This window comes from Artibeus jamaicensis, unplaced genomic scaffold (genome assembly GCF_021234435.1).
Source record: "Artibeus jamaicensis isolate MK-2021 breed Jamaican fruit bat unplaced genomic scaffold, CSHL_Jam_final contig_1539, whole genome shotgun sequence".
Lineage (NCBI taxonomy): Eukaryota > Metazoa > Chordata > Mammalia > Chiroptera > Phyllostomidae > Artibeus > Artibeus jamaicensis.
This window is the reverse complement of record NW_026521299.1, coordinates 1,724,883-1,866,659: the sequence shown is the minus strand read 5'-3', so window position 1 is coordinate 1,866,659 and position 141,777 is coordinate 1,724,883. Positions and strand designations below refer to the sequence as shown.

Genomic DNA, 141,777 nt, shown 5'->3' with positions numbered 1-141,777 from the left:
TCATAAATGTGGCACAGGGCTGGGGCAGGCGCCCTCAAGGCCTGCTCCAAAAAAGAATTAAAGTTATTTGTTTGTGGGTGAGTCATGTGCCAGACTTCTGGGTTGGAACAGCTTCAGATGGGCGCTCCTAGGTTAGGTCCTGGTGTGTCACCCTGCCCCATCTTTGCTGGGGGTACCCCAAGCCCTACCGATACTCAGAACAGGCATGATTCTGGGTCCGTGAAAGCTATCCAGCTGCAAGCCCCTCGCGCCACGAGCTGAGCAGTGAACTGTGCCCAGAGCTGCCTGAGCTTTTCTTGCTTTGTCTCTCTCTTCCTTTCTTTTTTTTTTTTTTAACAGAAAAGCTATTTATTTTGCCTTATGATCTAAAATTCAAACTAAAGACCACCTTTGGCGTCTTTGTACTTTGGGGGACCAGTTACCTGAATGAAATAGCTTGGTTTAAGTAAAGTGACTTGCCCAAGGTCACAGCTGCTGCAGTGGGCCCCCGCTAACCCCCCCACAGCCTCCACAGTTACTACTGCTCTCACCTTCCAGTCCCCTCTGGCTCAGGAGGAAAGGCCTCAAGGAGCGTGGGTGCGCTCCCCAGTGGATGGTTGCCGGCAGGGGAAGCCAGATTCCACGTCCCACCTGCCTGCCTGCAGAAGCACACAGCAGGGACCTCAGAGCAGGAGTGGGGGGCAGGGAGGCTGGATCCTCAGTGGACATGCATTGTTAGAAATTCAGACTTAAGTGGGCATCAGTACTTTCCTTATTTTTTTAAAGATTTCATTATTTGTTTTTAGAGAGGGGAAAAGAGGAAGAAAGGGAGAGAAACATCAGTGTGTAGTTGCCTCTCCAGCACCCCCTAATGGGGACCTGGCCCATAACCCAGGCACGTGCCCTGACTGGGAATTGAACCAGCAACTCTTTGGTTTGCAGTCTGGTGCTCAATTCACTGGGCCACACCAACCAGGGCAGCATTTGTATTTTCATTTGCTAAATCTGGCAACCCTGCTGTAGCATCTAGAGTCTTCTAGTTCATTCTGGTCCAATCTCCAGTTTTGCAGGTGGGAAACAAGCTGAAGTTACTCTTCTCACTCAGCCTGTCAGTGACAACACCTAGTCTGCCTGACTCCGAGTCCAGTGCTCCTGGCATACTACTTAAGTAATCAGGTGGCCATTGTCTTAGTCCACCTCACTGGAGGGACTCCAGACTGTCACTAGAAGAATGGGGAGGGTACCTTGGAGCTCCAGCCAGGTGGAAGGAGGACCTGGAGGCAGAAATTGGTTTGTAAAGGACCCACTATGTCCCAGGCCTGGGGCTGAATGCAAGATACAATCTCTGCACTAAGTGATCACATCTATTCTACACTTGAAGCATCATCATCGAATGGGGCTTGTTGCCTTCGCTGGTCTCCTGGCGTAATCAGCCTTCAGGTAACTTCTTTAAGAATAATGTAGGTCTCTCGTGCAGAAAACTCAAGGAGTGAAGTATAGCCAGCCTCCTTGCTTTCTTTTTTCTACCCCCTGCCCCCAATCACAAATGTAACACAAAGTGGGTGATGACTACTCTTGAGGTTCCAAAGTCTGGAAGGAACCAGGATAAGAAGGATCTTGTGAGCCCAACGCCCAGGCCTCTCAGGAAGTGGTTCTCCCATCAGACGCTGGGGGAAGCTGTACGGAAGGAAGGGCCAAAGCTGGAGCCCAGAGAAGCGATCTGTATTCTGGCTATCCTGTTCCTCTGCTTCTCTGTTCTGAAGTTTCCAGGGAAAGGGGAAGGGTGACGGGTTTTGTCAATTCCAGTCAAGCCAGAGCACTGTCCTGGGGGGTCATGAGGTGCTTCATTTCCCTGTAGCACAACTGGTGGAAAACTGGGGCCCCCAGGGATCTGAATGCTAAATTCTAATTCAAGTGCACGCTGAGCTTTGGACCATCATACTACAGGCTGGGACTTGATGAAAGTAGCTCAACCCTCATTTGCAATAGAAACAGCCTGTCCGTCCCTCCACGTGTTCTCTTCCCCGTTTCCACTGCCCACTTCCCTTTTCTCCTGATCAAGGTGCTGTGGGGCTCTTGAGGGCAGACCCTGTGTCCCTGAAGATTCCCCAGAACCCGGCTCAAAGTGGTCAGTGTTTAATACAGTTGGCTTGTAAGGACTCTCACCCCAATACACAGGGCTCAGATTTATAAAGTGGAGTAGGTTTGATTTGAATTCAGATTCGAGTTCCCAAGTAGTTCTACAGTTTCCAAAACTACTTTTTAAGGATTTTATTCCTTGGCTTACTTCAGGCAAGAGGGTGTGACGGGTTTCGTTCTCCCCATTCATCAGGACATTAATGAGGTGTCCTCCGGATCGTTGTCACTCGGTCTGTCCTAAACCCCGCTGACATTTGTGTATCAGGTCCAGCACACTATGCACACTATACAAAGTCACCATTTCAGCACTGCTGTCAAGAGTGGTGTCTGGCACTACACAGAGCCCGCAATGCTTTTAAGTTAGTACTGCTATCTCAGGTAGTACCACCCGAGTATTCACCTGCACTTTCCCACAGAAAACTGGTTTCAGAGAAGTCAACAGATGTGCTCAACAGGCTCATAAGTCTCCTGGAATTCAAACTCGGGCAGTCGGGGGGCTTCAGCCCACACAGGTGACCCCATGGCCGGCCATCTTGCACCCACAGAGCATGCATGTGAGGTCACAAGAGACCTCAGAAATCCTTGGCTCCACTGTGACATTTGCCACAGGACCACTGCAGGCGCAGATGTCTTCCTCGTCTTAGGCTCAGAGGTGGACTGCACACGGGTGCCCATCAAGGCCCTCGGGAGGGGCCGTCACAGGTGCAGATAGGGGCCCACCTGTTTTGTGCCTTTGCCTCATGGCTCTATTTTTAAACTGTATTCAGTGCCCTATAAGGGGTTTCATGGTAGAGACAAAGCGTAAAACATACTCACACTTGTAAATTTTGTATTACATTCTCCTAGTCATCAAGAGTTTTCTTACTCTACTTTTTTTTAAAAGGTTTTATTTTTAGAGAAGGGAAGGGAGAAAGAGAGGGAGAAAAACATCAATGTGTGGTGTCTCTCATGTGTCCCCTACTGGGAACTGGCCTGCAACCCAGGAATATGCCCTGACTGGGGACTGAACCTATGACCCTTTGGTTTGCAGGCCAGCACTCAATCCACTGGGCCACACCAGGCAGGGCTTTCTTACCCTATTTTTAAGTATTGCCCTCCACATTGATGACAGATTATAGAACTTCAGAAATTCCAAAATAAAAATTATTTCACTGAGTTAAATATGGTCAAATTTTACATAAGCTTCCATCTCTACTATGCACAAACTTCAATAAAATCGGGCCCTAATTTTATAGCCGTTTCCCCCTCCTTAGGTAAGGGAACATCACTCAACAAGCCTATTCCATTACTCCTAATGCTTCAAGACCAGAGCTAGGCCTACCTCCAGAACCAAAATTCATGGCTCATCTGATTCCATGTAGCTATTTTACCTGCCAATTTTGCAAATGCTTAAATGGTAAAGAAACTGCTCAAGGTCTTTGGTGAGAACCTTATAGTTTAGTTTTAAAAAGGCCAGACAAATCTTGTTTTGAGAAGGTGCATTTTTCTTTATGCTTTGGGTTAGCCTTTCAGCTCGATTAAAATCAGTGGGATGACCAATTGACTTTACTTACCAAAGTCACAGTTGTTGGCCAGTACAGCAAGCCACTTTCCCAGCACAAATCCCTCCAGTCGGGGAAGAGGGCAGAGCCTGGAGATTTCCATAGCCCAATCCCACCTATTACTCCCCTAAAAAAAGATCAGCAGGGTCCACAAAATACATTGTATTTTCCTAAAAATATTACACAATAAAACAGTACCTTAAACATAGGGTATTCAATGTATGGTCAGGCAAGCAAATATTAGACCAACTTCTCAGGGTTTGTGGACTGCTCCTGTCAGAAGCATCAAGGAACCCAATATGCATTTGTAACAAATCTGTGACCCTACAGACCAAGATCCCAAGTGCAGGATTCGGAGTAAGAAACAAAAAACCAACCAACCAACCGTATACAAAGAACGTAATACACAAGGCACACATTAAGCATGCCGCTGAGAGCTGAGTCAAGATCCTCAGTACGAAGCGTCTCCACTAGTGAGCTCCAGGAGCACAGAGGCTGGAGTCCTGCCCAGGAAGGTTATTAGGAAAGCTTCAGTCCTAGTTAGCAACTATACCACCACAGGTCACGGACACCTGAGATCAGAGTAAGACTGCAGTTTTGAGGACAGTATGGGTAAAATGGGTACCCATCACTATGCTGTGGTACGTAACCTCAACTTCCAGAGCACCTGCCCCCCCCCCCCCCGCCCCAGTCACAAGCAGACACAACTAATGGTGCCAGTATGGTTTATTAAGCTGTGCCTTAGTACAGACGCTGGGGCTTGCCCATGGTGCTCTTGATATACAAAGCCCGGACGTTCTGCCAGTTCTTTTTGAGTAGTGACACCAGGAAATTGACAGCTAAGTGGATGTTGTACACAAGCTCATCATCTGTCATCTTCACGTGGCCAACAGCCACTGCCAGACACAGCACCTGTGGGGAGAAGACAGTCACAGGTTGGTATCTAGATGAAGAGAACATGGGAAGACTGGAAACATATACAAGGCAGATGGCCCACCCTCTAGCCCCAGGCCAGGGAATATGGGGGCTATCTTAAGTATCAGAAAAATGCAAACCGGGGCTCTTATTTAGAGAATGTGGGCAAGCTCCAGGACCCTCCCACCTGTTACCATGGCTGAACCCATGAATCCAGCCAGACCTCCGTACCTTCTTCATCTGGAACTTAATTGTGGATTTGACTTCATCAACTTTGGCCACCATGTTCTCATTGTGGGTCAACAAGGAAGGGAACTTGCCAGCCTTATTCAGGCCTGGGCCCAGGATTCGTGGGATCTGCTTGATCAGAGACTCCGAAGCCAAAAAGGCATCATACTTCTTGGCTAGTAAAGGGAGTAATGCATTGCATGCTTAGAGCCCTGAAAGGCTGACTTCCACACAGGGTTCTGGAAACCAACCACAGAAGTGGCCCCTAACCAGCACTCTCCCCCCATGCAAGTACCAAGTCTCTTGAATCCTCTCCTCACTCCAATGTAATCATCCCCACCCTTTGGACATTTACTGGTCCAACATTCACAGAAAACCTCGCACCAAAAGCCCAGGATGACCCATATCCCATGTTGCAATGGAAAATCACACTCTGGTTAATCCCACCTCTCTACTTCCTCACTATATGACAACTTGGGTATCCCTTTCCTACCTGTAAAATGTTTACAGCACAGATTCAAAAGAAATTAAATTGGAGCTTGAAGTGGAAATTACAATTCAGGACACCAGCACTCGACTAGTCAACAGATCTCACCTGTTTAGGAAAAACCACCACCCAGCTCCCCTCCCTTATAGTAAAATTCAATTCTCAAAACAAATATAAATTGAGCTTTCCTAACTCAAGTTTACCAACCACAGCACACCCTTTTGGTCACAATTCCACCCTCCTTATTTTAAAGTCCGTATGGTGGAAGTGCCTCTTTTCTACCACTTGTCCGTCCACACCGCATCCCCACACTCACCCAGCTTCTTGACCAGTTTCTTATTCTTGTTGAGTTTCTTCAGCGCCTCAATGTCCATGTGGGGGATGTCCACGGCCTTGGCCTCATCGCAGTGCTGCTGGTCCCCCAGAACACACACGGAGAACTTGGGACGGGGGGTGGACTTAAGCCTGCGGTTGTGGGGACAGGACAGGTCACCCTCGGCTCTGAATCGCACAGCAGGTGAACGGGTCTGGGACAGCAGCAGCCACTGAGCCTTACCCAGAGCGTCCACGTTCACCGACAACTAGTCTGGCTTCTCAAACTAGCCGGCGGGCTCGGCCAAGGCCTCCCCACGCCTCCCCTCTTGTTTTAAGACCCAGGGTGGGGGTCCGTCCAGCCGCGCCTGCACGGAGCAGGGGGTCTGGACTACCCAGGCACTTCAGTGCCGCGTGTGCCTGTTCCCCTCGGACTCAACGGCAGCCTCGAGACGAGAGCCTGACACCGGGGCACTGAGGGCTGGGTGGGGTCAGAACGGTGCCAACCTGACGGTGCCCGAGAAGCGTTTGTCCTTCTGGGGGTCATAGTTCTTCAAGCTGATCTGCAACTCCACCGTCTCCAAAAACCTTAGAAAGTAACAAGTCAGCTTGCGGCCCGCGTCTCCCCAAACCCCCCAGGGGCTGCCCTCCCGCGGAGGCCCGCGCTTACTTCCGGCGCTTGCGCTGGTTCCCGTGCAGGACTTCCCGCACCGCCTCGTAGAGGGTGTCGCGGGAAACTTTGCTGCTGTGAGACAGAATCAAGACCCGCGCTCAGGACCCGGGTGCCGCGGAGCAACACCCTCCACGTGGAGAGCCACCTCAGACTTAGCGAATGGGGGTTTGCGGACACCAGGTTAGATTTGGGTTCGAGAACCAGATGCGGGCCCCGGGAAACAGGGACCCCACTGGCGGCCGGGCTTGGCGCAAGAATTTGAACACGGGTGCTGCAGACGGACGACCGGCAAGAAATGCGCCGCAGCAATAAAGGGCAGGGACCCCCCAGTGTCATCCATGGGGTCTCCTTCCCCACGGAGGCGCCTGAAGACGTGGATGAAAACAGATAGGACCCTAAATATCACTCACCTCATGACTCCTTACGCAGCAGAAACCGGAAAAAGAACTACCTCTACTCGCGCATGCGTTCAAATAGGGCTCTTGTTCTCGCGAGAAATGCCTTGCGGCTTCCCTCTAGATTGCGGTTGGCCCCTTCATCTTCGGGAGCTCCGGCGACTGCGGCCGCTGGAGGGCGCTGCCGCTCCTGGCACCGCTAGATCAGCGCCCGAACCACTTCGGACGCCGCAGTCCTGCATGCTCTGCCGCACGTTGAGACTCCGTCCTCGTTTGCGGCAGCAGCTTCCCAGGCCCGTAAGAAAGAGGCTAGGTCCAGGGCTTGAGCTTCAGAAGTCACATATATTAGGCCGCTGAGAGGGTGAGAGGGTGCAATTCTTGCACGTTTATCTTCAGACTTCTGCCCACTTCCTCCTACCGTCCCCACATATCTCCTGACCTCTCTCTGTCAGTCATCTTGCTCTAATACGGGGGAGTTGTGAGAAGGGGCATGTCAATAAAAGTTGTGTTCTTGACCCTCACAGTTGCTTCAGTAACATCTACCTGTGTTTACTATGACCAAGGTGCCTACCCAGGTGCTATAGGTGTAAAACACCCACACCCACAATATTGCACAGCCTTTCTGCCTTTTCATGTTCCATAGGCCACATCCTCTTTTCAGCCCACAGTAACCGGACCCCTCTATCCGTACTCAAATGTCTTCTACAGAAAAGCTTTCCCCAACTCGACCGTGTCACTCCCAACTTCAAGCCTGCCCCCCCCCCCCACACACACACACACCTTGGTTGCTATCCATCTCCCCCATTCAACAGACAGCTAATAGGGTTGGGGTAAGTGGTATCACACATTACCTGCCTCACAGAATATGAATGAATAAACCTCAGAACTCTACCACCTTCCTCTACAGAACATTTCTCTAGGGAAAAATGCTCCTTGTCACTGGGCAGGGTGGAATGGTGGCAAGGGGTGCTGGTGAGTTGACTTTCAACAAATAACTGTTGACTTTCAACAGAGTTAATAGGAATGCAGAGACTGCTTCTAGTAAGACACTGTTGAGTTTTTCACTTTTTATTAAACACCACTGATAAATCATTATTCAGGCCTGAACAGTACAAAGGATCACAACACACACTGGAGCGCATGCTGAGCACACAGGGCCCCCAGAGCATCTTGGTCTATTCTGTGTCTGCTGTGATCCTACTGGGGCTCACAGGAAAGTTTCTGAGGTAGAAGTGACAAGGAGTGAGCCAGGGTCGGCAGCCCTTGGAAATCCAGCCCCCTCAGCCCGGCACGCTGGTGCTGCTGCTTGGGAGGGCAAGATGGCCTCTCTGCCGCCTGGAACAGCAGGCAGTTGATGCCTGGGACGGACAGGCTCAGGCAAGGGGTGGGGAGAGGGGCTGAGGGCAGAAGTATCCTTCAGGAAGCTGGTGACAGAGCTCTAGGAGAGTGGACCCTGGTGGAAGGTCAGGGGGCCAGATGTCTCAGCGAGGCCTGCAGGGACTTTCTCAGGAAAGTGGTGTTGAGTGATAGGGGTATGGCCAGGCCCAGCCTCTGGGTCTCAGTGATCTAGGGAGAAGGAAGAACTGTGTCAGGACTCCAGCTGCTGATCTCTCCCCTCCCATCTGACCCTGGGCTCTACTCAAAAAGGGGAGGAATCTAGGACTTAAGGATGATGGAGGGAAGCAATGACTCCCTGAGCAATTGAACCCCATTATTTCACTATAGTGAAGCAAAGTCTTTGGATTCAGGTGGACCTGGGTACTAACTGCACAACTTGCTAAGTCAGCCATATTAATAACAACTGACAACTGAGTGCTTACTATGTGGCAGTACATTATGCACATTAGTTCATAAATTCCTCCTAGTTACAGATGAGGAGACTGTGTTCAGAGACAGTCACTGCAAATGCCACCTTCCTTATGGGCCACTTTTCCTTCCCTAACCTGTTGCAACAACCTCAATAGGTGTCAATCCTGTATCTTCACTCTCTAATCCCCGCTCCTTAAAGAGGCCAGAGGTTTCTTTACAAAATGCAAACCTGACCAGCTGAAGGCCCTGGGATACCTCCTGAGGCCTCCTATTGGAGGTCCTTCCAGAATCTGTTCTAAAGGGTCCAGGAGCCTCCTGATATGTGTTCACAAGGCGTGCATTCAGGTATTCACTTTTTTTTCTGGGAGGAGTTATAGCTTTTATCAAATCATCAAATGGGTCTGTGACTCTCAAGAAAAAGGTAAAAAGAGTCCACAGCCAGGAATACCTGGCCTTCAAGATAAAAGTCCAGCTCTGGCTGGTGTGGCTCAGTAGACTGAGCGCTGACCTATGAACCTAAGGGTCGCCACTTTGATTCCCAGTCAGGGCACATGCCTGGGTTGTGGGCCAGGTCCCCAGTATGGGGTGCACATGAGGGAACCACACAATGGTTTTTCTCCCTCTCTTTCTACCTCCCTTCCCCTCTCTCCAAAAATAAATAAATAAATAAAATCTTAGGGAAAAAAAGATAAAGTCCAAGCTCCTCACCATACCCTACAGGACCTTTTGTAAGATGCTACCACAGCTTGGCAAGGTGACCTTGGACAAGTTACTTTAACCATTCTGAGTCTCAGTTTCTTTTTCTATAAAATGGAGCTAATAATATCTTCTCATAGTGCTAAGGCATGTAAGGAACCAGCGAGTTAACACTGGTAAAGGACTTAGAGCAGTTCCTGAGATATAGCAAGAGCTATGCAAGTATCAGCTCTCAGTGTTTTAGCCAACCTCATCCCGACCTCAGCTCTCACGGCTAGTCCTGGGCTTGAACTTGTGGGTTCCTTGGCTAACATTCAAAGCTTTCTCCCTGGCAAACACATGTATACCGTCATGCAGGTTCAGAGCAGCAGGACCAGCCCTTGTGGCCCTGTCAGCACTCACACTAGCCTGATACTTGGTCATCACTGTCAGCATGAGCTTGGCATAGGCCATGGACGTGGTGGCTGCCAGCCCCTCTTTACAGAGCCTCTCCATCAACACACCGAACTTCTCAGGGGTCATCTCCACCTGCACACATTGGGATTTAAGACAGTAACACAAGAAAAGGACTCACGGTTAATTCCCAGGCCCACCACTTCTTAACTAGGTGACCCTGTGCAGATCACTTAACCGAACTAAGCCTCAGTTTCTACATCTATAAAATGGGACTCATAAAATCTAACTCTGAAGGCTGTGAAAAGGATTAAATGAGATAACACACATACGCTGGCACCTAGGTCTCAGAAAATCGTGGTAACCTTTGCAAAGGTTCAGATTAGAATCAAGGGAGGCCAGGGATCCCTAGCCTGGCTTAGTGGTTACAGATACACAGGAGTAGTACTGCCAGCATAAGAACAGCTCTTCATAATAATAACTTAATGAACATTATTACGTACCAGGCACACTTGAGCACTTTACACCAATTACCCCATTTAAACTTCACCACAGTCTTTTGTGGTGGGTGCTATGATCACTCCCTTTAGTAGATGAGGAAGCTGAGGCATAATGAGGTTAGGTCAACACCTAGGCTATGAACAAATGTGGCAGAAGTTTAGGTACTAATATGGAAAAATTGTCAAAATATAATGTTAAGTGAATAAAGCAAACTACAGAGCACCAAGCTTGCTGTTACCATCTGTGTAAAAAGCGAAGGAAGGGTGCATTTATACCTGCATCCTCGTAGATACAGAGCATCTCTGGGAGGAATCCCCCCAAACTAATAACACCATTCACCCTGGAGAGGGGAATCTGTGGCTGGGGAATATCACTGTTATCTTTTTGAGCTTCCAAAATTGTGAACATATAAATGTATTACCTCTTCAGAGATAAAACTAAATGTATACACACACACACATCAGACAGTCCATCCCCAAAGCTCCAGAGCCTGTAAAAGGCACTGATGGGATTTACCAGGCAGTTAGCTCTCCACTACCAGCCTTTAAGCCCCAGGACTCTCCCACAGCCACAGCCTAGGCAGGGACTGTAGGGCTGTCCCCGCCCCCTGCTGTAGGGCAGCAGTCCTCCCTGCCCCTCCATCACAGAAAGGTTCAGAAACTCATGCCCTCCCCCCACCCGTCCACAGCCCTACAGCACTTCTTCATCCACTCTTCCCCAAGGCACCCTGCCCACCTGCCGTTCCAGGAGTGACTGCAACACCAAGAAAGTCTGCTCCTTCCAGGGCAACTCCAAGATCTGTCTATAAAGCACAGGGCCTCTTGTTGGTTAAGCCTGGCCTCACCCAAGCCTGGGTATCTACTGCTCCTACCTGAAGGCAGGGCAAGGCCAAGATCCCTGTCACCAGAGGAAGGAGTCAGACCCCCCAACTCTACTGGCTGCCCTGTAGCCACTGTGGCAGAGCCCATATTCAGTGCTGGGAAGGCCACAACCCAAGACCCTGGGAGCGGACAATGGATTTAGCAGTGGGGTGTATGAGGGTCCCCTAAAAAATAACCAGGAGTCAAGAACACACCCTGAGTACAAAAGCTGAGGGTGACCCAGGGAACCTAATGATGGGTGGATGACACACACCAGGCCTCCTGCAGCAGGGGAGCCTTCCCCATGGGGCTCCACCCACAGCGGGGTCCTCTCCAGCTCTGCTTCCTGTCCCCCGCGAGGTCCTCAGCTAGTCTGGAAAGGCGACATGTCACACAGACAGCGTGGCTTCCTGGGGTGCCAGACTTGGGTATGATCCCAAGCCTTTCTTGCTCACCATGTGACCTCTGGATACATCCCTTAATCTCTTGGAGCACCTTTAAGGCAACGGCAGCACCCACCTCACCAGGCGGCATGGAGACTAACTGAGATAATGAACCTAAGGCACCAAGACAGTGCTCAGTATGTGGAGGCTAATATTATTTTTGAGACTGTCCCCTACTCATATTATACTCAGCATGTTGCATTTCATGTTGGTATCCAATGGGGTCTTGCCTACTCATTATTTCTACATGTCTGTGTAGAAATTAAAATTGTGTTGACTCCCCAATTTTTTAATTCCAATTAAATAACAATTTCTTAGCATTTACCAAGTGCCAGGTACTGTACTGAGATCTTTGTATGAATTATCACATTTAATATCTAGAAAAATCCTACATAGTGAGTATTATGCCCATTTTTCAAATAAAGCTCCAAGAGCTTCTTATTGAATTACACATTAAAAAAAAAGCAAAGTTGAGATTTATAACCATGTCTTAGCGTCTGAGTCCAAGCCAGTGCTCCTCACTACAGAGCCAACTTCCAACTACACTGTGAACTACTCAACAGCAGGGACCACCAGCCTCTTCCCTGCCTCCTGCAAGGCACCAGGCAGGAAGACTGAAACCCTGGGCTTGGGAAGGGCTCAGAACAGCAGACTGCACAGCCCAGGGGGGAAGGCACCGGTCAGGCTCACACAGCAGCAGGAGGGGTGCCTCCAATCTTTTGGGCACAGGGACTGGTGCCCAGGGGCTCCAACTCCACAAGCCGGGAGCAGACTGGTCAGGGGGAGAAGGTGGGAGGGGGCGTGGGGGCCTGTACACTCACCCGAGGACTAGAAGCTGCCTGTCTGGCTCCAGGGCCTCGTCCTTCATAAGGCAACACAATAACTCTGTTTGAGCGGGACCTGGGCAGGGGACAGCAGATGGGGAAAGTCTGGACAAAGTGGCAGGAGAGGGTGGGACTGCAGAGAACAGAACGCTCAGTTCATTATAGGGCACCATCAGGGAAGTAACCGGTTTTACTTGTTGGATGCCCAGCTCCTGCCAGGGTCACGCTGGGGTGAAGGCTGTTTCCAGAATTACCTGCTTCTGGGGACCGGAGAATGGGGCCTAGCAGGGCTCTGCAGACGGCGTGGGTATACTTGGCACAGAAGGAAGTCAGGGAAGTTGCGAGCAGGCGGGAGGCTGAGGAAGTCAAGGAGAGGATCTACAGCCAATGGAGAGGAAAATACTATCAAATTCATTTCTTCTTGCCTTCCATAAATGTTTAGCAGATACATATTTCAGATAGTGATATATGTTACAGAGGGAAAAAGTTCTTTTATCTAGGACTCACATGGACCACCCACTGGAAAAGACACATAGCTCTCTTCCCCAGGTCCCAAATCCCTGAGCCCAAATCCTTCTGGAATGGTCTGAAGTTCAAGGAGGAATTACATACCATGGGGGTAGAGGGCCCAGGGGCCCATGCCCTTCTCTTGCCCCAGGCGGCCTGGACAGGCCCGATGCCTGCAAAGCTGGAACACCCCCTCCCAAACATCACCCTTCTGAGGGCTCAGGCTCTCCCCGCCTGGGCCTGGCAGTCTGAGTGCACCCAGTGCACCTACCCGTCCAAGGAAGAGGTTCCTGGCCAGCACCGCAGCACTGCCGAGGCTGAGATCTGGTGAAAGGGACAGCAGCCAGGTGCAGAGCTGCAGAAGGCCTGTGTCTGAGAGCTGGGGGAGCTGCAGCTGGGCACAGAGCAGGTCCATCTGCCAGGTAGGAGGGAGGACAGGGGGACATTCCATGTGCCTCTGCTAGGCTGTCTCAAGCCAACTGGGCAGCAGAGGGGTAGGGCAAGGACACCTAGGGGCAGGTAAGGCTGGGAGAGCTGCCTCCCGGGTGGAGTCAAGGGTTAAAAAAACCACTCAGGGTGACCCTCGCTTGAGAGACAAGAGACCAAAAAAAAAAAAAAAAATCCCCTACTGAAATGCCACATGAGGCAGGGAAACATGAAGTTAAATGGAAGAGCTGGGGAGAGGGGATGTAACCTCAGGTCCAGGCAATCTTTCTGGACTCACCTGGCTGGGACTGCATTCATGGAGAAGTCGCAGTTCAGCTGGGGGGCCGCTCTCCAGCCCCTCCAACCCCTGGGAAGGCAAACCCTGTGTTAGGGCTGGCAGAGTGCTTGATGACAAGTCACTGAGGCCACCCCTTTGACTGGAGTAGGTGGCTGAGGACTCAGGAAGGTGCTACCAGACAAAATATCTGTACCTGGGCCTGGAAATGCCCTGCAGTGACTGCCCTCGGACCTCCAGTCCAAATGCCCTGTGCCTCACTGCACTGGCTCCTCCCTGAGCATGGCTGCCTCAAGGAAGGTGTGGGGCTACGGTGAACAGGGGAGGGCCACTCACCTCCCCAAAGGTCTTGAGCAGCTTCTGCAGCCTGGGAACCTGGTCCTGTAATGGAGAGTCAGTCACTGCCAATTCCCTACCCACACAGGTAGGGAACGGCTTCGAGCCCAGCCTCAGCTCCCTCTCCTGAGAAGATCCCAAATTGGTGGGAGCTAGTAGGCAAAGATGACACAAGAGTGCCAAGCACATAAAGCCTAAGCCTTGAAAAAAGCTTAAGAATTCAAAGTAGGCATAGGCCATGCAAATCCAGCTGTCTAGACTTGTCTTCTCTGCATCCACCCCAATGCGGGTAGACCCAGGCCACAGGCTGGGAGGGCAGGCTGGGTGGCTCTGGAGCCACTCCTCTTGACTGGTACCCTTGAAACTCAAATTACAGATCATTAGATCAAGGGCTACCCACCTCCCTTAACTCCCTTCCCCAGAATCTGTAGAGCAGACTACAGGCCCTTAACCCCATCCTCCGGCCCCTTGCTCCATAGACAAATTGAGAAAGTGTCCCATCCGGCTTTTACCCTGGATAAACCCCCTACCTGAAGGACCACTCTAAACCCAGCCTCCTCACCCTTGTACCTGGATAGCTTTCGGCAACTCCAAACTCTCAGCTGGTCCCTTCACATCCTCCAGACTCTGACCAGACTCGGTGGGCTCAGCCCCGACAGGCTGGTTCTTAACAGGTGATGTGCCTCCTCCACCTGCTGGAGTTTCCAAAGGCTCATGTCCCCCTCTCTTCTCCTCATAACCTTCTTCTTCCCTTTCCAAACACCGGAACCTTTTGGGGGCCCTTTCCCTCTCAGGACTGGCAGGCTCTTCTTCTGGCTCCTTTCTACGTTTCCTAGGCCGCTGGGAGTCCTTGTCCTCCTCTTTTTCCTCTTCAGCATCTGGAGACTGGGCCAACTTCATCCTCTTGCCGCCGGAACCCAGCTGCCTACACAGGTCTTGGAGCTGCGTCTGGCACCTTTTAGACAGTGGGGACGCTCCCTCAGTGAAGACCCCAACACCCAGGTCCCTTTCCAGCAATTTCCCTAGGGCCTGGAGCCAGGCGTCAGGGTCAGGGCTTGGGTCCTGCCGTATGATCTGCAGCAGAGGGAGCAGTCTGTTTTCAGGGAGCAATGGCCTAACAGCCATCAGCAGGGACATCAGGTTCCGCTGGCATAACACAGGCAATCGCAGCAGCAATGGTTTCCTGAGTAGAAGAGGGAGGCAAGCGGTTAAGGATCTTGTTGAATGGAACACAGGGCAGACTGGGCGGAGCTAGAGGCTAGATGGGAATGGACAGATGAGGGGCTGGGAGGTACCTGTGAGTCAGTCTGGATGGAGGGGGACAGCACGAGTCACCCAACAAGTGTTCACTGAGCATCTACTATTCTATGCTGGGCCCTGCTCTTTGACGCCTCCTATTTCAGCTCAAAAATTCACGCTTGTTTTACATAAAAAAGAAAAAAAAGTCCTTGCCCAAACTTTATGTAAAAATACCCCAAGATGCTCTGCAATACTGTCCGTGGGCCCTGTGCTCCACTTGGCATTCCCTTGGAAGTCACAGTGACATCTGCCCAACCCTGATGTTCCGCGCACCAAAATGAGTTTTGGGAGGCAGATGGTATGTCTCCTTCCTGTGTCCCAGACCCAGCACAGCACCTGCCCCTAGGTACACATTCACTGAATGAAATAACTCTGAGAATAAGTGTCCAGATACAAGCAAGGGCTACTGAGGACATAGCAATGTCGCTGTCTATAATGTTGTGAGGGCACAAATCCAGATGCTGCGTGACGCGAAGTTTGTCAGGGTGGCAAGTCACGGGTGCATCTAGCCCACCACCCATCAGGCCTTTGCTCCTCTCTGCACAGCGTTGAAGAGCTGTTCGACATCACACACACAGGTTCTTGGATGCGTATGAGAGAGAAAAAGCAACTTTCTTTGTGCAAAACGACACTAAGTGAGAGAGAAAACTAGAGTAGAGGTTTAAAAAAATGATCAATTGTGGAGAAGGATATTTGGGAGTAGAGAGGTGAGGAAGACGCTATTTAAAAGGCTTTTAGCCTTTTGGGTTTTTTTTTGGTACATGGACCCCCCTTATCAGAAGAAGTGTTAAATGTATAAAATAAAATATATATGATTACAAAAGAAACCAATGATACTTAAGTACAGTTCTATTCAGGGACCTTAGGTTAAGTCCCCACCCCCCTTACTCTGTGCAGAAAAATCCAGACCACTGGAAAGCATTTCTATAGCCTCCGAGTTGGGGGTTTTGAAAGTTCTCCTGACCTATCTCTTGAAATAAACTTAAAGAGGACTGTGTGAAGAAGATATAAAAACTTCTGTTTTGACTTATTTAAAACACAAGAAATTAAATATTACCAATATTTAATATGTGGATTGGCCCTGGCCCGATTCTGAGGCAGGGGTTTCCGAGAGGAAGGCCGGCTCTTCACACCCGTAGAGGCTGCGGGTGGCACTGAATTTTTAAACTTTCTGTGTATTTTAGTTAGCATAACAATTAAATGCACTTGAGTACAGTATTAACTCTTTTTAAGAAAAACAGAACTTTTACAAAATGGACACATGGCTTATAAGGCTGCCTGAAAAGAAAGTGAATACCGATAACGGAATCACAACCAAATAAGAAAATGGCGGGGGTGACACCTCTGCACTTAGTAGGAATTATCAGCCACATAGAAGCAAAAAAGAAAAGTTCGAATTCACCCAAGACTGGAAATGATGAAGAACACCGTTCTTAAGGCAAGTGATGTCGCCGCAAAATGTATGTTATGCTTTGAAAACCGAAATATAAAGCCACCACAGCCAGATGTTTGTCATTTATCTCATTTTAAATCTCAATTTTTGTTTACGTTACAATGTACGTATTTTAACACGTGTATACTTTGTACTTAAGTATGTCTATACTAAAGGTACGAGATCAGTTCTTCATAGATGGAATGAATGTACGATCAAGATCGATCTGAGCCCACTGACATAATTATTCATTTACAACCAGCAGAAGGCGAGTCTTGCGTCCAGGTACGCGGCAATGGCCGGCACACAGTAGGTACGAAGTACCTGTGCGCGGCAGGGACCCTCTCGCTAGGGGGAATTAACCTCACCTAGCCTCCGGCTTCTCCTCTGGAGAAGGGAAGAGGCGCCAGCCCCTGCCTCACCCACAGTGGAGGGTGAAATGCGGAGCCGGGCGCTCCGCCAGCAGCCGACCGGCCCACTTACAACTGCAGCCGACAGTCTGGACCCTCCGTGACGGCCTCCTCCCGGCACAGCGCCTCCAGGAAGCGGCCCCAAGCCAAGGGCTCCCCGCCGCGGCTGCCCAGCATCCGCAGAACCCCCAGGCCGCGCCGCGCCCCGTCCGGCCCCGCCTGCAGCGCCTGCAGCAGGAGGCGGGCGGGGGCCTCCAGCGGAGCCCAGGGCGCCAGTTCCGAGCTCTCAGCCGGAGTGGGCGCTGTGTCCCGGGACCCCATGCCTGGGACCCGCGTCGCCTCCCCTCCCGCCCACCCGCTCCGGTTCTGTTTCGGGCCTCAGCTCCGAGTCCTGGAGAAAATGAGAACTCCAGTACTCGCCCGGACGCCGCAGCAGGAACCTTCCCGCGCCCGCCACATTCCCTCCTCAGGGCTCAAAACGCAACCGCAGCAGGATTTGAGCAGCAGGATTTGAGATGCGGTGCCGTAAGAAAGAGAAAGATGCAAGAAGCTCGCCCGGGGGTGCCGCGCAGGGCAGGCCGGAAGGGGCGGAGCCAACAAGAGCGTGAAGGGAACAGAGTAGGGGAACAAGGAAGGGGGAGAGCGTGTCTCTGGAACAGCAGGGCCACAGGGCGTGGTGGTGGGGGGTGTCTGTTTGTGGGTGGGGTCACACCCCGGAGAGTGAGGTAGGGCGCGCCTTGATGGAGGGGCGGGCCCTCGGCTGCGGTCCTTAACCGTCCTCCACTGAGAACGGGGGTGCACAAAGGACGTCAGGGATCCTGTTGTACTTCGTATCCAACCATTATTTAATTTTAGTTGACACCCATGTTGCTTGTAGATCATGAGCTCTGAGATAGGCTTTGATCACAATTTACCACCCCACCATAACTTCACCTGTTTCACAGGCCATCAACTGCCGTCACTTAGGTTTTAGTACTCTAGAGAAATATTTTATGTACGAATATTCCTGACAATGGGGTCGTAGTACAAGCTAACGCCCTCTGTATAGCCAAAGGTCTTGCTTGGAACTTCCTCCTAAAGGCAAGAAGTAGCCTTGCTCTGATTGCTTATATGGGGCCGGATTGGCTCCACTTCTCAGGGTTTCAGTTGAAGGAACTTTGTTAGAGGAGGTGCAATCTTGTGACTTCTAAGAAATACATAGATATTTGTTCATTCAGATGACTGAAATTTACCCGGCAGACATACTTAGTCTTCCACAGTTCCTAGTTTACAGCTCCCAACCCCCTTGAAATTTCCGAAGAGGCCGTTCTTGTTATGTTAATAAGGTGACTTTTGGATCCCACCCAATAGGAGCCAATCATGTGGTTCAACAAACTTTCAGTTCCACCCCCTGACTGAGGGAATCGAGGGGCAGTGCTTGAGGTTGAATTAATCACCAGTGGCCAATGAGTTAGTCAATCATGACTTCCTAAGTGAAGCCTTCATAAAACCCCCCAGAAAGAATTACCTCCTGGGCCTTCTTCCTTGAGCTTCCACGTTGAGGAATCAGAACACTTCCACCTTGCTGGGCCCCAAACTCCAGGAGGCAGAGGCTTCTTCCTTTGGGACCTCATTCTATGTATCTCCTCACCTGGCTGTTCATTTGTGTTATTTAATTCCCTGGCTAATAAATCGGTAATATAATGAGTAAACAGGTTTTCTTGAGTTCTGTAAGATGTTCTAGCAAAACTAATCGAACACAAAGAAAGGGTCTCAGGGACCTCTGGTGTGAGGCTGGTGGGTCAGAAGCACAGGTAACAGCATGGGTTCACACGAACTGGCCTCTGAAGAGGAGGGTGGTCTGTGGGACCGAGCCCTTTACCTGTGGAATCTGATTCTATCTTCGCAAAGATGGTATCAGAATTGAGTTGAATTCTCCGTCTCTGTTGTCCTCCGAGAATTGCTTGTTGGTGTGGGGAAGCTTCCACACATCACATGCTGGAACTGAGTCCTGGAATCCTTTCAAGAGGGATCACAGCGTGCAGGGTAGGGACAAAGGGAGAGGGCAGAGGAGCCTCACAGCACTCCGTAAGCCCTTCTTTGGGTATCATCTTGTATTCCCCATCATTTGAACTTCTGCTGCTGTGCGCACATCCATTCATGCAGTAAATCTTTTCCTTCATAGAGTTCTACAGCTTTTGTTTAATCTTTATTGTTTTTTTTCCATTACCATTTAGCCCCCTTATACCCCCTCCCTCACAGCAATCACCACACTGTTGTTCATGTCCATGAGTCCTTTTCCCTTTTAACTCAATCCCTCCATCCCCTCATCTACCCCCACCCCACTGGCTGTCAGCTTGCTCTCTCTGAAGTCTGTTTCTATTTCGCATGTTCTGTTTGTTCATTAGATTCCACATATGAGTGAAATCATATGGTATTTGTCTCTTCTGATTGGCTTATTTCACTTAGCATAATTTTCTCCAGGTCCTTCCATATTGCCAAAAGGGTACAATTTTTCTTCTTTTTTAAAAAATATATTTTATTGATTATGCCATTACAGTTGTCCCATTCCCCCCCTTCATTTCCCTCCACGCTGCACACCCCCTCCCCCAACATTCCCCTACTTTAGTTTATGTCCATGTGTCTAAGTCCTTTAGATTCTATATTTCCCACTACTGTTCTTGCCCTCCCCCCTGTCTATTTTCTCCCCACCCACTATCTATGCTACTTATTCTCTGTACCTTCCCCCCCTTCTCCTCCTCCCACTCCCCTGTTGCTAACCCTCCATGTGATCTCCATTTCTGTGGCTCCGCTCCTGATCTAGTTGTCCACTTAGTTTGCTTTTGTTTTAGGTGTGGTTGTTAATAACTGTGAGTTTGCTGTCCTTTCACTGTTCATATTTTTTATCTTCTTTTTCTTAGATAAGTCCCTTTAACATTTCATATAATAAGGGCTTGGTGATGATGAACTCCTTGAATTTGACCTTATCTGAGAAGCACTTTATCTGTCCTTCCATTCTAAATGAAAGCTTTGCTGGATAGAGCAATCTTGGATGTAGGTCTTTGGATTTCATGACTTGGAATACTTCTTTCCAGACCCTTCTTGCCTGTCAGGTCTCTTTTGAGAAATCAGCTGACAGTCTGATGGGAACTCCTTTGTAGGTGATTGTCCCCTTATCTCTTGCTGCTTCTAGGATTCTCTCCTTCATTTTAATCTTGGCTAATGTAATTATGATGTGCCTTGGTGTGTTCCTTCTTGGGTCCAAATTCTTTGGGACTCTCTGAGCTTCCTGAATTTCCTGGAATTCCATTTCCTTTGCAAGATTGGGGAAGTTCTCCTTTATTATTTATTCAAATAAGTTTTCCACTTGTCGCTCTTTCTCTTCCCCTTCTGGTACCCCTGTAATTCAGATGTTGGAGCATTTAAAGATGTCCTGGAGGTTCCTAAGACTCTCCTCATTTTTTTTGAATTCTTGTTTCTTCATACTTTTCTGTTTGGTCATTTTTTTTCTTCCTTCTGGTCCACTCCCTTGATTTGAGTCCCAGTGTCCTTTTAATCACTATTGGTTTCCAGTGCATTTCCCTTCATTTCAATTAGTTTAGCCCTCATTTGTTCCTCTAATTTGTGACTGAAATCAACCAGTTCTGTGAGCATCCTGATCACCAGTGTTTTGAACTGTGCATCTGAAAGTTTGGCTATTTTTTTGTTGCTTAGAGTTATTGGCTCTGGGGCTTTGAGTTCTTGAGCCATAATGATTTGGTCTGTTCGCACCTGTTACATATGAGCGGCAGAGTCCTAGATGTTCACCAGGGCCTGGCAACTCAGTTGATGGGTTGTGACGCTGCATGTAGGGGCGGGGTCAAAGAGGGGCGATAGCGGTCCCCCCTGTTGCTTTCTGCCACTGGGGCCTGTGCGGTCTGTCTCACTGCTCACTCCTTTGCTGGTTTATCTGTGTGTGAATGTGTGACTGAGGTTACCTGCCGCCTTGCACCCTTATTGCTACCCTTTGTCTGCCCCTTGCTACCCTACACCTGAGATCCGCCAATGGCTGCCTGCGTGCCTGGGTCAGGTGATCTTTCCTGCCCATCTGGCTCCACTGCTGGCTCCGCCCCTCTTATGGGTCTGGCTGAACTGTTGGTTGTTGTCGGACTTCCGTATAGTTTAGGAAGTCCAGAACACATATTCTGTGTTTTGGCTGCGTTTTTTGTTACTAAAACTTTGTTGTCTTTAAACTAGGTTGTGCGAGAAGGCACAATGTTTCCACCTACGCCTCCATCTTGGTGGAAGTCACGTCTCTAGTGTTTAAATTAGCCTGGAGTATGACAGGCGTTCAATAAAATGAAGGGATGATTGAATGACCCATTTTTAACCTTTTAAGATATCTCCATACTGCTTTCCACAGTGGCTGTACCAGTCTGCTTTCCCACCTATAGTACAAAAGAGTTCCCCTTTCTCCACATCCTCACCAGCACTAATTTTTAATTTAATTTAATTTTATTTTTAGAGAGGAGAAGGGAGGGAAAAAGAGAGGGAGAGAAACATCATTGTGTGGTTGCCTCTCATGCTCCCCACCACCAGGGACTCAGCTTGCAACCCAGGCATGTGCCCTGACTGGGAATTGAACCAGTGACTTTTTGGTTCACAGGCCAGCACTAAATCCACTGAGCAACACCAGCCAGGTGCCCCTCCATCCTCAACTACCAGCTCGACATTCTGGTGGCTCCAGCCTGTGCCCACCAAGGTCTGCATTCTCACCAGTGCGAAAGTGGGGAGGAAATTTCTAAGCGTGATTCAATAATGCTAGGGGATCTTCCACATACTTTTATGGGATCTGTGACAGCATTACTATTTTTTATAATACTAAGATGTCAGATGCCCTTTGCACTCATACGCTTATGAGTGTTCAGTGAAGTTTTGCAGAGGCTGAGTGATGGCTGATACTGAAACAGACTGAATGAAGAAGCCCCCTTTGGTTGGGATGGGGGCGGGGCACCTGGGCTGCAGAGCGGACACTCTTCAGACACCAGCAGTGATAGCTTAGGTGCATTTTATTGGTTTTCTTTTACAATCCTTCTACAAAAGAGCAAAGTTAAAATCCCAGTCCCTAGAGAGAGACAACACTTCCCCTTTCCCCAGCACCCCCACCCTTCTTCCCTTGCTCACGGAGACGGAGGGACTTGCATCCCCCAATGAACCCCAAAAGGGAAAGACCCCTCAGCCCACCCTCACACACCATCCTGGCTACAGGAGACTGTGGTGAGAACTGTGGGGATCCAGCAGGAGTCGAAACCCCAGAAGGCCACAGCCAGGGCATAATCTGGGAACACTGTGTCCTCTAGCAACGCCACTGGGCGCCGCACCTGGGGGTGAAGGCAGAAATCAGTGAAAAGCTGCCTGCTTCAACCTGCATTGCCCAGGAACAGTGGAACTGGGCTCCTGCAGAAGATGGGGCAGGTGCCACATTTAAACGGGCTCCATTAACGTCATAGACATCATACAGGTTTCACATCTGTCACAGACATTTGTTATAAAATGCCCCATACCCCTGCTGTTACCACCTCAGTCCCAGAAGCCAGCTGGAAACTCGGAGGGCAGGGAGGGTCAGAGGCCCTGGCCTCATCCGGGAGCTGGTGCAGGTAAATGCAGTCAGACTTGAAGGGGCAGCGGCGGTTCCCCCGCATGAAGAACCGGCACGGCGTCTGGCTGTGGGGGGAGATGACAGGAGGAGAATGCTCATGGCCTTCAGGCCCGGTTGCTCCAGGAACAAGGGGCACTCACGGCTGACACACAAGATTTGGCAGGTTGGACTCGCACAAAGGCTGGACCATCACAACCAGCATCAGTGTTGATTTTACATTTATTACAACTGTTTCCCAGCAGATGGCAGTAAAGTCTCAAGGAAGAGGGCCTTTCTCTAATTCCCACAGTCTGGACTCCGGCCAGCAGTCAGCTGAGAATCTCCTTTCCTCCTTTGAACTGTTTCAGTAATACCACCAAAAGAGGGGGGATAGCAGAGAAACCTAAAATATGTCTCTGGAACCAAGACAGAACAATGTCCTATTCTTATGATTTGATCATTGCTAGTTAATGAAACTGATTAAGAAGATTCTCACTTCTGAGGTTTCAAATTCACTCCATGAAAGGTTAGATACAGGAGGGTGTGTGGGTAAATTGTGACCCACCTAAGTGAGAGCAGCGTTCTTGTGAGAAAGACGGAGGAAGGGGACCGAGTGCATGTTTGTAGCCTTTTTCCTGGGTCATCACTCTGCACCATTCCAACAGCTGTCTCTCCCACTTCCTCCGGCCCCAATGTGCATGCAGGACCCTGCTGGCCATCCAAGCTGGAAGTCTGGGAATTCCTCTGAACAGCCATCTTTTTCTCTTCTTCCTCCTCCCACTTGACCAAAGCTAGCACCAGGACCAACCCCATCCCAGTCGCCCACAAAACCCTCACTTTGACTGGTCCAAATTCCCATTAGCCCCCCTAACCCAGCTCTCATGACAGCAGAAGCTCTGTGGTCACCAAGGTGGGGACATTAGTCATCTTTCATTTTCCTTTGAACCTCATGGCCAGTTGGCCACCCTGGTCTGGTCCTTCTTCCTCTCGAGGCAGGCAGTGCAGCCGCCACCATTCCTTCCAGCACCCACTGTGAGCCAGCACGCCAGCTCAAACCCACTTCCTCACTTACGTCACAGAGACAATGCCTCAGTTTCTGTTTTTGCAGTGTGAGGACAGTAAGAGTCCCTACTTCACTGAGTTTATGGTGTGCAAAGTCTGTAGTACATAATAACCCCCCACATTGTTGCCTACCATCCCCAGGTGAAGACCCCCAACTGGTACCCCAGCTGCCAGGAGTTCCACACCCAGGCCTCTCCTGGCCTGGAGTGCCTCCCTCTCCCCCCAGGAGCCCCTGCTCCTCTCCCAGCACCAGCTCAAATACTCCCCCTGGGTGAGACTCGCCCAGGTGTGTGTCTCAGTAACTTCATTTAAAGAGCCATTACAGTTCTCAGGCAAAATCCAGGGGTCTTCACGACAAGGTTGAATGTCTCACGGGTAGACAAAACCTTCTTTATGCCACCATTTATCCATATGTACTTTGCATATCGCGAGTGTAAAAAACCATTTGGGAAGGTAGAATTAAGAACCTGGAGCTATAGCTAACTCCAGGTTTTGGATAAATGTCTTCCTTCCACAAGAAGATTGAAATCTACCCAAATTTTCTCTTTCTCTAAGGGCTGCCTTTTAGTCTCCCTTGAGACCCAAATTTCCAAGGTTATTAAGCAAACAATATGTATTCCTATCAATTTACTATCCTGTTTAAAAACATCAGAAATAGTCCTGGCTGGTGTAGCTAGCTCAGTGGATTGAGTGAGGGCCTGTGAACTGAAGGATTGTGGTTCAATTTCCAGTCAGGGCACATGCCTGGGTTGCAGGCCAATTCCTAGCAGGGGATGCATGAGAGGCAACCATACATTGATATTTCTCTCCCTCTCTCCTTCCCTTCCTCTCTAAAGATAAATAAATAAAATCTTTAAAAATGAAAAACATCAGAAATAAAAGCTAACCAAGAACCGAGTTGCCTGCATTGATCCTGAACTGGGCTAGAAGAGGAGCTTGACCTTGCTCCCCTGCCGCTGTCTCAGCCACTCGGGACAGGAATTGATTTATTGGGCTTTCAGAAATAGTGGAAATAGCTCACATCCTTGACTGCCACCTCCATCACTTTGAACCTCCAGGATGTGGGGGACCCTGCATGGGGAAACCAGGGCTGAGCTGCAACTTCCCTTCTTCCCTAACCCCGGTCATGCCCCACTTGCTGCCTTACCCGGTCCGAGCCTTGAAGTTCCTGATGAGCTGCTCCTTCTCAGCCCCCTTGCTCACCCAGAACCTGTGGGGGATGATGTAGCTGGAATGGACCCGGCACTGGGGGCAGGCCCTGCGGAGTGGGAGAACAGTCACAGCTCGCAGGCTGGCCTCCAAGCCCACACCCCTCTGGGGCGCTCATCCGCAGGCTGCTGGCCTCTCCAGGACACTGACTTGATCACATCCAGCGGGAAGTCCTGTCGGTGCCTCCGCCAGGTGCGCAGGCAGCCCAGGCAGTGGGCGTGAGTGCAGTTGGGCAGGATGCCAAAGATCCGCTTGGCCTCTGGCTTGTCCCACACCTTGTCCATGCAGATGCCACACACGACATCCCGACTGTCCTGCTCCCTCTGCAGCCAGGGAAGGGTCAGAGAACACCCATACACCACCACCCCAAATACTGGCCAGCAGTCTGGGCATCCTTAGGGTTGGGCATGGCCCCACCTGTCTCACTCTTCCTCCCCTCCCCCATGACCTGCTATACCTCCAGGTCCATGCTCTGAAGTGAGGCCACGAGCTCCTGGATAGGCTGTGGCCTAGGCCAAGACTCCTGGGAGTGGCTGTGGTCTCCATCAGCAGCTGTCGGGGAAAACTGGGTCCGTTCATTCATTTACTCATTCCAGCGGCGTCTATGGATGGACTGCTGCTCGCAAGGCTCTGTGGGTGCGCGAAGTCCTGCGTCCAGCAGCCCAGAGCCCAGCCGGTACTGTAAAGTCTCTAACGCAACCACAGATAACTGTGCCGCCGGCCCGGCAGCCCCCGCCCACAGGTGGCTACTGAGCACCTGACACGGACCTGGTCCGAACTGAGATGCGCCATAATGTGCACTCAAGGGTTTGAAGCTTCGTATAAAAAAACTAAAATAGTTCAGTAATAATTTTATATTGATTACATGTTGAAATAATGGTATTGATATTAGATACATAACTCTTTATATATTGGGTTAAATAAAATATATTATTAAAATTAATTTTACCTGTTATTTTTTACTCTTTTAAGTGTGGCTGCTAGGAAATTTTAAATTGCATATGTGAATTATAAAATGATGTGACCTTTGGAAAAAAGTTTGGCAGGTCCTCAATATATGAAACACGTCACCATACGACCCAGCAATTCCACTCCTATGTTTTTACCCAAGAGAAGTAAAAATATATGTCCACACAAAAACTGGTGCATGAACACTCATAACAACACCGCTCACAATAGCCAAAAAGCAAAAGCAACCGACGTGTCCATCAACCGATGAATGAACAAAACGGGCGGTGCTGTCTGCAGTGGGACAGTATTTGGCCACAGAACGGCATGAAGTACTGCTCCCTGATACATGCGTGAAGCTAGAAAATATTATGCTGAGTAAAAAAAGGCCAGACCCAAAAGGCCACACATCATATTGTTCCACTCACATAAAGCGTCCAGAACGGCAAGTCCACAGAGAGAGAAGGTACGCGAGTGGCAGCCAGTGGCTGGCGGGCGGCTGGGGGAGGACAGAGAACGACTACCAGTGTGTTTCTCTTGAGGGTGGGGAAAATCTCCTAAAATTAGATAGCGGTAATGTTTGTTCAACTCGGAATATACTATATTGAATTGGATGCTTTAAATTGGTGAATTTGGGGGTTGTGAATTATATCTCAATAAAGCTGTTACGAAAAGTCGCATGTGTGACTTATGTTTCTGCTAGTGCTGAATTACAGCAAGTTTAATAATCACTAACATTTAATGTTTTCTCTGTGCCAGGTACTTGGTTCTTTGCTAAGCATATCACATGCATGAACTCGCTGCACCCTCACACTGCCCTGTGCAGTAGGTACTATTATCAGTGCCCTTTTGTGGATGTGAAAACTGAGGCCCAGAGAGATTAAGTGACTTGTACAAGATCACACAGCTATTAAATGGTGGAGCTGACATTTGAAACTATGCGGTTTGGTGCCACAGGCACCAGGGTATTCTGCTTCTGGAACACAGAGAGCAGCCGAGTGGGAGGAAAGTTTCTCTCTAGCTGGGAATCTTGAGGAGGGAGAGAGGTGGAAGGGAACACGAACCTTGCTCAGGGACAGCAGGAACCCGGGCCTCAGACCCCACCTGTGCCCACCTGCTGTGCCCCTGCTGACTCACATGATGGCGGCAGGAACTTCCAGGAGCTGCCGCCCAGCTCTTCGTTTTGGCTGGCCAGCCCCTCCAGGCCAAGTTCCGTGCCCCAGCTGGCCCCAGCCCAACCAACAGCCACTGAGGGCAAGTAGACAGGCTCCGAGCCCCTTCGGGTCAGCCCCAGCAGGGGTCTTGGCAGAGTAAAACGTGGCTCCGAATGGCGGCGGCCCCACTGCAGACAGCCAGGAGGCTGCAGGTGCCGATAGCTGTGTGGGGAGGAGAAGGTTGAGGGCACAGGGATAGCCTCTCTGGAGCCTGGAGCTAGCTCGGCCTGGAAGTTGTTGCAGAGGGGAGGAGAGGCTCAAGGGAGATGCATGGTCCACGACGGACAAGTTCTCCTGTGACCCCACCCCACTCCCATTGGACGAGAAGAGGTGCTCACCTGCATCGATGTCCATGGAAACAGAAGCCTTGCTGGAAGTATCTGCAGACTCGGGGCACCTTCCCATCTTGAGCAGGACGGCTGTTCGAGCCCCAGTGATAGGCCCCATGGGCAAAGGTCCTGAAAGATCATCTGAGTCAGTCGTCAACAGGCTGTGCGATATGAGAAGGACACGGGCTCCTGCGGTGGTCTTGTGTTCAAATCTGACCCCAATGGGTAACCCTGGGTAGGTAACTCACCCTTAAACATAAGGGTCAAAATGCCTCAGGGTTGTTGTGAGGGTTTCTGAGGATTTTGTGCAATGCACATAGCAGGTGCTCAGTAAATCACAGGGGTTGCTATTCCCTCCTCCAGGTTAGCACTTGGAGGACTAGTCCTATGGGCCCCAGAGCCAGAATTCTGGGTTCGGATGCTGGTGGCAGAGCTGGCTCCGTGGGCACGGGCCTGTGCACTCATGTGCTTTAACACTGGGTTAGTGTCGTCTGGAAGTTATTAAGTTGGGTTTTTGTTAAAGATTTTATTTACTTATTTTTTAGAGAGAGGGAAGGGAAGGAGAAAAGGGTAGAGAAACATCAATGTGTGGTTGCCTCTTGCACACCCCACACCGGGGACCTGGTCTGTAAGGCAAGCAGGTACCGTTACTGGGAATCAAACCCACGACCCTTTGGTTTGCAGTCCAGTGCTCAATCCACTGAGCCACATCAGCCAGGGCCTTGGCAGTTATTAAGTGTTTGAGCAAGGGGCCCTGATTTCATTTTGCACTGCGTCCCACAAATCGTATAGCCATTTCTGCCTGGTACTTCTTGGTCATGTGAGTCTGGATGAGGCAGTCCACCTTTCCAAGCCTCAGTGTCTTCACTTATAAAACGACGTAATATTAGTACCTACTTCATGGGGTGATGTCGAAGTTAAATGAGACAATGCATGTAAAGTACCTGGCACAGAGCAAGCCCTCAACAAACATTAGTTGTTATCATCATTCTGCTGTTATCATTATCACCACCATCACCACCACCTCCACCACCATCCTGCTGGGCAGACGTTCGCTGAGAATCTATCCTATGTCCAGGCCTAAGCCAGAGCTCCGGGACAGGCACGAGGTGGAGGGGACCACTGCTCTCGTCATTGCGTCCTTGCCTTGAGGGGAATAAGCCCACAGGTGAAGTGACCAGGGCATGAGGGGCAGGGATAGAGGTCACACAGAGTGCCAGCCACACCATCCCCCAGACTCTGTCTGAAGTGAGGCCCTGGCGGAGAACCAAGCGGAGGGAGGGAAAGATGGGCGACAGGCACGAGGTCTTGGTGGTGAAGGTCCCAGACTGTCATCACATGGTCCTTCATTTACAACCACGGCTGGGGCCCCTGGACCGGGAATCTGCCTAGGAAGCCCGGCCAAGGCGACAGGCAGCGGATCGGAGAACCTGGAAACCAGGGCCAGGACTGGGGGAGGCTAGGGAGGGGCCCCTCAGACCCCAGACTTTAGGGGACACCAGTACAGCTCAGTGATAAAGAAGAAATCACACTTGAGAGCAATTTTTTAAAAGGTCAAAATTAATGCAAAAAATATTCACGATGAACAAGAAATCAACAGCTGGTGGGGTGGGCACCTGCTTCAGACAGCAGCTCGGGAGGCCACGGAGGCAGGGCCGGCGGTGCTAATTGTTATTTATTAAAGTAATCAGGATTACAGCATTACATAATGTATTTATAATAATAACAGTAGTGACTCTTGTTATTTTTACGGAAGCTTTTATGAGAGCCTGGGGTAAGAAGTGAGATCTTTAAACAGCCATTTTTGATGATAGGCCACTGTAATTTTTGGCATTTAATCCAGAGGAAATTCAAAGAACTGAGTGTCTGTCCCTCCTGTAACAAACTGTCGCTCATTTCCATCCACTTATTTGTGTGAACAGGATTTCTCAGTGCTTCCAGTTACAACAATGACAAATTGAAGTCGATGCTGAGCCCTGTCTTATTCTAGCAATACGTGATATTTACTCATGGGTACACTAGCAGCAATGCATCTGTGTAGGAGACTATTTCTCTGGGGAAAATGTTTTATTACTTAGTAATTGTTGCTAAAGTGTATAATATACTTAAGCTGTTTTGACTGAGTGCTACTAATACCTAAATCTAAAAAAAATTTAAATTTCTGTTTCACAGAGATTTTTCTCACAGGAATATACAATACTGTGATCAGTAAAAGCCTTCTGAGAGTAAAAATATTGATATTAGAATAAAATTCTGTGGGGGGAATAGAATAGGCATTCAAGGAGAAAGAGGAATTACATAAAAGTGTAAGAGCCTGTTTATATATTTTTAAGCGGCTGAGATTATATGTTAAATCTCTCTGGTACTTAGATGCCGCTGGAAACAGGACAAGAACTGGCGCAGACCCGCCCTGCTCGCCTGCCACTTCTGGTCAGCTGCCGGCACAGCAAGCTCACTGGCAGCCCCAGCGTGAGCCGCCTGGAATACCGCGCATGCGGGCTCCACACAGGCTGCAGCCGCCCAACCGCGGTGCCCACGTCGCTCCCGCTGCCAGGCCTGGGGAGATGGAGAACCCCCCGCAGGAGGACTAAGGGCGAGTTTTGTGGGCTGACTGCTTTAAACACATCCTTTGCCCTGACTGCTGTGGGTCAGTTGGTTGAGCCTTGTCCCTCAAAGCGAAAGGTCACCTATTCAAATCCCGATGCCAGGTTTGCGACCCAGTCCCAGGGCAATGGATGCATGTTTCTCTCCCCCTTTCTCCCTCCCTTCCCCTCTAAGAATAAATAAAATCTTAAAAAAATTAAACACATCCCTCAAAATCTTGCCTGAAGTGCCACCCTTAAAGAAGAAAGATTCAGAAACAATGAAAAGCATTTGATTTATGATGTACTGTATTTTTCACACTATAAGACACATAATTTTTTTTACCACATTTTTTGCTTCAAATTTTTTTTTACTATTTTCCTCCTCTAAAACCTAGGTGTGTCTTAGGTGCGGACCTAGGATACACCTAGGTTCTAGAGGAGGATAACAGAAAAAAAATTCTGAAGCAGAAAATGTGGTAAAAATGTGCATCTTATAGTCTGAAAAATACAGTGACTTCTCTTTAAAAACATCTTTTTAAAATCTCTTGGGCTTTTCATGAAGATGGTGCTGAAAGCAAAGAAGGAAGCCCCTGCCCCTTCCAAAGCTGAAGCCGAGGCCAAAGCCAAAGTAAAGGCTTTGAAGGCCAAGAAAGCAGCGCTGAAAGGCGTCCACAGCCACAGGTGGTCCACACGGTCACCGCCTTCCCCTGGCCAAAGACACTGAGGCTCCGAAGGCAGCCTAGGTGCCCTCGGAAGGGTGTCCCCACGAGAAACAGGCCTGACCACTGTGCCACACAGGTTCACCTGACCACCGAGTCAGCTGCGAAGGAGACAGAAGACGACACACTTGTGTTCACTGTGAGGTCAAGGCCAACAAGCAAGCAGCAGATCAAACAGGCTGTGAAGAAGCTCTGTGACACTGACGTGGCCAAGGTCAATGCCTGACCAGGCCTGATGGGGAGAAGGAGGCATGTGCTAGATGGGCTCCTGGCTGTGATGCTTTGGGCGTTGCCAGCAGACCTGGGATCATCTGCACGGAGTCCAGCTGGCTCATGCTAAATACTAAAATTTTACACAGTAAAAAAAAAAAATCTTTTGCATCAGGGCACATGCCTGGGTTGCAGACCAGCTCCCAGCAGGGACCAGTTCCCAGCAGGGGATGCACCAGAAGCAACCATACATTGGTATTTCTCTCCTCTCCTTCCCTTCCCTTCTAAAGATAAATAAATAAAATAAATCTTTTGGAATTTAAAAATGGCAATATACTCATTATACTTTTAAATAGGAGCACTTATAGTACAGTAGAAACAATAACCTTTTACATTAAGATAAAAAGCATTAAGTAATTTGGAGTGTGGAGGGGATGGGTGGCTTTTTGTTTCTTTTAGGAGGTTTACAGAAGATGCCTGATCCCAGGTAACTTCCACTCCCCAGTTACAGTGTGGGGGGCGACCAGACCAGTGGGTGACGGTGGAAGTTAGGGAGGGCTGGATGAAGGGCGAGGTGGAAATGAGAGTCACTGTGGAAGATGTGGGTGACCGTGAGAGGAGGAGCCCGCCACGTTCTAGGGGAGGAGCCGGTAATCCTCAGGGGAAGGGCTTACCCTAGTCCACCAATGGGAAGCCTCTGGCGGCGGGGGTGAGGGTGGGGAAGACCTGCTGGCAAAGCTTTGCTTTTCCCCAAACACCACCCAGGAGGCTGACCTCCAGAATTGCCTGGAGAGGCCGCCCCACTAGCTCCTTCACAAGCTGAGAGGCCAGTGACTCTCCCCACAGTCCAGAGGGGCTTAGCTCCTAGATGAGGTTAAGAGCCTTGTGATCAGTTTGAGAAACTCTTCCTACTGTAGTTTCTTAGAGCCGTGTTGTGTATTGCTTCTTGTACATGAACACGTTACAGCTCTGACAAGCTCTGCAGAGGAACCTGTTTGCTCAAACTTGTTTCTGTTGTTTGTTTGGGTCTTCCATCCACACACCCCTGACATACCAATAAAACACATTTTGTTTGGGGAAATGTCAGATTAGTTCATTTAATTCTCAAAACAAGCCTTGAAAGTCAGGAGTCATCTTTGGTTTTCAAGATCTGAGGCTCGGAGAGGCATTTACAGCCAGAACTACACCCAGGTGTCCTCGCTTCGCCCCGCGACTCCCTAGTTAACGAAGATCAACTTGTCAGGGGTGAGGGCTGCTGGGCTTGGGGAGTGTCTTCAGCTAACTTCTGGGGCCAAGGGGTGGGGACAGAGAAGCCGGAGGTCTCTGGAGGCAGCAGAGGGGCTTGGTGGATGGAGACATGGACCCCTGAGCAGGGAGCCTGGTGAATCAGGACAGACCATTGGGGCAGGGTGGGGGGTGGGAGGAGGGCAGGGACTGGGGAGGGCGGCGTTGTGGACAGAAATGGGGGAGGTGGAGCCTGCCATGCGATGGGGGAGGTGGAGCTGCCATGCGAGGAGGAGCCTGCCATGGGGGAGGTGGTTTTGAAACCTGAGGGCCCGAAGTTAGTCTAGGATTCCCACCTTCCTGACCCCCCCCCCCCCTGGCAAGGCCCCGGGAAAGAACGAGTGAAAAGCTGCTTTAGGGAGCATCTACATTCTTTGCCTCTTTTTGCCTCCCTCTGGCCACCTGGATGCCTTTCTTCCACTAAAAGGAACCAGGAAAACCTCTTCACACGGAGACCTAAGATCTCCAATCATCCCTGCCTTACCCGAACTTCGGTTCTCTCTGGGGAGCCCATCTAGTCTAGCTGTCGGCAAAGTGAATTCGCACTAAGGTATACGAAGCCGACGGCAGGCCTAGTGAGCTAGCACGCCCAAAGAAGACTCTGTGAGGGTGTAATGTTCAATCTGAAGTGTTTCTACTCAAATATTTATGAACACCTCACCCTGTGCTGAGTGCTGGGTCTGCGAAGGTGACCAGGAGACCAGGTCCCGCCAGCACGGAGCTGTGAGGTGTTTCTGGGCAGAAAAGCCCTTGTCAGATGAAAGGGAAAGCAGGCGCGTAGAAGTCCCTGCCCTGGAGCGTCAAACCCGAGCTAGCTTTGACCCACCTGCGCAGCCCTAGTACACCTTTTACCTGCTCCGGTCTCAGTCTCCTCCTCTGGACTTCGAGGGGCTGGGAGATGATCTCTAGACTCTGCCAACGCTGGGGTGGACAACAAGGAAGTCCCTCCTCCCCTGAATTCACCCCCAAATTCTCAAAGTCTGGGTTTTCAATGTCCAGGCCAAACCCCAGAGAATTTCCCCCCACCTCCCTGTGTCTCCCCGGGACCCAGATCCCTACCTGAATGGCCACGGGTAGTGGGTTCTGCCCTCCCCACCATGACCGCTGCTGCCCCTAGTGAGAATGAGGCAGGGTGCCTCTGGCGCCCCTTTATCCCTCCCTCTTTGGGCAGAGCCAATGGGAGGAGGGGCTCTGTGGCCCCGCCCACCCCTTCCCAGGACCCCAGGCCTACAGGCAGGAGGGATGAAGGGTGAAGGCAGGACTGCTGGGGACTTAGGATGTCGATGGGATGGGCATGAAGGCCTTCAGGGATCCCTCAGTGAGTCCTGCGAGACAGTGGGGGTTCGTTTAAAGACTTTAAGGGTCCAAGAAGGCATGGTGACTTGGGAGGGGCCCATGAGGACCAAGGGCCTGGAAGTCTGAGAGGCCTGGGCTAGTGTCTGAGGGGAATTTGTAACTGAGGAGGCCAGAGGGGAGCTTCCCCCCACCTCGGAGCAGTGTGAACCCCACACGTGGGGCTGAGGCTGCTGGACAGATCACAGGGTGGGCTGGGAGCCTTTGGAGCCTTGAGGATGTGGCGGGAGCCAGCTGAGGACTACAGGAAGGCCTGTCCCAGACTAAAGAGGCCCTGGGGACCTGCCTCCAGGCCCAAGATACTCTTTCTACAAAAAGTCACTGTGGCCTGGTCTGTTTGTCACCGAAGCCAGCCTGCTATCCTGATCACAAGAAATTGGACTAGTGTCGATGGCTCAGCAGGGGGCCCCCGTGAGAGGTGGCCAGGAGGGGTTTTGCCCGAGGGTCTCTCCACTGAGGAGGTTCCAGATCGGGAGACAGCAAGTCCAACATCCCAGCCCACTCCCGGGCGGTATAGATGCCGGGTGGATTCTGCCTGCAGGGGGCGAGGGCAGGGCCGGGCCCTTTGGGTGGAGGCAGGGGAGGGGAACCCTGACTTTTTTTAATTTTTAATTTTTTTATTGATTATACTGTTACAGTTGTTCTATTCCCCCCTTCATTCCCCTCCACCCTACCCCCCCATCCCCACCATTACCCCCCTTTAGTTTATGACCATGTGTCTCAAGTCCTTTAGATTCTATATTTCCCATGCTATTCTTGCCCCCCATCTATTTTCTACCTACTGTCTATGCTACTTATTTTCTCTACCTTCTCCCCCCTTCTCCTCCTCCCACTCCCCTATTGCTAACCCTCCTTGAGATCTTCATTTCTATGTTTCTGCTCCTGATCTAGCTGTCCTCTTAGTTTGCTTTTGTTTTAGGTGTGGTTGTTAATAACTGAGTTTGCTGTACTTTCACCGTTCATGTTTTTTAAACTTCTTTTTCTTAGATAAGTCCCTTTAACATTTCGTATAATAAGGGCTTGGTGATGATGAACTCCTTGAATTTGATCTTATCTGAGAAGCACCTTATCTGTCCTTCCATTCTAAATGAAAGTTTTGTTGGATAGAGCAATCTTGGTTGTAGGTCTTTGGATTTCATGACTTGGAATACCTCTTTCCAGCCCCTTCTTGCCTGTAAGGTCTCTTTTGAGAAATCTGCTGACAGTCTGATGGGGACTCCTTTGTAGGTGACTGTCCCCTTAGCTCTTGCTGCTTCTAGGATTTTCTCCTTCATTTTAATTTTGGCTAATATAATTATGATGTGCCTTGGTGTGTTCCTTCTTGGGTCCAACTTCTTTGGTACTCTCTGAGCTTCCTGGATTTCCTGGAAGTCTATTTCCTTTGCCAGTTTGGGGAAATTCTCCTTTATTATTTGTTCAAATAAGTTTTCCACTGGTGGCTGTGCCTTTCCCCCTTCTGGTACCCCTATAATTCGGATGTTGGAACGTTTAAAGATGTCCTGGAGGTTCCTAAGACTCTCCTCATTTCTTTGAATTCTTCCTGACTCTTTTATGTTTGGCCATTATTTGCATTCTTCTGGTCCACTCCATTGATTTGAGTCCCAGTTTCCTTTTCATTGCTATTGGTGTCCTGTGCAATTCCATTCATTTCAATTAGTTTCACCTTCATATATTTGTCTAATTTGTGGGTATAATCAACCAGTTCTGTGAGGATCCTGATGACCAGTGTTTTAAACTGTGCGTCTGAGAGTTTTGCTATTTCTTCATCGCTTAGATCTATGGGCTCTGGGGCTTTGAGAACTTGCGACATTTTCTGTCTGTTCTGGCCCTTTAAGTGTGAGAAGAGTACCTTGGACTCCCAGGTCGCTGGGTTGTGACGCTGTATGTGGGGGCGTGGTCAGAGCGGGGAAATGGCGGCGCCCTCCACTGCCGCTTGCCACGGGGACCGCAGGCCCGGTCCAACCGCCCACTCCCTCGCCTGTCCACTTGCGCACAAATGGGCGACCATAGTCAACACGCAGCACCGCTTTCCCGCTGTCTCCTTCGCGGTCGCTCGCCTGGTGGCTCGCTGGGTCGCTCACTAGGTTCAACCCTGCGCCTGGATTCCGCGCGTCTGGATTCCACGCCTGAGTCCGTCTGACCGAGTTTTCCTGTGCAACCCTGCCTCACCTGCCGCTGGTTTCGCCCCTTACCGGTCAAGCTGAAGAATTTGTTGTTAACGGACTTCCGAATAGTTCAATTTTCTGTGTTCTGGCTGTGTTTTCTGTTGCTAATATTTAGTTGTCTCTAAACTTGGTTGTGTGAGAAGGCCCGGCACATCCTCCTATGCCTCCATCTTGGCGGAAGTAGAAGGAACCGTGACTTTTAAGAGTCCTTCCAGCCCTGACTACTTCTAAGTCCCCTCTGCTGCCATCCTACTCCTCCAAGGCCGATGCTGTCTCCACTACACTGCCCCGGCCCCTGAGGGAGGTAAATTGGGGAAGTTAAAAACCAGCAAATAAAAGAAATGTTTTTTAAAAATTAAAGGGGGGATTTTAAAATTAAATTTAAACAACTTTTTAAAAAAGAAGTTATTTATTTATCTTTAGAGGGCAAGGAAAGGAGAGAGGGAGAGAAATATCAATGTGTGGTTGCCTCTCGTGCATCCCCTGTTGGGAACTGGCCTGCAACCCAGGCATATGCCCTGACTGGGAATCGAACTGTGATTGTTTGGTTTGTAGGCCGGCACTCCACCCACTAAGCTACACAGGCAGGGCAATTTAAACAACTTTCCATGTCTATCAGAGAATGGAGGCGCTGGATTGGGAAACCAATAGTCTTGGCCATCTAGTACTTCTTTTACTTTTGCCGGACCAAAATTATTTCAGAATTTTTTTCATAGGTGCTGCCAAGCCGTTCTGTGAGGAGGCTGTGCTGGCGCCCCCACTGCAGAGCGAGGGCGCCTGCCTCGCACAGCCTGGCCCACGCAGTGCCGTCAGACTTTGGAGCATTTGTTAATTTGGTAAGTGAAAAACTGTGTCTCATAGTTTTAATAGATACATTTCTCTTACTGTGCGTGAGGTGAAGCATCTTTTCATATGTTTCTTTTCCTGTTCATGTCCTTTGCCTGTTTTTCTATTGGGTTGCTCATTGATTTCTATATTAAGAAAGTTAGCCCTTTGCCTGATTATGTGACCATTTGTTTACGTGGTTGATTTAAAATTTTTTATTTTGTCCCCTGGAAAATTAAAAAATGTGTATATGGTAAAATTTTTGTTTTTAAAATTTTATAGAAAATTTAAAACTCTAAGTTTCATGAGTACTGCATGAAAGTTAGAAATTTGGGGGTATGCACTAGACCTTTGAAAGGTCTAGCCACTTCAGGATTATGTAAATTTTCCCCATGTGTTTCTTTAATTCTTTCTTTTTCTTCTTGCCATTTTACAAACATATCAAGTTTATCCATTTTTCTGTTAAGGAACAATTTTGTTGTTTCCAAGGTTCTGCTGTTGCTGCGATGAACATACGAGGTGTCATTTGGTGGGTTTCACTGCACAGTATTGTCTTGGTCGGTTTCTCCAGGAAACAGACTTGGAGGTTCAGCTGCAGGACACTGGCCTGGGTGGGCTCTTTGGAACAACACCTGCAAGGAATTGAAGGGGGCAGGACTGGGCATGGGGAGAAGCTGAACTGCAGTGCAGTTATAGAAGATACTTCAGCTCTGGGGCTGGGGTGGTCCTCCAGGTTGTCCAAAACTGGGGCAAAGAAGCTTGGCCTTATACCCAGGTTGGGTATAGGCTGCCCCTGGGTGGGGTGGGGGGTACGCTCATTCTGGGCAAGGCAGCTCCCTTCAGAATGGGCAGTTTCCTGAGAAAAGCTCAGCTGCGAGCTCAGCAGCCAACTCTTCCAGCAGCATGGAAATGAGTGCCTGGGTCCCAAGGGTGGGGGAGGTGGTGGTGGGGAGAATCCACCACATCCACAGGCACATTTTAAAAAATATATTTCATTGATTATGTTATTATTACAGTTGTCCCACTTTCTCCCCTTCACTCCCCTCCACCCTGAACACCCTCTCCCACCCACATTCCCCCCTTAGTTCATGTCCATGTGTCATACTTATAGGTTCTTTAGCTTCTACGTTTGCCATACTATCCTTACCCTCCCTCTGTCTATTTTCTCCCCACCATCTATGCTACTTATTATCTGTACCTTTTCCCCCTCTCTCCTCCTCCCACTCCCCTATTGCTAACCCTCCATGTGATCTCCATTTCTGTGGTTCTGTTCCTGTTCTAGTTGTTTGCTTAGTTTGCTTTTGTTTTAGGTGTGGTTGTTAATAACTGTGAGTTTGCTGTCCTTTCACTGTTCATATTTCTTTATCTTCTTTTTCTTAGATAAGTCCCTTTAACATTTCATATAATAAGGGCTTGGTGATGATGAACTCCTTTAACTTGACATTATCTGGGAAGCACTTTATCTGCCCTTCCATTCTAAATGAAAGCTTTGCTGGATAGAGCAATCTTGGATGTAGGTCTTTGGATTTCATGACTTGGAATAACTCTTTCCAGCCCCTTCTTGCCTGGAAGATGTCTTTTTCTTTTTCTTTTTTTTTTTTTAAAGATTTTATTTATTTATCTTTTAGAGGGGAAGGGAAGGAGAGAGGGAGAGAAACAATGTATGGTTGCCTTTCATGCATCCCCTGCTGGGAACTGGCCTGCAGGGAACTGGCCTGCAACCCCAGTATGTGCCCTGACTGGGAATCGAACCACGATTGTCTGGTTCGCAGGCCCATGCTCAATCCACTGAGCTACACCAGCCAGGGCTGGAAGGTGTCTTTTGAGAAATCAGCTGACAGTTTGATGGGAACTGCTTTGCAGGTGACTGTCCCCTTATCTCTTGCTGCTTCTAGAATTCTCTCCTTCATTTTAATCTTGGCTAATGTAATGATGATGTACCTTGGTGTGTTCCTTCTTGAGTCCAACTTCTTTGGGACTCTCTGAGCCTCCTGGATTTCCTGAAAATCTATTTCCTTTGCCAGATTGGGGAAGTTCTCCTTTATTATTTGTTCAAATAAATTTTCCACTTGTTGTTCTTCCTCTTCCCTTCTGGTACCCCTATAATTTGGATGTTGGAACGTTTAAAGATGTCCTGGATGTTCCTAAGCCTCTCCTCATTTTTTTGAATTCTTGTTTCTTCATTCTTTCTGTTTGGTTCTTTCTTCCTTGTGGTCCACTACATTGATTTGAGCCCCAGTTTCCTTCCCATCACTCTTGGTTTCTTGCGCATTTTCCTTTATTTCACTTAGTGTAGCCTTCATTTTTTCATCTAATTTGCAACCAGAATCAACCAGTTCTGTGAGCATCCTGATCACCACTGTTTTGAACTGTGCATCAGATAGGCTGGCTATCTCTTTGTTGCTTAGTTGTATTCGTTCTGGAGCTTTTCACTTGGGCCATTTTTTTTGTTTTGTTTTGTTTTGTTTTGGCGCACCTGTTACATAGTGAGGGGTGGAGCCTTAGGTTTTCACCAGGCAGGGGCAACCCAATTGCTGGGTTGTGATGCTGTATGTGGGGGAGGGGTCTGAGAGGGAACAATGGCATTTGTTCTACTCTGTTTGGGTTTTCATGTTGGGAACTGCTCTGCCTGGTTTCAGGAGTTGTAACTACCCTCCATGGCTAAGGCCGAGTGAGTGATCTCCTGAATGTGAGCCAGAGGGAGACAAAGCTTGTCTCTGGTAGCAAAGGCTGCCTCTGCTTACACCCCTGCTCCCAAAGCATGGTCAATAGTCCATGATGGGTAAGACTCCTCACAGACGGAGAAACCTAAGCCAGACACGATCACTTGGGAGGCCACCATGGGAGGACTTGGGGGCTGCAACAAAGAGGGAGTGATGGACCCTTGCCCTCTGGGCTATTCTGACATAGCCCGAGTCCCCAAGTCCTCTGAGAGAAGTGCTTCCTGGCTCTAATCCACTTAAGCCTGAAAACCTGTGATGGGGGAGGCGGTGCAGCTCCTTGCCCGGCTAGAGTGAGATCTGGAGTAATCGGGCATAAGAAAGAATTCACAAAGTCCCGTGAAGCCTGCTTTGCTAAGAGTGCTTTCATTCATATGTTAAGGGTCCGAGCAGGAAATGAGTATGTCTCCCAAAGTTTCTGTAACCCTCTTTCCTGACAGACACTGACTCAGACTAAGCCCTCAGATTTCTTTGAAATGTTATCTACTGTTTGATCCTTGCTGCCCTGTATTTCTGCGTATGACAACCCAATAAAAGCCCCTGGAGGAAGGGGCTCCTGGCCTTTTTCCCCTGAGAAATTGGCCACCTCTCCTCCCCAAGCAGATTATGCCTTGGTAATGTTTACTTTCATCCATGGTGGACAGGGGACTCGAGGGCAAAGTCGCCCCCACATTTTCAGTCAGTTCCCCTACCTTTCCCAAGCAAACTGGGCCCTTCTGGTGCTGATTCTTGGTGGGTGGGCTTGTGTACATTCTAGGATCCTGTGGGTCTCTCCAACTAACTCCTGTGAGGCTGGGAGCCCCTCCCGGAGCCTCAACACCCACAGGTCTTTTTAATCGGTGTTTTGAGGCTTATTTCCCAGAGGGACCCTGAGTTGCGTGGTCTGTCTCACTCCCCAGTTTTGCCTGGTTTATCTGCATGTGAATGTGGGCCCACCCGGTCCATCAGCCGCCTTGCACACCGCGCACCCCTCCACAGTCTGCCACCTCACTGGGTCTGCCCACTGCCACCCTGTGCCGGGGTCTGCCAGCTGCTGCTTTTTTTGCCTCGGCCCCGCTTCGCCCAGCTGCCCAACTCCACCCCTCCCACCTGTTTGGATGAATGTGTCTATTTTAACTCTTTGGTTGTCGGACTTCCATACAGTTCAATTTTGTCAGTACTGGTTGTTTTTTGTTTCTCATTTTTTGTTGTACTTATTTTGGTTGTGTGAGGAAGCACAGTGTGTCTACCAAGGCCTCCATCTTGGCTGGAAGTCCCACAGGCACATTTTAACTTCAGCGATTTTACTGAATTGTTTTTCAGGTTATTTGTATAAACGTCTGCACTATGTGAGTATTTGTACTGCTATTCTTTCCGTTCCCTGTTTTCTATCTTGATTTTCCTGTACTAATTGCTGGATAACTTCTCCAGGTCTTTCTTGGTGTGCAAAAATGATCTCTCTGGGTATTTCTAGTCTTTTTTAAAAAACTCATTGAGTTTTCTTTTTTTTTTTTTCCTGGGAGTCCTGGGTATTTCTTTAAATACATTTGTCTTTCTTTCCTTAAAAAGCAAATTATTCCTTTCTTATGGTTTTGATTTCTCTATATGTTTAAGAATATGAAACCTCTCCTGTACTATAGTCAATGGCTCCATTTCTTTGAAGCCCCAGGGATCTAATCTCGCTGGTTGACACATCTGTGCATTTTCATGTGGGCTTGTTTCCTCACATCTGCAGTTTTGCAGGAGCCCACACTGCCTGCACCTGAGCCCCACAGAGGCTTTGTGTCCGCGCCTTAAAGGCTGCCCAGGTGTTCCCCTCTTTGTTCTTTTCTTTTCTATTTTAAGATTTTATTTATTCATTGATTTATTTTAGAGAGGGGAAGGGAGGAAGAAAGACCGGGAGAGAAACATTCATGTGTGAAACATCAATTGGCTGCCTCTTGTACGGCCCCAGTAGGGACCCAATCTGCAGCCCAGGCATGTGCCCTGACTGGGAATCGAACTGGTGACTTTTCACTTTGCAGAACAACACCCAACCAACTGAGCCACCCCAGTCAGGGCAGGCCCCCTTTCTTTCTCTTTTCCTTCCTTGCTTCCATCCTTTTTTTCTTTATTTCCTAAGAATTTTGTAAAATTACTGCAAAGATAGTATATTGTAATTCTCTTAGAGTTGCTTTCTTCTTTTTTAGTCTCAATATTTGATTCATTTGTCCTGAGCATCATGAAAAGGAGACCAGGTGAGTCTACCAATTGTCCCCAAGGTTTTGCTCCTGGATAGAAAGCATCCCCAAGGCCCTGGAGCCCTGCAGACCTGGCGACGCCTCTCCCCCGCCGAGTGACCCAGGCCGCTGCACTTTGTCACTGCACTGCTCATAGAGCTGTGGCCAATCAGAGGTTACACAGGCACGACGCCTGGCACGCAGACGGTGCTTAACATGGAACATCCGACAGCGATGGTGACGGCAGGTGCCAGGTAACAACAGAACGCTGGTGCCGACACTTAGCTTCCCCTCTCTGAACTGAGTTGTTATTTTGTGCCCTGTGTTATATCCCTGGAGCACTGGGAAGAGGGCTGGCCTTATGCACGGAGCCACAGTCCTCAACTGTTTTTCTCCCACCTGATGGTGTGGGAAGGGGTAGGGAGGTGGGAAAAATAAACCAAGCAAACCAGAGGAAGATGCCATCATAAGCAAGGCTATCAACTTCAGAGGTGCCCCTGTTCCAACCATTTCCTCCTCCTCTTCCCCAGAGAATGTCACTCTCCTGGCTGAGACGAACCATAGGGACCTGACAGTTCGGATGGCTCTGGACAGCTGGCCAGTGAGAGAAAACAGGGCCAGGCTTGACCACCACCTTAGTCTGTGAGCGCCCCCAGCCCCTTGGGCCACTGCGTGCACTTTGTGCTCATTATTTGCTGGCTCTTGGCTCTTCCACTTGCTCCTCCATCCCACAGGGGCTGGGAGTCTGCAAACTACATTCCCTAGACCACCTTAGCTATTTTTTTTTTAGTGAAAGGTACAGGCAAGGGACTGGAAGACAGGGAGAAGGGAGACACTGTCCCCCCATCCCAAACTAATGGCACCTGTGGCAGGAGCAGCTGAGTTTGAGCTCCAGTCTTGCTCAAGTGGCCGGATCCCAGGGCGGCGGGGCAGCAGCGGAGGCTGCCGGCACCCTGGCAGCCTGAGATGCACAATGAGCATGAACTGCTTCTAGTGAAACCAGCAGGCAGCTTGGGCTCCTGCGTTTCAGCAGTGTTGGTGGGTATTTTAGCCTCGATGGCCTCCTGGTAACATTTTCCATCCAGCCCCAGGGGTTAGAGTGGCTTCTCGCAGTTACCAATGCCTGGATCTTTCAGTCCCTTCAGTATTTTTGTAGAGATCCCCTGGAGTCAACTCCCCATTTTGGAACACTCAGCAGTGACTGTTTTCTGACTGGACGAGCACCGAGACACAGCCTGGCCTTGCCCCACTGCAGCCGAGCGGACTGGTTGCCGAGGGCTGGGTTCCCTGGAGCCTCTGTGGAGATGGCACCCGGGAAGTAAAGGAGAAAACCAGGGTGTTGGCTAAGGAAGAAAACCCTGATCATTTGTGTGGGCACAAAACTGACGGTGAACGACAAGCTTTGGGTGTGCAAGGTCCACATCCTGCTCACAGCCGGGGAAGGGGGGGGAGGGGGCGCGACTGAGACCCTTCAGAGACCCTCCCCCCAGCCCTGGTGTGTCTTCCTGCCTTCACACCCAACCCTGCAGGGTGGGGGCGCATCTTCCCTGTGCTCTGCAGCCCTTGCACAAGTCAGGCTCTGCCGGTGCTCGGTGCTCCAGTCCCACCCGCCCACTGTCTCCCCGCCTGTTGTTCAGTGGGTACGGAGAGTAAGACACATCAGCCCCCCAGAAAACATGCGCAGAGAACTGAGTCAGCCTAAGTCAACTCTTAAATAATTAGTTCCCATTTATTTAAAGTTCCACCAGTCTGTGTACACTATTTATATTAAAAACACAGGAAACAAGGGCTCCTAGCAAAAATATACATTTCCATTTTGGAGATTGTTCAGACACTGAGAAGAGCTGTACTCTCAGCACTAAGGTGGGAGGGGACCCCGGCCCGCACCCCTGGTCAGCTGTGGGGGGGATGGGAGAGGGAAGACTCTTGCCAGCAGGGAGTGATCCTGGGACAGGAGGGCCACCACACCAGCAGAGACAGACCTGGGGCTTGTCCTCTCTCTAGGGCATTTGCCCCTAAGGCTGTAGTCAGACAGAAAGACCCCTTTCAAAGGAGGATCACAGGACCTGGAAACCTGGGCTCTAACCCCAGGTTCTCAGAGAGACCCTAGTCAGTCCCTCCCTGCTCCAGCCAGCCCCGCCCCCTCTCTGCAAAGGCGGCCCGGCCACCCTCCCGCTCAGACAGCACCTTCAGCCCCTTGTCTGCAGCACGGAGGGCACCCGGAAGGGGTCAGGAGGGGCAGGAACCAGAGGACCCTGTCACTAGGGGCTGTGCAGGGAGGGTTCCAGGTGACCAGCTGGGATGAATACCTGGAAAGGGAGGGCAGCAGAGCTGCTGGGACAGACGGATGTCTCAATAAATAGGCTCAGTTCATCCCTGGCACCTTCCCCTGTGAGTAGGTGCTGGGCTGACTCACAGGACACCACTGCAGACCAGAGATCTGGCCCAGCCCTGGGAATGGGCAAAGCTCTGCCTGCCGACCTACAGGTCCCTCGGGGCACACCTGCCTGGGGGCGGGGGCGAGGCTGCAGATAAAGTGAATTCAGTGCTTGTGCTTGAGTGGCGGCTCCAGGAGTGTGTGAGGCATGAGCATCTCCTGCCTGGACAGAGGAACCGTTGTACGTGAAGCCAGGCCTGGCCCCGGGGGAGGGAGGTGACGGCCAGGGCGCTAACAGGCAGGTTGAGGCTGCTGCAGACTGGTGGGCGGGTGAGTGCTGATGGAGGGCCAACCCTGAGAGGCCTGCTCACTGCTTCCCCACCAACCTCTAACTCCCTTGAGACTCGCGCCTCTTCATGGGGGCTCCCGCCTGCAGGGAACCCACCTCCTTCCAGGCTGGGGGCTGGTCCCCCAGCAGCCAGCGCAGGGGCCATCGGCAACACTGGCCTGGAAGACAGGTGAAAAGAACAAAAAGCGTGTTGGTGTGAGTGGGGCCGGAGGGGTCAGGGGGTGCCAGCCTCAGCCTTGGGAGGGCAGACGTCTCAGGGAGGCATCCTGGCCTTCAGGGCAGGGGCCCCGTGACGAGGGGGCCACTGCTGAGTCAGCCCAGGTGCTGTGCAGCTTCCCCAGGAAGCTGGGCCCAGGGCTTAGTGTTTCTCTGAATGGCTCAAGTCCTTGCAGTGCAGACGGAGCAGCACGAGGCCCCTACCCCTGCAGGAGCCGGTCGGTGCAGAGGGCAGGCCCCGCTCCCTTCGCACCAGGGGCAGGGGTGGAAGCGGAGGTCCTGTTCTGTGCTGCTGGTGAAATGACACAAACTGTCTCAAAGAAAGAGAAAGAGGCACACACGGGAACAGGGAGAAAGGGAGGGTGAGGGAGGAAGGAAAAGGGAAAGCCATGGGAAGAAAGAGCAAAGACATTAGAGAAGAAAGAGGAACTGAGGAAGAGGGAGAGGGAGGAAGGGATATCGGGGAGTGAGGTGTGGGTCTGTTCACGTGAGTGTGACCCCGCTGCCCCGGGGGGCAGCACTGGTTGAGCCCTGGGGGGCAGCCAACAGGAAAGTCCCATGGTGGCCCCGTCCCAGCGCTGTCCGCCTGGCCCTGGCTCTCGGCTCCCAGAGGCCTGCTGGGGGGCCTGGGTGAGCCCTTCAGTACATGTCCTTGTAGATCTCCTGGAGCAGGGGGTGCAGCGAGGTCTCCGTCTCTGTCTTCTTGATCCGCTGCATCATCTGGGCGTGCTCGGTGACCAGCTGCCGCAGGTCAGCCATCTTCTGCAGCAGCTTGGGGAAGAGGTACTGGGCGTCGGGGTGGTTGGCGTGCAGGTGGAACTCGAGGGCACGCAGGATGGTGTCCTGGATGGCCTCCACCTGTGACACGTTCATAAGGCCTGGCCGGTCTGTGGGGACACAGGGCAGAGGTGTGGGAGGGAGTGGGCACACCCCAGGGGGTCTCAGAAGGGCAGAGGAGCTCCCTAGCCCACCCCGAGTGGGGGACCTGGCCCAGGGGCAGCAGGCCTCCTTGCTGCGGCGGCCCTAGCCCCATCCTGCCAGCGGTCACCTCGATGAGCGCCCTTGACCCCCGTTTTCCTGACCAGTCAGCACGGTGTCACGGCTACGAGACCCACTGCCTGATCCACAGCCGGGCCCTGCCGGACCAGTGGTGAGGCTCTAGGCAGGCCCCTCAGCCCCTGGCCTGTCCCTCCCCCGTAACCCGGGGACACAGGAGCGCCCGTGCACGGGGAGGTTGTGAGGGTCAAATGAGTGACCAGCTAGGGAAAGGAGCTAGGACCGGGCCTGGCTCACAGTGGCTCTTGGCCTCTGTCAGCATGGTTTGTATTACAATTACTGTGGTGGAATAGAAAATGGTAAAACACAGAAAACTTCGCCGCCACCAGAAACAGGCCCTATCGCCGTGCTGGTGCACGTCCCTTCAGTCTTTTCCCTGTCTCATTTGTACCTATGTAGGACAGAGCTGCCCCGTGCGCAGCCGGTGCCTCGCATGGCCCAGGGCCATCACCACACAGACGCGGCCCCCTGTGGCCCGGGCTCAGGCTGGGCGCCCTACAGGAGGGCCCGGTCCTCGGTGGGGCTGGCTGCGATGGGCCCCACCCTCACTCACCTCCACACAGAATGATGGCCGCGATGAAGAGAGCCAGGTCACTGTCGTCAAGTTCCAGGGCATTGAACTTGACAGCAAACTCAAACTTGGGCTCGATGATATCACTGAAGGGCTTGCGGAGGCTGCGCAGAAACTCACGGGTGACAAAACCAGTGCCGTTGGCCACCAGCAGCCCGTCCTTGTTGACAATGGAGGCCAGCATGGCGAAGATGGCCTCGTGCACACCGTACTTGAGAAGGGTCACCTGGTCGTTGAGGAAGAGGTTGCCGAAGCTGGGGATGCTCTTGGCGAACTCGGTGAGCTCGCGCACAGTCTCCACCGTGGTGCACTGGCAGCGGTAGAAGACGTGCACGCTGATCTCCTTGTAGGGCGGCAGGCCGTTCACCAGCTGCTTCCACACCAGGCCCTTCTCTGCCTGCCACAAGGTCTCGATGTCGTGGATCACAAAGGGCTGAAAACCAGGCCCCATTAGAGGCCGGGCGCCGGGGACCCCGCCCATGTGCTCCCCATGGCCCCTGGCTGGACAGCGGAGCTGGGGAGAGAGGGGTCTGGTTCTCCCAGGAGTTAAGCAGGCGGCCGTGGGGCCTGGAGCCAGGGCGGTGACACTCACCGCCGTGTGGCTGGTCTTGCCGGTGAGGATGCCGCGGGCCTTCTTTTTGGTCATGTTGAAGTTTTTCAGGTAGGCGTTATAGATGTGCTTGGAGAAGGCCTTCAGGTCAGCCACCTGTGGGTTGTGCTGGCTCCCCTCACTCGCCGACAGCCCCGCCACCAGCTTTCTCTTCTCGGCCTCCGGCATCCGGCCAAAGCGGATGGCTGCGTGGGGAGCGGGGGTGGGGGGAGGCAATCGTCGGCAAGGAGTCCACACAGGTGCCAGCCCCTCTGACCTACTCATCCCTCTACAGGTGCATGGGCCAAAGATGGAGACACAAATTTTAAGCCCAGGGCCCCCAGAAGCTCTAGGGGCAGCAAGCTGGAATGTTGGGGAACCCCTCCAGGATGGAAGCTCTAGGGGTGCAGGGACTCAGCGTTCACAGTGCACGGCACACAAGGCCCTGACTCAGAGCGACTGCCCCGGGCTGCATGGTGGCTGGGAAGACGGCCTGCGGCACCAGAGGCCTGGGCTCCAGCTCGGCAGCTCGCCCACAGCCCCGTGACTTCAGGCAGGCTGCTTTATCTTCTTTTTTCATTAGAAAAATGGGGCTGACAATTAAATCTCACTGGCTTATCATAACAATTTAATAATTCCCACTGTAAGCACTTAAAAACTGTAGTCAGTAGTAAGGGAACAGTAAACAAGCCCAGCTTCTCTCAAGAAAAAGGGAGAAGAATTCAGTCAGCGCTGAGGTCTCTGGGAAATCCCCTCACTTCAGCCAAGGAACGGGTTCAGGGGGGATATGCACTGAGGGGAGGGGTCAAAGCCCAGACCTGCCAGGGGCCACCTCCTGAACAAGCTGCAGACAGCTCACTCAGGTCCTGCCGCTCTCCAAGACACAAGGCAGTTAGGGCATCCCCAGGTGAGGACATTTAAACAAGAGGCTCCCCCTGTCCTCTGGGGGTCTGAGTCAGAGGGGCAAAGAGGGGGCAAAATCCTTCTCTATGGGGTGTGAAGATAAGACTCTGCAGGAGGCCGAGAGCGCAGGGCAGACTGTCTCCTAGGAGTGGCTGCCCCCAGGAAACTCCTGCCTGGCTCCTGGCAGCAGAAACACCTGGTCACTTCCTGGCTCCCACTTGCCCTCAATAACCAAGAAGCCCTGAGGGGATGCCAGGCCTTTGTGGTGGCCTTTCATGCTGTGCCAGGCCACCCGAGACAGGCTTGAGGTCCTGGGGACGGTGTTTCCAACAGCAGCGGGGCTAGCGTCAATTCCCACTTCCCTCGGGGCCAGAGAGGGTGCTGACTGCCCTGGCCTGGGACCCATGGCGGACACTGGGCAGCCCAGGGAAGGCAGATCTTGGGCTGGTTTGTGCTGGCTCCAGGACTCAGGGTCCAGAACAGCAAGGTCAGCAGCTAACACTTGGCAGTGCCTACGGCGTGCCAGGCACAGCTGGGGCGCCCCCTTTTTGGGCTCCCTGAAATGGGCTTCAAGCTGTGCAGAGCCAGCAGCCCGTGCTCGCCCAGGTCGGCTCTCACCATTGTGCGACATGCCCAGCGCCAGGCATTTCTGGAAGCGGCAGTACTGGCACTTATTGCGGTTCTTCTTCTGGATCTTGCAGCTCCGCTCACACTTCTCATATTCCAGCTTCATGCGGATCGTCCGCCGGAAGAAGCCCTGAGGGATGGTGCACGGGGGGGGGGGGGGAGGAAGAGCCACAGGGAAGGGGAAACCTGAGGGTCTGCTGCCCACTGGGGGCCCCACTGTGCACACAGGTGTAAAATTCCTAACATTTGGAAGGGGTGGGGAGTTTTTTTGGAAGCGAGTGGGAGGTAAACAACACACATCTATGCTCATCAGGAATCCCATAGTTTCTTTTTTGAAATAGTTAAAATAAAATGCCACATTTACTTTAAATGTTTCTTTGTTAATTTGGTAACAAGCTATATAGTAACTAACTTGATTTATTCCTAAATGTAACTGGTTCTATGTATTTTTCTAGGTTTAATAAAATAATGTGACATTTTGATGGGTGTGCACTTAGGAGGAAGAACCCAAAAGCACCACTGAAAAAAGAAATGTAATGATTCTTTTTTTTCCCTCCTCAAAGAGCTCCCTTCAGGCTTCGAAGGGCAGACACCCTCCCCCCACCTCCCACCCCAACCTCAACCTGACCCCTGGAAGGCTCAAGAAGACGCCTCAGCCCAAGCCCCTGGTTCGGTCCACCTGTCTTTTCCAGCCAGGTCCCCAGGGGGCGCACGCAGCCCAGGGAGCTTAGACGTGGCTGGATCAGCACTGGAGGTGGCCGGCAGGGCAGCCCTGACACGGGAACCCCACTCTCCAGCAGGCCCCAGAGCGGGAGGCTTGAAACGGCCCCGGACCCTGGCTGTGGCCCAGGCAGGAAAAGCCTTTTTGGCAGGTTAACTTACCAGGTGACCACAGCCCTGCCGGCTGGCCGGCACACCCGCACTGCCCATACCTTGCACCCCTCGCATGCGTGAACGCCGTAGTGGAAGCCCGATGCCTTGTCCCCACACACGCGGCACTCCATGTTGAGGCTGCCGCACGAAGCGCCATCACAGCCCGTCTGCAGCTGGTCCAGCAGTGAGGGCGGGGAGGAGCTCCGGGAGAGGTCTGCGGACACAGTGTGGGCGCTTCACCTTCTGCCCGGCTGGGCCGGCGCACCTCACTCTCACGGCCTGGGCTCAGCCAGGAGCTGTGTGGCTGTGGAAGTCAGCCTTTCCGAGGACGGGTTTCTTCCTCTAGAATGTGGGGTTAGAGACCGCTTCTCTAGGAGGATGGCAAGTTCCCAGAGCATCCCCCAGAGCTGACCGCAGCAGGTGTTCCCCAAATGGTGGCTACTACTGCCTGGGGAGGTGAGAGCCTTCCTGGGCTGAACTCACCCTCGGGCAGGAGAGGGTGTGGAGGGACGGCTGTGACTGGGGAGGGCCAGGGGGAGGAAGCAGATGGGATCTCTTTATTTTTATTTTATTTTATTTTATTTATTTTTTTAATATTAAATTTTATTTAGTTACTTTTCAAGTACATTTTTTTTTAATCTATTTCTCCCATCCCACCCCACCCCCCGCCCAGTCTCCCCCCTCCCTCCCATTCCTCCCCCCCTCCCAGTCCTCATCTCTGTGTCATTCATACTTGTTCCTCAAAATCCCTCCCCTTTTTTTCCCCTTAAGTTCCCTTCCCTCTCCCCTCTGGTCGCTGCCCACTTGTTCTCTATTTCAGCGTCTTTGTTTTTATTCTGTTTGCTTGTTTGTTTTATTCTTTAGCTTCCTGTCAAAGGTGAGATCATATGGTATTTGTCCTTCAATGCCTGGCCTATTTCACTCAGCATAATGCTTTCCAGTTCCATCCATTATTAAATTGTCCTCAGGAAGTGGCCCTGTTGGGGTCACGTGGAATGTTGTGCAGACAGCAGAGCGCAGACCTGTGCGAACGCCCTCCACCCAGGAGATCTGATTCGTGCACAGACTCCAGAGATGCCGGCAAGGGGTCCAGCCCAAGGCCCAGGACGGCCATGAATGGGGCCCAACACGAAGTCGTAAATTTACTTAAAACATTGTAAGATTGTTTTTGTGATTACATGTCGCAATGTATTTAACATGTGGCCCAAGACGACTCTTCTTCCAATGTGGCGCACAGAGACCAAAAGGTTGGACACCCCTGCAGGGATCTCCCAAGAAGCTCAAATTCATTCCCATGAAACTTGCTCAAGTAGAGCGAGTAGGTATCAGTCACACTGACTGGGAAGGACACTGAATTTCCACAAGTGTTTTTCAATTAAATGTACGATGTTTGAACCAGGTGCTGAGTGTCAGCAAGGAAAGCAGCTGGCCGTGGCAATGGCTTCAGGGCATATATACCGACAGGTGGCTTGGTAAGAACTGCTGGGAGCCTCTCCTGGATCCCTGCCTTGGACACGCAGAAGTGTGCACCTCCCTTGGAAAGGGGACCTGCACAGGCCCCCATCTCCTGGCCACCAGCCCGGGGCTGCAGGACCCGCACTGCCTGTGCTGCCTCTGCCGTGCTTGCCTGCCGATTGGTCTGCTGTTCTCTGCTCTCCTCCCTGAGGACTGAGCAACACCCTCAGGGGCAGGGTCCGAACCTCAAACCAGACAATCGGTAGCTTAGAGTGGAGAGCTCTAAGGAGGGCCCAAGCCATGGCAATAAGCTCAGACTTAACATTTTCTGCTCCGAAAAAGAGCCAATTTTTCCTCACCACGGAGTAACCTCCAAAGTGCACTCCACTTCTACATCCCCCGTCCCCGCTCCAGGTCCCAGGGGGGACGGGAGGAAAGCCTCCTGTCTGCAACAGGCCCCCCAGGACATGGAAGGGGAGCATAAGCACCAGAGCACAGCAGAGGACCCGGCAGACAGGGCAGGGGTAACGAAGCCCCAGTTCCTAAAACGGCCCGCCCTGTGCCACAGCCCCAGCCCCCAGCCTCCAGTCATCCAAGGAGTGTACTCCACCCCGACCCCAGCCCACACACGGGGGAAGGGGCAGTGGGCTCCGAGACTGCAGCCTGGGAGGAGGGGGAGGCCACTTTGGACTGCTCAGAAGCCTTTTTTGGATAAATTTGAAGATTTTATTTATTTAGAGAGGGGAGAAGGAAGGGAGAGAGAGGGGGAGAAACATCAATTGGTTGCCTCTCACACACCTTCAACTGGGGATCGGGCCCACAACTCAGGCATGTGCCCTGACTGGGAATCAAACCCACAACCTTTGGTTTACAGGACAATCCACTAAGCACACCAGTCAGGGCTGCTCAGCAGGCTTTGATACCACCCTATGGCCTGTGTTTCCACAGTTCTGGCGCCCCCACTAGAACGTAAGGACCTCAGGGCAGACACTCAGTGACTGTGGAATCAGTAGTCCTTGAGCTGCCAGGGCATCCTGGCCTCAGCACCACCTGGCGAGGGGGAGCGCTGCCACTCCTGGAGGCGTTAAACTGGGGCAGTGGAGGTCACAGCCCCAGCTGGAGGGAGGAGGTGAGGTCACGCAGAGACCCTGTGCAGAGGCTGGCGCAGATGCTGGCCTAGGGGGTTCTGGCACGGCTGTGTGCATGGGCACTGTTCCCCTAGAGCTCCAAGCCCCTTCCACAGGCACCAGTCACCTCAGAGTGTTCCCACTTTCAGTGCTTCCCCGTTCTCCTGGCCCCGGGGCTCAGCAGGTACCAGTCGCTTGGCTGCTCTTGGTGCTGCGTGTAGCAATGCCACCCCCTCTTTCCATTCAGCAGACATTTGATGGGCACCTGCTGTGTGCAGGGCAGGACCCAGACCCTGCCCTTAACTGGCTGAGGTCAGAAAATACAGCATACCGCAGCGAGTGGCCACGCTGGCCGGCCCAGGGGCAGGTGGCGTGGTGCAGGGCTGCACAGGAGCCACCACCGGGCCTGAGGTGGTCAGGGAAGGTGACTGCCCCCCTCTCTAGCTCAAGCGCATGTGCTCTGGATGAACTCACAGCCGGCTTCCAGGCGCTCAGAGACAGCAGTCTTAGAAGAACATGGCTCGGGAGCCATGCAGCCCGTCAACCAGGGTCCTGTGCTCACCACCCAGCTCTGCCCTCTGCCCCTCAGTTTCCTGCTCTGTCAAAGAGCGGTGGCCATTGTGTCTGTCTCAGGGTCGCCTCACCGTGAGGCACGCAGGAGTTAATACAGAGAAAGCTCTTGGACCTTGGAAGTGCGTGTAAATATCAGTTTATGAGGGGGACCCCCAAAACCCAGAATTTATTTATAAAAAATTATTTATTCTGTGCTCGCTTTGGCAGCACATGTACTGAGATTGGAATGATACGGAGATTAGCGTGGCCCCTGCGCAAGGATGACATGCAAATTCGTGAAGCGTTCCATATTTTTAAAAAATTATTTATTCTTACATGTTTAAACTTCAGTCACCTTCAAAGTTCTCTCCATTTGATGCAATCAGTACATGTATTGAGATTTTTTTTCCCCACTGCTCAAAACAGTTTTTGAACTCGTCAATTTTGATGCCGTTTAGTGCTCCTGCCATTTTTTGTCTCGCTTTTTCCACATCAGCTAAACATTTCTCTTTGAGGACTTTTTTCACCTCGGTAAACAACAAAAAAAATCGCTCAGGGCGAGATTGGGTGAATAGGGAGGGTGGGACACGGGGGGTCACGCCATTTTTGGTCCCCGACTGCTGTACACTCAGTACGGTGTGGGCAGGTGCACTTGTAAATCACCCATCATGAAATGGGCAAGTGCATAGAGTCTTCAAAAAAAAATTCACTCTAGCCAAATGCAGCCTCTCACACCACCACCAACCGGCACACTGGTACAGACGGGTTCCTACAACTCTCACCTAGCGGGGGAAGCCTGCACTACAAGGGGCCTGCACTCCAGATGATAAATCTGGGTTTTTTGGGGTCCCCCTCGTAAGTTCAGTGATGCTCACTAGAAAGCTGCGATCCTGCAGTTTCCCAGTGGTGTGCCCCACACAGGCAGGGACCATCCTCGCCTCTTCTCTTCCTTCTGGTTCTCTCTCTCCCCCCACAGCTTCACAGAAACCCAGGGCGTGTGTATGTGTGGAGGGGATATCTCTCTGCTTATGAGACCTGGAGCACCCCCAGGACAAGACCTAACCTCCTCTCGTGTCATCTGGCCTGCTGCTGGCCCCGGGCTCAGGGGCGCCAGGACTACCCCAAACCCTGGAAGAAGCCAAGATGCCCAAGCCCTACTAGCCACTTAGCCAAAGCTCTGGATGGTGAGGAGAGAGCCGGGGCAGGAGTCACAGAGGGGCCCCAGTCAGTGGGGCCCCAGGAGATGTCCTGCCCCAGGTGGTGGACAGGAGCAGGCTGCTGAGCTGAAAGCAGTCGGAGAGGCAGGGGAGGGAAGGTGCTAGGGTGAGCAGAAGTGTATACACCCCACAGGGAGAGCTTTTGCTGTGGACTGTACTGGGGATACTGAAGTGAAGGTAACAGGAGGATGAGTTTTCCAAAGATAAAGGTTCTGTTTCTCCCCAATTAACCACCTGGCTTAAGGATTCACCTTCAAACCCCTATCACGTTCTACCTGAAAGCAATGATGGCAGGGTGGCCCCATTCTAGGGACCAGGTTCTGAAGGCCCCCACGAGCTCCTAGTGAGATACTGGGGTTCCAAGACCCTCCTCCACACCGCAGACCCCCTGCCTTGGTGCCCCTCTGCGTGCCAGGTGGAAAAGACCCCGAGCTCGCCGTTTAAAGGCCGTCTGCCTGCGCAGCCACTCTCTGCAGCCAGCCGGGCACCCTCCCCTGCTCTCAGGAAATGCACTTGCTCACCCTGCTGGCCCTCACATGGGCCGTAAGCCCCGCCTCTGCTACTCTGTAGCCACATGCTGACCCCGCCCCACAAATATCTCCTACCTTTACTACCCCCAGGAGAAGAGGAGAAGGGACCAGCCATTATGGGTCACCCACTAAATGCCGAGCATGTTACAAGTGTCTGTATGCCTGTTAGTATCATTTCACGTCACTTTGGAAGACAGTACTGCACCATGTAAAGATGAGGAAACTGAAGCTCCGTGTGGTTATGGGATCTGCCCAAAGTCACCTGCCTATACCTGGTGGGACTGGAACTTGAACCCAGACCTGAGTCACCTGCAAAGGCTGTGTGTCTGCACCAATCGCGCCTCTCTGTTAGCATGTGCCTGCCATGTGCTAGGCACTCCACTGGACTTTATATTATTAATCTTGTGAACCTCAAGACAACCCTTCCAGCAGGTCTTTATACCCCCATTTTACAAGGAAAAAAAGGGGGGCTCAGAAGGCTAAGTTGCATGCTGGCAGTGGCTCTGATGGTTAATTTTGTGTGTCAACTTGGCCAGGCCATGGTTCCCATGGCACCCAGGTTTTGGTCAAACACCAGGACAAATGTTGCTGTGCAGGTATTTTTTATATGTGATTAACATTTAAATCATTACTCTCCATCATGTACGTAGGCCTCCCAAAGGAAGAAGGAATTCTGTCTCCAGATTGCATTTGGACTTGAGCTTCAGTATCAACATCCCTCTGGCCTGTCCTACAGAATTTCAACTTGCCAGCCCTCACAAGTGCCTGAGCCAATTCCTCAAATCTCCCACTCTCTCTCTGTTTCTCTCCCTCTTTCTCACTCTCTCTATACACACGCACACACACCCACACCTATTAGTTCTGTCTCCCTAGAGAACCTTAATACAGTGGCAAAGTGAGACCTGTGCCCAACCCTTGGGGCTGAGGTCTCACCCTTGCACTCTACAACATCCCGTACTTACAAACACGTGTTCACTACCACCGACCAATCATTTGTGGTTATGATCAACAAGACACGCTGCTGCTGACCGTGACACTATGCCATTATTCACTGTTTGGACTCAGCATAAACACTAGCCCCTCACCCAGAGAGGAAAGGATCTCTGATTACAAATCCGGCAAACGCACTGCTGACCCTGCTGACGTCGCTGTGCCTGGCTGAGAGTGCTCGGCCTATCTGTCTCCATCGCTAGAGGCTTGCTGTTGTCAGCACTGTGACGGGAGCCAGGAGGGCAGCCTTCTCTGTTTACTTTGCTGGCGCAACTCCACAGGCAAACAGCTTCTGAAGCCAGGGCCGACTCTGCAGGACTCGGGGGCTGGTTACCCAGCAGCCTCCTTACTTTGGTTGTCCTGTCTGCCTGGGCTGTGGGCTCCTCAGGGCAGCTACCCAGCCTGGTCCTCCATTGAATGGCTGCCTGGGTACCCACCGAGCATTTGCTGAGTGAGGGGAGCTGCCGAGGCCAAGAGGAAGGACATTGTGTCTTCTCAGCCCCACGCCCAGGCCCCCAGCCTCTTTGTCAGTGTGGCTGGGACGTTCATCACTGGAGCAGGACGGGACGAAGACAGCAGTGGGCTGTGAGCACCAGGTCCAGCTGCCCCTGCCCCTTCTCTCCCTACCCAGCTGGGGGACCCTGGCCACGTGAGTTTCCTTGATGCTGAGTGCTAACGATGAGGCCTGTCCCGCCTGCCTCCCTGTGGGAGGGGAGGAGGGCTCCGGCAGCTGCGGAGCTGGGTACGGAGATGCACTTCAGTGCAGAACCTCTGGAGTGTCAAGGGCAGCAAACCGTGCAGCCCTCCTTCTGTGTCGGGCTCCAGCTGTGTCCGCCCTCGCAGGTCTCTGAGGGGACTCCAGAGGTCCAGTGATACATTAACGGGGCGAGGCAGGGAACTGGCAGGTGCTCAGACCTGTGCTGTGTCGGACAGCACCACTCACTGCTCACCTGGCTGGCCCCTGAGGCAGGCAGGACGCAGCCTCTGCGGTGGAGAGACTGTGGCGTGGACAGGGCCGCGGCTCACATGGCCGGCCTGGGACTCTGCCTGCTGTGTGTGATCCCTGACACAGACAGGAGGAGGAGCTGCTCCAGTGCCCCTCGCCTGCTGGGCTTTTTTAATTTTTATTTTTTTAACTTTTAAAATAAAAGCAACATAATTGCTTTTTAAAGTATGAGAGTATTCCAGGCTTGTTGGGAAAAATGCATAAGGGCACAGGGCGTCTTATGACAGACCCTCTACACCACGACCCCTCCTCCGAGTCAGCCCCTCCCCAGTGCCTTCTCGGGCACAGACGGGTTTTTAAACAATGGGATCCGCAGTCTGTCGGGAACTTACTTCCCTGTCAGCACATACAGACCCGCCTTCCCCTTTTTAATGACTGGAGCATCCACAGCGCGGCTCTCCCACAGTTCACACGCCCAGTTCCCACAGACAGGCACTGTCCTCTTTTTGCTTTTTGAACAGTGCTGTGGGAAACACAGTGAGCGAGTGTTTACAGGGGACGTGCTCCCCAAAGACTGGGGCCAAAGGAACGCACACCAGCAGTGCTGGCTGCTGCCCAACTGCCTGCACCCCACGGCGGCTGCAGGCAACACCGTCCTCCCTGCCACCCTCATCTGGGGACATCTTCTTTGATCGATGAGTGGACTGGAAAATGTTTCATGTTTTCTAGCCATTTGCATGTGTCCTACTGAGAATTGCCTGCTTGTATCTTTCTGTCAGGTGGTTTGTCTTGTAGACTTTGTGGGAAATTTTACATATTGTGCCTTTAACATGTAGTGACTGTTAACCCTCCTTTTTAAATTACTGAAAGAGGAAGTCCTTCTACCCCCACTTCACTGACTTATTGATAAATGGAATCTCTCAAATATGGGTGGCTGGGCAAATTCTTCCCCAGACATCTCCCCATGTGCCCTGAACCCCACCAATAAAAGTCCCTGGATGCCATCACTGTGCCCACGGGGCCCTGCCCAGGCACCGAGGTGCCACACTCTGGCCTGCATGGGAACAGCAGCAGCACCTGGGGAGGTGGTCCCCACAAGGGTCTAAGACAGGACGTCAGTCTTCAAGCAACTTCTGTGTGCCTGGGCCCAGATGCAGGGACGGGGTGGCCCAGGGCAGGCAGTGAGGCCACAAACCCGGGCCCTCTCTTCCCTTTCACTGTCTCTTGATGTCTTCGGTGACATCACTTGCTCATTCTTAGCTCTCAGGGTCCTCTCTCAGGGTCCTCCCTCCAGGTCCTAACCCTCCTCACCTGTGTCGGGCTCAGAACGGTTTGTTGTTACCGACGAGTGACTGACCTCTCCTGGCCGGGTCTCCGAAGCCGTCCCAGCCAGCAGCCAACCAACAAGGGGGAGGCATTTCACTGGGGGCCCCACCAGCCTCGAGGCTGCCTTCGAAGGGAGGAGTGTAATTTTAGGACTGCATAAATGTAACTACTCCTCAACTAGGTCAAGGTGCTGGGCCGGAGAAAACAAGGTGGAGCCTGTTCAGCCTGTGGGGCCTTGCGTTTGCCACCTGTGCTCTAGGGGATGGGGAACACCTTCTTTTGGGTCCTAAAATCACATAAGCCTACTGTGGTCACTCCGGGGTGTCTGGGTGGGGTCAGGGGGCCCGGGTGACAGCTCTCCCCTCACTCTACCGCACCATGTGCCCCGAAGAGGAAGAAACTCTGCAAAACCCCAGGACTTGCTCTGCAGGTTCAAAGCAGCACAACTCAAGGATTCCGGGCTCTTTGAGGTGCCGGCCCAGAAAGGAGCCTGTGCTACCTCAGCAGCATCCCGTCCCCCATCTCAGCTCGGACACCATCCACCTCCTTCTCCCCACGCAGGCACAGGGGGTCCAGGGCCCGTCCAGTGAGACAGGCCTACTCCTCTGCTCGAACTCAGCATCTACGGCCAGGATCTCCATCAGCTGAAGCCAGAGGCCAGCTCAGGGCATCCCCTCCTGGCAGTGCATCCTGACCCTGAGGGTCCCCCTGTAGGAGGGAGCAAGGAACAGCTGGATGCGATCCACTCAGGTAGAGGGAGAGAAGAGCAGCTGGGAAGACGGGGCCGGGAGCAGGGAGAGACAGGGGCCGAGAGAGGGGGGCTGGGAGCCCTTGCAGGTGGTCACAACCTCATGATGATGATGAGGAGGAGGAGGAGGAGAAGAGAGTACAAGGTACCAGAGGAAACATCTACGCTGTGGCTGACAGCGGACAGATAATGGGGAACCAACAACTGAGACGAGAGAAGCTAAAAGCTGGCTGCACAAAAGTATTATTAATTATAGTTGTTCATACTAACGGCTCAGCACTTTGTCTAATCAGAGCGCAGCTCGGTCAGGTGTATAGCCAGCAGCAGATCGGCTGAGTCGCACGTTTTGAGGGATCACGACAATCACAGGTACGGTGACCTTTTTAGCATGTTACTGTTGCAGTGCAGCTGGGTCCCAGATCCCTTGTGGCAGTAGTGGAGCGATGACGACAATATGCATGACACATGCTAATCCAGGTCGTTCTCACAAAAGCCCAGGTACAGACCCATCACATCCCCTACGAGCCCGGCCTGTTTTACAGAAAGAAGAGGGTGGCTTGCCCGAGGCACTGCCGCTGATGAGCACACGGCCGGGTGCGAGCCCAGGTTGCCCGGCTCCAGGTCTTCACCACTCTGCTGCTCTGCACTCCCATGAGGCTGTGTGCGGGAGGCCGGCTTCTCTGTTCTGCCCGGCCACGTCCCTCCGTGCTGCGTCCCCACCCACCCCTCCTCACCTGTACAACTGCTGGAAGGAAGCGAGTGCTCTGGTCCTCCATTGAGCTCAGGGGCTCCTTGGGTCTCTGCCACTTCTTCTTTCTCCTCCTCTTCCCGGACCTCAGGGGCTTCCTCCGGTGGCTGCTCCATGGTTGACTTCCCGTCGCCGCCACGCCTGCAGGCCAGGTCATAGCTCTGGCATCATCTGAGTCTGAACGCAGATGGACCTCTACAGGGCAGCTCCCGTCGGCCTGGCCAATGGGAACGACAGAAGAGGATGAGATGGTGGTGGGCGTGGGCCAGAATTAAGGTTTACCATCTAAGGGACCCTCTGGGAGTTCCCATTCTGTTGCCTCAGAGTCACCCCCCACCCTTCGCCCACTGGGCTCCTGCAGCAGGTCTGTGGGACTCAGAGCACTCTTCATCAACCAGCTAGGGGTGACACCCCCGTGGCACCGTTCCCTGCCTCCTCGGGGGCACTCTGCTCTTTGAGTCCCTGAATCTGCAGGAGACACATGAGAATGACTTCGGGGGCTTTCAAAGGCTCCAGTTCCCCGGGAGATCCTGACAGGTGTCACGCCTCCCAGCCCCTGTCCTGTCCCCACCAGTACTCACACCCAGGAACCACTGCTCTCCGAGGCCACCCTTTGTGAAGGGAGTGTTAAAAGATAAAAGACAGATAGTGTTAACAGATAAAAGACATGAGCGCATGCTGGGCTCAGTCACGAACGACAGCAGACCTGCAACCAGCCCCTCAGTGGCAGAGCCATCGGGCACGGGGAAACGTCCTCTGACCTGGAATCTTCCCAAAGGTGGCTACTAGATGGTGACCACCACGTCTACAATCACCCAGGAGGAGACGGTTCCCACCCTCAACAACCAAGATACTGCCCACAAATGCCACAGTCATCGGTGCTGAGATCCTGAGGTGCTGTGGGAGGGTCTTCCCGGCAGGGAGCCGAGGAGATGCCCAGAGAGTAGGGAGGGTCTTGACCAGGGGCGGTGCATGGGACGCCTCTTGGGGATACAGCTTGAGAAAGGACTCGGAGGCAGCACAGTGAGGAGTGGTGTGGGGTCCTGTTGGCTGGGCAGTGGGTTGCAGTGGGAGAGAGGAGCTGATGGGATGGCTGGGAAGACGGGTTGTACCCAGGCATGCGCTTCAATACCTGGCCCTGGGAGTGAAACTGAACTCTGCCCCACATCAGGGCAGGCCTAGAAGGCTTAGGAGCAAAAAATACCTGCTTTACAGAGATTCCAGCATCTGTGGAACCCTTCTCTTGGATGTCCCCACATAGCTCAAATGCAACCTATCCCAGCAGGAACCATCATCTTCCCCCAAACCTTTCCTCCGTAATTCCTACTCTAGTGACCCACACGCCCATCCACCTGCTTATCAAAGCCAAAAGGCAGGAGTCACCTGCCTCTCTCTCACCCTGCCCTAGGCTTGCAAATGTGGCTACACTGGAATCCTGGGGAGTTTTTATAAATATGGGTGTCTGGGCCCATCCCCCAAAATCCTCATTTAATTGGTTTGGGAGCAGCTTGGACACTGGTATTTTTATTTTAATTCCCCTGATGGTTGTAATCATTCCTCTCCAACAGGACTTCACCGTCCCCTGCTTGGATGGACACAGGACCCTCTCAGATGGTCTCTGGAAGGCAGTTTGGAAACTCAGCCCTCGACTCTAAGAGCCGGGGAGCTGGGAATCTGTAGGTCTGGGGGCACCCTTGCTGATCCCAAGAAGGGATTCAGTTCACCAAAGGAGGAGGCAGTGACACCAAGGAAGGACAGAAGAGGCACCGGGGCAGACAGTGGGGCAGTGGGCGGAGGCAGGAGAGACGCAGGACAGCCTAGTGTCTCAGAGCCACAGGAAGGGCTGCCTTTCGGGGGAAGGGGTCAACCAGCTCAAATGCTGCCGCTTTAAGGGTGATAAACTGACACCACTGGATTCAGTGACTGTGAGGCCATCGATGACCTTGTAAAATAAGTTTCAGCAGATACCCTGACTGGTGCGGCTAAGTTGGTGGGCACTGTCTTGCAAAGCAAAACGTTGCCAAGTTCGATTCCCAGTCAGGGCACATGCCTGAGTTGCAGGTTCAGTCCCCGGATGGGGACCTTGGGAGAGGCAACTGACAGATATTTCTCTTTCTCCCTCCCTTCCCTTCTCTCTAAAAATAAATAAACAAATAAAATCTTTTTAAAAAATCCACACCTGAGGGTATATCGACAAGTTTCTGCCGAGTGGTTGTGATGGAAACCCAGGCTCTGAGGACTGGTGGTAGCAAGGAAGCCGGGACAGTGCGTGCAGACTATTCCCCGGTGACTACACCGGGGAAGGAGATTTGTAAGAGCACACTAGTTCCCGGGGAACTAGGTGGGGAGGCAGCAAAGCCAGGAAGAGGTTTTTTAGAGTAGACAGAACTCGGAGAAGCTGTGCACAGGGGAGAGGTCTGTGGGGAAGGACGATCGGGAAGACGGAAGGAGGGGAAGCCAGGGCAGAATGACCGATGGGAGGGGACTAAGTCAAGGGCTTGGGATGAGGAGAACACAAGAACGCAGCCCAGCAGTGCGTGAGGGTGGGGGACGCTCACGTGGTCTCAGTCTGACAGTAGAAGATGGGACTTGAAGAAGGTGAGGGCTGGGAGGAGCCACTTTGGCAAACACGATAGGGAATTAGCTGGAAGGAATAAAAAGAATTATAGGAAAGTTACAATAAGCGAAACAGTGTGGTACTGGCACATGAATAGGTAGTCAATGAAGGAGAATGCAAACGTCCTTAAGTAGGTGCGAACACACACGGACCTTGAATACGTCATAGACACAGCCCTGCAAACCCAAGGGAAAGGCAGGACTGCAATAAACAGTGCGCACCGGGGCAAGCTGAGGAGTCGTCTGCAGAAACCAGGCTGGACCCTACCTCACACCTTCTGCCAAGATGAGAACCACACAAATCCAAGACTTTACAGTTAAAACAAACACGCACAAACTATATAAACAGCTCTGAGATGGGGCAATAGCTAAGCATGACACTAAACCCGTAAAACTTTATGAGTTAAAAGATTATGAGTAAAGCCTGGCTGGTGTGGCTCAGTGGATTTGGCGCGGGCTGCAAACTAAAGGATCTCGGTTCAGGTCCCAGTCAGGGCCCAGGCCTGGGTTGTGGGCCAGGTCCCCAGTGGGGGCCATGTGAGGGGCAACCACACATTGATGTTTCTCTCCCTCTCTTTCTCCTTCTCTTCTCTCTAAAAAAATAAATTAAAAAAATCTTTAAAAAAGATTATAAGTAAAGATTAATAAATTTGATTACAAAAAATGTAAACTTCCTACACGGTAAAAAACCACCAGAAGAAAAGAACAGACAATAAATTGAGAAAAGTGTATGCAACTCTCATCAGACAAAGGGCTAGTTTCCCTAAAATAGTTCCTACAAAGTAATAAGCAAGAGACCAGCAGTGGGTAGTGAAAGGCGCCAAAGGAATACAAGTGAATATAGAAAAAGGACACCTTTGGCTCATAAACGTATGCGCCACCTCCACATCATCCATAAAAGAGGAATGCAAATTAAAACAACACTGAAACACACTTTTCTGACCAGATTAAAACAAATGCTAGCACGCTGTTGCCAAGCACACAGGAAACAATCTCACATCCCTGGTGAAAGGTAAACTGGCACAACCTCTAAGGAGGCTGATTCGGCTACAACAACCCAAATTACAGGCACACATTCCCTTTGACCCAGAAATACCCCTTCTAGGTTGTAGGCTAAGCTACACTTCCACTTGAGCAAACTAACACAATATGTTAGTACAAGGTTATTTATTACAGTACTACTTGACTAGTAAGAGGTGGGGAACCACCTAAAAGCCCATCCATAAGGGACTCGTTAAATAAATCATGATACAGAAACATGGAATTCTACACAGCCACGAAGAAGAACGATGACATTATGGACTGGTAATGAAGTCAAATATACATGGAAAAATGTCAAAGGTACCAAGATACCATAAACAGAATGTATAATTTCCAAGTTAATACAGTAGAATGGGAAAACTCAGGAAAGGTCACGCAGAACTCCTGCTCTCTGACTGAGAAAAGCCCCCCAGACAGGGAGCCGTGCAGACAAAACAACTCAGTGCCATGTAGGGCGGTGGGTTGGATCCTGGAACAGGAAGAGGATGGTGGTGGAAAAACTGGTTAAGTCCAAACAAGCCCTGCTTACTGAGTTAATGGTATTGGCCGGTGTCCACTTCTTAGTTTTGGTAGGGGCACATGATGTTTACGTCAAACGTTAATGCTGGGGGGGCAGGATGACATCCCACTGTGGACAACGGGGAAGGAGCCCGGTCACCGTGGCTCTGCGGAGCTGCTGAGCTGGCCCCGGAAAGCCCACCTGCAGACTGCCTGTCAGGTGGGAAAACAGCGCCTGTTTTACAAGGCACCGTGTGCCAGATTTCTGGGCCCGCAGCTGAACACCCTCCTAAGTGAAACAGGATAAAAGGTCACTTAGCCAAAGAGGAGAGTGGGGCTGTGGGGAGGGGTCGGTGACAGCGCCGGGAAAGGAGCAGTCCGTGGCTGTTGTGGTGTGTATTAAACTATCTAAGTAAATTAGCTGCTATCCAAACAGCAAGGACCAGAGACAATGACTCTTCATGTTGCACAGAATGGAAATGTCTGGAGGTGGAGGAGTCTGGGGCAAGTGAGGGAAGGGATACTCTCAACCGGCCCTGCGGCTGACAGGCCCCGGGGGGTTTCTGAGGAGCAGCATCAAGAGGATGAGCAGCACGGTGACGCAGGGCCGGACGGCACAATGTCCGGGAACCATGAGCACAGCGGCGGCACTGGCCACACGGAAAGTGGGATGAGACTGACTCGACAGAATGCTCTGTTTGGGATCCATGCAGCTTGGGTGCCAGTGGACACTGGGAGAAATGCACACCAGGCTGTGGTGAGGAGAGCAAGGGAGGGGGGACATGAAGACTTGGGGGTTCCCCTAGTAGGTGGAAACAGAGGAGAAAAAACTACAATGCTATGCATTCCCGAAGACCCTCTCAGTGACCGTGGGAGATGGCACCGAGCCCATAGTCAGGACCGAATCCTGGAGGATAAGGGAGGAGCTGGTCTCCACCACACACCAGGCACCTGCCGGGTACACGGCAAAGAGCCTCTGCTCACTCCTCACGAGCGGAGCCCTGTGAGCGCCCCTGGGCTGATGAGAAACGTGACAAAGCGTGCAGGCCTGCAGAGCCTGACAGGGTGTCTCTGCAACGGGCCAGAGGATGCAGGAGACAACCATGGGTCTCAGACACAATGGAGATGATGCCCCTGACACCCCTGAGCCTCAGCTTCCGCTTCCACACCAGCTGGTCGGTTATTTCACCATGACCAGGACTGCTCTTCTCAGTTTCTGGGGGTGCACATGGTTGCCTGCTGGGATCAGATGTGATTCTGGGCTCTGGCGAGAGTGTGGGATTTGGGGCCAGGGTTCCCAGATCCCAGGCAGGGGCCCCACTGCCTGGTGTTGTCTCTTCTGGCCGTGACCTCTCGAGGACACAGAGGAAGCAGGGGGAGGGCTGTAGCCAGGTTGTTCTAAAACCCACACACACCCCTTGGGCCGTTTCATATTTAGATGTAACCGCTGTGCTGCACCCATCCCTGCATTTTGCCAGAAGCCACCGATTTTCACACAGCCCCCACTGTTCCGTCCACGGCTGAGGTCTGCCCATCACCCAGCGCCAGGGCTGCCCCACCCACCACTGTTCACAGCTTGTCTGGCCAGGAGCTATTCTGGCAGCCCCGCACCCCCCTCCACCACCGCTGGGCCCAGGCCCACAGACTGGATGCTCCCAGAGAGCTGCCACCCACCGTCATCCTTACGATGAATCCCACTCTCCTCTTCCTCCCTTAAGGCCTGGCACTGAGAACAGCGCACCCTGGCACCAGGCCTAACTTCCGCATGGCTGCGAAATCCTGGCTTTCACCATCACCCCCCACCTCCTGTACCAGGGCCAGAAACTCGGACCCCGTCAACGCCTCACCCCACTGCAGGGGCTGGGGCTGTCCTCAGGCAGGACAAGAGTCCTGTAGCCAGAACAAGGGGGGCCCGCTCTGCTGCTCCTTGGACAAAGAGTGGGATAATTTAGCAAAGTAATTTCTTTCTTTCTTTGCCTTATGACCATCAGTAAGAAATACACTGTATTATCACAAGATAAAACACACCCAGGTGCACACATGCACACCCGCACCACGAAACACAGCTTCACGAAGCATTTCTTCCCCTTCCTCCAGCAACCTGCTTAAATATCTTCTATTCTATTTCTTTTATTTATTTTTATTGTACTTTTTATATTACCATTTATCCCCCTTATATCCTCTTCTACCTCCACCCACCCTCCCCTAACCGCCTGCACCAAAGAATTTCTCACAAGCGAACGCCTGGACTGCTCCGACACTGTGTGCGCACATGCACATGCACACACACGCACACGCACGCACACGCAGCCCTGGTGCTCCCACTCCAAGACCCACTCCCTTGCCCCAAGAAAAAACTCAGGCCCTTTGGGAGCTAAGGTGGGGGAGGGGCACAACTCCATTTACTTTCCATTGGGCAGGTAAATTTCACGGGCAGAGAGAATTAGGAGCTTAACCCAAATGACCTGGAGCTGTAGAGAGGCCTGGTCTAGGGCCGGAGCACAGCCACCTGGAGTCTTAATTCTTCCCACTAAGTCTAGTCATCCTCAGAAAATGGAGCTTTCCTGATGCCCCCTACCCCACCCCGCGCTGGCAGGCTGTATACCGAGTGGGTATACTGTATACTGACGTCCATGTGCCAGGGCCCCACACACCACGTCACACAGCCTGAGCGGCTACAGGTACACAGCCTTGGACTCACCACCTCCATCAAGACGGTACCGGCCTCCATTCTCTGGGGCTTCCCACGCACCAGGCTCTACGTACAGGAACATGTCTCATTCTCACAACACCCCGAAGAGTCACTATTCCTATCCCCGGTTAACTGAGGAGGAAACCGCACAACAGAGGGAAAGGAACTGGCTCCAGGTCATGCATTAACTGAAGGAGCAGGATTTGAGCCCAGGCAGCTTGGCTCAAGTCCTATTCACTGTGCTGCACACCTCGAATGTGGTGCTGGGCAAGACTGGCCAGAAGCTGAGTGCCCAGCTGGGCCCCCAGAGGCCTGGATCCACCACCCCAGAAACCTCTGCCTGGCTGCCAGCTGCTAACTGTTTCTGTGGACACTCCCTGCCAGAAGATAACCAGTGTGTGCTAAAGACAGCCATGGGCTCGGGTCCCTGCTCCTTCCCCAGCCCTGCCCCACTCGCCAGGTTCCTGCATCTCCCCCTGAACACAGAGGCTTGGACTGGCCTTGGCCAGGAATGCTGCTCCCTCTACTAGCCAAGGCCCACTCCTTCAGGACCCACCTGCAGCCCCTCTTTCAGAAACTCTCCTGGACCACCAGTTCCTTCCTGCAGCAACCCTGGCCCAGGCCCTCCAGCTCCGCAATTACTGTAGCAAACCACAACGTTAGCTGTTAGCTGCTCCGGCCCCACCCTGCCATCAGGCACCCAGACAGTGCTTCTATCTTGCCGAGGTAGGTCCCCAGCACCTGGCACAGTGCCTGGCGTTTAGTGGTGCTCAACATACACTTGTTGAATGAGTAAACAGGCAAAAATATTAACCACTGTCACTTACTATTTGTAGTGTCTGCCACTGTATCAATTCTCACCTGTTACTGCCCTTGCGGTGCAGTACTCCACAGAAGTGAATTCCCCTGACTTCTGTGTGAGGCCTGGGTTCAAGCCCTACCTCTGTCCCTCCTGCTCTGTGATTAGAAGACACAAACCCCTCAGAGTTTCTCAGCCCTAAAATTGGGATACTACTACCTAACCTCAGCAGCGGACATAAGGATTCAATTGCCATAAGCAACTGCTTAATAGTGCAGGTATACAGTAAGCGTCCAACAAAGAGGGACTGCGGCTGCTGCTATTATCATCATTGTTGGCTCGTTTTAGGGATCATATGGAACGAGTGGTACTTTGGGTCTAGAACTGCACCAGCCTGCTGGCATTCTAGGGACCGAGACTGATTTTCCCAATCCCTTGCCTTATAACCAACTGTGAGAACAGAGAACTGACAGGGAGCTCCCTACTCCGGCCCGGGGTTCACTGTTCAGAGATGAGTCCAAACCCTCCTCCACTTCTCTCCCCCTTTGCCCCACCCCTACCCTAGGGCTGACCCAGTTGCTCCCATTTCCTTTCCCCAACCCCCCTCCACCTCAGGGAGATGAGGATCAGCCGCCTCCAGATACAGGGCAGAGGTTGCCCCATGTCTCTGGCAGGTGCTCGCAGGACAGGCAGTGATGGAGGTCACAAGAGAATAGGCCTGGTTAATTCTCTCCCTAGCTTTCCAATCAATCATTAATCTGGGTACTGACCCAGTGCCCTGGTTTCCCAGACAAGCTGCTCCACCGTGCTCTCTGCTCCCCATCTGCCAGTCCGGGTCACGCCCCTCTCAGGGCTCACAGAGGCCTGTGTGGTCTTCTTGCTGAATTGATTTAGCCCAGCAGTTCGCCCCTGAGAAGCGGCCTGGGGATAGTTTTGTTCAGAGCACTAGAACCCGGGAAAAGACACCTGGGAGGCCACCCCTGCCCTTCGAATTCTACAACTCTTCCAAATTCCACCAAGAACCAGTCCCTAAGGCCCATGGAATGAAGCTAAACTAAAATAAAAGGAAATGCTGGCCTTCGGGAGCTATTGAGAATGTGCTGGAGAAGAGATTGGAGTGCAAAGCAGGATCCTCACCAGGGACTGCAAGGGGCCCTGAGCGTGCAGGCGGCCTAGCAGGGCAGGGCCTCCAGCCAGCAGCTCCCCAGTCCCGGATGCCTCTGGTTATAGCCAGTGAACACTGATGAGATGCTAAAATTCTACAGTTTTCACAAGCAACAGAAGCTCAACAAGGTGAAAACATGTATAAGAAAGTGGAAAGACATGGCCCAAAGAGTTTAATGGTTGTTTTCTCTGAGCATTGCCATTATAGGCGATTCTTATTTTCCTAATTACCTTTTCTGTGTTCTCCAACCCTTTACAATGGTGAGATACTTTTTGTCATTGAGGGAAAAGGGAGAAGTGTTTCAGACACTGTTTTGAGCACAGCAGACAGAATCTCTCAGACTGCTGAGAGATACTGGGGAGGGGAAGGAGAGGCCTGCCCAGGTTCCAGAGGAGACCGAAATCTCTTTCTGGAAGCTTTCAGGGAGCTGAGGGCCCCTCCGTGCTCGGAGAGGGCTGTGAGGTAAGGCAGTTGTGCCAAAACCAGGGGGCTGGACCAGGGGGCTTTCTGGAGGCCTTCTCATCCCAGGACCTCAGGTCTATGGCTGCTGATGCTGTCCCTGCCCCTCCACTCTTCCTCTGGTCCCTGCCAGCTGCTTTCATTCACTCATTCAGCAAATACATGTTAAGCACCTACCACCACGTGCCAGGCTACATGAGTCAAGAAAGCAGCACTACCACACAACTGGGAAGGACGACCAGGCGGCGGAGGACAAATGGGGAGCACAGCAGGGCAAGCTGGCCGAGGGTGGGTAACTTGGGGGAGGCGTTCCTGAGGGTGTGGCCTTTGGCTCAGGAAGGCGAGCAGGGTTACAAGGCAATGGGGGAAAGATATGTGAAAAGGCCCCTCGGGGGGAGGATGCCAGGGACCCTCTGAGGGTGGAAAGAGGGCTGTGTGGCTGGTGTGCTGGGAAGGCAGGGAGGCTGGTCTAGCTGAGGCCAGCGATCAAAGGACAAGTTAAGGATGTGAGTTTATTCAAAAAGCAGCAGACAGCCTAGAAGAGTTATGAAGAGAGGATGGGCAGGATCAGAGCTGCAGTTAAAAAAAAAATTCCTCTGGCTGCTGTGGAGGACACACTGGAGATGATTTCAGCTGGACTCTGAGAGCCAAGGTTACAGTAAACCCCGCCGGGGCATCTGCGGGAGGGGAAGGCTACCCCAGAGCCTCGGAAATCTGCTTGTTCCATCAATTCCTGGGGAGAGCCAGGCTGAGGAGCCGAGGCGCGAGGGCCCTACGCGGAGCTGAGTGCTTCTCCTGTGCCCTCACCGAGTAAAGCGCAGGGCAGCTCAGAGGCGCTCCGTGCATGTGTGCGCCCTTCCTGCCCAAGACCTCCCCCAGCACTGTTCGGGTCTCAGCGGTTCCCAGCTACAACACACACACATCTGGAAGCAGAAGTGGCATCTGGCACTGGTTGACACATTCCTATTGACAACTCCATCCAAGCCTCTCAAACTTCTGACACACAGCTCTCTGACCAGCACACCAGCCTCTGTGTGGGTCAGTGCCCGCTCTAGGAGCTATGTGGTTACGGGGCATGGGCCAGACACTGCTGCTCACATCTTTTTCTTTATTTTTTATTTGTTAAAAGTATTTATTTTTTATTTTATTTATTTATTTTTTAGGGAGAGAGGATGGGAGAGAGGAAGAGAGGGAGAGAAACATGGATGTGAGACAGGTTCTCAGTAGTTCTCAAATGTCAGTGGGCTGCCTCTTGCCAGCACCCTGACCAGGGCTCAAACCCACTACCTAGCCATGTACTTTGACCGGGAATAGAACCTGTGACCTTTTTGCTTTCTGGGACAATGTCCAACCAACTGAGCCACAGAAGTCAGGGTGCCCTTTTCTTTTTAAACAACTAAGACAGCATTGGCCAGCCCCTAAAAGTTCATGAAGCACCTTTATATAATAATGCCACTTAATTGACCCTGTGAGAGTGAGACAGGACAGTGAGAAGCTAGGGAAACTCCCGGGCAAGTGGAGCAGGGAAACTGAGACAGCTGAGCGCTGTGGCCTGAGCAGTTTATGGCCAGGGGCAGATAGATGGCAGGGGGCAAAACTGGGAAAAACAAGGACCTCACCCCCAGGGTAACCTCTCCTCCCCTGGCCTTTCCTCCATGGAAATAACATCTAGGCCTCAGCTGTGTTTTAGCTCTAGGCCCAGAAAGGCAACAAAACCAGGTGGGGAAGCCAGAACCAATTCAATGACTAGAGATCCCCCTGCCCTGGAGGTGACCAGTCAGTGGAGACCATGACCCTGAGAGGGCACACCTGGAGAATGGATGGCTGTTCTGCTGAGACCCTCCCCTGAGCCCTCCCCTAAGATTCCCGCCTGCAGGAGAGAGAGAAAACCCTGAAGACAAAGGACCCAGCACATGCTCTCCCTCTGGGGAGCAGCCAGTGTCATTCCCATTCCCTTTCCATTCTTCCCTCTCCCTTCCCCCACTTCTTTCTTCACAGACACGAGTCTCCCAAACTCTATGGCAATGGGCAGTGGCAGCTTGTCCCAGGCTGATCCCCTGAACCTGTCCCCAAAGCCCCCTTGGCTCTGACTTCCCCGTGAGCTGAGGCAGCCCAGCCTAGGCTTCCTATTGCTTCTGTGCTAAGCCCTCCCTTGTTTCACCGTCCCCAGCTTTAATAAATAGTCACCCGGAGGTTTCATGCTGTGAAACCTTTCCTACACGAAGTCAAGCACCCACATGCCACACTGGCCCAGGCAGACCTGCGCAGGGCCAGACCCTCTCCTGGTAACAAGAGGAAGGCAGACGAGACTAGTATGTGTTAAGCAGCTACAACGGATTATTTCATTTTAACCCTGCAGCAGCCTTCTGAGGAAAGCTCTGACTCCTGCTGACCCAAGGGACAAACTGGGTGAGGGGACAGAGGCTGGTGGCAAGGAAACGTGCAGTGTGCTGAGGGGCGCATGGGCCTAGTGACAGGGAACAAAACTCTGACCAGCTCATGAAAAACAGGACACACAGTTGTGGAGGGGGAAGGCACACAATGGGTCAGCAGGGCTGAGCCACGGCTGAGCCTCCCCAAGGGCAGAGGAGACAGAAGAAACCTATGGCTGGGCAGCGCCGGTCAGTTCCATTCAGGGGAAACTGTGCCCCTACGTTCAAGCTTCACCTGGAAGTATCCAGGCCCTCTGACCCTGCACAACAGTCCCCCTCCTAGGAAAATGTACGGAGCTGTTGTTCAAGGCAGTGTTATTTATAATGATGAAATCAAGTTTTATAATACTGAAAAATAACAGAAGTGATTCAAAGTCCAATAATAGAGAAATAGTTAAATGAGGGCATCCTCAGAAAATGGAGTATTACTCGGCCATTAAACTCATGTTTCCATGGAATATTTAGTAACTTGTTAAGTGGAAAACAGCAGAATTAAATTCGATAGCATAAACCCCGCAAAAATGACTAGAGAAAGAATGAAAGGAAGTTTCTGTGCATGAACAGGGCAGCAGGTGATTTACTGTTTTGACGTCACTGTAACTTCTTAAACTCTCTGTTCTGAACACGCACTACCTTCACCTCACTTACCTACCAGAGCACGCGACACACTGCTGAGCGCTTCCTCCTTCACACCTGTCTTCGCTTGGCTCCAGGTTTCCTGACCTCCCTGGCTGCTCCTTGTTGATCTGTTTTGCTGGGGCCCGTGAGTTATTTTCTTCCTGGTCTCGTCAGGACTCTTTCATTCTACAGTCTTATACTTACAAGAGCCACGATCTTATGCTGGTCCATGGCTTTCAGTACCTTCCGACTCCCATATTTATTATTCCTTCAGTCCCAGCTTTGCTGATATCCCCACGTGGATGCGCAATGGTATCACCAATCTAACACATCCAAAACCAAGCTCTTGACCTCCCCCACCAACACCTTTCCCATCTCAGTAAATGGCAACTGCAACTTTCTGGTTTGTCAGCCCAAAATGCTGGGGTCAGCAAATCCTGTTGGCTCTCTGCCTTTTGTAAATACCCACAACCTGATCACTTGTCATCACCTCTGCTGCTATGACCCTGGTCCAAGACAACATCATCTCTTGCCTGGATTATCTTGACAGCCTCCTAACTGGCTTCTCTGCTTCAGGCTTTATCCCACTACCCTCCACACAGCAGTCAGATTCTTCCCACCTGTGATCAAATCCTTCCAGAAGCTTCCCGTCTTTACACTGGCCTGCAAGGCCTTCTGGGGTGGCCCCTGCGTCCTGCTCCTGTCCTCATGTGCCGCGTGCCAGGCCCGTGGCCTCCTGCCGGTCTCGAACACGGCAGGCACATTTGCCTCCGGGCCTTTGCAGCCATTCCCTCCAGCTGAAAAGGTCTTCTCCCAGGAATCTGTGTGCATGGCTGCCTGCCTCACTTCCTCAGGACTTAGGTTAAATGGACAGTCAACCTGACCACAGTATTTAAAATCACACCCAGCCCACCCTTGGGCACTTCCTTTCCTTTCTCTGTTCAGTCATCTGTGTAGCTCTTTTTTTTTTTTAATAAATTTATTTATTTTTTTTGAATTGATTATGCTGTTACAGTTGTTCTATTCCCCCCTTCATTCCCCTCCACCCTGCCCCCCCAACCCCACCATTACCCCCCTTTAGTTTATGTCCATGTGTCTCAAGTCCTTTAGGTTCTATATTTCCCACACTATTCTTGCCCCCCCCATCTATTTTCTACCTACTGTCTATGCTACTTGTTTTCTGTACCTTCTCCCCCCTTCTCCTCCTCCCACTCCCCTCTTGCTAACCCTCCTTGAGATCTTCATTTCTATGTTTCCACTCCTGATCTAGCTGTCCTTTTAGTTTGCTTTCGTTTTAGGTGTGGTTGTTAATAGCTATGAGTTTGTTGTCCTTTCACTGTTCATGTTTCTTTAACTTCTTTTTCTTAGATAAGTCCCTTTAACATTTCATATAATAAGGGCTTGGTGATGATGAACTCCTTGAGTTTGATCTTATCTGAGAAGCACCTTATCTGTCCTTCCGTTCTAAATGAAAGTTTTGCTGGGTAGAGCAATCTTGGTTGTAGGTCTTTAGATTTCATGACCTGGAATATTTCTTTCCAGCCCCTTCTTGCCTGTAAGGTCTCTTTTGAGAAATCTGCTGACAGCCTGATGGGGACTCCTTTGTAGGTGATTGTCCCCTTACCTCTTGCTGCTTCCAGGATTCTTTCCTTCATTTTAATTTTGGCTAATGTAATGATGATATGCCTTGGTGTGTTTCTTCTTGAGTCCAACTTTTTTGGTACTCTCTGGGCTTCTTGGATTTCTTGGAAGTCTATTTCCTTTTGCCAGATTGGGGAAATTTTCTTTTATTATTTGTTCAAATAGTTTTTCCACTGGTGGTTGTGTCTTTCCCCCTTCTGGTACCCCTATAATTCGGATATTGGAGCGTTTATAGATGTCCTGGAGGTTCCTAAGCTTCTCCCTCATTTTTCTGAATTCTTATTTCTTCATTCCTTTCTGTTTGATGATTTTTTTCTTCTTCCTTCTGGTCCACTCCATTGATTTGAGTCCCAGTTTTTTTTTCATCTCTATGGGTTTCCTGTGGAATTCCATTCATTTCCCTTAATTTAGCCTTCATATGTTTCTCTAATTTGTGGCTATAGTCCACCAGATCTGTGAGGAAGCTGATGACCAGTGTTTTAAACTGTGCGTCTGAGAGATTTGCTATTTCTTCGTCACTTAGATTTATCTCTGGGGCTCTGAGGTCTCCCTGCGACATTTTTGGTCTGTTCTGGCCCTTTAAGTGGGAGGAGAGTCGACTTGGATTCCCAGGTCGCTGGGTTGTGGCGCTGTATGTGGGGGCGTGATCAGAGCGGGGAAATGGCCGCCGCCGCCGCGTGCAACCAGGCAACCATAGTCAACTCGCTGCCACCGCCTCCCCACTGTCTCCTCCGTAGTCGCTTACCCGGTGGGCCGCTCGGTCGCTCACTAGGTCCAATCCTGGTTTTGGAACCCGTGCGACTGGATTCTCGCATCTGGATTCCGCGCCGGGTCCGATCGAGCCCTCCTTTGTAAATCCTCACCAGACGCAGGTTTCGCCCCTTACCGGTCGGGCCGAAGAATTTGTTGTTAGCGGACTTCCGAAAAGTTCAGTTTCCCGTGTTCTGGTTGTGTTTTCTGATGCTAATATTTAGTTGTCCCTAAACTTGGTTGTGTGAGGAGGCACGGCACATCCATCTAAACCTCCATCTTGGCGGAAGTCTTGTGTAGCTCTTAACACTATTTGGAATAGTACACATGTGTGCATGTGTGTGTGTGCACACATGGATGCATATAGACATATACCGTATTGTGCTGTGTTTAATGTGCTCCCACATATAATGCACACCCATGTTTTTATGAGCATTATATATGGGATTATTATACCCTGGGTATGTGAGCACTGTACCCAGATATAATGAGTGTCCATATTTTTCCCTAAAATATTTGGGCAAAAAAGTGCACATTATACATGGCAAAATATGGCATATCCATATATATATACACATGTATTTTTTAACTCTTTTGTTGCCCTGACCAGCGCTCAGTTGGCTGGGCACTGTCCCGCAAAGTGAAAGGTCGCCAGTTCAATCCCACTCAGGGCACATGCCTGGGTTGCTGGTTCAGTTCCCGGTCCAGGTATGAGAGGCAGCCAATCAATGTTTCTCTGTCTCTTTCTCCCATTCTTTTTGAAAGTATTGCGGAGGTCGCTGAGAGGGCAGGGTTGGACCAGGCCCCAGGTAGGGGCGTCCAGAAGGCGACCAATCGGTGTTTCTCTCGTACACAGATGTTTCTCTCCCTCACCTTCTCCCTCCTGCCCTGGCTCTCTAAAAATAAAGATTTAAAAGTAATTAAATAAAATATTTTTAAAAACCTCATTTGTTTACTGCTTGTGTCACCCCAAAAGAATATAAACCCCATGAGGCAAAAATTTCGTATGCTGGATTCATACTGGTCTCAGGTTTTGGAAAAGTGACTAGCAGACAGTAATTGCTCAATAAATATTTGTCGAATAAATGAATAATTTTTATAATTGGAAAAAGATTTCCGCTCACTGACCAGCCTGAAACAGCCCCACAGGGATCGCTTGTCCTCGGGCTTCAGTTTTCCAGGGCACCAGTGGCCCTCCAGTCCATCCCAGTCCAAGGGGCTCTTCAGGGTTACAACCAACCGGCAGCCAAGCAGAGCAGGGCACACAGGAGTCCAGGCAGCGGCTCTTCTACTGATGTGCCAGGAGGCCTGGGGCAGGCAGTCCGTTTGCCGGGGCGCTCCCCTCCACTCGGACTCTCCAGCCCTCTCGGGAGCAGACCCCGTGAGGAGCTCAACCGAGCGGGGCCTGGCTCACTTCTGGGACCTGGCTGTTTTTAGGGGAGGGGCGGGGAGGGGGTGGCAAACCCTTAGGTGACTTTAACATATTTCCATGGCAGTCAGGGAGGAATATAAGACCAGCACCTGCTCCTACCAAGGCCAAGGGGAGGAGTGTGGCTGAGGAGCAGGAAATGGCTTCTGCTTGAGGCCTCAGTCCTCCAAGGCCAAGGACAGCTGGGTCATCTAGATATGATCATAAAAGTAAAATATGCTCATTAGAGAAAACAGTTCAGAGAAGAAAATAAAATCAAGAAGTAGACAGATTACTTTTTTATACAGACTGAGGGGTAGGATGTGTTAGGAAGGGGACACGCGGGCTTACCCAGGCCCCGAAGAGGTGGGTAGAGACACAGGAAGACCAGGGTGGCAGGGTCCAGAGAAGGCTGGGGAAGTAGGTCATAACCAAACACATGCAGAATGATTCCCATGACGCTTTCTACATGGTGCCTACTAAAATTCTGCTCGAACCAAACAGTACATAGCGTTTCTGTGTGCCAGGCTGTAAGCTCCTTACGTAGCACAAGTGAGGACTGTGAAGCAGGTACTATTATTATCTCCATTTATAGAAGAGAAAAACAGCAAGGAAGAGTGAAATATTTTCCTTGACCACCTGAGCCTGGCTGCAGAGCTGGGGCCAGTCTGCCTTCAGGGTGGGCACTCTCAACACCCCACTGGTCTGCCTCTCATTTCCATTCCCGAACCTCTGACGCCAAAAAGTGTCCCACATCCTGGTAAGTGGACCCTTCCCTCCAACTAACTTCCATCCCTAGTCTGTTCCTGCCTGCTCTCTGGTCATCAAGTCTCAGACTGCACCCGCCTTCCTCCCCAAAGCTGTCACCTGCAGGTGAAACTTCTCAGTTACTGTAGCATTCGTCATTTGACAGCTTCCCAGCTCCTCCTGTCCCCGTCGATCACTCTCAATGTGTGGCTCCTAAAACCCCCAAGACCAAGATGAAGCTGTCGTGTTGGAATGGCAATACTTGCAACCTCCTACCTTTTCTCCTAAGTCAGTAAGAGGCCGAAGTATCACCGAGGTGCCATTGGCTTATTAACCCTTGGATAAGGTCACTCAATGAATCACAGCCAGCGCCCAGGCCCTGCTGAAGTCCAGGCTGCAGGCCCCTCCTCTCCACCTGCAGGTGAGGGGACAGTGGGACACAGCAGACAGGACGTTAGTGTTGGACTGTGTGACAGGTACACTTGCAGCTCTATTGCTAGGCTGCGTACCTCCGGGAAACCGTCTAACCCTCTGTGGCTCCATTTTCCGGTCTCTAAGATGGGGCTCATACCCCAGGCCTGCCCTGATGCAGGCAGCCAGGCTCAGATGAGAGAGTAAATGTGAAAAACACATGTATTAGATAATTCATACACCAAAATGTTAGTGATGGCGATCTCTTAAGGATAATTTTTACTTCTTCCCTTATCATTTATCTGATTTTTCTATAATGAATGTGTGCTGTGTTCAGTGACGGAAAAAAAAAAGGTTTTGAAAGCATGATACACACGAGACATTATTTTAGAAAGTCCCAAGAAGAGGTCAGAAAAAGCTGACATCTTCGATGTCACAGACTTCTCTGCTGGCCTCCAAGAGCAGCAGGCAGAACAGGTGTGCTGCTCAGGCAGGATGGTCCTGACCCGGAGCAAGGGGTCAAGCTGTGCGCCTGCCTGCCTCACGTCCACTTTGTGTAAGACAACAAAGAGCTAACACACTTGTCAACAGCATGAACGACCGAGAAGGGAACAGAGTCAGGGTGGGAGGGGGGAAGGAGGCGGTGGTGGGGGGAGTTGGGGTCTGTAGTGGCAGTCTGGAGAAGTCTTCTGTCATGAAGCTCAGTAGAAGAGCCCAGCGTCTCCTTCAAACACTACTTGCTTTCTCTCACAAAAGCTCTGGCTCTCACTTGAGTGAAACCAGCTCAGGAACTAAAAGCTCAGCTGGTGTCGGACCTCAAAGACACTTTCAGTTATTTGCTTTCTGTTCTCCCACATCTTTCCAAGTGCACTTATCTGGCTGCTCTCTGAGGTCCCAGATAAGGACTTAGTTAACAAATATTTGAAAAGCATGAAGTCCCCCAAAGAAGGAAGGGAGAACCAGAGGTGAGGGAGTGAAAGGACAAATAAAACAAGGGTATTCAATCCCAGGGAGTCTGGAACAGACGTTTTAAAGATGAAAGCACCTTGGAGAGCCAGAAAATTGGCCCATGACCTCCTCACCTTCCAATTCTCATTTGCTCTGACAGCAAACAGCTTCTGGATCTCATGCCGACATGACAGCCTATAAGAGGTCTCAGTGCAAAAGCTGGTCCAAAACTGCACCCTTACTTTTCAGGACCCGGGGCCAGTCAGGAGCGGTGTGTGGGCGGTGGCAGGGAAATGCCAGGATTGGCATGACTGAGCAATGACTTGGGAATTCGTTCAGAAAGCAGAAGGCTCCCAGGTCATGTCAGCTCCCAGCCTGGAGTTCAGACCCTGCTGGCAGGATGGAGATGGGGCTCCTGCCAAGGACTCAAGGTAAAGTACTGCCTCTGTCCCCTGTGCTACAACCAGTAATGACAGGGAGCCTGATGGTCAGACTGCCTTCCCTCTGAGGTCCTCTCTTGCCAGGGTCACCTCTGTCCCCTCCTACGTGGCTCCCAGTAACCGGGATGGGATGGGGGGTCCCCTCCAAGATGCACTGTAGGAGGAGGAAGGAAAACTCCCCAGAATCCCCTCAGGCCCCACAATGCACGGCCTGCTCCGTCAGGCCCCTATGGCCCTGGCCCCGACTTCAGCCCCATTCCCTGGAGGCCTGTGAAGATAAACAGTGCAGGGGAAGCAGACGCAACTTGAGAACAGGGACTCTCCTGGACTCTCAGCCCCACAGCATTAGCACAACATGGCCTTACCAGACCATAACCTCCTCACTGAGCCAGAGCCAATGTTTCCTCAAAACAATGGCTCCGGGGAAGAACACCACGGGAGCCTGAGGGACAGACACTGCTCACCAAGTGCTCTCTGGTGCTCCTTGCCTTGGGGAGAGCTGCTAACTAGGAAGATGACAGGCTGGTGGGCTGGTGGGACACCAGAGCAGAGGGCCAACAGGAGCAGTTCTGGAGTCCTCAGTGTCGCCGCCACGGCCCTCCTTCCTGGCGGCCTCAAGAACCTCCACCCAAACCCTGGGGCGCACGGAGCACGCAGGCCGTGTCTCCCCACCCACAGAGACCTGCTTGGCAAGGCTCTGCACACCTTTCCCCCATTAATGCTTCCGTTCTCCCACCATCCCCTAAGCTCAGGGAGTCTTAGGCTATACCCTCTCCATCCTCCTGGACTGCCCTCAGGACTCACCAGCCAAGCTGGGGCTCCTGGGCACGGACCCCAACACAGGCCACCACCAGGTACGTGAGGCCTGCACTTCCCTGTCTGGGCGGGGACCAGCGCCAGCAGCTCACCTTTGTAACACCCCACACCAAAGCATTTATTCCAAAGGTGGCTAAGCAGCATCCAACAACCTGCTTACCAGCTTGTCCAAAGTGCCGGCCCTTCCTGGGCAATGGCCTGCCACGTGCAGGAGAGCATCCTGGGCAGGAGAAGTACCTCTCTCTACCTTTTCAGCTCGGATCCCACAAGGGTTAGTGTTCTGCTGGGTTCTGAGCAGCAGTACCTAGTGCTTGGTGCCACCACAATGATGAGCAGGCCCCTAAGAGAAGGCAGACTGGCCTAAGAGCAAGGGCAGGATTTGGGCCCAAACAGAACTGGGTTTGAATCCTAGCTTTGCTACTTACTAGCTGAGTGGCCTTGGGCAAACCGCCTCACCTCACTGAGTATCTATTTCCTCATGTGTACAATGGCTCAGCCCAGAAAGATGATAAAACTTGTCTACAGTCATAGGGAGCAACGTCATAGAGCTTGGCCCCGCTCCCATTTCCTAGATCTCAGGACTTATTTGACTACTCCAGAGATTTTCAACTGCTGCAAGAATGTTTAAAACACATAGTGCCTGACTACTCAGTCAGGGACACTGACCTCTTTTCCCTTAGATTGTCAAGCAAAAAAAATGACAACAGCCACCCCCAACAATAGCCATCCGGTGTGAATGAATCGAAATCATACTTATGCTTTTTGTCAGACTGGCAAAAACCATAATATATTTTTTGATGTGCTGCAGAATTTTAGTAATCAGTGTATTGTGCCATGAGATGAAAAGGTTGAAAATTGCTGGACTACATACATCAAGATGTTTCTCAAGAGCAGGTACAACAGACAATGAAAAAATCTTTTCCACAATGGCTGTCAGCTATTCCCAAAAGTCAGTGAAAAGCTCCTTCCAAAGTTCTCTGTCTTCAAAAACCAACCAACCAACCAACCGACCAACTGACCAAGAAATGACAAAACCCCAAAGTTCTCTGCCTTAAAATGAAAGTAGTCTTCATAGGCACCAACTCAACCAGGTAATTAAAATTAGCATCACCTTTACTGGGGACAACCGGCACCATCGTGCTTCCCGATGTGAAGCACCAGGAGGCCCCCACCACCTATGCGGGCTCCCACCAAAAATGTGAACCTCAACGTGATCATGGGGAAGCAATCACACAAACACGGAGTGAGGACAGTCAGTGACACTGTGCCAAGAAAGTATAGCCATTGGTTTGCGATCAGTGAATCTTAGTGAAGGAAATATAGAAGTTCACAGTAGTATTCTTTCCATTTTTTTTTAGCTCTGGTCTTTTGCCTAAATAAAAAAATAGAGAGAAAAAAGGCTGCTCTGCCCTCAGCTCACACCGTGGCTCTGAGCCCACCAGGACTCGGTTGTTATATTTGATTCTCTCCCCAGTGTCCAGAATAGAACAACCCAAGCTTCTCAGTTTGTCATTCAAGGCCTGGCACAATAGGGACCTCACAGTTGCTAAGCTTATCCTCCACAAACTCTATAACCTGAACCATCTTGTCGGCCCAAGCTGTTTACACGGTGGCTCCAAACAGCCAGTGGTTGGAAAGCTGTTTGTTCAGCCAGCAGCTCTCGTGTGCACCCTCCAGGGGCAGGGCCCAGCCAGGTTCCAGAGTCCCCGTGATAGACAAGGTACAGCGGCCGCTCTGTGGGGCTGACCTTACAGGTTTCCCTCCAACACCTGGCTTTCATCAAACCCTGCCTTATGCCCTCTCTTGACTAGCATTTCTATACAAGACTTTCTTCCCAACTTTTCTTCAGAAACTTATGTTTTACTGAATCCCAAACTCTGAGAAACATCTCAATATTAACAAACTGGGAAAATGGGGAAAAGCATTATAATCTCTAGTGAGAATTAAAGCTTAATGATCAACCTAAAGATGTTATTGGTTTGAAGGAATCACTAATATCAAGTCAAAGCGAGAATAAGAACGTGCAGAGTCAAGGTGCAGGCTGACGCCACAATCTAACCCTGCAGCACTGCCATGCTGTGTTCACAGCTGCGTCTGCTGTTAATGGTGAGTCACTCTTGCAAATATGTATTAATATGTCAACATACACAGTATATACAAACCCTACAAGTGGTATTCTACGAAGTACATTTGGAAACAAGTAAGTCCTTAACTGACTCTGTACAGTGCTATTAACTTTCTTAGGAGATACCTTTGCTGGTGATTCAAATATTACCCAGTAATGTTCACTGGTACCTTCTAGCATTTGACTATTTGCTACAGGAGAAATAGGGGGGAAATGTGAATATTGCAGAATTCTAGGATACAAAATCAGAAACTGATCTAAAATCTGAATTAGTAAATGCAGTATTGATTAATAAAAGCACTAGCTAAACCAAAGTTTTTAGTGCTTTCATCACTAAAAAAAAAAAAAAAAAAAAAGGAAAGAAAATGAGCTTACACAAAGCAATATATACCTCGATGTTCATCTTGAAAATACTTTTGGACACATGTTTTAATTATTCAACCAATATCAAGTCAAAAAGAAATAAACTTTTCTATATGTGGAATATTTGTCATGAAACAAAGATCAAGATTATTAGAGCCCTAGCCAGGTGGCTCAGTTGGTCGGAGCACTGTCCCAGACACCAAAAGGTGGCAGGTACAGGATGCAACCGACTGATTTCTCTCTCTCCCCTGCCCCATCTGGCCCTCTCCCCACTCCCTTCACTTCTCTTTAAAATCAATGGACAGAGACTTCCGGCCAACATGGAGGCATAGGTGGAAACACCATACCTCCTCACACAACCAAATTGAAGGACAACAAAGATGTAGAAACAAAAACACAACCAGAACAGACAGAAAACTGAACTGTACAGAAGTCTAACAAGGAACCATTCATCCAGACCGGTAAGAGAAATGGAGTTGGCGGCCGGTGGAGAGGGGCCCCAGAAGGAAAAGGAGGTGGCTGGTGACCTGGGCGTGGGGAGGAAATGAGCAAACGCAGTGAGGTGCGCAAGGCAGTTGGCTGACCGTGGACCCACATTCACGTGGATAAACCAGGCAGAAATAGGCAGTGAGACAAACCACGCAACCCAGGGCCCCAGCACCTGGAAATAAAGCCTAAAAGCACCGATTGAAAAACTTGCGGGAGTTGAGGTGCCAGGAGTGGCTCCCAGCCTCACAGGAGAGTTTGCTGGGGGGACCCACAGGATCCTAGAACATACACAAGCCCATCTACCCGGGAACCAGCACCAGAAGGGCCCAATTTGCTTGTGGGAAGTGGTAAAAGGGACCAAAATCTAAGAGAGCTCCAAGCAAGCGCCATTATTCCCTCTCTGACCCCACCCCTACATACAGCGTCACAACCCAGAAACGAGGGTTGCCCTGCCATGGGGAACATCTAAGGCTCCACCCCTCATACGTAACAGGTGCAACCTGACCAAAAATGGCTCAATAAGAACAAATCGAAGCTCCAGAGCCAGTAATTTTAAGTGACCAAGAGATAGGCAACCTATCAGATGCACAGTTCAAAACACTGGTGATCAGGATGCTCACAAAACTGGTAGATTTTGGTTGCAAATTAGATTAAAAAAATGAAGGCTACACTAAGTTAAATAAAGGAAAATGCACAGAGAACCAATAGTGATGGGAAGAAAACTGAAACTCAGATCAATGGAGTGGACCAGAAGGAAGAAAGAAACAACCAAACAGAAAAGAATGAAGAAACAAGAATTTAAAAAATTGAGGAGAGGCTTAGGAACCTCCAGGACATCTTTAAACATTCTAACATCCAAATTATAGGGGTACCAGAAGGGGAAGAGGAAGAGCAACAAGTGGAAAACTTATTTGAACAAATAATAGAGGACAACTTCCCCAATCTGGCAAAGGAAATAGACTTCCAGGAGTCCCAAAGAAGGTGGACCCAAAGAGGAACACACCAAACCACATCATAATTACATTACCCAAGATTAAAATGAAGGAGAGAATTCTAGAAGCAGCAAGAGATAAGAGGACAGTCACCTACAAAGAAGATCCCATCAGACTGTCAGCTGCTTTCTCAAAAGAAACCTTACAGGCAAGAAGGGGCTGGAAAAAAGTATTCCAAGTCATGAAAGGCAAGGACCTACCTCTAAGATTGCCCTATCCAGTAAAGCTTTTATTTAGAATGGAAGGGCAGATAAAGTGCTTCCCAGATAAGGCCAAGTTCAAGGAGTTCATCATCACCAAGCCCTTATTATATGATATGTTAAAGGGACTTATCTAAGAAAAAGAAGATAAAAATATGAACAGTGAAAGGACAGCAAACTCACAGTTATTAACAACCACACCTAAAAAAAAGCAAACTAAGCTGACAGCTATGTCAGGTGTGGAGGCACACAAATGGAGATCGTATGGAGGGTTAGCAACAGGGGAGTGAGAGGAGGGGAGGGGGAGAAGATACAGAGAATAAGTAGCATAGATGGCAGGTAGAAAATAGACAGGGGGAGGGCAAGCATAGTATGGGAAATATAGAATCTAAAGAACTTGAGACACATGGGCATAAAGTAAAGGGGGGAATGGTGGGGGAGGGGTGTGCAGGGTGGAGGGGAATGAAGGGGGGAATAGAACAACTGTAATGGCATAATCAATAAAATATATTAAAATCAATGGACATATCCTAGAATAATATTTTTTTAAGTTAAAAATAAAAGCGAAAAGAAAACAAACATCCCAATTAAGAAACAGGCGAGCAGACAAAAGATCTGAATATCGGAACAGACACTTCACCGAGGAAGATACACAGACGACAAATAAACACATGAAAATGATGCTCAACATCCTGAGTCATTAAGGAAAGGCAAATTAAAACCACAATAAGATACCACTACACACCTGTTAGAGAGGCCAAAGCAAAACAAAACAAAACCCGACCATACCAAGTGCTAACAGGGTCATGGAGAAACTCGGACTTGCTGGAGGGGTGCAACGGCACCGCCGCTCCGGAACGAGGTTTGGCCAGGAAATGTATTCTTATCATACACTCAGCAATGTCACTCCTAGGAATTCATCTAAGTGAAATAAAAACCTATGTTAAACCAGCATAGGAATGTTGAATCCAAATTGCCAAAAACCAGAAACAACCTAAATGTGCTTCAGCTGAAGAAGGCATAAACGAACTGTGGCACATCCTTACAATAGAATACTCATTCAATAACAAAAAGGGACAAACTACTGATACATGCAGCAATGATGGATATATTTCAATACATTATGCTAAGTGAAAGACTCAAAAGGCTACGTATCTCATGATTCCAGTTGTATGACGTTCTGGAAAAGGCAAAACTGTAAGAACAGAGAGCAGACCAGGGGTTAATGACGTGATGAGGTCCGGCTACAAAAGAAGCAGCACAAGGGGACGCCGTCACATGTGGGGTGCTGGCAGTGTTCTTCACCTGGGTTATGGCGGTGGTTAGGGACCACAAATCTGCCAGCACTCAGAACCGCACACCAAAAGGCTCTGATAAATCTTAGTTTCTGGAAATTTAAAAACAAAGATTTTAAATGTCACATTAAGAGTTCCTTTTTGAGTCAATGGCCAAGTTGGGGCGGTTTGGCTCTCAATAAGAATTGTAATGCGGACTTCCGCCAAGATGGAGGCATAGGTAGAGACACCGTGCTTTCTCACACAACCAAGTTTAGAGACAACAAAATACTAGCAACAGAAAACACAGCCAGAACACAGAAAATTGAACTTTTCGGAAGTCTGATAACAATGAATTCTTCAGCCTGACTGGTAAGAGGGGCAAAGCCAGCAGCTGGCAGAGTGGGGTTGCACAGGGAAACTCGGTCAGACGGACTCAGGTGCACGGGTCCCAGGCGTGGGGTTGCAAAGGGCGGACCCACTGAGCTACCCGGGGACCCAGCGAGGACGCAGGGCTGCATCGGGTTGACTGTGGTGGCACATTCCTGCGCAGATAGACCGGCAAGGGAGTGGGTGGTGAGATGGGACCTTGCAGGCCCCAGCAGCGGAAGGCAGCAGAGAGGGCCGCCATTTCCCCACTCTGACCCCGCCCCCACATACAGCGTCACAACCCAGCGACCCCACCCTGGTGGCCCCGCCCCATACCTAAGGCTCTGTTCCTCATACTTAATGGGGCGCAAACAGACCAAAAATAGCTCAGGAAGATCTCAAAGCCCCAGAGCCCATAACTCTGAGCGGCAAAGAAATAGCCAAACTTTCAGAAGCACAGTTCAAGACCCTGGTGATCAGGATGCTCACAGAACTAGTTGATTTTAGTCACAAATTAGAGGAACATATGAAGGCTAAACTAATTGAAATGAAGGGAATTGCACAGGAAACCAATAGTGATGAAAAGGAAACTGGGATTCAAATCAAGGGAGTGAACCAAAAGGAAGGAAAAAATGACCAAACAGGAAAATATGAAGAAACAAGAATTCAAAAAAATGAGGAGAGGCTTAGGAACCTCCAGGGCATCTTTAAATGCTCCAATATCTGAATTATAGGGGTACCAGAAGGGGGAAAGGAACAGCCACCAGTGGAAAACTTATTTGAACAATTAATAAAGGAGAATTTCCCCAAACTGGCAAAGGAAATAAGACTTTCAGGAAATCCAGGAAGCTCAGAGAGTCCCAAAGAAGTTAGACCCAAGAAGGAACACACCAAGGCACATCATCATTACATTAGCCAAGATTAAAATGAAGGAGAGAATCCTAGAAGCAGCAAGAGATAAGGGGACAGTCACCTACAAAAAAACTTCCCATCAGACTGTCAGTGGATTTCTCAAAAGAGACTTTATAGGCAAGAAGGGGCTGGAAAGAGGTATTCCAAGTCATGAAATCCAAAGACCTACAACCAAGATTACTCTATCCAGCAAAGCTTTCATTTAGAATGGAAGGGCAGATAAAGTGCTTCTCACATAAGATCAAATTCAAGGAGTTCATCATCACCAAGCCCTTATTATATGAAATGTTAAAGGGATTTATCTAAGAAAAAGAAGATAAAAAATATGAACAGTGAAAGGACAGCAAACTCACAGTTATTAACATCCACATCTAAAACAAACGCAAACTAAGAGAACAGCTAGATCAGGAGCAGAACCATAGAAATGAAGATCGCATGGAGGGTTAGCAACAGGGGAGTGGGAGAAGGAGAAGGGGGGAGAAGGTACAGAAAATAAGTAGCACAGACGGTAGGTATAAAATAGATAGGGGGGAAGGCAAGAATAGTATGGGAAATATAGAATCTAAAGAACTTGAGAAATGCGGTCATAAACTAAAGGGGGGGATGGTGGGGGTGTGGGTGTGCAGGGTGGAGGGGAATCAAGGGGGGAAGAGAACAACTGTAATGGCATAAGCAATAAAAAAAGAGAGAAAAAGAGTTCCTTTTTAATGTTAAATATTTGTTGTGCATTATCCTTAAAACATTAAATGATTTTTTATTTAGAATTCATTTTGTTAATTCTCTTCTTTTAACATTTTCTACTATCAAATATCTATATAAGCTGTAGATAATTTTTACATGTTAATAGAGTATATAATCTTGTAACAATATACTTTTCCTAAATAATAATAAACCATGCATTTACTAATGTATCTTTGTTTTTTCTTTTACAGGAAAACTTCTGGAAGTTTTATGACCAAAAAAAAAAATACAGAGTTTATCATGCTCTCTCATTCTTATTTAAAAACTCATAAATACAAGTGTTATGAAAGATATGATTTTGGGAATTCCCAGGAAATTTTATGCCTTTTTCCCAAATTCTGAAAGTTAGTGTCAGGAATTCAGAAGCACCAAAGCCTCGACACTTCCCCAGGCCGCCTTGGCTCCGGCCCCCATGGCAACCTTCCACTCCTCTCCACAGAGCCCCATCCAATTAACAGGGCGTTTAAGGGATGGGTTTAGGAACCATGTGCAACAACTCTGACCCAGAATGCTACAGGGGGAGATGCCAAAAGGAGCAAGGCACTTCAAAGGGAGTAATATGTCCAATTGGGAGAGGCCAGGTTAATATCAGAGCAGGTGTTATGGCCTTTTTTTTCCAGCAGTGCCAGAGGCTGAAAAAGGTGCTTCAGAGGAGGCCACAGTGAGCCAGGCATAGTGGGTGAGAACACAGTGCACATCTGGAAATGGTGAGCTGTCCCTTTGGGGGAGCATCCAGTTCTCTGAAGGACAGATAAGGCACCCAGACATGGCCTTGACTTCCTAGTTACTAATGGTGAACTTAATTCTGTGGCAAAGGGGCAGGGTAGAACCAGACAAGTGCTTTGGTCTCAATGCTGGTAAGAATAGAGAAAGCCAGTGGGACCCACTGGGGGCTTCTGAAACAACAGTAGGAGAAGCTGAAGGGTCTGAAATCTCATTTCTCATCCCTTCAAAACTCTACACTCTGTTCACTGAACTTCCCAGCACACAGGCTCTCTCCCCCTGGACCTTGGCACAGTCTGTTCCTTCCACGTGGGTGGGACACTTCGCCCCCTTCTTAACCTGGCTAACACTGCCTCATCCTTCAAGTCTCAGCTTATATATCACTTCCTCAGATAAGCCTTTTGTGGTGCATGCTCCTGAAGTCCCTGGACTTTCCCATTGCTCTTCCACACTTCCACTACTGCAGTTTACTTACTACATTTACTTATTCGGGGATGTGCTATTTATTTGCTTGCTTGCTTGCTTGCTTGCTTTGTAACATTCTCACGGTCAGAGTGTGCAGTCTGCATTAACTTATATAGCATGCAGTGCCATGAAGCCTTACATTACACACCCCCAACCATCTTACATTATTTACCACCATACAATCATCACGCAGCTTAGGACAACAAACCTCTCCAGCACCCCAGACGCCTCTTCGTGCCCGTTCCCGGCAGTGCCCCAGTAAGAAGTGACTACTATTCTGACTCTCTCACCATCGCTTAGTGTTGCCTGTTGTGCATCCAGCATCTTACGGATAGAGTGTGAGAGCCAATCAAGGGCAGGCATTAGGTTGCCCCTGCTGCTCTCAGGACCCCAAAAGTGCTGGCCATAGAGGTTTTCAAATAACCACTGGCTGAATGAAGTTCCCAGGGGCCCAAACCTCTGCAGATGTTGCTATCCTGCCTGAAATGCCCTCCCGTTACTGTTCGTCTCATTCCTAACCCCCTCTTACTAACTATTTGTTCAACTTCCATCCCCTCTGAGGAAGCTCATCCCCAAGACGACCACCACCCACCACATTTGCTCCACAGACGCTGCTCGCGTGTTATCTCTGGGTATGTGTGTGCATACCTCTAGACCCAGCTCCCCAAACAGTCTGAGCCTCTCAAAGGAGAGACCCAGTTTTACTCTTCGTTAAAAGAACACCAACCTCTCTCAGCTCCTCACTGTTTACAGACAATCCTGGGCTGCAAAGAATTTTTTTCTGGTCTGTCTTCTGTACCAGGCTATGAGGATCACACCAGAAAACAGCTGGGAAGATGTCTTAGACACCACAGTTCACCTGACAAATCTAAGGCATTTAAATGTCTAGTTATATGAATGTTTCTGGAAAATTACTGGTTAAACTACACATATATTATATGTACAACAAAAAAGTTTTTAAAAAAGACTACAGTGTCACCCTGGCTGGTGTAGCCCAGTGGATTGAGCACGGGCCTGGGAACCACACAATCGCGGTTCGATTCCCGTCGGGCTGCTGGGGAGGCGGCTGGGTCAGTTCCCAGCAGGGGATACATGAAAGGCAACCACACATTGATGTTTCTCTCCTCCTCTCCTTCCCTTCCTCTCTCAAAGAGAAATAAAATCTTAAAAAAAAAAAAAAAGACTACAGTGTCAACTATCCTTTAGTAAAAAATGAATAAAAGAATTTTAACTATAGCCTTAAAATATAATTGAGTATTCTAAAGAAAAGTATACCTTAAAAAGAAAAGAATGCAGTAAATCTGTACGTGCTAATGTAGAAAAACCCCTAACATATACTTAAGTAAATAGAGCTAGGTGTCAAAACAACCAAGTGTCCTCCCCACGGCCACAGGGAACAGGGGGAGCAGGAAAGTTACTGGCTGACAGTGTTGGAGCACCAGCAAGTCTCCCCATCAGCCAAGATGGCAACAGGGAGAGGTTCTTACACTGAGCGTGTGCAAAGCTAGAAATATCAATGGATAGGGCCCGAGAATGTGAAGAGCTAGAAAGATAACTGGATAGAAAAGAGTCCTTCCCCACAGCTCTGGTACCAGATTGGAGGTACGACCGGGGGAAGGCAGGCACATGCACCGCAGACGTGCAAGTGGCACAGGGGGAGGTGCTGGACCAAAGAGGCCTGTCAGTCTAGCCTGGAGAAACAAGGGATTGGTTGGGAGGTAAAAACCACTGGAAGCATGTAAAAGTCTGGGAGGTTGACTGGTCGTTTTGAGAAAGCACCCGCCCATCTCACACCTAAGCTAATACAATCCCAGAGGAACAAAGTGACTTTTTGGCTCATGACCTGCACTCGCACAGGACACTCACTGTTCTCCCCATGATAGGCCATGTGTCGTAGCAGCCACATGGTCCACGGCCTCTAGGAGGTGCATTCATGTGCTCTTGCAACCACAGCAGCCACATAGCCCATGGCTGTGTGTGCTCCACACACAAGCTCCGGGAAGGAGCCTGGAATGAACAATAGTCGGGAACAAGTTAATCTACCTGGATGGGGGCTATGACTGCTTAGCAGCTGCTCACAGGCTCCAAAGGGCTGTACTTTGAATTGGAACAGGAACTCTAGACACTGGTATTTGTTTTGGTCTTGCTGGGAAGACAGGATTTGAGACGGGAGTCTACCATGCTACCAGATCATGCAGCACCTGAATAAAACCTCTTTTGCACCAGCATCTGCCTCACGAGTTTGGCTTTTATGGCAGAGAGGCACCTGAACCTCCTTCTTTTGCTCAGTTACAGGAAGAGGAAAAGTGCACATATACATGAGTATGTGCATTAAAAAAAACATTGTAAGGCCCTGGCTGGTGTGGCTCAGTGCATTGAGCGTCAGTCTGTGAACCAAAAGGTTGTTGTTTGATTCCACTCAGGGCATATGCCTGGGTTGCAGGCCAGGTCCCCAGCTGAGAGTGTGTGAGAAGCAACAGAATGATGTACATCTCACACATCAGTGTTTCTCTCCATCTCTTTTCCCCTCCCTTCCTCTCTCTCTAAAAATAAATAAATCTTTTAAAAAAAGAAAAAGAGGACTTCCAACCAGATGGAGGGCAGATAGACATACCGTGCCTTTTCACACAACCAAAAGTAGGACAACAACAAATTTAAAAACAAAAAACAACCAAACTGACAGAAAATCGAGCTGTATGGAAGTCCAACAACCAAGGAGTTAAAGAAGAAACATCCATCCAGACCAGTAGGAGGGGTGGAGACAGACAGTGGGGCAGAGAGGACTCTTGGCAAGGCAGCAGCTGGCAGACACAGCAGTCCCACATGCAGATAAACTGGGAGGAACAACTGGGCAGCTACACAGACCGCATGCACAACCCAGGGTTCCAACACCGAGAAATAAAGCCTCAAACCTCTGACTGAAAACACCTGTGGGGGTTGAGGCACAAGTGAGAGAAACTCCAAGCCTCATAGTAGAGTTAGTTGGAGAGACCCACAGGGCCCTAGAATGTACACAAACCCATCCACCCGGGAATCAGCACCAGAAGGGCCCAATTTGACTCCCAGAGAGTGAAGCAAGCTGCGTTGTTCCCTCTCTGACCCCCTCCCACATACAGTGTGAACACCTCAGACTCCGCCCCTTACTATGTAACACGCGTGCCGAGACAAAAAAAATGGCCCAAATGAAAGAACAGATCAAAGCTCCAGAACAAATATTGCTACGCGACAAAGAGATAGCCTATCTATCAGATGCACAGTTCAAGAACACTGGTGATCAGGATGCTCACAGAATTGGTTGAATATGGTCACAAATTAGAGGAAAAAGTGAAAGCTATGCAAAGTGAAATAAAGGAAAATGTACAGGAGCCAACAGTGACGGGAAGGAAACTGGGATTCATATCAATGGTGTGGACCAGAAGGAAGAAACAAACATTCAACCAGAACAGAATGAAGAAACAAGAACTCAAAAAAATGAGGAGCAGCTTAGGAACCTCCAGGACATCTTTAAATGTTCCAACATCTGAATCGTAGGGGTGCCAGAAGAAAAAGAGGAAGAGCAAGAAGTTGAAAACTTATTTGAAAAAAATAATGAAGGAAAACATCCGCAATTTGGCAAAGGAAATAGTCTTCCAGGAAGTCCAGGAAGTCCAGGAATCCCAGAGAGTCTCAAAGAAACTGAATCCAAGGAAGCACATACTGATGCACATCATAATCATATTAGCCAAGATTAAAAATGAGAGAATCTTAGAAGCAGCAAGAGAAAAGGAGACAGTCACCTACAAAGGCGTTCCCATCAGACTCAGCTGATTTCTCAAAAGAGACCTTACAGGCAAGAAGAGGCTGGAAAGAAGTATTCCAAGTCATGACATCCAAAGACCTACATCCAAGATTGCTCTATCCAGCAAAGCTTTCATTTAGAATGGAAGGGCAGATAAAGTGCTTCCCACATAAGGTCAAGTTCAAAGAGTTCATCATCCCCAAGCCCTTATTATATGAAATGTTAAAGAGACTTATTAAGAAAAAGGTAAAAAATATTAACAGTAAAATGACAACAAACCCACAGTTATTAACAAACAAACCTAAAACAAAAACAAAAACAAATAAGCAAACAAGTAGAACAGGAACAGAATCACAAAAATGGACATCACATGGAGGGTTAGCAACAGGGTAGTGGGAGGGGGAGAGGGGGGAAAAGGCAGAGAAAATAAGTAGCATAAACGGTAGGCAGAAAATAGATTGGGGGAGGGCAAGAATAGTATGGGAAATGTAGAAGCCAAAGAATTTATATGTAAGACCCATGGATATGAACTAAAGAGGGGAGAATGAGGGTGGGAGGAGGTGTTCAGGGCGGAGGGGAATGAATAAAGGGGTGAAAATGGGACAACTGTAATATAATAATCAATAAAATATATTTTAAAAATTTTTTGGAAGAATATACAGGAAACTGATCACCTTCACCCCTGGGGAGTGGGGCTGGAGATCCCACATCCAATCCCTTTTTGTCGCATAACTCTCATCTGCCAAGGTGTTATTTTTCTATCACTAAATATTTTAACATAAAAATAAGCTAAAACGAGGGGCTGAGCTGTACTACCACCACAGTCCTCCACAAGTGCTTAAAGTTCATCCTGAGGGTAAACTAAAGGGAGTCTGTTTGAACCAGGGAGCAGGCCCTGCTGGCCGAGCAGACACTGTAACAGGCTCAGAGGCGGAGGTGGAAGGGCTGAAAACAGTCTGTGAGCTCACCCAGAGCATCCCTGCAGCCTTGGAAGGAGCAACAACTGCTGCGATTCCACCTTCTGCCTAAAGCTGAGAGCTGACAGCCTAGGGCCAAAGCAGGAGCAAGGGGTCAGGGCCGCTGGTAGATCAATGCTGCCCACCCTGTCCTGTGGCTCAGACTGATCCAGGCCTGGGAGAGGCCTGGCTTTCCCACCTGACAAACATGCAAACCCAAAGTTGGGAGAAGCAACCCAAGGGAGAAGCAACCCAAGGGAGAAAGACAAGGGCCTCTGGAGGGGCTTGCTAGTCTTCCCAGCTCAAAGAATTCCACACAGCACATGGCAGGGCTTCCTGGGGCTAGAAATAACCACATGCCTCTCTCCTCTCCTACCACCTTTACCTGCTCCTCCTCCAACAACCCCCCGCCCCCGTACCAGTCAATGGAAAGTGTTCCCTAGTTATGTATGTGGGTTGTTCCTCACTAGTTTCTTTTCAACCATCCACTGTCCCCTTTCTCTGACTTTGTGGTAGTCTTGGCTCAGGCCCTGACCACCCCGCTTGAACCTATCTCTAGACACTTCTTCGCCCCCAGTCCAGCCTCCCTACTCCTGCTGGTGACATTCCTAAGCCCACACATGATTGGTCACATCCCTGCCCATTCCTGCAGCTCTCTGTGCTCGAAGAATAAAACCCAGCTTCTTCACGTGGCACCCAAGGCCTCCCACACGGGCCCCCAACCTGTTGGTCTAACGACAGAGGGTAAGAGCAGTAGTAGTAACAACTGAATGTGCCAAGTGCTTCCTGAGCACCTCTTAATCCCTGTAACAACCAGGATTTCTTTTTGGCAGATGAGAAAACTGAGCACAGGAGGGTTAGGTAACTTGCCCAGGGTCACAGTCCAAGCTCATAAGGAATGTACTGGACTAGAACTAATGACCTTTTACCCCTCTGCCTTCCCTGAAAGATTAAACCCTCAAGGGCTGGGATATGCCTCCCTTTTACTGTAGCAGCAGGCTCCCCATGGCTTCACTGACGCCGCAACAGAAACTGGTGAGGGGTGCAGAAGGAAAGAGGGCATAGGTGTTCCTAAGATGGAAATCAAAGATACTGCGGGTCACACAAATTACTCCTAAAATTCTCTTTGAGTTCCAAGAAGGAATATCAATCTTTAATGGCAGAGAAATTTTATAGAAAGCAGAAGCTGTATATATTTTTTTAACAAATGATTAACTACAGCATCCTGAGACTCCGGATTAATCAGCATGGACAGTCACATCTATTCTATGAGACCTGCAGAAGGATTTTACTGCTATGATGGTTTCACTTCACGACAAACTGCCAGGGACGGCACAGTGCAGCGGATGCTGGGGGCTCGGTCGGAAACGCCCCTCCTGAGGGCGACCCGTTCCTGCAGCAACGTCTCCTGGCAGCGCTGAGGCATGTCCAGGAACAGGAGGCACTCCTGCCACTAGCCTCCGGGTGCCCCCGGGCCTGGGACTGGGCTGAACACATGGCTCCCGTCCCAGAGGCTCCCACTAAGCTGCCAACTGTTCCCACTTCCTCGAGTTCTAAGGGCTACTGCCGGGTCAGAAAGAAGGGGCAAAAACAACCTACAACGACAATGACAATGACACTAAAGGAGAGAGACAGAACAGGAGACAGCACGGAGAAACTGAACGGCAGAGGAGAACGCTGATTCGATCAACTTTGGCGCTCCCCCAGCGGCTTCCTGGCAGGGGTGTGAGGCACATTTTCTCAAGTCCTCTTCCACGCTTCCTCTTCCCCTGCCATCCTCACCCTGTACTGCTTTTGTTTACTCATCCAGGTCTCCCCCATGCATGGCACCCCTCACTGGTCCTGACAACTGGCTAAGTTAATGCTGAGTGAGTGGCAGCAGACCCTGCAGACTGTGTACGCCACACGTGCTCCCCCAGTTTTATTTCAGGCAGGAATGCATACAGCTGAGAGACTTCTTAGTCTCTCTTGCAGCTACGGGAGGCCAATGAGGCAAAGAAGAAATTACTGGGTGGGACTTGCAGGGAAGGTCCTTAGAAAGGAGACAAACAGTTGGCAGGTGTCCTGCTTGTCTCTCCCCCTTGTCCCTGGAAACCTGGCTTGACAGCTGGAGCTACAGCAGCCATCTCAGACCATGACACAGCCCTGAGGATGGCAGAGCAGAGAAACCAGCTTTGGACTGTCTTCCCAGGTTTCTTTTAAACACTTACAGAGAATAAACCTCTGTTGGTTTAAGCCACTGCTATTTCTGGTCTCTGCTTACTAACTGCCAACTGTACTTCCTAACTGATTAATGAATAAACCAATTAAACTTGGTTTTCTTAAATTACTCATCGTTAACTTCCAGTTCAAAGACCATCTACCACATCTACTCTTTGTAATACAATGATACCTTGCCATTAATTAGGAACATCAGGAAGACAGAGGGACAGAGGCAATACAAGAAAGAGGTAGGAAAGGATGAAGAAGTTAGGTTAAATAAAGAAGATGATGAGGGCTGGAGGCCGGAGGGGGGTAGGAAAATTAGGGGCAGAGAAGAGAGGCAATGCCGGGGAAAGGTAGGGTAGGAACAAAGGGAAAAGGTGCCAGAACAAAGGAAAGGGGAAGATGAGGGGCAGGGTAGAGACCATGGAGAGATGGAGCAGGGGACAGAAGGGCCAGGGAATGATGTCTGGGTGTGCTGTGGCAGCAGTGACCACAGAGAGAGCACTCGCTGCAGGCTGGGCATTGTGCTAAGCACTCTGTGCATTCTCTCTACTCCTCGCCCTCTAATCCTTGCCCTCCTGAGGTACTATGCCCACTTCACAAGTGAGGTAACTCTGGCTCTGAGATATTAAATAACTTTCCCTCACAGTAAGTAGTAGAGATAGAAGATTTTCTTGAAGTATCCTTACATGGGAGGGAGGGGGCCCATCATCCTTCAGTTTCTCTTTATTCCACAGCCTGGAATATAGATGTGGTAGCTGGATCCATGGCAGCCGTTTTGGACAATAAAGACAACAGCTACACCCCGAGAATCACAGAGCAGCGAACTGGAAGAAGCTTGGGTACTTTGTGATCCAGTGGCACTTCCACAATCGCCTGACATGACAGACTACATGGCCTGTCGACCTGGAGTCCTCATCCATACCTGCTTCAGATCTCAACTTGCTCCACTTTCCTCTGACCCTCAACGACAGATTCTAAGGCCCACTCCCAGAGATCTGATTCAGCGATCACTTTGAGATGCAGTCTCCTAGGAAAATGGAGTCAAACTAGAAAGGTAAAGAAACAATCTGAGAATGCACAGGAAAAAACCTTGATGCCTAAAAGCAGCAATGGCTGGTGACCTGCCCTCAGGAGACCTTGGCGATCAGGAAGTGACACTGTAAAGTTAACCTGTCATTATTTAGAGAAATGGAAGAAAGGAGAAGTTCATAAAGACAGAGTTGGGGCCATTCCTCAGAAACATAAAAGGTAGTCTGAGTAATATCAGATCAGTCTGTAACAGTGCTAGCAAATCATCCAAGAAAACAAACTGACTGTCCAAATCTCAGAAAGAGAATCACTCCTCTGAATTCGAGCACCAGCTGTCGAAGAGACGAATGCGCACACAGCAGCATCACATGGCATTAGTCTTGCACTGCTGGTTCCTGCTTCCTGTGTGCGAGGAATTATCTCCAACTAAACTACAAGCTTCCCTCTCTGAGGAGAGGGACTGTGTCACTACCATTTCAGTATCTTCAGCAATAGCATCCAGCGCAGTAGTAAACACACGGGTGCTGAATTCATGACTACAGACCGAGTTGTCTGGAAGAACCAATGGTGATCGTGTGTGTGCTCCTAAGCTATCCACCAACCCCACCTACCTCTGAGCTGAAGCTGATTCCTGAAATCCCAGCCAAGGGGCCTGAGAGTTAGTGCTGTGGTCATTCACTGCTCCCGCCAGATGACGGTCTGCCAGACACCCTTTAGGGATCTTCAGAAATCTGAGAATATTCCTGCAATAGTCCCAAGAGGGCAGAGAATTCAGGTGAATCTTAGGGGGAGGACAGCACAGGCGCCTATTCAATCCGCCATTTTTCACTGCTGAAGTCTCAAAAGCGGTAGAAACCTTAACTGAGCTGGAAATGATGGGCAGTCATGGTGACATTTTCTCTAAACACCAGGCTACTGAGATTCCATGCCCTGGTCTTCTTGGAGGCCCCAATATGTGTAATCATCCACTCCTAAAGTGATGGTCTCTTCTAGAAGTGAAGCCTTATTCTAAAATTAAAGGTTCTGAGGGCCCACTAAGGATTATAATTAGTTTGTATTCTTCTGCCTGGCACTCAGAGAACTGAGTTTGGGGATGGAATGTGGGACAGGAATTCCTAATGCCAGAAACCACTTCAGTTTGCAGGATGTAGTGGCTTTTTCTGGCTGCTGGCTGTTAATCTCTGGCCCCTCAGCTAGACTGAGAATTGCTACCCTGTGTCCCAGCCACATTTCCACCAACTCGGCACGCAACTTTCCAAAAAACCAAACTTTCCTGCTCTCTCTTCCTGCATCTGTGTTTCACCACTTCCAGCTCTTGCCTCTAGTCAACCACAGAAATTCAACTCAACAGGCACCATCAAGTGACAAGTAGAATGTCAGGAGCTTCAAGCAGCAAGAAGAGCAAGACCATGTTCTCAAGGGGATCAGAGTCTGGTGAAAAAAGGAGACATGTAAACGACAGCAACCCACAGAGTGATAATTCCTGTACAAGAGGCCCAGCACAGAGAAGCAAAGGCCACTCTTCTGAAAGGGATGAGAAGGGCAGACAAAGGGAGAGGCACTCCCTGGGAGGAACAAGCATGTGCAAAGCTGCAGAAGCCTGAGTGTGTTCTACTGGAGTCTGCAAGCAGAGGGCGCTAATAAGGACCCAGTTTACCATACGCCAGCCGTTGCCATTTTACAGAAGAGAAAAGTAGGGCACAGAGAGGATGAGCAACTTGTCCAAAATTACAAGTTACAAAAGGATAAATGTAGGTTCTAAGTCAAACAGCTGACTCTAAAACATGAGCTTTTAAGCACTGCAGTACATGCTGAAGTGTAAAAAAGGTAAGTTTATGTAGGACAGGCAAGGGCTGGATCATGAAGGGCTTTGTCCACCATGTTAAGGGCTTAGACTTGAACTTTCAGCAATACAGTGGACTGAATTAATGTGAAAGCACTTCCCCTTCCCACTACAGTCACACAGAAACACTATATAAAGCAAATGATATCCTTAAACATATAGTCAAACTCGAAAGAAAAATATCCCACATGCCAAAAATCACAAGAAAAACTGAAATGTGAACAGTAAGTGGAACTAACACCAAAATGGCCTACAGACTTTTGAAACCACATATGAAGTGGTTTTAGTACCTCATCGTGGCTTTGAGTCCAGATAACAAGATGAGAGCCTTACAGGGCTGCCCAGTACGGTAAAGCGACAAGAAGCTGGCCGTTTCCCCAAGGCTGTGTGGAGAGGGGGGGTCACCCATAACACACTAAACTACTAAGCTACCCCACCCATGAATGCGAATCTGACTTTATACTAACAGAGTGGTGAATGGGCTGCCAAGCTGAGAAATGAACATAAAAACTGAGCCAGGCCCTGGCCGATATGGCTCAGTTGGGGGTGTCGTCCCCTGACCAAAAGGCTGCAGGCTCAATCTCCAGTCCCAAGCGGGTGCGTGCATCCCCTGGCCTGGTCCAGTCACACAGGGGAGGCAACCAATCGATGCTTCTCTCTCACACGGATGTTCTCTCTCTCTCTTCCTCCTTCTCTAAAAGCAATGAAAAAAATAATGTCCTTGAATGAGGATTTAAAAAAGAAACCCACAACGCTGTGAGCCAGGACCACTGAAACACATATAGAAGGACCCACCAGAAGCAAACTGCTCCGAGAAACACCTTCACAACCCAGGGCATAAAACTTGCCCGTAAAATAGAGTCCATCCTGGCGATGCGCCCGCAACCCGGAGTCACGAACCCCACAAGGAGATAAACCATCCACAGGGACAAGCACTGGGCACAAAAAGGTCAAGTAGGAGCACGAGAATCAGAAATAACAAAACAACCTGAAGGAGAGCAAGAAATGAAAAAGCTGAGATGTTTAAAAAGATACAGCAGCACACAAAAAACAGACATGGGACTCGGTGGTGGAAGGGTCTCAGCAGAGTTCTGGACAGCCAGAGCAGGAAAAATGGGGGGGGGGGGACACCAAGGAGATAATGACTGAGAATTTCCCAGAATTAAAAAAAAAAACAAAATTTAAATGTAAGATGATAACATTAGGGGAACCTGGGGGTGATACGGAAACTCTCAAAATCTAAATTTATCTAAAAGGATTCCAAAATAAAAGTGTTTTTAAGTCTTCAAACACACCTAGCACACCAAGCCTAAGCAAGAAAATAAAAAACAAAAAATGGTTCAAAACAAAAATATATAAAATGTATCAACTAAAGTAAAACTATAGATGTTCACTGTACTATTTTTTTTCAATGTCTATGTCAAGATTTTATTTATTTTTAGAGAGGGGAAGAGAGAGAGCAAGAGGAGAGAGAGAAACATCATTGTGTGGCCGCCCCTCACACCCTCCCCACTGGGGACCTGGCCCGCAATCCAAGCATATGCCCCGACCGGGAACTGAACTGGAGACCCCTTGGTTTAGCAAGCTGGTGCTCAATCCACTGAGCCACACCAGCCAGGGCTCACTATACTATTTTCATATAGTAAAAAGATGAAGGAAAAGTAAGAGTAAGAATAGAAATAAGATATGTAATTTTTCAAACCAGTAAAGGGAATAAAGAAAAAATCTAACGTAAGGCAGGAAAGGAGAAAAGCAAAACAGAAGGTATATGGCCAATACTCAAAACATTATCATATATTTAAGTCAAATCCCAAAAATGTAAATAAATTAAATGCATTTAGGACAGATTCTTTGGATTCTGTTTATGAAAGAAACTTCTAAAACATCATGAGATGGAAGGATGAAAATATGAGGCAAATAACCACAAGCTGAGGTAGCACTAGTATCAACGGACTTCAAGGCAAAGCAGGAGAGACACTAAAAAGGAAGAATCAACAGCCTTGGTGACTGATTAAAAGAGACACTGGGAGAGGGGACAAATGGAGGACAACCGTCAGGTGACCAAGGGCATGGGGATATTCCAATTAAGGTGGAGGCTGTGGGAAGAGCATGTCTGGCAAAAATATAAGGGTCATTTGGAGGCATGCTGAGATTCAGGAACTCTGGAGACTCCCAGGCGAAGGTGCCCCATGAGCAGTTACAGACACAATCCCAAAGTCAGTGGTTATTCCAGAGTTTTTCAGAGAAGACTCTTAACAACACAGTATTAAGAATGTACCTAATTCTGTCCTGGCCAGTGTAGCTCAGTGGACTGTGCACGGGCTGTGAACCAAAGGGTCGCTGGTTCGATTTCCAGTCAGGCACATGCCTGGGTTGCTGGGCCAGGTCCCCAGTAGGCAGTAGGGGGTGCGTGAGAGGCAACCACACACTGATGTTTCTCTCCCTCTCTTCTTCCTTTCCCCCCTCTCAATAAATAAATAAATAAATAAATAAAATATTTTTTAAAAGACATTAAAAAAGAGAATATATGTAATTCTTATTCCTTTCTTTTAAAAAATCCTAAAAGAACCAACCCCAAGCCCCAATCCCAGGACTTATCCCAACCGTGGCCGTAAACTTGTGTTTCCCACTCATTCCTGGCCCATCCACGCTGTGCTCCTGCTGGGTGCTGAGAAGACGGTGAGAGTGTGAGTGCCTCCGGCTTCCGGAGCCACTTCCAGTCCCACACACAGTGGAAAAGCTCCTTGGAAGGAGGAACCCTGCGTCTGTGCAGCCACAGGTGAAAAAGACTCACCAGAAGCCAGACTCACCATAAACAGAATCTGGCTCAGGAGCCAGACACCCTACGGTTTGCTACCAATGACCACTCCTACTGCTCAGTCTCAAAGTTGGGTTCAAGTAGGCACAGTTAGTTACCCAGTGCTGACCCTGCACTGATGTGGAATAAAGGATAACCATAATAAAGAAAGACCATAACAAACACCACCAGAAAAATGCCAAAGGCTCTATGGTACGAAGAACCATAGCGAATCCCTGTGTGCTATTCACTCGCACAGAATCAGCAGTCCATGGAGCAGAGGACACTGGGAATGTGCTTCCCCAGGTCTCCCTGTCACATTGTTCCAGGGCACCCCCGCCCCTGTGCTGCCCAGGGGCTCAGGCCTCCACGCACTCACCATGCTCCACAGTGAAGCTGGTTGTTTCCACTCAAATACACCAAGTGCTTACAGAGAGTCAGGCACATGCTGCATGTTTTATGAGCTTCTTTCATTTAATTCTCTCAGTTACCCTATGAGGTGTGTGCCCCTATTATTCCCATTTTTCAAATGAGGAAACTGAGGTGCACAGAGGCAAATAAAACTCCCCCAAAGTCACTGAGGTAGGGGCACAGGGCCTGACTGTGAACCCAGGTCTAACCCCAGACCCACACTCTTTTTTTTTAATTCTTTTTAAAAAATTTATATTTAGAGGGGAAGGGAAGGAGAGAGGGAGAGAAATATCAATGTATGGTTGCCTCTCATGTGTCCCCTGCTGGGAACTGGCCTGCAACCCAGGCATGTGTCTTGACTGGGAATCGAACCGAGATCCTCTGGTTCGCAGGCCTGTGCTCAATCCGCTGAGCTACACCAGCCAGGGCCAGACCCACACTCTTGTATGACACGCTGCTTTGTCATATGGCCTCATGTATGTCCATATGCTGTTTACTCTCCTAGACCACCCACTCTGCAGTCCACCGTCATGGCTGCTGCTGCAGCCAGCGCTGCGCACAGTGGACAGATGAGGAGCGCTGTGGTGGGGCGGCAGAGGGAGAGGCTGGATTTGAGCCAGAGCTCCTAGGCTAGTCCCAGCTTTGGATACTCAAAGTACAGGCTGACTGACTCTCTCCAATTACGAAGCACACAGAGTCAGGCACAGTGCTAAACACTGTAATCTAATCATCAAAATGGTCCATTACTCCCATTTTCCCGAAGGGGAAACTGAAGCTCAGAGGGGTTAATAATCTGTCCAAGGCCCTTGGTTAATGAGAGAACCAGACGCAAACCGAGACCCACCTCTCCAAGGACTGCACTTGCAGTTGCTATGTACACAGCCTTGCTCATCTTCTGGCCCAGGCAGGAGTCGGGGGAGCAGGGAAGGGCAGCGAACTCTGCCTTCGGACCTGGGAAGTAGTGGACATGTAGTCACTTTAAATTGGAAACACTGCCCGTATTTCAGGCCCAGCGAGGAGGCCCACGAGCGCAGATATATACACGGCTGCAGAACAGGGAAGAATCCTACAAAGCCTTTTTCCAAATAAGGTCCCATTCACAGGTTCTGAGGAGTAGGACATGGACTACTTTTTGGGGAGGGCACTATCCAGCCCACTGCAGGTGGCGAAATCAGAATGCTGACAACAAACACCGCGAGAATGCGAAGGATGCCTGCGCACAGCAGACAGCGGCGTTCAAGCTGTCCGAAGGCTCCCGGGAACTGAAAGAATGGCGGATAATGAAGGAAATGGAGACATGGGAAGAGGGGGACAAGGAGGAGCTCCGCTTGAAAACTGAGCGCTCCGGCCCTGATCCTGCGCTCAGTTGGCTGGGTGTCATCCCGCGAAGCGAAAGGGCACCATCTCAATTCCTGGTCAAGGCATCAGATCCACCTGGGCTGTAGGTTCGGTCCCTGGCTGGGACCTGTAAGAGAGGCAAATAATCAACGTTTCTCTCTCTCTTTCTCCCTCCCTTCCTTTCTCCCTAAAAAAGGGTGAACATGTGGGTCTACACTCAGCAGAGAAGGATCTAAGGCAAGAGGTTCAGTACTGGTATCTACAGGAGGTCACAGCCACAGGAAGGGCCAAGGGGAGAGAAGCAGCAGGCCAGAAGCCCCCAGGACCCTCACACTCAGGGAGGGGCAAGAGGAACCTAGGCAGCAAAGATGAAGTCAGAGAGGAAGAGAAACCAGGCCGGGGAGGGGATATGTTTCGTCTGCTAGAGGGCAGGGCCCATCTCTTCCTGCTGTGTATTTACAGAGTCTAATACCGTGCTAGACACGACTGCTAAATAATAAAACAGTGAACACTTATGTGAAAGGCCAAACATGAGAGATGCCTGAGATGCAAAGAAAAGAAGCTAAGGCACATGTAATACAGGTGATCTCTGCAATTGCAGGAGGCAGCTCCTTATGAGATGGATGGGGGAGGGGGAAGGCTTAGAGCAAACTCCGAGGGAAATGTGCTATGAAAACCAGGAGGTGAGTAAAAGGATAACCAGCCAGCCGTTGTCGGGGAAGGTGAATTTCTCAGACCTTCACTGACCCCACACAGGGACACGTGAGCTCTCTGCTACACACGAGCACTCCCTTGCCATCCTGCTCTCCCTCCAAATCCCAAGTGTATACTCCACTTACTCATCTGAAAAACAAGCAGATGCTACAATTCCTCCTTGAAGAAAAGAAGTGCTGTGAATCCAGGAGCAGGAGGCTGCCATGACCCGAGGAGACCTAACCCGAAACCCTGGCGATGGTCCTTGTCGTGGGCGGGTAGCAGGCTTTTCCAGACAGGAACTGTGTGGACGGGAGTAGGGAGTGCTGCCAGCGGGTGACTCAGGCAGTGTTTACCAGTGTGTGGGTGCCTACCACCTCCGAGGGGACAGACTGGGTTGATTGCATCAGACTTCCTGGAAATATTTCTTAATTTCTATTTTTTAAGGCACACAACTTCCAGGGTGACATCTCTCTGATGAGTTCAAAAGACATTTCAGTCGGCAGCTGAAACTAACATCTTCTTATACACTCGACCAACCCAACTTGACTCACTCCCCAGTGTGTCCACGCATGACAGGGGAAGTGGCCAGAGAATGCCATGCAGCCCCCGTCAAGGCAATAGGAAATGAGGTGATACCACAGGGCCACATGATGACCAACGTCAGAGCTCCTAGACACCACCTTCTCACCCAACAGGCAGGGTTTCATGGCCCAGGAAAAGGGGCGTGTGACCACTGACTACCAAACTAACTGGTTCACAGGACTTCCTTTATAAACTGACTCAGATTTACTGAGTCAGGTGCTCTCATATATTGCAGAGACTGTAAATCAGTACAACTCTGTGGAATTTGGGAAAGTATCAATGCCCTTACATTTTGGTTCACAAGATTATACACACATGCACGCACATCCACACTTTTAAAACAATGCCTACACGCCCTGGCTGGTGTAGCTCAGTGGATTGAGTGCAGCCCTGTGAACTAAGGGATTGTGGTTCGATTCCCAGTCAGGGCACATGCCTGGGTTGCAGGCCAGTTCCCAGAGGGGGACACATGAGAGGCAACCGTACATTAATATTTCTCTCCCTCTCTCCTTCCCTTCCCCCCTAAAGATAAATGAATAAAACCTTAAAAAAATAAAACAATGCCTACAAAGTGCAGGACTCTGCAGGTAGCAGGAGGACGATGCTGACAAGACGGACGAGGCGGCCGCCCTCAGAGCTGCTGTGCTGGTCAAGATGCGGACGACTAACCGACAAATGAACAGACAAGATGACTTCTGAGGACAGGAGGCATTAGAGCAATTGTAAAAGATAAGGAACAACCTACATATCATCCGCAGAACTGGTTAAATGTGCTCAGATGCACCCATAAGAAGGAATACTGATCTGCTGTTAACGCATTCTTGAAAATTCTACTCTAATCACTAGTGATGTAAATGTTTAAAGCAGGTTTCAAAACAGCATCACAATTATGCTCAACGAAAGAAGGCAATCACAAAAGACCACATGTTGTATGACCCCATGCATATAAAATGTCCAGAACAGGCAAATCTGTGGACACAGAAAGTAAGGGGAAGAATGGGAGTGAATGCTAATGGATACAAGATTTCCTTTGAGGATGATGAAAAGTTTCTAAAATTTTATGGTAATGACTGCACAAATCCGCAAATATACTAAAAACCATCAAATTGTTTATTGATTTGAAAATGTTAATTATTTACACAATTAACTAATATATATTATTAAGCAGGTAACACTGGTTAATAACACATAAACGTCGGGTATACAGAGTCACGACATGGCACCTGCGCACCCGAAGTCCAGCTTCCTCCAATGCCATGTATCTGATCTCCTTCACTTTCTTGTCCTCCCCCACTCCCTCCCCCTAGTAATCACCATTCTGTGGCCTGTATCTGTGAGTTTGTTTTCTGTTCGTTTTGTGATTCTTTTTTGTTTTAGATCCCACATATGAATGAAATTGCACAGTTAGTTCTTGTTCTTGTTCTTGTTCGTCTGACTTATTTCACTTAGCACAACACTTGCACGGTCCATCCACGCTGTCGCACGGCAACACTTCATCTCTTCCATGGCCATGCAGCACCTACGGTTCCCATGTGCCCCATCTTTATCCAGCCATCTGTTGAAGGACACTTAGGTTGGTTCCACGTTTGGCTCCTGGGAATAATGCTACAGTGAACCTAGGGATACGTATATCTTTATAAATTAGTGTTTTCAAATTTTTCAGGTGGATACCCAGAAGAGGAATTGCTGGATCATATTGCAGCTTTGTTCTTGATTTTTTGAGAAACCACCATACTGTTTTCCATGGTGGAGGTATCAAATTGTACGTTTTAAATGAGTGAATTTGTGGTATTTAAATTATGCTCAATAGAGCTGCTAAATAACAGTATTACGATATGATTTCACTACAGTTTTCAAAACAAGGATGTGTGAACGTGTGCATGTGGGAGAGAGCAGGAAAGAACATCCATCGAAATGCTAACTGTGGGGACCCTCTGAAAGTTCTAGATAACCTCTCCTTCTTGACAGTGTCGCTCTGTGTTTTCCAATATTCTAAAATGTAGATGTGAGTTTACCTGACAAAAGAAATCAGCCAGGGTTCTAAAATCTAGAACTACACTTTAAGTAAGTCTAAAGCACAGAAGCAAAAAGGTCCAACTGAGTTAACTTGGGTATACCTAAGGATGTCATGGCCTTGGCACCAAAAATAACCAGACAGCAAAGCAAAGGAATCTTGTGTCCCAGATAAATTAGACCAGCAGGTCCTGGTTAGGGAGGGTTTGTTGACCACTGCAGAGCTTGTTCCCCTCCGCAAACACTTTAAAAGAAAATCAGTGGTCACCATAAAGCTCAGATCCTATCAAAGAATGCAAAAGAACATCAAAGATTTGCCCCAGCCAGGCAGCTCAGTCAGTTAGAGTGTCATCCCAATGCGCCAAAGTTGTGGTTTTGATTCCCGGTCAGGGTGCGTACAAGAATCAACCAATGAATGTGTAAGTGGAACAACATATTGATGTCCTTCTTTCTCTGTCTCTCAAAAAAAACCCCAATCAATAAAAAAATTTTTTAAAGAATATCAAAGACTTGCCTGATTGGTGTAGTTTAGTGGACTGAGCATGGGCCTGCAGACCAAAAGGTTGCTGGTTTGATTCCCAGTCCAGGGCACATTGCCTGGGTTGCTGGCCTGGTCCCCAGTAAGGGGCACATGAGAGGCAACCACACATTGATGTTTCTCTCCCTCTCTTTCTCCTTCCTTTCTTCTCTAAAAATAAATTAATAAAATCTTTTAAAAAACATTTTATGAGGTATTAAAAAAAAGAATGTCAAAGATTTGAACAAATGCAGTTGAAAGCCTCCTGGAACTTGTGGTTTTAAAAAAATTATATATATTTATTTTTTTAACTTTATTTATTTATCTTTAGAGGGGAAGGGTTAGGGAGAGAAACATCAATGTATGGTTGCCTCTCGTGCATCCCCTGCTGGGAACTGGCCTGCAACCCAGGCATGTGCCCTGACTGGGAATCGAACTGCGATCCTTTGGTTCACAGGCCCGTGCTCAATCCACTGAGCTCATCAGCCAGGGCTATATTTTGTTTACACTATTACAGTTGTCCCAATTTTTCTCCCTTTGCCACCTTTCATCCAGCCCCCCACTCCCTCAGACAATCCCCACACTACTGTCCATGTGTGTAGATCATACACATGTGTTCTTTGGCTACTCTGTTCCCTATGCTGTACTTTACATCTCCGTGACTATTCTGTAACTGCCAATTTGTATTTCTTAATCCCTTCACCTTTTTTGCCTATCCCCCAAGCCCCTCCCATCTGACAAGCATCAAAATATTCTCTGCATCTATCATTCTGTTTCTGTTCTGCTTGTTTATATTGTTTTCTAGATTCAGTTGTTCATAGATATGTACTTATTGCCATTTTATTGTTCATATGTACTTTTTAAAGTATTTACTCATTTTTTAGAGAGAGGAGAGGAGAGAGGAGAAAAAGAAAAGCAGCTTTGACGTGTGGGAGAAACAGCCTCTACTAGCATGCCCCCAACTGGGACCCAACCCACAACCCAGACATGTGCCTTGACCAGGAATCAAACCAGTGACCTTTTGGTTTGCAGATCCGCACTCAATCCACTGAGCCACATCAGCCAGAGTTATTGCTCATATTTCTGATCTTCTTCTTCTTTTTCTTAAAGGATACCCTTTAACATTTCATATAATACTGGTTTGGTGGTGGTGCACTCCTTTACCTTTTGCTTGTCCAGGAAGCTCTTCATCATCTGGCATTCATTTCTAAATGATAGCTTTGCCAGGTACAGTAATCTTGGTTGTAGGTCTTTGCTTCTCATCACATTAAATAGTTCTTAATAGTTCTTGCCAAACCCTTCTAACCTGCAGAGCTTTTTTTTTTTTTAATAAGAAATCAGTTGACAGTCTTATGGAAGCTCCCTTCTAGGTCACTAACTGCTTTTCTCTTGTTGCTTTTAAGATTCTCTTTTTGTATTTAACCTTTGACATTTTAATTATGATGAATCTTGGTGTGAGCCTCTTTGGATTCATCTTGTTTATGATTCTCCTTGCTTTCTGGATTTGTATGCCTACTTCTTTCACCAAGTTAGGGAAGTTTTCTGTCATTTTTTCAAATTGGTTTCCAATTTCTTGCTCTCTTTTCCTTCTGGCACCCCTATGATGCGAACGTTGGTGTGCTTGAGGTTGTCCCAGAGGCTCATTACACTATCCTCATTTTTTTTTGGATTTTTTTTTTCTTGCTGCTCTGACTGGTTGTTTTTGCTGCCTTATATTACAAATCGCTTATTTCACTTTCAGCTTTATCCACTATTACTGTTTCCCTGTAAGTTGCTTTTTATTTCAATTAATGTGTCCTTTATTTCTGACTGAGTATTTTTTATACTGCTGAGCTGGGTGCTCACTAAGTTCCTTGAGCATCCTTATAACCAGTGTTTTGAATTCTGCCTCTAGACTGCTTGCCTCCATGTTGTTTAGTTGTTTTTTTCTCCTGGAGTTTTGTTCTATGCTTTCATTTGGGCCATGTTTCTTTGTCTCCTCATTTTGGCAGCCTCCCTGTGTTTGTTACTATGTATTAGGTGGAGCTGCTATGTTTCCCAGGCTTGGCAGAGTGGCCTAATGTAATAGGCGTCCTGTAGAGTCCAGTGGTTCAGCCTCCCCTATTACCAGAGTTGTGTACTAAAGGGGTGCCCATCATGTGAGCTATGCACATCCTCCTGTAGTAGTTGAGCCTTGATTGCTGTTGGCACATCCAAGGTCAGCAACCACCCATGTTCTGTCTGGGGTCACATAGCATAAGCTACAAAGTGATCTGCAGATGGCTGCTACTTGTGCTGGACTTGGAGGTGCCCAATGAACCCAAGCTGTGAACCAAGGCCAGCCGCTGCTAGTGCCACTCCTGGGGCAACTTCGCAAGAGGTACAAGCAGAGAGACTGCTTGTTGGAGAGAATTTAGGAAAGTGTGAAGCATGGGCCCAAACAAGCCACTCCTATGAAAAAGCTTGGGTGGGCCTGAAAGTTGGGAGAGGCAGGACCTCAGAGAATCACCAGGGTGAGGCAAACTGTGTGAGCCAGGTTGATGGAGACTCAGATATGGCACCTGCCTGCTGGCTCTGTGGTTCTGGGCAGAGGGAGGGCTCAGAACAGGAACAATCGCGTCTGCCAGCATTTCTGTCTGGGAGAAAGCTGCCCCCCAGCTCTCGCTCTGATGCTGTACAATTCAGTTCCTCCCCGATATGTCTCTGGTGCCTTTCAATCAGCTGCCCCATCCTGGAGCTCAGAGGGAGTGAGTCTGAGTAAGTCTATGCATGGGCCCTTTAAGAGGAGCTTCCTGGGACTCCAGAAGTTTCTGTCTTCTCCAGCCTCAATCCCCACTGATTTTTATAGCCAGAAGTTACGGAGACTTATCTTCCTGGCACTGGAACCCTGAGCTGGGGGCCTGATATGGGGCTGGGACCCCTCACTCCCAAAATATCCCTCCCCATTTTTTCAGCCACTTGTGGGTATGAGACCAGCCTGTTCCACATCTCCACCCCTCCCACCAGTCTCAGTGTGGTTTCTTCTTTAATTCCGTAATTGCCAAATTTCTACTTAGTTCGATTTCTGACTGTTCTGAATGATGGTTGTTCTATACTTTAGTTGTAATTTTGACATGGTTGTGCGAAGAGGCAAGCTGTGTTTATCTACGCCACCATTCTGACCAGAAGTCCCTCCTGGACACTTTTTGTGTTTTTTTTGTGTGTGTGTGAAAAGGAAACAAAATGTTTATTTAATGCTATTCAGGCCTAACGCCACCACTAAAATAGCAAAGTCCTTTAGGGTATACACCTACACCCACACAGCGCTCCCTTCTCCCACTGTCCCAACTCCGGGTACCGTAAATCAGGAAAAGAGCACACATCTGTGTTGCAGGCCGCTGGCACCATCAGCTGTGTCACCGTGCAGGCAGGATCTCTCTCTAGTTAATCCAAAGTACTGTGGTACCCTCTCATGGTCCACTGGCACGAGTTCTTTGTACCCAGTTCCAGTCAAAGTCTCTCCTGCTTTTCCAGGCCACGCGGCCAAAGGGGCATCCCAAAGCCATGTGGGCCTCTTCTACCAAAGCTGCAGGGGTTTGCACTCCACCAAAAGCATGTGTCTTTCTTCTTCACCTGGCTGCAGGGACATCCATTCTGGCAAAGCTGCGTAATTTTCCCTTTCACCTGGGCAGTTATCTCCTCATGTCCTGGAGCCCATCTTTTCCAAGCTCTCACCCAGGCGCTTCTCCCCTCCTGGACACTTTCAAGAGTCACTTCTAGGATGTAGACTGTGAGGCCCTCAAGACAATGATCTGTAGGCCCCTTATGACGTCTAATCAGTGACTTCAAAGGCACCTCTCTGAGAAGTCAGTGATTACCTAACCAGGCTCCCCACTCAAGTCACTGGGGAGCTTTAAAATTCCTGTACTTCATTCCTGGAAACTCTAAATTAAGAGGCCTAAAGCGAGGTGCAGGAGTCTACATTTTCCCCAAAACTCCCTGGTGAATCTGCCAGCCGAACCATGTCTGGGAATCACTGGACTAGACACCATCTGGGACAGCCAGCAGCACCACAGCCAGCCTGCACATCTGGCCGCAAGGATCCCACAGTGCCAGCAGTCCGGATCAAAAGGCTGCTCACTAAGTGCAGAGAGGGAAACTCCATGGGGAAATTCCACGTGAGTTAGATAACTGGTGCTGAAGCCTGAAGGGCAGATAGCAAATCCCTAGGACAAAGACTATTTGGAAGGTTCTTTCAGCAAGTGATCCTGGGTGCTGGGAAAAACCGTGACTAGTGCAAATTCCTCTTTGTTAGGTCAAAATAAAAATCAACTCCCTCTAGCAACACACATGGACCAGCAAGCTTGGCAACCCCCAAGGAGTCAGAAGCAGAAAGGGATACAGTGTGATGTTGCAGAAAGAGTCCTGGGCCTGAGTCACACAGATCTGGGCTCAAAACCCCTGCTCTTCATCACTTATTGGACGTCTGTGGATTAAATATGGCTACGACCTCTCTGCCACTCCCCTCCCATCGAGGCGTGAAGTCCAGTTCCCCTCCTTGAATCTGGGCTGGCCCAGTGACTGCTTTCGCAGGAGAATATGGCAGAGGTCCCACCACATGGTCTACAGGCTGCCGAGAGAACATGTAAACCCAACGTCTGAACAAACAACAACCCCACAGTAAGTAGCCTTTCACCAACAAGCTCCCCCTTTTAGAGCCCCTTTTTAGCCCAGGGTACATCTTCACATACAAAGTATGGAAACTATTTAAGCTCCCCCAATAATTGGGAAGGACCCTGCCAACATGTGCTCAATCTTCCGGAATGACTTACCCATCACACCCGTGTACCTGTTGGCCTCTCTTCTTCCTGTCACAGTGTCATCTTTGTCCCTGCCACCTAGGTTCGAGAAGTCACTCTCTCAGACTTGTCTGTCTTCCTTCAGCATCCAGGGAAAGGCCAATACCTCACCTCCCCAGTCACCCCAAGCTTCCTGTTCCCAACAGCACCAAAGGTGGTCTTCCAGGCCGAGCAGACCCACGTGCTCTTCTGCAAGTCACTAGCTGTGGACCACATCTGAGTTTCTAACCTCTCTGAGGCTGTTTCCTCAGTTGCAAACCAAATATAAATCAGCAATGCCTCTTTTTGTGGCTGTATCTCAAAGAGAAAATGCAGCCAAAGTATAGAATGCAGAAGCACTTCATATGTAGCAAGTGTGACTAGAGGCCAGAAACTTTCACCTGGCTAAACACAGACATCTCCTAATCTTAGTCTCTACCTGTGTATCTCTCTCCATTTTGACCCTCTAGTGTGATGCCATTGACTGCCCCAGGTGACAGCGATCGCACTTAGTCTCCCGTGCGAAGGCCTTCCCTGACTTCAACTGTTTCTTAAATCAAACCCAAATTCTCAAACGTGTACGATTATTTTTAATAATGGCTCCATCCTGTCACTCTGGCCTGCAACCTGCTACTGGAGGCAGCCTTCTAAAACAGCTCCCAGTAAAGCTGCCTCCCGCTATTCACACCCTGCGTAATCGAACCCACAGAAATGGCAAGAGCGTAAATGTCATTATAAGCCACTAAGTTTGGTATAGTTTGTTATGAAGCAATAGATAACTAATACTCTGATTTCCCCAATATCATCTGAGCTGTTGCTCCTTTACTTGCACCTACCCTTCCTACAACATCTCCGCCAGCTGCAGTTCTGCCTAGGCTGCAAGGCTCACCTCATGTGCCAATGCTCACTCTGAGCCTTTCTTAAGGCTCCGTCAACCAGCCTCCCCGGGAAGCCTTCCCTTCCTCCCCGCATTGTCCCCACATATATCTCCATTGCTGCATCTGTCACACTGTCATTATCAACCTATTTATGTGTGTGCAAAATGACACATATCAAGGTTATTCATTACAGCCAAAGACTGGAAATCACCTGCACATCCACCAATAAACAGGGGAATGGCATACCCAGGTGACAGTGCAAAAGAACGAGGAAGCCCCACAGGTACCGGTGTGAGTAGATGGACAAGAAACGACACATGAAGCAAGGGGCGGTGGACCCGTGAGCACAGCAGACAGTCACCTGCCTGGGAAATAATAATGTAATAAGAGATACGGGTGCATGATCATAAATGAAAGTGGCCATGAGGGCTGGCTGCCTCCACGAGGGGTGACGGGGGGGTGGAGGGGCTGAGAGATGGGGGAGGAAAAGAAGGAATAACTTCTGAATTTTGTAGCAGTCAGGAGTTAGCTATTCAGAAATAAACAGCTCTAAAAGACTGAAGGCTTCCCCACTAAGGTCAGGAACAAGACAAAGGTGCTTACTCTCGCCACCTCTGTTCACACTGCACTAGAGATTCTAGCAGGGCAATTGGGTAAGAAAAGAAAATAAACATCATCAGGGTTGGAAAGGAGAAGTAAACCTCCATTAGTAGATGGCATGATCTTATATATGGCAAATCCTAAGAAATGTACTAAAGAATCATTAAAAATTTTTTAAAAGTTCAGCAAGATTAAAGAATATAAGATCAATACTGTACAAAAATCAATCATATTTCTACACACTAGCAGTGAACCAAGGAGCCAAAATGTCCTGAGTCTGTCTAATAAGAGTCCTAGAAGCAGAGGATGGAGACACTGAAGAAAAACAAACAGGAAAACATTACCTGAAGATCCCAGAAGGCTTGTCTTCAGCAATTAAGGGCCCCTTAGGAAATAAGGAGAGAAGACCAACACCTACACACATCTTTGAGAGATGCCTGAACTCCAAGAATAAAGAAAATTCTTACACCTTTCAGAGAGGAAAAAACGGATTACAATCCAACTAACTTCATTATTCATTCTGAAACATGGATCTCAAGCAGTGATCTCAAAATTCCTAGGATTCTGTACTGAATGAAATTATCAATCAAAAGTAAGGCATGGGAACCCTTGTACACTGCTGGTGGGACTATAAAATGATGCAGCTACTATGGTCGTTCCTGAAAAAATGAAAAACAGAATTACCATGTGATCTAGAAATTCTACGCCTGGGTACATACCCAAAAGAACTGAAAATGGAGTCGTGAACAGGTATTTGTATGTTCATGTTTATAGCAGCACATTCACAATAGCCAAAAGGTGAAAGCAGCAATAGATGGCTAAACAAAATGTGGATATACATACTGTGGAATATTACACAGCTTTGAAAAGGAAATGTTGACACATGCTACAACACGAATGACCCTTGAGGCATTATTACTAAGTAACACAGCCAGTCACAAAAGGGCAAATACTGAATAACTCCAGTCATATGAGATGCTTAAATTAGTCAAATTCATAGCAACAGGAAATAGAAAGGTGGACGCCAGGGACTGGGGAGAGGGGAAAAGAGGGAGTTATTCATAGGTACCGAGTTTCTTATTTGCAAGATGAAAAACAGGTCTGGAGATAAATGGTGGCGATAACTACACCGCAGTGTGATGCACTCAATGCCAATGAGCTGTACATTCAAAATGGTTAAGATGGCAAACTTTAATTATGTATATTTTACAATTAAAAATAGCCAATAAACATAATAAGCAAACAAACAAACAAACAGATAAGGGATGGAGGGAGGGAGAGAAGGAGGACATCGTGCAACCACTGAAGAAAACAGTGTGCCAGTTCCTCAAAATGTTAAACTCAACAGTTACCACTGTGGCCCAATTCCGCTCCTGGGTATAGTCCCAGAAGAACTTAAAGCACATGTCCACACAAAAACCTGAAAATGAATGTCCATAGCAGAAAAAAGTGGAAACAATCCAAACCTCCATCAGCTGATAAGTGAATAAACAAAATAAGGTATTACCCATACAATGAAGTATTTATTATTCAGCACCCATAAAAAGGAATGAAGCACCATTACATACAATGACATGGATGAACCCTGAAAGCATTATGCTAAGTGAGAGAAGCAGGCACAAGACCACACAGCGCATGGCTCTACCTACATGAAATGCCCAAAACGGGGACGTCCATACAGAAGGACAGTAGACTCACGGTGCTAGGGGGTGGACGAGGGTGGTAGTTCGAGTAACTACTAAGAGGTACAGGGTTTGGTTTGACAGTAATGAAATGTTCTGGAATCACACAGTGGTGATGGTTGTAGAACATAGTAAATATACTCAAAATCACTGAAGTGTATACTTTAAAGTGGTGAATTCTATATTATGTGAGGGAAATAGCAATTTTTAAATGCTATAGAAACATACAGATTAGAAAAGAATCTCACATTCTGCCTCATGGCTCAGTGATTCTGAAGCTTGTCCCCGCCCACGCCCTCCCACCCTGCAAATCTGCCTGCCGTCTCCTTCACCTCTGTGTCCCCTGGCATTCTGGCTGCTCACCAGCCCTTCATTTCCTCATGACTTTCCGCTTCTGGCTCCTGGGCAAGGCCTGCCCCTGCCTCGCTACACCCACCCCTTTTTGGTGGGTCCCCACCTCCTATGCAGACCTATCCAAGACCATCTGCAGGCAGTGGCACCAGCCCCAGGAGTCACCCCAGATGAGCTGCCCAATGACCAGGACTGCGGTTACAAGCGTGTGTCAGCTGAGGGATATAGTTTCACACAGGAACTTAATTATAGCTCAGGAGTGGAGGAAGGGAGAAGAGCAGCGCCGGCTCTGAGGAGCCCTACAGGGGAGCTGCCCTGCTCTGCAGTGCAGAGGTTACCTGCGGGATATCACCAGGACTGGGATGGACAGGAAAACAAGTAGGATCCAGTGAGGTCCACAGGGCACAGCTTACGGAAAGGATCCCACTCATAAGTGTGAATTCTTGGCCCTGTCATGCAACACCAACCTGTGTGCAGGCAGGAGCGGCCCAGATAAAAGCCGAGGATGCCAAGTCTCTCTCAGGGCTCACACAGGCCTTCTCTTCACCTACTTCCAGAGACCCCATTGTATTCTGTCAGAAGTTAAGCAGGGAGCATAGCTTGTTCCTTCCAGAATGCCCTTCTCCAATTTTCTCCCTGATTCCAAGTTGCTTTTCTAGAGTGGAATCTGAGCTATCGATCACGAGGATATTGATAACATGTTCCTCATGCCTGAGACTGCCATGCTCAGATCCTACCTACGACCTAGGGAAGCGCCATGCAGCAGCTGCTGGCACACAGCCGTCAGTAGGGCACGATGGCCAGGGATACCAGACCTGCCAAATCACCTGGCCTTGGCACTGCCAGGTGGGGAAAACAGACCAGGCAAAGAGACTTGGAAAGAGCGGGGCCTGGTGCAGGAGCAAATCCCATCAAGACATATTTCCTTCACCCCTATTTCTGACCCAGACACGGGCCCCTTAGCCTCCAGGCCTCTTCCTGGCCAGCTTGCTCGCCACTCAGCAGGAAGGCCTTACAAGATGAAAAACGGTTCTGGAGATAAATGGTGGCGATAACTACCCAGCAATGTGATGTACCCAATGCTACCTGCCCTGCCTTGTTCTCACTGCTTCGAGGCAGAGCCAGGGACCCAGGCCCTCCTCTCCAGCCCAGGCGTGAACTTGCCCATCTCCCCTCTGTGTATCCTTTTCTTCTGAGCTCGAGAGGTTTCTCCCTAAAAGCTATGGGAAAACACTTTCTGACTGGAGATAGTACATTCTTCTGGATTTGTATGGGAAGAAAAACAGACAGGGGTGGGTAGGGACAGCCAAATTGAAGCAGGGGTTGGAGACAGGCAGAAACATGGGTTGGGGGAGGCAAAGACAGACCCCATGCACCTCTCTGCCTTCCACCCTTTAAGCAATCACACCAATGAACAACCAGGGGGCTTTTTCCAAATGCCACCCTTTGAGCAAAATGCCTTTCTGTGCTCGCTCACAACTGGCAGTAAGGTCAGAGAGCAACAGAGACAAAACGACACTACCTGACTGACATGTGTGAGAGGCAAGTCACAAAACTGAGTGTTAAACTGTGTCCCATTTTTAAATATATATTTTATTTATTTATTTTTAGAGAGAAGGAAAAGGAGGGGGAAAGAGATGGAAACATCAATGTGTGGTTGCCTCTCGCACGCCCCCAACCGGGGACCCGGCCCACAACCCAGGCATGTGCCCTGACTGGGAATCAAACCGGCAACCCTTTTGTTCACAGGCCAGCACTCGGTCCACTGAGCCACATCAGCCAGGGCAACAATATCCCACTTTTGAAGGAAAAAAAAACCAAAACAGATATATACAGCCATGGTAAAATCTGAAAAAACACAGACCAAAATTTACGGCAGTCACTTATATTTGGCATGACTATGTATAACTTTCATTTTCTTCTCCATGCTGATCTGTATTTTCTAATTGTCTATCATGAATAAGCATTACTTATATAATTAAAACATTTTAAAATAAATAAAAAACCACACATGTAAACTCTTGTGCCAAAGTATCAGCTCCACATCCTAAAAAAACAGTTCCCAAAATTCCTACAATCCTGGTCATTGATGGCATCTGATTAATTTCTAAGACCCCAATACAAGTTTCCAAAGGTGTCCCTCACTATTACTAGTTAGATAAAAAGCTTGCACCCTGGCTGGTGCGGCTCCGTGGATTGGGTACTGGCCCACAATCTAAAGGTTGCTGGTTCAATTCCCAGCCAGGGCACATGACTGGACTGCAGGCCAGGTGCCCAACTAGGGGTGTGCAAGAGGTAATCAATTGATGTGTCTCTTGCACATCAATATTTTTCTCCATCTCTTTCTCCCTCCCTTCCCCTCTCTCTAAAAATAATAAATAAAGTATTTTTTTAAATAAGTAAATAAACAGCTTGCCTGGAGCAAGCCCTTCCTCCAAAACCTCAGGCCCAACCCCCCAGAAGCACCTGGCAGTGTCTGCACCCGTGAGACACAGGCTGCGACCCCTCCAGAGCTCATACCCAGAGTCAGAGACTCAGAAAGCAAAAACAGGGCTCCGGACAACTGACATCCTCAGGCTGGAAGCCTCCTCACCTCACCGGGCTGCCTCTTCCAGGGCCCAGGCAGGGGCTGGCAGGGGTGGACTTTGGCAGCTCACGGAAACTTCCCTGTGGGGTTGAGTTCCGCAGGCAATCACTGACTGCAGTCAACACCCACTCTAGCCAATGCTCAGATACAAAGAGAAAGACAAATCGTTTTGAAGTTCTGTTCGGTCCAACCAACACTTACCGGCACCCATCTATGGTGCTGGGTCCCCGGGGTCCAGAGACACACTAACAATAAAACAATCAACACTCCCTGAGTGCCTCCTCTGTGCCTTTATGCAGGAGCTCTTTCAACCCTCAAGTCAGCGCTGAGCAGCTGGGCCCAGAGTTCTCCCCCCACTTTACAGATGAGGAAGCTATCAAGGAATAAGGCATAGCAGAGCCACAACTCAGCCCCATGCTGTCTGGCTCTTAGCCATTACCTCTCCATATTGCCTCAAAGTCCTTACTCTCAGAAACAGCCAGTGATCTGGAAATACAGAGTGCCTCCTGCTACTTCCTCTTCTGTTCCTGGGAAGAGCTCATTCCTTCTGAGAAGTCGGGAAATGAGGAGTGCCTCGTCTCTCTGCCTAGGATGCCCTGGACCCACTGTTGGCCCGATGAGGGCCCATCAAGGCAGACAGGTGGGCACAGTTCCCAGAGCTCAGCCAAGGTCACCCATGAGATGCCACCCATGCCTCCCTGTTTCAATTCTCAACACCTTCCATGTAGCCCAACCCCTGCCTCCAGCCAGGAAGTGAGAGTAGAAATAAATACAGCTCTCCAAAAATAAACCAGGATGGCAAGGTACAAGAAAGGAATAAAATGAAATGTCACCACTGGTCTGAGCCCAGTAAGTGCTGCTGGTCTAGGAAGGGCCCGTGTTGCTGGGCAGGACAGGTACCGAGGCCCCGATTCCCCTCCAGCCTCTGCTCACAGCCTGTGTGTGCATACTTGCGCCCATTTGCACTTGACTGGAAAGCTCAGGCTAAGGTGACAGGAACAGGAACAGCAGTTACTGGACAAAGATGAGGGGCTTCTAAGGGCTCAAACCCCAGCTCCATTATTTGCCAACTGTGTGACTTGAGCAAGTTGCTGACCCTTCTCTGATCCTACCTACCCTCCTCCTCTGTTAAGTGGGAACAGCACCAATATGCACATCTTGCAGGCTGAGGTGAGGGTGAGTAAGCTCATCCATGGGTTAACCGCTGGCCCAAGGGAAAATCTGAATAAAGGCAATTTCCCTTCATTCCTGCTCTCCAATGTGCACATCTGGGCCATCTTCTCTTTCTCTTCTTCCTCCACCAGACTGAAGGCAGGCTAATTAATCACTTGGAGAAGATACTGTTTTTCCTGCTATGAGTCCCTCCCACCCTACCAGTCAGCTGGTTATTTCTTATGGCTCTAGAAGGCTGCTCACTGCCTTGGAGCACATCCAGGGAGCCACTAAGTACAGCCATTCTCAGGGCTCCTCTGTCCACTGACCTGAAATGGGACTCTGCAGGGGCCCAATGCCTGCCAATGTTTTGCTTCTGATCAGTGAGCAGCAAAAGACTCTGCAGTACTGGAAAGCAGGGAGTGTTCCCTGAAGCCACCTCCAATCTGGCCAGTCAAGCAGGTATTTTCCGAAATGGGAGAATTAGACCTGGCCAGCCGGTCCTCTGTGGGGAGGCCCTGCGTGCGGTGATTAAAGACACGGACTTTCATCACTTGGGTTCAAATCCCAGCTCTCTCACTAGTAGCTGTGCAGCTTTTGGCAACTTTCCTAAGCAGTTTGGTCCTCAGCATCCCCATCTGTAAAAGAGGTTCAATGATTCCCACCTCTAAGGCTGGTGTAAATTAAAACTAGGTGACGCAGAATGATTAACAGTGCATTCAGCACATGAGAGCCATGGAAAGGGGATTATACAGAGGCCAGCCCAGCTCCTGAAGAACTCAGAGTCCAACAGCAGGGCTTAGAATGCAAGCAAAACCCCACATGGTAGCCGCCAAGCCAGAGGTGTGAGGAGGGAGCCTAATGAGACCTGCGGCAGAGAAAGAGTGGAGAAGGAGGCAACTGGGAAAGACTGTCAGAGCCAAAAACCTCGGTTGTGCCTAGTGAGCTTCAACCAAAGGGAGGGGTAACAACTAGGAAAGGGGTCCAAGAGTTAACATGTCAGCCTAAGTTTCCTTCAAAAGGTGTATGACTTACCCCATGAAATGACTTCCCAGACAGGGCCCAGGTGTAGGCTAGCGCCAGGCCCATTCTGTGGGAAGGAGGCCACTCAGGCTGGCCCCCAGTCCCCAGTCCATACAACAAGTGCTTGGTGAGCCTCTCTGCACAAGGCAGTTGCCCATTAAGGAGCCAATTCCTAAGGAGTTAATCTCTGATCACAGCCAATGAACACCCACTAGGACTGAGGACATAACCACACATTGCAGGCCGCTCCCTTGAGACCCGACGAGGTCTCTGATGCAGAGTACCTCAGATGAACAGAGCAGTTGTTTCTCATGACAGAAGTAGAAAGCAGAAGGAAGGACGAGGTTCAGGCTGCAGTCCACTGAGAGAGACAAGTACACAGGCCGGGGCTCTGGGAGTGCTGGAACCTCCCTGTGATGAGGGGTACCCCTCGGCTATCCACAACATGCCCAGGGCGGGGGAGAAAAGTGAATCAGAGACAGATGGTCCTGCTAAGAGCAGAAAAAGACAAGCCTGCCCTCGGCTTGCAGGGGACAGAGGCAGGCCTTGGCCTGGGTACAGATGTGCCCACTGGATTAGAGAATGGCTAGAAAATGGACTAAATATTTTTCTGAAAGGTGACACACTGCAAGGATATGAAAGGCAAACTGTAAGTAGGTGGTGTAAATATAGTAAGGTGCTAAGACGCCAAGAACAGAACCACAGGAATGAGACGATACGACACTGTAAACAGGGCTGGCTGGGCCCACAGAACTGTGACTGGGTGCATCCTGCAGTTCAGGAATAACCTGAGTGGCTTTTACTTGGGAGACAAATTAATATTGGCCAATTTGTTAATTACCAAAATTTTTTTAGTTTTCAATGTCAATCTGTTTATTATCAAAGTTTTTTTTCAATGACAATCTACTTGGTGCCACTATTAAAAGCAGGTAATGGGCAGAGGACTGTAAAATCAGAGACACAGACCTGGAGGATCGGATCTGTAGAGACGACCTGCACCTGGCCCCCAGATGACAGCGAAGCTCAGCGCAGACCACTGCCAGCCTGCGTTCTGGAAAGTTGTCAGAGCACCGGACCTGCCTGGGGTAGCACTGCTGACGGACTGAATTTTTACGCTGGGCTTCCTTTTGGGATCTGATTCTTAGAAACCCAAGCAACACTGTGAGGTTCTATAGGAGTCCCCAGGTTTAGAATGGCCACTCTCAGGAATGAGCAGTGGCTCAGGGACGGGTGGGAGATGGGGAGAAGCTGAGCACCCCAGTGATGTCTGTAACTGCATAGCGACACCAGCTGAAGTACTCTGCTCCTTCTCTGGCAGCCCCCAGGGCACCTGGGTGGAGTAACAGGGAAGAGGGCGGCCTTGGCACTGTTCTGGGAGACAAGAACAGGGAGATGAGGGGCTTGTTAAAAAAGCATTTCAGGTGGTCAACTGTGGGACCACCTGATGTTAGACCAGGATCGGGTGGAGTGGAAATAAGTGGCAGGCTCAGGGGCCCTCATGGAGCTAAGAAGGAGGGCAGTAAGTGAAGACCCCCCCAAACCACCCCAGAACTGACGGTGAGGGCGGCCAATCCTCATTGCTAGGTACACAGCTCCAGACCACCGCTGATGGTGGGGCTGCTCTCATTAACCACAATGAGAAGGATGCTTCTTCTCCCCTCCTCTAATGTTTTAAGTTGACTATGTTTACCTGCTGATATTCCCTAGGTATGATACGACAAGTATTCTACAGAAAGGAACAAAGGAACACAGGCATATAGATCAAGACATGGTGTGAGAAGGGAGGGAGGCAAAGAGGGAGGGAGGGAGGGAGGAGCAAAGGGCCATGTGAAGGAAAATTCTATAGTATTTCAGGGGCACTGGTGAGCTGACCCCAATCACAACTCTGACCTCGTCTCCCATTCTCTTCCATCCGCACTCTGCTCCAGCCACACTGGCCTCCTGACTCTTCTTCAAACATACCTGCCTCAGGACCTTTGTACTTGCTTTCCCTCTACCTCTAAGATTCTTCCTACACACGGCCCAGTCTCCTTTTTCAGTTTCAATATTACCTTCTCAGCAAGGCTGTCCCCAAGTCCTCTATTTAAAGCTGCCACTACCTCTTTCCTGTTTTATTTCTCGATACAGCATTTATCATCACCTGACAAGTTTCTACTTAATTCTGGCTCTCTCCCCTGTCCCCCCACCTCAGCTACCATAAAAGCAGGAAATAGTTTTATCTGCTCTGTTCGCTCCTCCAGCCCCAGCTTCTCAAACAGTGACTAGCACACAGAAGGTGCCCAATAAATACCTGTTGAATGAATGGAAGGAAGACAAGAGGAGGAAAAGGTGAAATTAGTCAGATTAAACTAATCTTGGATCCTCAACAGTCTGAAAGAAACCCTTTATTGCTGACTTAATTGAATGTGTGGGATGAGATCCAAAAGTGAGGACCAGATACTACCTGAGGCCTTCTCTGTTACTCCCAAGTAGCCACAAAGACTCCCCTAAGAGCGTATTGTCTCAAATATTGTTCTGGAAAGAGGCTGAACCTAGATCTCCACTGCCATGAAGGGGATGCTCTGAGACCACCATAAAATAAGAACAAGGGTCAGCCAAGTCACCTAGCGGTAGGTAAACCCTGTAGTAGCTTCCTACCGCCATGGAAACAAACCACCATAACTTGTGGCTTAAACAAAACATACGTATTCCCCTACAGTTCTGGAGGTCAGAAGTCCAAGGCCAGTTTCACTGGGCCAAAATCTAGGTACTGGCAGGGCTCCACTTCCTCCAGAGGGCCCAGGGGATCATTTGTTCCCTTGCCTTCTCCACCTTCCAGAGTTCATCCCTTGCATTCCTCGGCCTCTCCCCAGTCTTCAGAGCCAGCACTGCAGCACGCTGCTGTAGCAGTCACACCGCCTTCTTCTGCATCACATCTGCCTTTGCCCCCCTCTTTAAAAGAGTCACTGCACCTGGGGCCCTATCCCGGATTATCAGATAATCCAGGATAATCTCTCCATCTCAACATCCCTAATTTCAAAGCATCTGTGAAGTCCATTTTGCCATAGAAGGTAGAATCCACAGGTCCCAGAGTTATGACCCAGATATCTTTGTGGGACATTGGCTAGTCTACCACCATGAAAGACAGACTCCGAGAGTGAGGAAGAAACATAGTTCAGGCCTCTGGTCCACACAAAAGAAGAGTCGGCCCCGGATGGGTAGCTCATTTGGTTAGAGCATCATCCTGATACGCCAAGAATGTGGGTTTGATCCCCAGTCACAGCACATATAAGAAACGACCAATGGCCCTGGCCAGGTGGCTTGGTCATCCCAAACACCGAAAGGATGCAGGTTTACTTTCCAGTCAGGGCACATACCTAGGTTGTGGGTTCGATCCTCAGTCGGGGTGTGTATAGGAGGCAACCAATTGATATTTCTTTCTAAATGACTCCTGCCCCAGCCTCCAATTGACTATAGCAAGTTACAGCCCCCAACCAAGGATCGCCCAGCTGAGCCCAGTCAACCCACAGAACCCTGAAAGATAATAAAGTGCCAATTTCGCTTAGGAATGTTCTAGATGAACCAATATTAAATCATGACCCTTGAGTGTACGTGTTTTAAATCTTCTGTTACAAAATAGAAATTATACAAAACAGCACTTGTGTATTTGAGTTGAAAGCTAAACTAGCCACTTTTCTCACGAAACACAATTTTTACTTGAAAAAAAAGATGAACAAATTATAATGATCTAGTTTGGGTATTTGACAAACTTTCCTGAAAATTAATGAGTGACACATTCACTTCAAGAAAAAAAAACCTGACAGTATATGACCAATGACAAAAAAAACATACCGAGCTTTAATGAGAAATTCAAAATCATGAAAAATCTGTCTTCACCACTGTGAATTTGACAGCTTCCCAATACCTGAAGACTTTTCTGGTGAGATCATTGGTGTTATTAATGAATATTATTTACTGATGTTGTAAAATGAAATGCCAACATTTACAAGAGCTCTATAACTCAACGAACCAATGACAAATTCAAAGTAAAAGATCCAATTCAAAGTGCAAAAGGGATTTTAATGTCACAAAGCACAACAGCTTGTAGACAGGGTTTTAGACTCCACATTCCAACTAACCTTTAAGATCACTCTACCACTTGTCAAATTTTGGTATCATCTTTGTCGAAGAATATTCACAATTACCTGTAAAACATAATGAAATAACCCTCTCATTTTCAACTAGATTTCCACGTGAAATCAGATTTGCTTCATCTCCTTCAAATAAGATGTATTTCTAGAGGTTGAACATAAAGGCAGTTATGAGAATCCAGCTGCCTTCCATTAGACTAGACATTAAAAAAATTAGCAAAAATGTAAAACAATCTCACTCCTCACAACATTTTTGGTTTGAAAGATAGCTGTTTTTCATTAAAAATTTCATCTGTGAGAAATGTGGGTTTTAAGTATTATTACGGTAAATGAATTAATACATTAGTAATTCTTAAAAATTCCCCCCTGGCTGGTGTAGCTCAGTGGATTGAGTGTGGGCCTGAAAACCAAAGGATCGCGGTTTGATTCCCAGTCAGGGCATATTCCTGGGTTGCAAACCAGTTCCCTGCAGGCCAGTTCCCAGCAGGGGGTGCATGAGAAACAACCATACATTGATATTTCTCTCCCTCTCTCCTTCCCTTTCCGTCTAAAGATAAATAAATAAAATATTTTTAAAAATTCCTCTGTTTTAATTTCCAATTTGGTAAACAAAAGATCTTGGGGCCCTTAATAACTTTTAAGAGTGTAAAAGGGTTTCAAGGCCAAAAGTCTGAGAATCACTGTTTTACAATAGTCTAAAGTTGACTTCAAAATGAGCCACCTTTCGTTAAAGCCCAATCTGACACCCGCTTCTTCAGGGACAAAGCCGATCCTCAGCGATGACTTGCTCCTCCGAGTGGGGAGGTCCTTGGAGAGCGGCACGTTCTTAGTGCACACCGCTCTCCGGCGTCTTAAAAACCCTTTTGTGCAGATGTCTTCTGCCCCCGACTAGATTCCACACACTTGGGGCGGAACATCTCTCACAGCACCTGGCCCATAGAAGTGCCTCAGGTAGGAAAGACTAAGATGGCAACACCAGTTTTTTAATATTGATATGAACACTGAAAAATCTGATAAAGCCACAGCCTCACTTTCCCAGGGGAAACTGAAAAAGAACACTTCTAGCTGGAACTGGGAGTCCAACTCAGGGATGAACTGAACAACTGACCCCTGGACACACACGCCACTGCCACAACGGCCAGCTGCTGCCGAAACAAATGACCAAGCAAATCAACCCAGCTGAGCAGCTCAGGGGAACTTCCACCACTTCATGCCCTGTCAGGGAATCGCAGAAGCCTCCCAAGCCCCCCTTCTTCCTCCTTCACATTTCCTTCAGAGGAAAGGCCTTGATATGAGTTTGAGGCCAGGAGGGGCCCCTGCCTGAGGCCTTCCTGTAAGATCCACAAACAACTTGACCCCCACAGACAGAGACACATGGGCTCAGCACCCTGTTTGGCAACAGGAAAACCCACAGGGTGTTAAAGACAGAGAAAGGGAAGTGAAGCCCATAAACAACTGCTGGAACCACTGAGACTCACAGACCACAACAAATCAGACAGGAGCCCCATGTTTCCCCGGCCCCAGCAGGGACCCCACCAGAGCTCAGCCTCCCTATTCGGGACAATGAATATCGAATTCCCTGGAGCTCTCCTTCTGGGAGTTTCTAAAACCTGCCAGGCATCCTGAGAACAGGGAAATGGCAGTGGGAAGCCCAGAGCATTGTTCAGACTCCGGTGGGGCCCACCACCCCAGCAGAGCTGGAAGAAAGAACTCTGTGTATCATCCCCAGCTCTCATATATGCCAGCAAACTACTGACCCATGAGACAGGGACTGACTCTGGGTTTTTCTTACTATCATCATTGTCTAAGTGCCAGAAGTGTCCCTGGCACATGGTACACACTCAAAAATGTTGCACAAATGAAAAGAGAATGATAAACACCACCTCGGTGGCCTGGCACCTATGCGGGCAGGGAAGAGAATATGCTGAAAGAACATTTATTCATTCAACAAAGATTTATTTAGCATCTTCTGTACCAGGCACTGTCCTAGACACAACAAGAAACAAAGTAAGTCCCTATCCATATGGAGTTTATGTTTTAGTGGGTGTAGAGGTAAAAATCTCAATGTTCCCACAAAAACTATGTAAGTCACAGACACTCAACAATTATTTATTAAGTGCCCGCTATGTGCAAGTGATGAGTACCAGATACTGTGACAGGCACCTGGGATCTGAGACTCAGCCCTATTTCCTCTTCTGGAGGAAATGACTGACACACGCACCCTAAAGCTGGGATGCGTGTGTCAGTCATTAGAGCGCCCTTGGTAAGGAAAATGGGATTACCTCTTTGGTGCATCTGTCCTCATCTGTCGGTGAGCGGAAGCCACTGTGTGAGTACCACGTACATGCCCAAAACACCACGCAACACTGCAAGATAGAAAGAAACCCAACATCTTTAGCTCAGAGGCGCCAGGGGTCAGAAAAGCAGCTCTAATGTGTTACGGTTAAACACAAGGGCTCTGAGGATGCTGCAAAGGTGAGCTGGCTCCACTTCTGTCCCTCACACACATACCGATATGTTGTTATTCTGAGCCTGAGTCAGCGAATATTTCCCAATCCTGGAAGTAGTCAGCTCATTTCCAAGTAAGAAGACACTGGGTTTGCTGATTGTACCAGGGTGGGGCCGAAGGAGCTGGCAAGGTGAAGAAAGAGCCAGAGCCCAGCACTCCCAGTGGGTAGCAGATCATAAATGGAGATTCCCTGAGTCATGCTTGATTCCTTGACCAAAGCCCGTGGAGACGGAACTGGAGTCACACCCCAGTCACCAGCCTCTGAGCTGTGAAGACAGGAACTACCTACCAAGCAAGAACACCCACATGTCTGAAATCTGATGTGAAGCGACACTTCCTCCCTGCCAGACTCAAGCAAGAGCCCAGCTCTCCTCTGACACTGTGGAACTCTGCTGCTGCAAGCAGCTCCACCCCCTAGATCCAGAGGCACAGAAAAATGCCCAGGGACAACAAACCACCTACAAGCAGCAGCCACTGGGCAATCTGGGGCAACACGGCACAGACAAGGGCATCACTCACAGAACTTCCGACACAACACAAGGAAGAGCCTGGCCGGACAGAGTCCATAGAGATGCCGCATAGAGTGGAAAAAGAGTGTTCCCCGTGTGAATAATGCACGGCTCCTGGCATTTCCAGGAGGGCCCCACAATCTAGCTTTCCAGACGGCAGGGAACACCCAGGGAGAGGGGTGCTCAGTGACAGGATAGAGGTGAAGCCTTTAGAAGTGACAGGTCTGACTCCTCCTGAGAGACAGGAGCTCCCCAGTCCCACATGTCAGCACCGGCAGGCCCTGGGACAGCTGCCGTCTACCCAAAGCAGGGCCCACTAGCTTCCCAGGCCAGCGCCCAACACTAGCTGCCCTCTCACGTGGTCTTGGGGGAAGGGGTCTGAGGAACCACAGGTGGAGTTGGCAGGCTGAGTAACAGCAGTTCTTCCTGAGGAGGCTGAGGACACACACCAAAGAAAGAAGAGAGTAGCGGTGAAGGGGCAGGGAGGAAGGCAGCCAAACAAATGAGGGGGTCAGTAAACTTGGTTCATTAAACCAAGGAAGTGATGGGCTACACCACCTGTAGAATAATGTCAGAAGCCTGTCTGCTCACACCTTTGAAAAAGAGAGGCAGACTGACCCAGGCTTCATAAAAATCACCAGTGGGAACTTGGTAATTGACAATCACGACTACCCACACAGAAAACGACAGAGGGGACAAACTGCAAGAAGCTATCCAGCCAGAGCTGCTGGTGGCCAAGCTACTTCACAAGGTCTGGGCTTAACCTCTTCTCAAGTCCTTCTCACCTACCACCTCAGTGGAGAGTGAAGGTGAGCAAAGAGAGGATAAGCACACTCAAGAGTCAGGTAAAAATCCTTGCGAGCCCCAGCTTAGACTAAATTACCACCAAACATACAATTGCAACTTCATTAGAATGACCCATTAAAACCCCAGAAGGATGTTTTCATAGGAACAAGGGACCCCTTTTGGTCTGTTCTGCCCAAATTCCCCAAAGTGATGCTTGGGAAGGGGCCCATGAGTGCAGTAGAAATAGGACTGACTCAGCCATCCACGATCCTATTCCTTTCTCAGAAAAGTTCCGTGCACAAGAGAATTCTAAAACTTAAAAGTCTGGTCTAGCTGGTTCAGTTGGCTCTCCTCCAAAGCTTCTGGAAGTTGCCAATTTTGCGTCCAATTCTGGCTCAAAAAAAGAGAGCATGATCCTCAAAAGCGAAGACCTAGAAACCCAGAGCCAGGTGCGACAACAGGCCTTCACTTCTAAACGTGAGAGTGGGTCGCGCTTTCTGAATCCCCCTGGGCAGAAACAGAGGATGTTATTTCCTGATGATCTCTCCAGGGGGCTAACGCCAAACGAAGGACTTCAAATTGAAGACATCTGAAAAGAACTTTCTACCTTGCAGAAGGTTAAGTAAGTACCCAGACATAGAGAGAATGGTCTCTATGACTAGAGGGAAGTTAAGTTCCTGACAGTCTAACTAGCAGCCCCACAAACTGCCCAGGCAGGTAGTGACCTGACATTCAATGTCACGCCTAGGAAAAAGAAGAGAACTTCAGTGTCAACTCTTGGATCCACAGGAAATCAAGGTCCCAAGGAAAATGGAGGGAGAAACTTCAAGAGAACCTGCTTAGTGAGAGACCAACACCGCAGGCCGGGACACATTCAGTGGATCAGAGATGCATGAGGGAAAATCAGCAGCTGGTTCAAGCCACCAATAATAAAAGAGACAAATGTCTGCCAGCCCTAGAGCTATCGGACAGCAATCTATTTAAAACCCAAACAGCAAAAAAAAATTTCTGGAGTCAGGGCAGAAGAAAAAGGTTGAGAAACACAGGCATTCTCTGAGACATATCTTCTAGAGACTTCCCTTAGATCTTCAGGATGAGGAACAGGGCAGAGGTGGGAGTCAGGGCAGAGAAAGGGCTGGGGTGTTGTGGTTTAAATGTGTTCAATACATCCAGAGTGCAAAGACACAGAGCCTGTTTTCCTGGAAGGGGAAAAGAGTTGGAAGAGGCCTCCAGCTACGCCTGGCGCACACCCAACTCGGCGGCCAGTCTCTTCCCAAGGGTTCCTGGAAGTCAACAAACCCATAAAGAAGAAGTATTAAAGCTGAGATTAGAATGGTCTACAAACTAAACATCATCCCTGATGCAACGCTCCAGGAAATTCTCCCACGCAGACATAACCAACCTGTTATTTACCTCAGAATTCAGCTCCTTACTTCAATCAGGGGCTGAACATCCTAACCCCACCGGTATCTCAACTGCAGGTCGAGGGACAAGCACAGTAGTGTGTGGAGCTCATGCTTCTCCCTGAAGCACACTGCCAGAGCAGGGGAGGTGGCTGACAGGACTAATAGGGACGTCAGAGAGAGGGGCAAAGCAGGCCCTCTGGCTAAGATGGGAGGTGGGGGAGTAGCCAGAATAGGAAAGGACAAAGTAAACAGGTTAAGTAAGCACGGGCTGAAAATGCCTAGTACCACCACGACAAAGATGATGGAGAACCTTAATACTGAGAGCGGCCAGGCAACGGGGGAAGGAAGGGTCAGGGATGGGAAAAGAGAGACAGGATGGAACAAGGACGAAGGCAGAAGACAAGGATAACGAGGGGGACTGAGAAGATCCCCACGGAGACCTTAGGTAGAGGGCAATGGATTTGGAGACACCAGATAAGAAGTGAAGTAAGGTATCAAAAGCAAGGACGGGGAACCCCAAGCCCGAGACCCAACTCTCGGAACACAGGGAGGAGACGGAGCCACGAGGCCCAAGTAGGGTCACAGAGTCGAGTGGGGAGGCCTGCAGTTCGTGCTCAAGCAGCAATGCAGGTCCAAAGAGCTAGAGACAGAGAAGCGGCGGGGCGCCAGGACAGCCACGCACCACCGCAGATTGCACGCAGTCCGAGCGGCGGGAAGCGGTGGCGGCTCCGTCCCGGGACCCCTGCGTTTCTCCCCACCCCACGCCCCTCCTGGCCTTTCGTCCCAGCCCCGTTTGTTCGCCTCAGCCCGGGCCCGCCGCTTACCTCCGCTGCTTGCCTACCCACTTCTCCCGACTCAGACTGACCTGTGCCTGTAGCCTCTCGCGCCACGACAGCCGTCCCGCAAGCTCCGCAGGCTCCGCAAGCTCCTGCCAAAACTTTTCCCATTAATCCCCAGCTCCACCACGGCTGCGGCGTCACACGCTGCGCGGCCCAGTCCCGCCCCCGACATCGTGACGTTACCGCGCAGCTTGGATTCCCCGCCCCCCTCTTCACGCCCCTTTCCACCCGTGAAGGGGCCAATCACCACGCCTTCTGGACGTTCCTTTATTCTGCCACTCCGCCCACTGCACGCTGCCCTGGGCCTGCCTGCAGCGCCCTCTGGTGGGCAATGCGGGCGGCAGCTGGGGAAGGGGCCGGGAGGTAGTGCCAGGCCTGTAAAACAAGTCTAGCAAGTAATACAAAAGGGAATTTAAAGTTGGAAGAGAACTAGAGGATCATCTAGTATACCCTCCTCATTACCCAATGAAGAAAAGGTGCGTGACTTGCTGTAAGGAAGCAACAGGCCCCGAATCTTCAGACTCCAGCAAGACTCTCCTGGAGGAGATTGTGCTGCTTTTAATTTTAATAAAAGGACTTTCCTCCCTCCAGAGGCTTTTGCAACTAGAAATTTATGGTTCTGGACTTCTTACCTATTTTTCCCATGTACTTATCTAATACGCTTGCCCACATAAATGGGGGGCATCCTCCCTGCTGTTGTAGAAAATTCTGTTCTTGCTTCTTTACCCAGGTCTTTAGGACCTGGAAGGCACCTGTTATTCCAACCAACCCTTTCAGATATACTACAAAAAAATGCCTACAAAAATAATAATAATTAAAATAATTAAAAATATATAAATAAATAAAAAATTTAAAAGCCCTGGCTGGTGTGGCTCAGTGGATTGAGTGCCTGTCTGTGAACCAGAGGCTGACCGGTTCGATTCCTGGTTGGGATACATGCTTGGGATGTAGGCCACGTCCCCAGTGGAGGGCGCACTCAAGAAGCAGCCACACACTGATATTTCTCTCCCTCACTTTCTCCCTCCCTTCCCTTCTCAAAAAAAAAATAAAATAAATAAGGACCTAGCAGCTGGGACACAGTTTGGTGGAAAAAGCTTTGTTTGTCATGGGATATATGATCAATGGGGAACTTTCTCCTCTCCACCATATTTAAAGATTACACCTCCCCTCTGGCATACACATCTCAGGCCACACCTTCAGATATTTAGATGGTAGAACTATTGAGTGATTTTTTTTCCTTTCTGCTTCTATTTTCTAGGAGTTTTTAAAAAGATTTTATTTATTTTTAGACAGGGGAAGGGAGGGAGAAAGAGAGGGAGAGAAACATCAGTGTGTGAGAGATACATCGAATGGTTGCCTCTCACTGGACGACCTGGGACCTGGATGTGCTCTGACTAGGAATCGAACTGTGCTTTTCAGTCTGCAGGCTGATCCTCAATGCACTGAGCCACACCAGCCTGTTTTCTAGTTTTTTGGGTTTTTGTTTTTGTTTTCTAGTTTTTTAAATTAATATGGCTGGTGTGGCTCAGTTGGTTAAGTGGAGGGGGTGGTGACCAATCGATGCTTCTCTCTCACATCAGTGTTTCTCTCTCTCCCACCCCTGCCTGTCCTCTCTCTAAAAGAAAATAAATTTTTTAAATAAAAATAAAATGAATATGCATAACTTTTGTAATTCAAATGTCAACCTTCTTGCCCTTTGAGATTGAAGCAATGTAATGGGGTGCAGTCAGGATCCTCCAAAGGGGGAATTTGTAAGGGGTCCAGGAATTTAGGAAATCCTCAGCCCCACAAGTCTGGCTGGGGGATGGGGCACAGGGAGCAGGGCCACTAAGAGTTATTTTGCGTATCAGTAATAATAGGCCAGCTTCATATCCATATTTTACGTATCAACAGCAGGCTAGCTAGGGAGATGGGCATGAGTTAAATCCATGATGTAACTGAGAGGCAGTTACATCTCCCCTTACAGGGCTTGGTAAGAGCTGGGAGATAGTTGTCTCCACACCATGAGACCACGCCTGCCTGGACTAACTATGGCAGCCAAGAAAGGCTGAAAAATACAGGAGTGCTGGCAGGTGTAGCCGATTGTGGAAGGACTCAAATCCTCAGATTTGCCCCAGGATTTAAACTCAGGCACGACAGCCATGTGGGGGCTTAACCACGAGGTTTTGGGAGCAGAGAGAAGGTTCCCTTGACCACATGGCTTAGGGAGCAAGAAAGCAAGATGTGGCAGCCGTGCAGAGCTCTCTCTTAGTGGTTTGAAAGAATGTACAAGAGACAACACAGGACTAGACGGGAGGGACAACGCAAGACCACGCAGGAAGGAAAGGGGTGAAAGGACTCTCGCTGGTGGGTCATGAGAAGGTGCCATGTGGGTTTGGATTAACTGGAGATCCCGGAGACACAGCTGATGGTGCTGGGGACTGTGGGAGGCCTGCCAGCCGAGCTCGGGTTACTGGGAGGGACTGGGAGTCTAGCCAAGCTATGGACTTCTATTTTTTTTTTAATCTAATCTATATTTAAACTTCTGTTTATTGGAAAACATGTATTTTTTATTTAATTATTTTTCAAGTACAGTTTTATGCCTTTTACTCCCGTCCCACCCACCCCCGCACCCCCCCCCCATGCTCCTCACCTCCCTCCCATTGGACTTCTATTTCTTTTCCTGAGATACAGTGCCCCTGCCTGGCCTGGTTGGGCAAAAATGGGAAGGCAGGACTGTGTGTTTGCGGATATTTTAAGGAACTTTAGAATTTTTTTCATTTTTTTAAAAATTTTATTTATCTTTAAAGGGGAAGGGAAGGAGAAGGGGAGAGAAACATTAATGTATGGTTGCCTCTCATGTGCCCTGTGTTGGGAACTGGCAGGCAACCCAGGCATGTGCCCTGACTGGGAATCAAATCGAGACCATTTGGTTCACAGGCCTGAGCTACACCAGCCAGGGCGGGACTTTAGGGTTTTAAGGATGACATTCCGCCATTACTCTAAACCTGTATAACTTTTGAACAACTAGTTCCTTTCTTTTTTACCAAACTCTGACAGCTCCTAACACCTGACAGCAGGCAAGACAAACCTAGAACAAAAAGACCCCAGGGGAGGGGGCTTGTTTCAGTAACAGTATCGGATCCCCCCACAGGTTCCATTTCGGTAACAGTGAGAATGGATTGTGGAGGTCAAAGCCTTCCCTAAGATTTCTGCAGATCTCTGGGGATTAATATTCTCCTAAATCTTTTTGCTTCTGGGCAGAAAGAAGATATTCTCCTTTTTCTTTTTTCTCCTTTTTCTTTTCTTCTTTTTTTGAGGAGTACAGACAAATTTATTAATTAAATACTGATTTTACAGCCATTTCACTTTAAGACAAGTGTCTTCAAGCGGGCTTCTTTTTCGGCCTGACCCGTGCAGTCCCACAGTTCAGAAAAGCAGAGACGAAACCCCACCCATCCTGAGGACAGCCCACACCGTCCCACACAGAACATTCATGGGATAGGAGTCACTATGATACTCTGGGCCCCGGGGCAGGGCAAATGGTGCATTACAAACAATTTAAACTCACACAAAAGACATTCTTTAAAGTCCTTTCTCACCCCCAATTGAGGCTTTCTTTGGTATTTTTTTTAAAAGGAAGGCTTTTATTGTTCAAAAATATACTTTAGGTTTTGATACACTACTGTAAATATTCTGAGGTTCTACAGAAATCATTTCATGGCTTTACAAATTTATACATTTGTTGCATTTCTCTATGCAAGTTAGTACATGTAACTTCTTCCTTTTAAGTAGCTGTAGCTAAGTCTTCTCAAGTCAATCAATTGCTCAACTGAAGTTTTCTCTAACTGGCCCTTTACTTCTCAGGGCCTGGTCGTTCCTCAAATTATCTGGTTTTTTTTTTTTTTTTTTGACTATAAGACCCACCTAGGTTTTAGAGAAGGAAAATAGAAAAAAATTTGAAGCAAAAAATGTGGTAAATTATTTAATAACATAAAATTTCACCAATGTAAATGTAAACAGAACTCAACAGCAGCATGAACAACCAGTATTCCTCCCAAATTGGCGGGGGGGGGGGTGCATCTTATAGTCCCAAAAATATGATACTGTCTTTCCTCCCCGCCCTGCCGTTCTTTCTTTATCTCACCCTCTCCAGAGGAAAAAGCAAATCCCTCTGGCTTTTCAGGCAGAAAGAGACATCTTAGCTGCATTTCTCCATGGCTAGTTTTCCCGTCAACACTCGTGCCCTGAAGATCTCACTTTCTGTTAATGGCACCTAACAGGCTTATTTCCCCTAAAAAAGATCGCTCTCTCCCTAAAAGAATTCAGGGAACACTGTTAAGATGCAACATTTCACTTTTATATTTAAAAGAATAGATATAATATTTACCCTGGCTGTGTTGCTCAGTGGATTGGGAGCCAGCCTATGAACCGAGGGGTCACTGGTTCAATTCCCGGTCAAGGCACATGCCTGGGTTGCAGGCCAGGTCCCCAGTGCAGGGCATGTGAAAGGCAGCCACATAATAATGTTTCCCTCCCACTCTTTTCCTCTCTAAAAAAATAAAGAAATAAATTCTTTTAAAAAATAAGAGGACATAATATTTAATATATTTAATAAATATATATTTAATGTTTAGACCCCATAATTCCACTGCTCATTGTGATATTGTTTAAAACGATAAAGACTGGAGATAACCTAATTGTCCCACAGCAGAGAATTATTTCATAAATTATGCTACATGCTCTTGATGGAATGTTATACAGCCATTAAAAATAATGCCTACAGCCCTGACCAGTGTGGCTCAGTTGGTTGGAGTGTCATCCCATAGACTAAAACTTTATGGGTTCAATACCCAGTCAGAGCACATACTCGGTCACAGATTTGATCCTCAGTTGGAACAGGTCTAAGAAGGCAACCAATAAATGTTTTTCTCTCACATCAATGTCTCTAGCTCTCAAAAACAATGCAAAAAATTTCCGAGGGTGAGGATAAAAAAAAATGCCTACAAAGATTTGGTTTAAAAAGTGAAAAGTGTTATGACCTGATTTTCAGTGCAAAAAAAAATACATATATAAGCCCTGGCTGGTGTAGCTCAGTGGATTGAGCGCAGGCCTGCGAACCAGAGTATCGCGGTTCGATTCCCAGTCAGGGCACATGCCTGGGTTGCAGGCCAGTTCCCGGCAGGGGACGCATGAGAGGCAACCACAGCTTGATGTTTCTCTCCCACTCTTTCTCTTTCCCTTCCCCCCTCTCCAAAAATAAATAAAGAAAATATTTTAAAAAATACATATATAGACATATATATTGGTTGGGAAACAAAAAATTAGCATATCCCCGACTGATATAGCTCAGTTGGTTGGGTGTCTTCCCACAAAGAGAAAGGAAACCAGTTGGATTTCCAGTGAAAGCAGATGCCTGGTTTGTTGCGGGTTCAGTCCCCAGATGGGGCACCGAGGAGAGGCAACTGATCGATGTTTCTTTCTCCCATCAATGTTTCTCTCCCTCTCTCGCTTCCTTCTCCACCCTCTAAAAATAAATCAATAAAATCTCTTAAAAATTAGCATAGAAACTGGAATGGAACACACTAAAATGTTATTAGTAGTTTCATTTGGGTTGTGGTTCTATGAGTTCTTATCTTTCTATATTTTTATTTTGAGCGTATTTTTTCTCATAATGGAAACATGCTTTGTTTTTTAGGAACAAACAGAATGATCTTCCTTATATTGTGGAAATTTGCACCCTCTTAGTTCTAGGCTTTGGAGGCACAAGTAAAGGCCTCTAAAGAACTTTTTCTTCTTTAAGCCACATCATCCTTCATTCCTCATGTAAATGATCACGGGCCTTTTGGCACCCAGATTGCTGGCCTCAGAATGTACCATTTTCAAGGCTTTTGTTGGTTTGGGTCTCCTAACTTCTGAATCACCTCCTTATATGTGGGGATCTCCCACTTCAGGAGCTGAAAATGCCAGGCATTTGCTTCCAGCCGCCTCCGCAGCTAAAGCACAGCCACGTGACCAAGGCTCCACCAATCAGACACACTGGAATCTGGACGATGAAGAAGTAGGGAGTACAAATAATTCATTCAGGTAAGTAGCAGAGCAGCAGCTCCACCTAATTTCTAGTTGTAAGAGCGGAGTCCAGCACTGGTGACATTAGCCACAGAGGCACCCAGGGTGTCTTCATGAAAACTGTTATTGTAACAGGGTGCAGCCAAGCCGGGGGGCCAAATGGGAATTTGAAATGGGATCCAGAACTCAGTGTGTCCAGGAAATATTAGAAAAAAAATAGAGAGAGAGGATGTCCTCATCCCCACAAGTTTGAGCTGGCGGAGGCAATGCATGGAGCAAGGCCATTGAGAGCTGTTTTGTGCAGCAACAGCTTTGCAGATAACCTCTGGCATGGTCATTTAACGTATCTGTAACCTTTAACTGGTCTCATGGATATGTTAAATAGCTGTGACCATGCTTTGAGCCAGGGGGATGGGAGTGACTTCAACCCAGGATGTACCTGGGAGGCAACTCCCTCTGGATATAGCACCTGTGTAAAAGCTTGCAGATGATTGGCTTCACGCCATGGGGCCACACCTGCCCAGACTTATTGTGGCACCCAGTAAAGCTGGAAAACATATGGAAATGCTGGCAGGTGTAACTGATTGTGGGGATAGTTGGAAATGGGGCTACAGAGGAAGATTAGTGCGGGGATTTAAATCCAGGCGTGGCAGCCATGATGGGGCTTTTTGGGACCACACAGCTTTGGCGAAAGATGGGGCCATACAGCTTCAGGTGCTCCCTTTCTGCCACATGGCTTAGGAAGCAGGAGAGACTGCCTGAAAGAAAAGGGCTGGAAGAGCTCTTGCTGGTGGGCCATGAGAAGGTGCCAAATGGTTTAGGATTCACTGGAGATTGCCGCAGTGACATAGCAGATGGTGCCAGAACCGAGGGGCGGCCTGAACCACAGGCTTCTACTTCTTTTCCTGAGATACGGTACCCCGGACTAGGCAAAGGGGAGAAGGAACGACTGTGCATTTGTGCATTCTAAAGGACTTCGGCGCTTTTAATGAAGACATTAAGTCATTACTCTAAGTCTGTATAACTTTTAAAATAAATAATCCCTTGTATTTTCACTAATCTCTGGCGTTGAGAGACGTCTTTCCCTGGCAGTGGGCAGGGCAAACCTAGTACAGACGGGGGGGGGGGGACCCCTGGAGCACAAGGGTGGGTCCTTTCGGTAATAGTCTGTCACATGTCCCGCCCCGTCTGTTCTGTAACAGCGTGTGCTATGATTCTTGGTATTGTTCTTCACTGTACAGCCTCCAAGCTGCCTCCTCCATCCTCCCAATGACACAAGGAACGTCTCTAAACTCGATTAATAAATTTCATTTTTACTCAAATCAGTCTGTTTCTTGAATCACAAGTCCAGACTAATACAGCTTCCCCGGACCTTCATTTTGACTGGACTTGCCCACAGGCACAGCGTGAGGGGACAGCGGGCTCCCGCCCAGCTTCTGCAGCACTTTCTGGACCTGCCAGAGATCTCCGCGGGTTCTGGCAATGGTTTGCAACAAGCTGCTTGCTCTCTAGTCAGTCACCTCCTCACATACAAACCATGAAGGGGTGACCTGGGACCAAGGGGGCCACGTGGTTTACGTTTTCCATGGGGCCCCAAGTTTATGGGTGTCTCTGAGAGCACCAGAGATTGACATACTTGGCTTTGTCTAGAATGTTGGAAAGAACAAGGGAGTTATTTTTTAACCCTGGAATTAAAAGAGTGGGAAATGTCTTCTTCTGCCCCCTAGTAATGGCCCTCAGAACTGACAGCTTCTTCTTCCAGTCCCAGTGTGGATTGCATTCAGGCAGCCAGGTGACTCTTCCACTATCTCACACGTCAGCCACCTACGCCCTCCTGTGTCCCATCGTAGTGTAACAGGGTGCAGCCAAGAGGGGGCCCCAAATAGGGATTTGCAATGGAGTCCAGAACTCAAGGGTCCGGGAAATATTAGAAAAATATTTAGGTTGCCCTCACCCCTCCCCTGCTACAGGTTTGAGTTGGGGGAAGGGACACATGGAGCAGGGCCATTGAGAGCTGTTCTGCATAGCAAGAGCCTTGCAGCTAACCTCTGGCATGGCCATTTAACATATCTATAAACTTTAACTGGTTGCATAGATATGGTAAATAGCTGTGGCCATGCTTTGAGCCAGGGAGATATAAGTGACTTCCACCCAAGATGTGACTGGGAGGCAACTCCCCCTGGTTACAGCGCCTGTGTGAGAGCTTGGAGATGATTGGCTCCATGACATGGGGCCACACCTGCCCAGACTCACTATGGCAGCCCAGTGAAGCTGGAAGAATACAGGACTGCTGGCAGGTGTAACTGATTGTGGGAGGAGTTGGAAATGGGGCTGCAGAGGAAGATTGGCACGGGGATTTAAATGCAGATGCAGCAGCCATTGGAGAATCACGCAGCCTTGGCAAAGTGGGGACCCCCACAGCTTTGGGGTGCTCCCTTTTGCCACATGGCTTAGGAAGCAGGAGAGACTTTGCCTGGAAGAAAAGGGGTGAAAGGACTCTTGCCAGTGGGCCATGAGAAGGTGCCACAGGGCTTTGGATTAGCTGGAGATATTGGCGGCGACACAGCTGATGGTGCTGGGAGCCCAAATCGCAGACGTGTGCTTCTTTTCCTGAGATACCGTCCCCAGATTAGGGCAGAGGGAAAAAGAAGGACTGTGGGCATCTGTGGGTATCCTAAAGGACTTTAATATTTTAATGAAGACATTGGGTCACTACCTTAAGTCTGTACAGTTTTAAATAAAGATTTCTTCTCCTTTTCACAAATCTCTGGCATTGAGAGACATCTTTCCTCTGACAGTGAGCACAGCGAACCTAGTGGGGGGTCCTTTTGGTAATCATACAACGCCCCCACCTTGGGTCTGTTCTGTAACAATAGAACATTCAAAAGCCTGGAATGGACTGTTTGGAGATGAGAAAACTAAGGCTTAAGGCTGGCTTACCACCTCAAGTCTAAACTCTACCTAGCTTCCAAGAATGTCTATAGTCAGGACTCTTTCAACTTTTCTAGTCACAGATCCTTCATGGTATTAGTCTTCAAACTGTTTTGCTTTTCTGAAACTTAACCACTCTGGGTTCTATTGCCTGACACCAAAGCGACTGTGACTCCCAATGCCAGAGTCTTATGAAAAGAAAAGGAACTATTTATTCAAAAGTTATACAGGTTCAGAGTAATGGAGGAATTCTGCCATAAAATCCCACTCCCTTTAGAAACAAGAAAAACACCCATAACCACACAGTCCTGCCTCCCCTTGCCAAACCAGGTCAGTCAGGGGTATCTTCTCTCGGGAAAAGAAATGAAAGTCTGTAGCTTAGCTGGAGAGATTCCCTCAGTATTCTGGCTTCTTGCAGTCATCCATGCTGAGCTAGGCTCCTGCTTTTAATCCAAAACTGAATGGCCCCTCCGCATGATGGGCCAGTGGGCATGCTTCTGCATCCTTTCAAACTGCATGGCCCAGACAGCCTTCTCCACTCCCAAGCCTCATGGTTCAAAGAGAGAGAGACTGGCTGCTCCACACTTGGGTTTAAATCATGGCTTGGGTCTTCCTCCATAATCCCCTTTCTGACTCCTCCCACAAAGGGATACACCTGCCAGTACTCTGGTTTCTTCTGCCTTTCACGGGTTGCCTTCTTTAGTCCAGGCAGGCATCTTCCAGCGACACAGGAAATGCCTTCCTGCTCTCTCTCAGGCTCGGACAGCCCCTCTGGCTGCATAACACCACAGGTTAGAATCCAGCTCATTTCCCTGGCTCAGGGCAGGCAAGCGCAGCTATCAGCATTACTAACACACTGGCCAAGTTCTTTAGATATGCAAGACCCTGCTCTGCTTCTCTGTCCCCCAGCCAGGTCAGTGGGGGACTTCCCATTTTGGGGACCCCAATATTCCCAGTAATACCTCTCCTCCTGAAAAAAAATATCAGAACAATACAGCTCTTGGCACATTTTAAAAATATATTTTATTGATTATGCCATTACAGTTGTCCCATTCCCCCCCTTCATTCCCCTCCACCCTGCACACCCCCTCCGACCCACCTTCCCCCCTTTAGTTCATGTCCATGTGTCATAAGTTCTTTAGCTTCTACATTTCCCATACTACTCTTGCCCTCCCCCTATTTTCTCCCCACCATCTATGCTACTTATTCTCTGTACCTTCTCCCCTCTTCTCCTCCTCCCATTCCGCTGTTGCTAACCTTCCATGTGATCTCCATTTCTATGGTTCACTCCTGATCTAGCTGTATTCTTAGTTTGCTTTTGTTTTATGTGTGGTTGTTAATAACTGTGAGTTTGCTGTCCTTTCACTGTTCATATTTTAATCTTCTTTTTCTTATATAAGTCCCTTTAACATTTCATATAATAAGGGCTTGGTGATGATGAACTCCTTGAACTTCACCTTATCTGAGAAGCACTTTATCTGCCCTTCCATTCTAAATGAAAGCTTTTCTGGATAGAGCAATCTTGGATGTAGGTCCTTGCATTTCATAACTTGGAATACTTCTTACCAGCCCCTTCTGGCCTATAAGGTCTCTTTTGAGAAATCAGCTGACAGCCTGATGGGAACTCTTTTGTAGGTGACTGTCCCCTTATCTCTTGCTGCTTCTAGGATTCTCTTCTTTATTTTAACCTTGGCTAATGTAATTATGATGTGCCTTGGTGTGTTCCTCCTTGGGTCCAACTGCTTTGGAACTCTCTGAGCTTCCTGGATTTTCTGGAAGTCTATTTCCTTTGTCAGATTAGGGAAGTTCTCCTTCATTATTTATTCAAATAAGTTTTCAGTTTGTTGCTCTTCCTCTTCTCCTTCTGGTACCCCTATAAACCGGATGTTGGAATGTTTGAAGATGTCCTGGAGGTTCCTAAGCCTCTCCTCATTTTTTTGAATTCTTGTTTCTTTATTCTTTTCTGTTTGGTTGTTTCTTTCTTCCTTCTGGTCCACTCCATTGATTTTCTTTCCATCACTATTGGATCCCTGTGCATTTTCCTTCATTTAACTTAGTGTAGCCTTAATTTTTTCATCTAATTTGTGACCAAAATCAACAAGTTCTGTGAGAATCCTGATTGGCAGCGTTTTGAACTGTGCATCTGATAGGTTGGCTATCTCTTGGTCGCTTAAAAGTATTGGCTCTGGGGCTTTGATTTGTTCTTCTTATTGAGCTATTTTTGGTCAGGTTGTACCTGTTATTTATGAGGGGCAGAGCTTTAGGTGTTCACCAGGGTGGGGCAACCACGTCACTGGGTTGTGACACTGTATGTGGGGGCGGGGTCAGAGAGGGAGCAATGGCACTTGTTCCCCCCTCTCTCAGATTTTGGTCCCCTCTGACACTTCCCACAAGCAAATTGGGCCCTTCTGGTGCTGGTTCCCGGGTGGGTGGGCTTGTGTACGTTCTAGGACCCTGTGGGTCTCCCCAGCAAACTCTCCTTGTGAGGCTGGGAGCCACTCAACCCCCACAAGTGTTTTCAACTGGTGCCTTTAGGCTTTATCTCCCATTGTTGGGGCCCTGGGTTGCGCGATCTGTCTTACTGCTTGTTTTTTGCCTGGTTTATCTGCATGCAAATGTGTGTACGAGGTCAGCCAGCCTCCTTGAGTGTCTCATCGGGGTCTGCCAACCACTGCCTTTTCCTGCCAGGACCCCTCTTCGCCGGCAGCTGACTCTGCCCCTCTTACCAGTCTGGACGAATGGTTCGTTGATGTCAGACTTCAGCACAGTTCAATTTTCTGTCTGTTCTGGTTGTGTTCTTGTTTCTAAATCTTTGTTGTCCTTAAATTTGGTTGTGTGAAGAGGCACAATGTCTCCACCTACACCTCCTCTTGGCCCATTTTTAAGGTGACATCTAATATTTTTCATCATTAGTTTAAAACTTAACAGTTGTAGAGGATGAATGTAATTTCTACTCTTTATTAAATACTGACATTTTAAAGATTTTATTGACTATTTTTAGAGAGAGGGAAGAGAGGAAAAAGAGGGAAAGAAATAGTTGTGGCACATGCACTGACCAGCAGTGCCCGAAGCATCATGGATGAAACATGGAACAAATTCACACAGACTATCGAGTCTTGTGGAGGAAAAGGGACCACACGGCTACTCCCTCAAGGGGACAGCGTGCTGACCCTTGCCGAGATAGGCTTTTATTGGGGTTTTTTTGCACAAGAGTTTAGGTACAATTTATTAATCACTGTCAGGCAGTAAACAGTAGATAGTATACAAAGAACCATTAGGGCTTCTTCTAAACCAGGGTCTGTCAGCTAAAAGGCTACAGAACTTTGGGAACATAAACTCTTTTTTGCTCAGGCCTTTATCATTTAACTAAAAGCATTCTCAGCAAAGCAGGCTTCACAGGACTGTCAGAAATTCTTTTCTTTGCCAGATCACCCAGGGAACTTGCCATTCCCAGCACAAGGCTTGCACCACCTTCCCCATCATAGATTTATAGGCTTAAGTGGATTAGAACCAGGAAGTGCCTCTCCCAGAGGACATGGGGACTCGGGCTTCATCAAAGCCAGGGGGGCGAGGGTCCATCACTCCCTCTTTGAGGGAGGGGATACAGGAGAAACAGGTATAAAAGTATGAAGGAGAATCTACCAGGTTTGATGATGATGTTTTGTGCCAGGGTCCAGCCTCGGCACGTCTCAGAGTCCCCGAAGGATGGACGGCGCAGGCAGCGAATGATAAGTCAGACACCCAGTTGGATGCCGAACAGCCAGCCTCTGTGGGTCTGACCGAACTCGCAGAGTTTGATTTAAGCTTTATTTTTATAGAGATTGATACATAACATTAAAGGAGCAGGTGCATGGCATGAAGTCATGTTATAAACAAAGGTTGTAATGACCAGGAGAGTCATTAGACAATTAGAACTAGCTGTATGTACAGAGCTTTAGATGTCTTGTTATTTATTAAAGCTCTTATAATTAGTCATGGGGTTATTATTTCCATGTGCTTAGTTTGTAATAGTTAATTAGCTTATCCCTCTTCTTTTATCTGTCTAATTCCACTTGATATATATTTTTGTCCAAGGTAGAGGAGGGGCTGTTACTCAACCAAGTTTTAGATATTCAGGGGCTACTTCATTAAGGGGGACTTTGTTCTCTGGCCAAGAAATTATTTTGTACAACTTCATTGGAATTATGTGGATCATTGACCCTGAAATGCAGGTGTCTAAAAATCCCACCACCTACTAATCAAAAAAACAAACATGCAAGGAGATAGACAGGAAGGCCAGCTACAGTTGCCTCTGCTGTGTAGATGCATCTCATCCATCCTGACTGTTTCAAGGGACGGCTGCTGGTCAGCTCCTGGCAGTTTTGTGTGGAGTGGATTAGAGGGAGGGAGCAAGTTATCCTAAATTCCCAAATCTCTGTCTTAGGTAACAGGTCAGCGAATCAGATAATATGGGAAGACCCTAGTCAATGAGCTCAGTTGGTTAGAGCATTGTCCAGATATGCCAGGGATGCAAGAATTAACCAATGAATGCACAAATACATGGCACAGCAAGTCAATGTCTCTCTCTCAAAAAAAAATCAATAGGCAGATAATATGGAAAGAGAAATAAGTTTAGAAGGCTTTGGACTAGTTACTTGAACTTTTATGCCTCAATTTCTTCACTTGTAAAACAAGAATAACAACAACAAAATAATCATACCTCCCTCTCAGAGTTGCCAGAACCGAATAACT

At 49.3% G+C, this 141,777-nt stretch overlaps 4 protein-coding genes and 1 non-coding gene across 14 annotated transcripts in view; 2 read left to right on the top strand and 3 right to left on the bottom strand.

Annotated features, from left to right (window-relative positions):
* Positions 1–303, top strand: part of TEAD3 (TEA domain transcription factor 3) — a 21,337-nt gene extending 21,034 nt beyond the window's left edge. For both annotated transcript variants that reach the window (XM_053669222.1, XM_053669219.1), the window contains one exon: positions 1–303. This exon is cut by the window's left edge and continues 1,443 nt beyond it. The gene's annotated coding sequence lies outside the window, so the exon portion shown is untranslated.
* A 4,064-nt stretch (positions 304–4,367) lies between these two features.
* On the bottom strand, positions 4,368–6,749 carry RPL10A (ribosomal protein L10a). Its single transcript, XM_053669232.1, has 6 exons — positions 6,685–6,749; positions 6,272–6,346; positions 6,109–6,189; positions 5,606–5,754; positions 4,806–4,978; positions 4,368–4,571 (listed from the first exon to the last, which is right to left on the bottom strand). Exons 1-6 carry the CDS (start codon positions 6,687–6,689, stop codon positions 4,401–4,403), a joined length of 654 nt encoding a protein of 217 aa, XP_053525207.1. The 5' UTR covers positions 6,690–6,749; the 3' UTR covers positions 4,368–4,400.
* Positions 6,750–7,721: 972 nt separating this feature from the next.
* FANCE (FA complementation group E) lies at positions 7,722–17,498 on the bottom strand. 6 transcript variants are annotated; one of them, XM_037144348.2, is made up of 10 exons: positions 16,974–17,498; positions 14,330–14,942; positions 13,760–13,804; positions 13,427–13,495; positions 12,974–13,117; positions 12,450–12,573; positions 12,193–12,328; positions 10,804–10,870; positions 9,577–9,702; positions 7,722–8,235 (listed from the first exon to the last, which is right to left on the bottom strand). In XM_037144348.2, exons 1-10 carry the CDS (start codon positions 17,219–17,221, stop codon positions 8,134–8,136), a joined length of 1,674 nt encoding a protein of 557 aa, XP_037000243.2. In that variant the 5' UTR covers positions 17,222–17,498; the 3' UTR covers positions 7,722–8,133. The 6 variants fall into 6 exon arrangements, with proteins under 6 accessions (XP_037000243.2, XP_037000244.2, XP_037000245.2 ...); XM_037144349.2 differs by having other exon boundaries at positions 12,193–12,271; XM_037144350.2 differs by lacking the exon at positions 16,974–17,498 and adding an exon at positions 16,116–16,962.
* Positions 17,499–43,027: 25,529 nt separating this feature from the next.
* PPARD (peroxisome proliferator activated receptor delta) lies at positions 43,028–128,218 on the bottom strand. 4 transcript variants are annotated; one of them, XM_053669210.1, is made up of 8 exons: positions 128,094–128,218; positions 124,301–124,384; positions 122,007–122,072; positions 58,504–58,734; positions 48,938–49,092; positions 47,997–48,135; positions 45,869–46,681; positions 43,028–45,146 (listed from the first exon to the last, which is right to left on the bottom strand). In XM_053669210.1, exons 4-8 carry the CDS (start codon positions 58,631–58,633, stop codon positions 44,899–44,901), a joined length of 1,485 nt encoding a protein of 494 aa, XP_053525185.1. In that variant the 5' UTR covers positions 58,634–58,734; positions 122,007–122,072; positions 124,301–124,384; positions 128,094–128,218; the 3' UTR covers positions 43,028–44,898. The 4 variants fall into 4 exon arrangements, with proteins under 4 accessions (XP_053525185.1, XP_037000239.2, XP_053525180.1 ...); XM_037144344.2 differs by lacking the exon at positions 122,007–122,072 and having other exon boundaries at positions 45,869–46,319; positions 46,479–46,681; XM_053669205.1 differs by lacking the exon at positions 122,007–122,072.
* Positions 52,225–52,328, top strand: LOC119048671 (U6 spliceosomal RNA). Its single transcript, XR_005082379.2, has one exon. It is a non-coding gene; the product is annotated as a U6 spliceosomal RNA (small nuclear RNA).
* Positions 128,219–141,777: the final 13,559 nt, after the last annotated feature.

Coding starts and splice junctions, on each gene's coding strand:
- RPL10A (XM_053669232.1), bottom strand. Junction 6,190..6,271: donor AACCAGCGCAAGCGCCGGAA/GTAAGCGCGGGC, acceptor TTACTTTCTAAG/GTTTTTGGAGACGGTGGAGT. Junction 4,572..4,805: donor TTAAGTTCCAGATGAAGAAG/GTACGGAGGTCT, acceptor TTCTCCCCACAG/GTGCTGTGTCTGGCAGTGGC.
- FANCE (XM_037144348.2), bottom strand. CDS start 17,221: ATGGGGTCCCGGGACACAGCGCCCACTCCGGCTGAGAGCTCGGAACTG. Junction 13,805..14,329: donor AGTTGCCGAAAGCTATCCAG/GTACAAGGGTGA, acceptor TCTCCATTACAG/GACCAGGTTCCCAGGCTGCA. Junction 13,118..13,426: donor ATGAATGCAGTCCCAGCCAG/GTGAGTCCAGAA, acceptor CCTACCTGGCAG/ATGGACCTGCTCTGTGCCCA.
- PPARD (XM_053669210.1), bottom strand. CDS start 58,633: ATGGAGCAGCCACCGGAGGAAGCCCCTGAGGTCCGGGAAGAGGAGGAG. Junction 49,093..58,503: donor TCCTTCCAGCAGTTGTACAG/GTGAGGAGGGGT, acceptor CTGTGTCCGCAG/ACCTCTCCCGGAGCTCCTCC. Junction 45,147..45,868: donor GGCCATCATTCTGTGTGGAG/GTGAGTGAGGGT, acceptor GTGTCCCCACAG/ACCGGCCAGGCCTTATGAAC.